Source organism: Rattus norvegicus, chromosome 9, assembly GCF_036323735.1.
Source record: "Rattus norvegicus strain BN/NHsdMcwi chromosome 9, GRCr8, whole genome shotgun sequence".
Taxonomy (NCBI): Eukaryota; Metazoa; Chordata; class Mammalia; order Rodentia; family Muridae; genus Rattus; species Rattus norvegicus.
The window spans coordinates 87,425,077-87,562,942 of NC_086027.1; the positions used below are offsets into that span (position 1 = coordinate 87,425,077).

The following is a 137,866-nucleotide window of genomic DNA, read 5'->3' on the forward strand; positions in this document are numbered from 1 at the left end:
CCTCCAAAGCTTAGGTGATGCAGCCACTGTCCCTCCAGGACTTGGTGATGTAGCCACACTGTCCCTCCAGGACTTGGTGATGCAGCCACTGTCCCTCCAGAGCTTAGGTGATGCAGCCACTGTCCCTCCAGGGCTTGGTGATGCAGCCATTGTCCCTCCAGAGCTTAGGTGATGCAGCCACTGTCCCTCCAGGGCTTGGTGATGCAGCCACACTGTACCTCCAGGACTTGGTGATGCAGCCACTGTCCCTCCAAAGCTTGGTGATGCATCCACTGTCCCTCCAGGACTTGGTGATGTAGCCACACTGTCCCTCCAGGACTTGGTGATGCAGCCACTGTCCCTCCAGAGCTTAGGTGATGCAGCCACTGTCCCTCCAGGGCTTGGTGATGCAGCCATTGTCCCTCTAGAGCTTAGGTGATGCAGCCACTGTCCCTCCAGGGCTTGGTGATGCAGCCACACTGTCCCTCCAGGACTTGGTGATGCAGCCACTGTCTCTCCAGGGCTTGGTGATGCAGCCACACTGTCCCTCCAGAGCTTGGTGATGCAGCCATTGTCTCTCCAGGACTTGGTGATGCAGCCACACTGTCCCTCCAGGGTTCAGTGAGACAGCCACTGTCCCTACAGTGCTCTGGGATGGCAGGCAGCAGCACCTCCAGCGGCTACTTGACTTTAAACTTTCTCTTCTCTGTGGAATCTCCTCGTATGGATTCATAGTCCATAGACCTCGGGACCTTGCCTTCTGTTCCTCTGCTCTTATCGCCAGTATTTAATATTGTGATAGCAACATAGGGATTTTTTTCAATAAACACCAATCCATTGGAAAAGAGGAATTGATGAATGCATTTAGTATATTCAAACGTGGAAAACAGTCATGGATCAAATGAATGACAAACAGCACTCCGTACAGACACTTTGTCTGCTTTTCTGAATGCTGGAGCTGGAAAATGTCCTCCATCATGTCTCACAGTAGCAATGGCGACATAAACTACTCAGTGTGCTTGCTGGCTTTGTCATCCTGGGTTGTGTGTAACTCCTGGGGTTGTGGATGTTGTCACTTGCCCAGTGTTTGTCTAGCATGAGCAAGGCGGACCCCAGATCTACAAGGAAAGAGAAGAAAGGGGAGGGCAGGGAATGGAAGGGAGAAATAAAAGTAACCCCTCATCAGCCTGGTCTACAAAACACGTTCCAAGACAGCCAGGGCTACACAGAACTTCACTCTATTAACCCAGACTGGCCTTCTGGCCCTGAATCCCTGCTGGTACTGCTTCCACCTCTCAAAATTTGAAATTGTAGGTGCATGCCATTGTGCCTGTGAAGCAGCAAAGCCCTTGAATTACTAATTCTGAGAACAAAATCATCCCGAAGTGCTTTAGAGATGCCTGTATATGCATGGCTACCCTCTCACCGGTAGCCTTCATTTCAGCTCAAGAGACTTTATTTGGTTTTGCAACTTGATGGACTTTTTGACCATACACCTTGGTAGCTTATAAAGTTTACAAAGGGTTTTGTACTTGTCAAAGTTATGTAGGGTGGTTATAATGACCTTCGCAGCTCCTGAGTATAAAGAAAAGTGAGTAGCCTTTTAAAAAAATTATAATTTCAGTATCGACTACGGACAGAGTTAGGGACAGATTTTCCTATTACCTTCCAGATTGTCATGACTTCCTATATTCTTCACTTCACTTCTGTTGTTACCTATTTGGAAATCATTATAATCCAAAAATGGCAACGCCGAACTCTGCAGAGCACACTAGAGGGCGCGCTAACCCCTCGAACTACCGAGTGATCTACCATCTGGCCTCAAGAGGGCGCACCAACAACGGAAGAAAACAATCCCCTTTCTCCTCATCCTGTAGGCATTGGGTTAGAGTTTTTAAGAAGGAAAAAATAAGATAAGATAAAATAAGACAAGATAAAATAAAATAATTTAATTTCCAAAAAGTCACAGAAATAGATTTTTAAATATACTTTTTACTGAATCAAAATATGATCGCTAGTAAATTTGAGTAGTTGAGAAGGGGTGCAGCAAAGACAGCAAGATACTTCCTTCTCCAAGGCCACGTCAGTCACAGTAGGTCTCAGAATCTTTCATAATATAAATCTCTAGATCACAGCCGTTCCTGTTTGCTAGAGTTGATACAGAGATGCCATGTATCGTCGTTGGCTTGTTTATTTCTTGGCTCTTTTGAGATTGGGTTTCTCCGTCGCCCTGGCACTTGAACTCACAGTGATCCACCTGCTTAGGTGTGCACCACCACACTGGCCATTATTGATTTATAATATAATATTGCTGTAGCCTTCATGTCTTAACTGCTAAGTAAGAATGTCCAAATTTGTAGCCAGTGACGATTTACGCTGTTGCTGACTTTAAGTTTTCAGCAGCATTTCCCAGCACTGGCTTCTGAGGACAGTCTGTGGGGCAAGGTTTTTCCTGTGAACTTCCTCCCACGCAGGAAGTTTAACCACAGCCCATTCCTCTTGGCCCACTTTGAAAGGTCTGGAACCACCAGATGTCAGCCGGAAGAGTGGGTGCTCTACCTGTCCACTTATTACACTGGCGTAGGTGCCAGGGTCTAGCTGCAGCAGCCTCTTGCCTCACACAGAGGACCTTTGCTTTTCCTCTGTGGGTAAAGCCACGGGGAACTTGGGAGAGGCTTTGAACAGAAGTGCTATCTGCTTGCTCACTTGCTTAGTGATAGAAAGATCATTCTTATAGCATCACAGAGATGGTTTAGATGCGTGGAGTCTGAATGCTAGACCGCTGGGACTGGCCTCTGGCAGTGAGCAGGGAGGCCTGATGTGCACTGCACTGGCCCAGTACTCCGATGATAGAAATCCAGAAGAGAACAATGCCTGATACGTTAACAAGACTTCCGGATTGACTCACCTTCAGCTGGGCAGCACCTGCGTATTATCCTTACGGTCAGTGTCTGACATTATGGGCAGGTGTCCCTGTAAATGCTCTGGAATGGAATGAGTCAGCTGATAACCAGCTGAAGGGAATTTACACAGCAGACTGATGTGGCCGGGTGGGTGAGGGCATTCTTGGCCTTGATTGTTAATGTTGGAGTGGGGCCTGCTTTGAGGACTAATTTGACTCACCGGATTTGGAGATGATGAGCAGAAGTGTCTTTGGCTGTCAAAGAGATTTCCACTTGGCTGTTGGGGATTTGCCTTGGGAATCCAACATATTCCAGGAGATGGGTTAGATACAACACACATTAGTGGTAGTTGAGTCCGTGGATTGAGATGAGTTTAGAAGACGACAGAAATAATGAAGGGACTCTCAGAAATAGCAGCGCGCAGGAAGGCTGGCGATAAAACCTGCCAGGACACGAGAGGTGGCCCGGAGAGAGCCAGAGGGCTATGTGTCAAGATCCAGGGGCTGTCTTTACAAGAGAAGTGGTACCTTCTCTCTCTCTCTCTCTCTCTCTCTCTCTCTCTCTCTCACACACACACACACACACACACACTCTCACACACACTCTCCCTCTCTCTCTCTCTCTCTCTCACATACACACACACAACACACACACATTCTCCCTCTCTCTCTCTCTCTCTCTCTCTCTCTCACACACACACATTCATTCTCTCTCTCTCTCTCTCTCTCTCTCTCTCTCTCTCTCTCTCTCTCTCTCTCTCTCTCAGGTTACTCAGAACTAAATGACCTACCTGTCTTGAACTCAGGAAAGTTCAAAGCCATCCCATAAGGTCCGATTCTCTCATCTGTCAGCACCTGTCTTTTCTTTCAAGGGAGTCGACCATTCAAAACCAGCTGTGACCTGTGACTCCAGCATATTGGAGGCTTAGCTAGGACAGTTGCCATGAGTTCGGTGCAAACTTAGGCTAGTAAGTCTGCATAGTATGACCATGTAGAGGGGGGAGGGGAGGAAAGGGGGGGAAGGGGAGAGACTGAGACAGATTATCATTCAAAAATCTTATATTTCTCTAATAGTAGAAGTCATAATAAAACCATCACTGTTGCTATAAAACATTATTTTTTTTTTTTGGTTCTTTTTTTCGGAGCTGGGGACCGAACCCAGGGCCTTGCGCTTCCTAGGTAAGCGCTCTACCACTGAGCTAAATCCCCAGCCCCATAAAACATTATTTTTAAAAATTAATTCTTCAGGGCTGGAAAGATGGCTTAGGGGTTAGGAGCACTGACTGTTCCAAAGGTCCTGAGATCCATTCCCAGCAACCACATGGTGGCTCACAGCCATCTGTAATGGGATCCAATGACCTCTTCCGGTGTGTCTGCAGGCAGCTATGGTGTAGTCATATCCATTAAGTAAATAAGTATTTTTAAAAAAAATATATTCTTCAAAAGAAATGGCTGTCTATACTTTCTGTTTGACTCACTAAGGGCCAGTTTCAGTTTCTAAGAGGAGTTTGTCTCATGTGATGAGCAAGGAAGGAGGTGGGAACATCTCAGTCATTGTCATCGGGGGTGCGAAAGAGCTACTGGAGTCCTTCCCTGGAAGATATTCTCTGTGCCTTCTTCAGCGCAAAGGATTTGTTAAGATCGCCTTGACCCATGGGTAAGTGGCTTTTTTTCTGTTTTGTTGGAGACGGGGCCTTGATATATAGTCCAGGCTAGCCTGGAACTCACTAGGTAGCCTAGGCTGGCCTCGAACTTGTGATTCTCCTGCGAAGCCTGCCAAGTCCTAGGATTATAGGTGTGAACCACCCTGCCTGGCCCAGTTAAGTGGCTATTTGTTTAGGATGGGTGTGTTTTAAAAGGATAAGACATTTCATGAGCACAAAGGATGATAATAACTTTTTCTAGTGGTTAAAGAACATTCTCCATGTCTGCGGGAATGGAGTATGGGCTTTCTGCCATGGCAGTCTGACGTCACAGCACACAGCAACGTAAAGAAACGGCACTGGACACAACAATTTACATACTCAACAAAATGGATGGAAGCCAGCATGGGAATATTAGCTTAACCCCAAACTTGCCTTTCTATAGAATAAAGTTCTGGCCATGGCTAGCTTGCTGAAGTACTTCCTAAGGATTTCAAGAACGACTTAAAGCGATCTGAAGTCCATGCATTTCAGTGTTTCAAAGTGGAACAGGGATACAGCATGGGAAGGGTTGGGTGCGGGATCAGCTACTTCTCCCCTTCTGGAAAAAGGCCCAATTAAAGCAGTTTGAGGAAGGAAAGGTTTATTTGGGCTTCCTGTTTCAGGGGGTACAGTCCATCTTCATGGGGAAGGCATTTGAGCAGGAAGTCAAAAATCATGTTGCTCCCACAGTCTACAGGCAGAGACATGAATGATGGGCTCACTTTCTCCTTCCCTCCTCTTTATTGAGCCCAGGACCCCAGCCCATGAGATGTTTACAACTTATGCTCAGGGATTATCTTTCTCTCTGCATTCAAAACCCCTATAAATAACACCTTCAAGGACACACCCAGAGGTGTGTCTCCTAGGAGATTCCAAATCTACTCAAGTTGACAGTGAAGATTCAGTGTCACTGGCATGTTTAGAGTTTGGGAGGTTTTCTTGAAAAATTTGGGTAAAAGTAAATGATTTAAATTCACATCCTTGAAGCCGGGGGGGTGGGGGGTGGGGGTGGATTCAGGACTCAACCATTTAACTGTGCAATTATGAAGACTGGAGTTTAGCTCTCAGCACCCACATAGCAAGTCAGGCGTCCTGCAAACAAGCATAGCCCCAGCTCTGAGGGAGGGACACCTTCCTTTAACCTCCATGGCTGCACAGTGTGTGCACCTGCAGACACATGTGTGCATAGATTTTTCTCTGCACAGCCAAACAAACATTTTGCATTTCTTTGTAGACCCATGACCTTCCCCCTCTCTTCTTTGCAGTGCCCATTTGGTTCCAGTGTTTTCTTTTGGTGAAAATGAACTATATAGCCAAGTCGACAACCCTAAAGGCTCATGGCTTCGGACTGCCCAAGACAAAGTGTATAACCTAACGGGGTTGGCCTTGCCACTATTCTATGCCAGAGGAATTTTCCAGAACAGCTTTGGCCTAATGCCCTATCGGAAATTGATCTACACTGTTGGTATGTACACCAAGTACACAAAAGATCTTACTCCATCCTGTGTTTGCTGTTATTGGCTAGGTGCTAATAATTCAAAAGAAGTTGTCCTGAGTTTGGACTTCCTAATGTCCTAGACCAGTGGTTCTCAACCTTCTTAATGCTGTAGTCCTTTAATATAGTTCCTCGTGTTCAGGTGACCCCCCCTTGTGGCTACTTCGTAACTATAACTTTGTTATCATTATGCATTGCGATGTAAATATCTCTGTTGTCTGACGGTCTTAGGCAACCCCCATGAAGAAACAGTCATTCAGTCCCCAAAGGGATCAAGACACATAGGTTGAGAACCGCTGTCTCAGACCTTCACTGAACTTTAACCATAACATTCACTTCTAATGAACTATCTCCATTTGGAGTAGCAATTGATTACTTTGCAAAATTCCACTGTTGGACTAGAATCCAGGTTTAGACGTGAGTTTCCAGGGCTCCTTAGTGGACCTGTTTCTCTGCACTTGCCTGTAGCACAGTGGTTGACAGACGATGTCAGGAGTGAGGGGCTGAATACTTGAACGTTTCTATATATGTCTTTGCTGCGGATGGTCCCAGCATCACGAGTGCTGAGGTAGGACCCAGAGTTGGATGAAGGCAAAAGACTGAGGATATATGGCCTTGTGACTCACTGTTACTGTTCTGGGGGGCCAGAAGCTGATGGCCTCTGGAAACCTAACTCTTACTGTTCTCTGCTAATAAGCGCTGGTTTTCTTTCTCTGTAACTCTCTCTTCCTATTTTGTGCTAATTAATGCTGGTTTTCTTTTCTCTGTTGCTTAAGGACTTCTCGGTGGCCATCCCCAGAAAACTTAACTTGGCTACCTTTATTTAGCCTTTCCTAGACGGCTCCTGATGTCTTCACAGCCACACACAGCCCGGAGTCAGTTCTCTGCTAAAAGCACGCTTTGTGTCGCTAACTATGCTTTTATATATTCCGGTACACAAGGATGTTATGTATAAAAGGTGCGTGTCTGAGTGACTAGAGTTGGGGAGGAGTGAAAAAGGGAAGGGGAAGCACCCAACCTGGATGGGTCTGTAACCTCACCTGTGCAGGATAGGAGACAGGAGGAGCCCAGGGCCAAGGCTAGCCTGAGCAACACGCAAGGCTCTGTCTCAAAAAAGATAACAAAAACTACATGGCAGGAGTGGAATTACTTCCTTCTGAGGCTTGGAAGAGACTGGGACGTTGAAAATGAGAAAGTGCCGAAACATGCGGAATTAATAGCATTGTGCTTTATATGAGATGGAAATCATATTTTTACCACAATAACCTAATAGCTAAAACATCTCATTTTTAAAAAAGATTTATCTATTTTATTTACATGAGTGTCACTGTAGCTGTCAGACACCCCAGAAGAGGGCAGGATCCCATTACAGATGGTTGCGAGCCAGCAAGTGTTTGCTGGGAGTTGAACTCAGGATCTCTGGAATAGCAGTCTCTTAACTGCTAAGCCATCTCTCCAGACCAACTTGTTTGTTTGTTTGTTTGTTTGTTTGTTTGTAGATCTGTTTCACTAGGACTTCCTTCATCCCTTCTCCTCTTCCTCCCTTCCTTCAGTTTCTCTTTCACAACAGAGTCTCACGTAGCCCAGGCTAGCCTGGAACTCAACTATGTAGCCAGGTGCTCTTGAACTTCTAATGTTTCCGTTGCCACGGGAACTGATCCTGCTGGCATTCCACAGTGCGCACGCACACACACAGCAGTTTCTGCCGTCGGTTTGCGGTTCCGAGGTAGTCACACGATGCTATTTTTAGCTGCCATATTTAACTCAGATGGGATTTAGCAGCCTGTTGGTTAGTTACGATGGGGAACACAGGTACATTCCAGAGTACAACTGTAATTTCGTGATCAGCCGGCTGGCTCATTTCCTGGGCATCGTATCAGTTCGTCATTTTTGCTCCCTGGTGTAATGCTGTTGATTTGGGGGGAGGAGTAGAATGGAAATGATGAGATATGACTTGGGGAGTAAGCTTAATTGATGCAGTGCGTATGCTCACACCCTGAAAATAAGGGGCATTCTGTGGAGTTAAAGGGTTATAGTTATTACCCATTGTGTTAATCTTTTTTTTTTTAAAGTAGAGTCACTTGGCATCTGACAGAGTTAACTTGTGCCTTTCCTGACAGAGCCAGAGTCAAATGGAGTCGCTCAGTGTGAGCTAGCTGTCAAGATACCATTATTCATACTGTTTTCTTCTGAGAACCCAGAAGAAGTGGACACTCCATCAGCTCACCCCTCTGCTTCCTCCCAGTGGTTTTTAGTCCATGTAGCATCCTCGGTGACCTGTTATTATTTGAAATTTTTAAATGTAGCTAAAGATATGAACATTTCATAAAGACCCAACTGTCATAAACTTAGGACAGCAGAAGGCGAGTCGGGGATTCCAAAGAGCCCGACCTGTGGGGACCAGACAAAGCATAGGCCTGGGGTCCCAATGACTAGGCAGCTGAGGCAGGAAGATCAGAAGTTCAAAGCTGACCTGGGCTGCAGCGTGAGTTCAAGGCCAGCCTGGACATAAGCTACATAGTTAGACTCTATTTAGCTGAAAGGCATATTCAGTTCCCAACACTGCAAAAAGGAAGGCCAGGAAAGAGGGAGGGAACAGAGGAAGAAGGAAATAAGAAAAGGAGGGAGAGAGAGATTGGTCCTTGGGAGGTATGTCTTAATGGCTGTGGCTAACATGTCCCGAGCTGTACACAGGTTGATACTGACACTAGGAATCCTCATCATGCAAGGTAGATGGATGGAGGGAGTGCTTGAGGCGGAAGGTCTGACTCGGAGTGACTAGAAGTGTTTCCTTTTCTCTCAGCCTTAGATTTTCCAATTCTGAGAGAGGAGGTAAGTGTAAGTGGCCCGTCTTCTCTTGGGCCTCTCCAGGGATCACGAGTCACGATGCGTGCAAAGCCGTGCCACTCCGGTGCTGGGAAGGTGCAGCAGATGCACAGGGCAGAAGCCTTCCTGACCAGCTTGCTGCTAGTTCCGAGTGTATGAGCTTTCCTCAAACAGGGATTCCTGCCAACGTGTTAACCCGGATCAAACTGTGAGGGAATAGACCAAATGGCTCATTTAAAAAAAAAAAAAAGAAAAGAAAAAGAGAGAGAAAAGTCAGTTTGTGGAAGGACAAAGAGGAGGAGACACTCAGAGACACGCAGCTGTCGAGGGCTGGGGAGGCAGATGCAAACAGCAAAGCCCTCCACAGAGTTCGAATGTGGATTATGTGCGGAATGCCGCGTGATGGCGTGACTCTGTGGGTGTGACCGTGGTGATGCACGATGCACAGGACTCTGTGGGTGTGATCGTGGTGACCCGTAGGACGCTTTTCCCATTCTTAGAAAAAAATAAAATAAAATGGGGTGATTCACACGACTGAGTTAGAGCCACCCCGACCTCATTTCAGATGTTTTTTGAGATAAATAGCCTGAGGTACATGTCCTCAGTCCCAGTATTTAGGAGGCACAGGCAGCAAGACTGTTTCATGTTTAAGGCTAGCCAGGGCTACATACTAGATCCTGTCTCAAAACGGAACAGATCAATGAACAAGCAAACAGAAGCCCTCATAAGGAACTAGGTAGGTAATTTGGTTGGTGGAATGCTTGTCTATCAAGTACAAGGCCGGCCTAGATTTGGTCCCCGGAATGAAACCGATAGGGTAGAGGAATACCTTTAATCCCAGTACTTGGAAGTTAGGAGTGAGAGAATCCAAAGTTCACGGCCATTCTTTGCTACACCATGAGTTCAAGGCCTGCCCAGGCTATAGGAGACCTTGTCTCAAAAAAAAAAAAATTACTAATTCCTATGTACGCTAATGCACACGTACATGTTTACACGTACAGAGCACACAGGAATGGTCGCAGGTAGGTGAGGGATGTGAGTACTTTTGGCATCTTTCTTAAGAGGATAAGGAGATGTGTTTTATTTTAATGAAACTGATTCCAACCCACATAAGGGCCAAAGAGTCCATTGTGTCTTAAATCACTATATACTAGGGGAGGAAGCATGACCTAAGGGATTCTGAAATAGAGGGAAAGAAGGGAGTGCAATTTAAGTTTATTTATAAAACAGGAGATGTTAAAGGAAAGAATAATGTCACAAGATCTCACAGAAGTGGGATGCTGGGCTCACCAAAGACAGGCAGTTGTGGGAAAGTAGCTAAAACGTTTGTAGAGACTAAAGACGGGAAAGGGTTATTGTAACACAGTCTGCAAGGATTTCTCTTGGCTCCTTCCCCGATCTGGTGTCTACCGTGCATAAATCTGACTTCCAAAAGGTCAAAGGAAATATCCATGAGGGTTCGTAGACTCCATCTTGTGGAACACTCAGCAATTAGGGAGTGTCAGTCCTTTCTCTGTGCCCCTCAACTCCCATATTTGCTGCCTCTCTATCCCTTCACGTTGTTGCTTACTTTTTCTTAAATAGCCACCTTCCGTCACTGGCACGGGCTCGCCCTATATGGAGCTTGGAGAGAGACAAAGGAGCCCACCCCCTTCCCACTCCCCTTCGCGTACTCCATTTTCTCCTTACAGCAGCACTCACAGGCCTCAAGCCTAAGCTTAATGATTTCAGAAAGAATAGTTTGCTTTATGGTTTGAAGTTAACACTCGGCTCAGCCTGGCCTTCGGAGCAGTAGCAGCATCAGGCCAGCAGGGGGTGCAGTGGAGACAGGCCGCCAAGACTTGTTCTTCCAAACTCCAAAATTCCAAGATTATTACATAAACGTCTTTTAAAACACGAACAGAAGCCTCCAGACTTATTTACAACCAATCAGAATTTTTTTAATTATACAGATAAAACAGATGCTTTGTTTCCTTTGTGAAATATTCAGGTGGTATAGATAAAATGAATGTGGCCGTTTCCCCATCCCTGACCCTGCCCCCAGAGGAAAATGTTGATCTTTCCAGATTTTTCCTGTACACTGAAAATACTGGTGCTCCTAGAAATATATATTTTTTCGTAGATAGGATCCCGCCTCATTTTGCAACTTTTCTTGGACATTTTAGACATCGTGTGTGCCACTTTATTTGTTATTTCTTTTTAAAAGATAGCTGTCTAAGATTCCAGTGAATAACTGAAATGTCGCTCAGCTTATGTAACCGTTTTCCTAATGAGCTGCGGTTGCTTTCAGTTTTGCGATTATATGACTTTCTCGCACAACGGCTTCGCTGTAAAGATAAGCGACATTTTCAATTGTTTCAAAAGATATAAAAAAAAGTCATAATAGAGGGATGTCACGTGACCTGGGCATTTCACAGTCGGTCACAATAAGAACCCTGTGGGCTTGCTGTCAGCTGTGCCCAGAGGAGAATGAGGGTGACGAGGCTCGCAGCGACGCCTACTCTGCGCACAGCTGCGGTTGGCACAGCAGCTCGTTTGACTCAGAAGTCAAACCATCAGAACGACAGCTCAGTGTCTGCTGAGAAGGGAAACTCTTTTATTTGTTGTCAAGTGGGATGGTGTGACCGAGATAGGCAGCCAGTGAGCTGAGGAGAGGACTGGAGCCAGTGGGCTGGAGGGAAGCCGATTGGCAGCCCAGCGCTCAGCTGCCCACGGGAGACCCGGGCTTGCGGTGGAGTGGTGGCTGTTCCTCAGGGATGACTCGAGCTCTGTTTTCCACAGTTGGCCGCCCCATCCCTGTTCAGAAGACTCTGCACCCGACCCCAGAGCAGATTGATGAGCTGCATCAGACGTACATGGAGGAGCTAAGGAAACTCTTCAATGAACATAAAGGGAAATACGGTATTCCGGAGCATGAAACTCTGGTTTTTAAATAACCGTCTTCCTCCAAGCCATACTGAAGGAAGACAAGAAAACATTGTTGAGAAAATAAATATTTTAAATAACTTCTCTGTGTTTGTTTTATTTTCTTTGTTTACTTTGACTAGAATCGAGTTACAACTGAAAGGTATTAGTGGTGGAGACCACTGCTGATATTTTCTACCGTGGTAAACAAAAATACAGGAAATGGAGGGCAGGGGTTATAGCCCAGTGATAGAATGCTTACCTAGCATGGGTAAGGCTGCAAGTTTGATTCTTAACACTGGAAAATAAAAATACGTATATGATTACAGTATAGGGTTGAAGATGGCTAAGGTTTAAGAATCTTCTGAATTTAGGGAGACTAGATCATTCTTCAGGTTCCTAAAGGACTTAGAATTACTCATGTGCTCAGAGCAAAAGCAAAAATACCAACTTCAGGGCTGGAGAGAGGGCTCAGAGGTTAGGAGCACTGACTGCTCTTCCAGAGGTCCTGGGTTCAAATCCTAACAACCACATGGTGGCTCACAACCATCTGTAATGGGGTTGGATGCTCTCCTCTGGTGTGTCTGAGGACAGACACAATGCACTCATAAATAAAAATAAATAAACCTTTAAAAAAATACCAACTTCAAAGCGACTTTAGACACTAACTGAGCAATTCTGTGGCTTATGGTGGTGTCGTCACCGAGCAGGGCATCTGTTGTTCAGCACAGCTGGACACTTAGAGACCGTGTAACCTGCCGTATAGGAAGCTGAGGAGGACTGGAGAGATGGCTCAGAGGTTAAGAGCACTGACTGCTCTTCCGGAGGTCCTGAGTTCAAATCTCAGCAACCACATGGTGGCTCACAACCATCTGTAATGGGATCTGATGCCCTCTTCTGGTGTGTCTGAAGATAGCTACAGTGTACTTATATATAATAAATATATCTTCCAAAAAAAAAAAAAGCAGAAGACACAGGGCTCTACTTCTATTTATTTATTATTTTACGTATGTATGTGAACTGTAGTTGTCTTTAGACACACCAGAAGAGGGCACTGAATCCCATTACAGATGGTCGTGAGCCACCAAGTGGTTGCTCTTAACCGTGGAGCCATCTCTCTAGCCCCAATAATGTTAGTTTTAATACTGGGTAATCTCGGTTTTTTAGGTCACATCAATGCATTCTTTTTAATCAGTGCAGAATTGGTATGCCACCCTCGAAGTGGCACGAGTCTGCTGGGCACTTGGAATCCCGTATGGACAAGAGCCAGTGCCACCTCACTTTACACTCAGAAACGGGTGTATTTGCAATGGCAAGGCAAGTCTATTTGGAAGATGGCATCGCCCTGTTTTAGGAGGCTGGAGATGAGCTATGCAGCAGAAGCACAGCATCTTCTCCCCCCACGAGAGCCTTTTCACGAAATACTGAATTGGGGCTTCTCTGCTCACTGCTCTCTCCTCGGTGCCTGACCCAGCCTGGGGCCATCCCAGGGCATAAAATATGTACTTGCCCAGTGGGTGTAACAGATATCTTGGCTATAGGGTGGAGTTTTTCTAAAGCTATCCCATAGTAATGGAACCCATTATAAGCCAGGACCCACGTGAAATGAGAAGGCTTCCTGCTCTCTAGTTGGCCCACACCGACAATCGGCAGTCCTACTCACGGTCATAAGCAAGCCGGGTGTTGGCTGTTTACTCACTGAACAGAAGACTGGCACTAAAAGCAACGACCTTCCCAGACGCCTCCAGGGCTGGATGACTGCTTCTCTGCCTTCCTCACGATAGCTGCTTGTGAGTAACTCCATCCAGTCCCAGAGCGTGTTCCTCTGTTATCAGGCTTCAAGTTCTGAAGTGTAAAGTCTGGAGAGAGCCTGGGATGTGCTCAGTGCCATGGCAGGGCTGGAGAGACAGGCTTTCAAGGGCGAGGACTTGAGTCTCAGCACCTAGAACATACAGAAAGGCCGGGCATGGCGCTGTGTCCTTGGAATCCCATCCCTGAGGAGACGAAGCCAAGTGGCCCACAGGAGCTCAGTGGCAGGGCAACCAAGTGAGAGACCTCGACTCAGAAATGATGGCAGACAGCACCTGTGGAAGGACAGCAGAGATGGTCCCCGGGCTTCCATGTGCGTGCCATAGACACGTGCATATCCCCTGCATACCCCTGTACATGCGTACATACTACACACGCAGACATCATGCTACAAAGCAGCAAGAGTGGGAAAGTATTTCACATAGGACAGCATGATCCTTCCCAGGTGCTCCACACGGGCCACCTGAGGAGCCATTGCCCCAAAGCTTTGAGATCCATTATGTTGCCAAAGCAGAGCCTTTCGGTTATTATAGACCCACGAATTCGTCCTTTGAAGAAGTTTTTCAAAAGCCCAGGATTGTGAGTTCTTGATTTCACAAAGGCCTAAATCGTAATTCCACATTCGGTGAAGAGGCTGATTATCCGTCACCTGCTGGATTACCCGGCCGGCCACTGACGCGCAGGCTTGGCAGAGTTTGCAAATCAAGGCAAATACTCTCTTGTGAATTCATACCAAAGTCTTGATCTTAAAAAAAATGTTAGACATAAATAACTCGAGACTTGACATGTGGGAAATGTTATTTTCAGTGCCTATGGAAGAGGGTAAACTTAACTCTTAACTTCTTAGGGTCTCCTGAAGACTTAATCAAGCCATGCCAGTAGTCTGTCAGATATTCTGAGCATAGCTATAAGTGCCACATGGTCCTACAGAGGGCAAATGAAGGTTTTGTAAGGAATCTTACTGTCATGCAAACGTCATGTGCTACATTCACTAGTGCAGTTTACGGAGGTCTCTCCAGTTGTGAAGGTTCCACCTCCTGGTCAATCACACGGAAAGTTTAAGCAGCAAAGCAAACCAAAGAGAACGACTGAAATGACCCCAGGGCACTGTGACAGACACAGGACATTTGCCTTGGGAAAATGTGTCCATGTATCGTTTGACTTGTGCATTTGTTTTCCCGGAGTGATTTTTGGAGGTCGAGTGCAGCCCGAGCCATTCGTCTTCCTTTGCTTGCAGTCGGAGTCTGTGGAATTGTTGCTAGCTACTATTACTGCCTCACTGCAGGGTGCAGCTCTCAGGCTTCTGAAGGGGAGCAGCTTTGCTCTTTACAAGGGGGAATTTTGAAAGAAAATAAAGAGGAGTATCTGGGAGAATTTAGGAGGAAGAAAGGGAAGGGGCAAATGTTGTTATTATAACTTAATCTTTAAAGTAAATAGGATATTCTATATTTTTAAAGAAAAAAATTGATGAGCTGTCTTAAAGTTATTACTGCTGTGATCAAACACCATGACTAAAAGCAACTTGGGGAGGGAAGGATTTATTACTTTTACATCACTGTTCACCACTGAAGAAGTCAGGGCAGGAAATAAGCAGGGCAAGAAATTAGGAAGGACAGGAATTCAAGCAGGGCAGGAACCTGGAGGCAGGAGCTGATGCAGAGGCCACAGAGAAGTGCTGCTTACTGCCTTGCTCTCCATGCCTTGCTCAGTCTGCTCTTAATAGCATCCAAGGCCATCAGCCCAGGGATGGCCCCACCCACAATGGGCTGGGACCTCCTCCACCAATCACTAATTAACAAAATGCCTTACAGGCTTCCATACATCCCAATCCTCTTTTGGGTAGGGGTAGGGGTAGGATTTTTGTTTTGTTTTTCAAAATGGGTTTATTGGTGTAGTCCTGGCTGTCCTGGAACGTGTTGGGTCAAGTTGACTTAAGACTATCCGGCATACCAGTGCTTTCACGGGGAGCACTTTACCAATCCAGGCGTCCCCCCAACCTCCATTTCATTTTTTGAGACAGTCTCCTGTTTCTCGGGCTGCTCTTGACCTTGCCTTTTAGCTAAGAATGACCTTGCATTTATCATCTTCCTATAGGTACCTGGGGGTAGTTAAGCGCTTAACCACCTTAGTATCAGTTAGATAAGACACTTTGCAGTCAGAGTTGGCGCGCAGTTGGTAGAGGGCTTAACCTAATTGTCCTCCTTCTAAAATCCCTGCCTGGTTAATAATAGCTGATGTTAGAAGAGATGGAGAAATTAGCAGGTATCCCATGAAGACCATCACCTGGGGCTTTGGATGGAGCTCCATTGGTAGAGTATTTTCCTGGCATGCACAAAGCTCTAGATTCCGTCCCCAGCCCCACAGAAACCATTAAGGGTGGAGCATGCCTATAGTCCTGGCTCTCAGGAGGTGGGGGCAGAAGGAACAAAAGTTTAAAGTCATCTGACTCAGCAGAAGGGGACTGTGCTCCACACTGGGCAGAGCTTGAGAATAGGAGACCTCAAAGCCCGCCTCCACAGTGACACACTTTCTCCCACAAAGCCACAGCTCCTAATAGCGCCACTTCTCATGGGCAAAGCACGCAAACGCAGGAGTCTACGGGGGCCATAGATATTCTAACCACCACACTATGCACCTGATGTCTTATTCTGCTTTGTACTACTGCAATCAAACACTTGAAAGCTATGGGAAACCCTTGAAGACCCTCTTCTCCAATACTATGTCAAACTGACAAGTGACATTGGGCACCTGGAACAAAGACCAAACGGTCAAATGAATGTAAACAGAAAGTTAACGTTGTCCAGATATGCACAAGTAATGTTATTTTTATAGCTCCAATCCAAGAGGATGACTGGGTTTTAAATTGAGCTTACTCAAGCAACATGTTCCAGGGGCCTTTTGTGGCCAGAGAAAGCACTTCATAAACAGCCATTGATAAAGGGCTTTGAGATGTCTATGAAGCACTTACCACATCTTTCTCACCTACCTCCAGTGAGGGGTAATTTCTGTTACCACATCTTCAGAGGTTTAGAAGCTCCCTCTGGAGCCATATTTCAAAGAAGAAATTCCTTCTTCACCTGCAATCTTTTCTGCTTTTGTGGCACACAAGGGAGCGGTGGCTTCATTCTGACACCGTTCCCTCCACAACCTGAAGCATATGATGTGTTTTCTATTGATTCTGATGCCATTGGAGGCGTTTCTCTGCCAGTGGCATTGGGCAGGCTTTGTTTGCAGTTCCTAGCTTCAGTGGGAAATTTCTACAGCTCCAGGGCATTTTGAGATGGCTGAGGCCCAGGTGTGAGTGGGCAGAGCCTAGTGTGGTACGATGAAGGCATCCAGGGCGGCCTACTTGCTGTAACACTGACTCCATGAAAAGAACAGGAGCGTGAGACAAGTGAGCTGCCTTCTAGGGCTCCAGCATGAAAAAGAACCTCAGATTTTTGAGGACAGTATTAGTTACTCTTCTCAATTACTTGGTGCAAGCGACTTAACCATGGGAGGGCTCCAGTTGGCTCACAGTTTGAGAGAGTCCATGTCTGAGCCACTATTCTATTGCTGTGAAAAGACACCATGACCACAGCAACTCTTATAAAAGAAAGCATTTAATTGGGGTTGGCCTATAGGTTCAGAGTTTAGCCCATTATCATTGTGGCAGGAAGCATGGCAGCATGCAGGCAGACTGATATTGGAGGAGTTGAGAGTTCTACATCCCAATCCTCAGGCAGCAGGAAGAGAGAGAGACACTGGGCCTGGCTTGAGCATTTGAAATCTCAAAGCCCACCCAACAGTGACAATCTTCTTCCAATAAGGCCATACCTTCTAATCCTTTCAAATAGTGCCAATCCCCAAGCATTTAAATATATGAACCTATGGGGTCATTCTTATTCAAACCACCATAGTCCATAAAGTGAAAGAGGTCCTCAAGAGTTCACAGATACAGAAGCATGTGGCGAGGACTCCTCGTATCTGGATGGATCCTGAAACGATGAGTTGTCAAGAATCAGGCTGGAATAGTCAAGGTTACCCATTTATGCCAGCAAGGCTCCCTCTTGGGACACCAACCCCCACCCCAGCAGTACAACCAGCTGGGACCAAGTGTGTAAGCTGACGAGCCTACTGGGGACATTTCACATTAACACCAATGACAAGAACTTCAGCACTTTGAGGGTTTGGGCGACTCATTCTATCTGGGGGTGGGAGAGTCAAGAAGAGGTCATGGGGAAGATGATGGATTTGCAAAAGCAAGGATAAAGATTGAGGATCCTTTCCATGGTAATGTATGGAAAAATATTTCTTATAATGGAGTGTGTGTGTGTGTGTGTGTGTGTGTGTGTGTGTGTTTCTGAAGATCAAACTCAGAGCCTTAGACATTGCTGAGGATCTGTACTCCTAGACTATATTTACCCCACACCTCTAACATTAAAATGTAATTTAGTTTAATTTTTTTTATCTGCTTGTGTGTATGTGTTTGCATAGGCTACAGTGCATGCGTGTGGAAGTCAGAGGCCAACTTCAGTAATTGGCTCTTTCCTTCTACCTTGTTTGAGGCAGGGTCTCTCAAAAAAGTTTATTCATGAAACTTTTTGTGAGTTTCATACATGAGCGTAGCCTGTATTTGCATCATTTCTACTCCTCCCTCTATTCTTCCATCTTTAGTATTCTCCCTCCTCGTCCCCTCTTGAATTCATGTCTTCTATAATTATCATGTGGATCCAAAGAGAGTTGTGGAAAACGTAAATACATACGTACGTACGTACATACATACATACATACATACATACATACATACATACACACGTACATACTTGCTCCATATATTTTTGTTTATGTATATTTGTATACATATGTTTACATTTATATACATACATACTCACACAACATAATGATTCCATTTTGTGTCGCTCCTAAGTTAGGGCTGACCACATAGGCTTAGGTAACCTACCAGGGGGCTCATCCCTAAAGAAAACCTAACTTTCCCTCAGTAGCCATTGTCTGATTGTAGCTATTTCGTCTGGGAGCGGGGATTTGTGACCCTTTCCCCCATCCACATTGGCGTATTGATTGACACTGTCTTGTGCAGGCAGCTGTGTTGTTGAGAGGTCATGGAATGCTATCTCTAGGCAGAGCCTCTCTTGTTTCTGCTACCACACTTGGATGCTCCAGGCTGGCCTGTACTTGGCCCATCTTAACCCACCATCTTGCTTTCTCCCCAAGGGCGCTAGCAGCATAGATGTGCACCACTGCGTCTTGCTTTTTATATGAGTTCCAGCAATTGGAATTCAGTCTGTCAGGACTCTATGGTAAGCACTTTCTTAATCCCCTGAGCCATTTTCCCATTTCCTAAGCATTTTCTGATTTGCTTTTAATGTCACAATGCCTAGACCTTGTGACTTTTGAAACTTAAAATACACTTTGAGATCTGATATTTTGAGGACATACCCTACTCTTTATCCAATAGCATTTATTCTAAGATTTTGTTTGGTTTCCTGGGGTTTTTCTTAGACGTTAAAATATGTATATTTAAGTCTTATTTATTTATACTTTGTTCCCAAAAGGTCTGTGGAAGATCACCACTCAGGAAACTTAATGAAAGTTGTAACTGAGCATAAAAAAAATCTCAAAACAAATTCAAATTGTATATCTATTCAATAATAAATTATCTCCTAGCCAGGAATGCTAGCACATACCTTGGAATCCCAAAATCCTGAAGGTGGAGACAGAAGGGTCAGGAATTCAAGGTCATCCTCGGTTATTTAGGCTAACCTGGGCTATATGAGCCCCTGCCTCAAAAAACAAAACGAAGCAAAAACGAACAAACAAAAATCTAGTATCTGTTATGCAAAGGATCCCCCGGGTATAGGGATAAGCCACCACTGACCTGTCTACTTCCTTAGCACTAAATGAGCACATTTAATCTTGAAGCACAGTGCCTCAGACGTCTCCCTTCCTCCAACTCTACACACCCTGGAACATTTAACTTGGTCCAAGGCTAAAATCCCCTCAGTTGCAATTTTGAATGTCATGCAGTCTTCATAAAATATTATTCTTTTTTTTCTTTAATCATTTAAAACTGTGGGGGTGGGGGGGAACATTCTTAGCTCCTAAGCTGTACAAACCCAGGAATCTGCTGGACTGTACCTGTCGTTTGCCTTCACAGGCACCATGTGTGGGAGAAAGGTAGGAATGGCTTCAAGGCCTCACTCACCGTGTTGACTGAGTAGTTCTGTGTCTTGACTCTTGAGTCATAGAAGCCAGGTATGGTGGAGCCTGCCTGTATTTGTGAGAAGCAGGAAGATCAGGAGTTCAAAGTCATCCTCAGCTATCTATCGAACCCAAGGCCATCCCAAACTATCTATCAGACCCAAGGCCATGCCTCAAAAACCCAGAATAAATAGCTACCTATAGAATGCTGTAAAATGACGACAGGCTCAACCTTGGTTGACTTGAACTCAACCAGGAAAGACCTGATTCCAGGTTACACTCTTTATCTTGAATAAATTAAAATGTGACTAGCACCATCAACACAAAACAAGGCAGAGTCACAGATGGTACCACCTACCTCTGAAGGTTGGAAGACGGAGGATGGAGCCTAGAGGGAGGTTGGAAAACCCCTGCAAGAAGTTACCGGACTCCCAGACTTCTTTCTCTAGGTTCATGGTTCTCAACTTTCCTACCTACAGTTCCTTTAATACATGCTGTGGTGACTCCAACCATAAAATTATTTTCAGTACTTCATAACTGTAATTTTACCACTGTTATGAATCATAATGTAAACATCTGATATGCAGGATATCTGATGTGTCACATCCTTGTGAAAGGGTTGATCGAACCCCCAATGGGGTCACAACCCACAAGCTGAGATTTCAGCAGCTTATAAGTCACCTACCCAATAGAGCCCAAGAGTCTTGCACTTGGAAATCTTAGAGAACCTTGAGTTCTGGAACACTGGGCTCAGTCAAGAGAGCTGAGGGGAGTAGGGAATCTTTAAGGCAGTTTGAATGAAAATCTTGAATTGAATGGTAAATTCCAATAGCTCCCTGCCATGCTAATTCCTTATGAAAATGTTACTAATGAACATCACAGAATCTGTAATTGCTGGAGATATGGGGCTCTAGGCACACAGTGAGGAACCAGAACACTCATGTACTGTGGGCGGCACCATCCCTGCTGGAATCCTAGGCGGTATAAGTAGAAAACAGAATCTGGGCAATAGCATGCATTCATGTTCTCTGCTTCCTAAGGGTGAATGTGATATGACCAGACTCCTGCTCTTGCCACCATGACTTCTCTGCCTGCTATCATGTCTTCCCCCACACCCCACAATGGACTGTGTCTATCTAGAACCATGAGTAACCATAATCTTTCTTTTATAGGTTGTTTCTGTCAGTGTATGTTATCATAGCAACAGAGAAGAAAGCTATAACTCCCAATCTTAGCTTGCTAGCTGTATACACCCACCACAGATTGCCAGCTGTATACACTTGCTTAGATCTCTCCTTCCTCATCTGTACCCATGGTTCCAATATAATCTCTCTCTCTCTCTCTCTCTCTCTCTCTCTCTCTCTCTCTCTCTCTGTATGTGTATGTCTCCCTCCCTCTCTCTCTCTCTCTCTCTCTCTCTCTCTCTCTCTCTCTCTCTCTCTCTCTCTCTTCCTTCCTCCGTCTCCCTCTCCCTCTCCCTCTCCCTCTCCCTCTCCCTCTCCCTCTCCCTCTCAGTCTCACTCTCCCTTTTTTGCCAGCAGGTAAATATAAACCAAGAATGCACTGAAGAGATGATTCAGTGGTTAAGACCTTGCTGCTCCTCCAGAAGACCCAAGTTCTGTTTTCAGCACCCCAGTCCGTGGTTCACCATTGCCCCTACGTTTAGCTCCAGGGAATCTTCTGGCCTCTGAAGGTACCTACATGCACCCACACAGATGCATACACGTTAATTATAGGTATGTATCTCCATAAGTATGTATGTAAGTATGCATGTATATATGTATGTATGCATGTACGTTTAAAAAACACCTAAAAGCCAGGTTTTGGGACTTACAGTGCTTATGTGCACTGTCATTCTCCAGCTTCACATGAGCATTCAAAGTTATCGATAATCTCTCATTCCTACACAGAAAGTGAACTTTAGGTGACAGAGGGCCCTGATCCGCAAAATCATTAGGTGATAAAGACAGAATTTGGAAGTCAGTTTCCTGCTGCAGGAAGAACAGTCAGGCTCACAAGATGCCCTTCCCTCCTAGTTGGTCAGACAATAGCGAACTTTCAATGTCAAGAGAAGCTAGTGGGAGGAGGAAGCAAATGAGGCGATGTGATGTAGGATGCTCTGACCAGCACAGAGCCAAGAGCAAAACTGTAGCTCAGCCAATCTCTTTTTCCATGGCCTCTAAGACGTGACAAAACCAGAGAATCCAGACAGAAGACAGTGGCCACATTGTCCTACTGGACTAAGGCTGAATACATTTTCTCTCCACTCGTTTCTTTAGCCTCCTGAACTCCACTGTATGGCATTGTACTGGCCTCCTGTGCCAGCTGCTCCTGGTGGGGAGAGTTTGCTGGGGGGCAGGCTGAGCAGCTTGCAAGCCTGTGTGGCATTTGTACTTGGATTTTTGTTTGGTTTTGCTGTTGTGAAATCTTGGGTGCTTTGAGACTCAGCTCTAAGGCTACTAAGTCAGAACATTTTATCCATCGCTGTGAATTCTGACGGGTGAGCTGTGGGGACCAGACGCATCGGGGGCGGGGCAGCTGCCCCAGCTTCCTCTTTAAACAAATAAGAAAGATGAAGCCTGTAATAGTTATTAGTATTAGTGGACAACCTAGCGGGACCTGGAATAACCTGGGAGGTGGCCCTCTGGGCATGTCAATGGGGGATTATCTTGATAGCATTAATTGATGTGGGAACCCTGTCTTAATTATGGCTTGACTATTCTCTGGATGGTGGCTCCTGGACTGTATTAATGGTCAAGGGGACTTGGCATCAGCTTGTGTTCATGGTTTTATTTCCTGGGCTTGGGTATGATGTGCCTAGCAGCTTCGAGCTCTAGCTAGTCGCCTTGACTTCCCCTGCCACGAATGGCTGTGCCTTAATTAGAGTTTCTGTTGCTGTGAACAGACACCATGACCAAAGCAACTCTTATAAAGTACAGCATTTAATTGGGGTTGGCTTACAGGTTCCAAGGTTCAGTCTATTATCATCATGGCGGGAAGCATGGCAGCATCCAGGCAGGCATAGTGCTGGAGGAGCTGAGAGTTCTATGTCTTTTTTCCTTAGGAACAAATAGGAGAAGACTGTTTTCAGGTACCTAGGAGGAGGGTCTCAAAGCCCAACCCTACATTGACACACATCCTCCAACAAGGTTAGACCTACTCCAACAAGGCCATATCTCCTAATAGTGCCACTCCCTGGGCCAAGCATATTCAAACCATCATGGGGTCTAACCATAAACTAGTGAGCCAAAATAAACTCTCTCCCCAAAGATACTTTTGTTAGGGTGTTTTATTTTAACAACAGGAAATGAAACTAAGACAAACCTCCACCTGGCTGAATGAATTTCCCAAATCACAAAATTAGCTTGTGTTGGAGACAGAAGAGGCAAATTCTCCTTCTCCTGAGTAGTTGAGATTCTTGACTGAGAGTCCAGCAGGGAGCCTGAACGTTCTGATGTGGGACCCTGCCCCAAAGACTTATCTCTCCAAGCTGGAGTTTTCTCATCTATAGCATAAGGATTATTTAAGTAATTTTCTCCCTATAGAAAAGGGAGAAGTATGTTAAGGGTGAATTCTGCTTGGATATTTGCCCTGTGGCACTGTGTGTTCCCCACCACTCCCTGTTCAGTCCATACCCCATTCAGCATGCTAATAGCTAACAGTGGGAATTGCAATAAAAAGTACTCAGCTTTTCAAAGCTCCCAGAATTATGTAACTTGAACGTGTGCCTTTCGTTGGGTGTGATGTTGTGTGCCTGTAGTTCCAGTATCCAAGAAACTAAGGCAGGAGGATTGTCCTTGAGTTCAGTTCAGGACTAGTCAAGTAAAAAAAATATGGTCTCCAGTAAAAAAAAAATTAAACATTTACTGTCTTTTACCTTTAGATAAATCTCAATTTTGTCTTCCTTTTAAGTATCTGTTTACTGAAAACCACTAGACCTCAATTAAACAAATAAGTTAACCATTTCAGTAGACCTTTACATGCCTCCTGCTGCCAACTTAAAACCTGGAGGCTAAAGGAGTTAATCCAAAGAAATGACTTTTCAAAAAATTCTTTGACCTTATTCTAAGTAGACAGAACTAAGGTCAGGGTGGTTGCTTTTATAGATATTTAGTCATTGTTGACTGAAAAGATCCCAAAGTCTTCCCATCAGTTGAAAAACAAAAGGTGCCCTGTAGTCAAATAGACTGCTTGGGAGTTTTGAAGGAAATTGCTGATTTCCTTGGTAGCTTACAAGCTTTTTGTTGCCAAAAGACCTGAGTGGTTTTCATTAACTCTACACATTTTTTCTCCTTGCGAAGTCAGAATCTGTTTTTCTATTTCCCTTTCTTCCAAGCAGATGTGGCCAAACTCCTCTGGAATGAGTGGTGATAGCCCTTTAATGGTCATCATAGAGGTCTACCTCCACCATCAGTAGTTGCGGGCATGACTGTCTTCTCTGAAATTTCAATTTCCAAGGCCAAGAACTATACCTTCCCCAACCTCCAAATTCTATAACCAGGACATCTCAGGTAGGCAGTTTTCATCTTTCCTAGTCTTCAGGTTTAGGGCTGGGTTGCTGGGTTGCACATCCTGAACCAGCCCAATTTTCTGCATCCACATCAGACACACAACCAACAAAAGAAGTCCACATATCCAGGTCTCATCACAAAAGCAATGTGAAGGGTCAAGACAGTGTGTCACTCCCAAATTCCATCAGCTCTGTAGAATGGTCTCCACAGAAAATTATCTAAATGAACCCCAGGACATAGAACTCAAATGAACAACCGTAAGTTTTACCAAAGAATTGAAGGAGTTTAAATCAGATGCCTAACAAACATCTCAGTAGACTTTAAAAGAATAAATACCTTTCTGAAGTCTAAGAAAACAGAAAACTAAGGCTGAATGAAATAATGTAGGCAGTTCAGGATCTGAAGACAGAACTCAACAAGGAGAGATATTACAAATAACTCAAGCTGAAATAAAAATAAATGAAAAACTCTATAATCCAAGTAGAAAACTCAGGGGAAAGCCTTATAAATAAAATGGATCAAGTAGAACACAGACTATCAAAACTCAAAGTAAAAAAATTAGACCACACAAGCAAAGATAATGAAAAACACCAAAAAAAAAAAAAAAACTTTTGAAAAAGAACACATAAGAACTCTGGGACAAAGCCAGGCTGTGCTGGTACATGTCTTTTAAACCCTGGAAGCAGAAGTGGGCAGATATGTGAGTTCAAGGCCAACCTGGTCTACAGAGCAAGTTCCAGGTCAGGTAAGACTACACAGAGAATCTGTGTCTCGGAAAAAAAGACCAAATCTTTTAAGTTATAGAAATAGATAGTGGAGGAGAATCCTAAGTCAATGGCACAGACCATACCTTTAACAAGATCATAAAAGAAAATTCCCCAAACTAGGGAAAGACATAATCACACAGATATAGGAAATATGCCAGACACCAAGTAGAAAAGACTAGAAAAGGAACTCTACAGTGCACATCAAAGTTAAAACACTAAATATACAGAGCAAAGAAAGGGTATTGGAAGCCTCCAGAGGAAAACCAAGTCACATATAGAAGAAAACCTGCAATTGGGATGATGTCATAGGTGAGGCAGGTACAAGATAGAATGAGGCCTATCATTGGATGAAAAGGAAGGATGGGCAGGGGAAAAGTTTGAAGGAAGAGGAGGAGACAGGAACGGAAGAGGAGAGGAAGGAGAGAAGCCATGGTGGAGACAACATGGAAACTGACCTTAAGATTCCATGCTGTATCCTTATAGGTTGTTATAAATGTTCTTAAGGGATGGATGTGTACAGGACTTTTTGTATGTTTAGGTGGACAATTATATCAATTGGATCAAAGCTTATTGTGTTATGTGTTCTTTCATGTGCAGATTTAAGTGTAAGGGAGTGTGGGCTGGCTAGTCTGGGCAGCCACAGAATTGGAATGTGTGTTTCTGGCAAGATGTCTACCAGATATCTTGGGACACTATGGTGCTGGATCTTATGGGAGTGGGGGAGGAGACAGCATTTTATTTTTTATATTTTTACAACAATAAAAACCCATCAGAATAACAGCTGATTTCTCAACGGAAATGTTGAAAGTTGGACAAGCCCAGAACTATGCATTCCTAATTCTAAAAGCCCATATCTGTCAACCTCAACTACCGTATGTACCTAGCAAAACTATTGACAATAGACGAAGAACAAAGACCAACTTCCCATGATACAATCAGGCTGAAAGAATTCATGACTACCAGGCCAGCTCTACAGAGAATGCTGGAAGTAATACTTTATACCAGTGGTTCTCTCTTCCTAATGACCCTTTTATATTGTTCCTCATAGTGTGGTGACTCCCAACTGTAAAACTGTTTCACTGCTACTTTATAACTATAATTTTGCTACTGTTATGAATCATAATTCAAATATCTGATATATAAGATATCTGATATGTCCACAGCTCCCTGCTCCCAAACCCTGTGGGAGAGAGAGCTCATCGCCCAGACGTGTGGGCACTCCTGAGACTGCAGGGCAGAAGAGACCACCACTTCTGCTCACCTTTGCCCACATCCCTGGCCCAAGAGGAAACTATATAGGGCCTCTGGGAACAGGAAGGTAGGAACACTCAAGCTGCAGGAGCCCTGCAGTTCAGACTGTGCCTGGATCTAAAGGACTCAGTCCAACAGTTCCCTGTACTCAAATCCCATGGGAGGGAGAGCTAGACCTTCAGAGGGGCAGACGCACCTGGGAAACCAGAGGAGACTACTCTCTGCCCACATTTCTGACTCTAGAGGAAAACGCCTAGAGCCATCTGGGCCCCCTGTGCACGGGGACCATTGAGAAGGAAGGGCAGGCCCTTCTGGTTGTTGTCCTCATGGAGAGCTGAAACCTAGCCCCAGACCAGAGGTAACACCAACTTTTCTGCTCCAAGTGACCTGCCTGGTGGACTCAGGACACATACCCACAGGAACAGTTAAAAGCCCGTACACAGGAATGACTACACACCTGAAAGCAGAACACTCTGTTCCCATAGCTGGCTGAAAGAAACCAGGAAAACAGGTCTACAGCACTCCTGACACACGGGCCTATATAACGGTCAAGCCACTGTCAGAAATAGCAGAGCAAGGTAACACCAGAGACAACCTGATAGCAGGAACCCAAGCAACAGAAAACAAGACTACATGGCATCATCGGAGCCCAATTCTCCCACCAAAGCAAACACTGAATATTTGAACACACCAGAAAAGCAGATGTAGATTTAAAATCACATATGATCATGATGCTGGAGGACTTTAAGAAAGACATAAAGAACTTCCTTAGAGAAATGCAGGAAAACACAAGTAAACAAGTAGAAGCCTTAGAGAGAAAACACAAAAATCCCTGAAAGAATTACAGGAAAACACAATCAAACAGGTGAATGAATTGAAAATAGAAATAGAAACAATAAAGAAAGCACAAAGGGAGACAACCATGGATATAGAAAACCAAAGGAAGAGACAAGGAGCTGTAGATACAAGCATCACCAACAGAATACAAGAGATAGAAGAGAGAATCTCAGGAGCAGAAGTTCCCAAAGAAATCATTGACACAACTGTCAAAAATAATGTAAAATGGAAAAAGCTACTGGCCCAAAACATACAGGAAATCCAGGACATAATGAGAAAATCAAACCTAAGGAAAATAGGTATAGAAGAGAGTAAAGACTCCCAACTCAAAGGACCAGTAAATATCTTCAACAAAATCATAGAAGAAAAAGTTGTTAACCTAAAGAAAGAGATGCCCATAAACATACAAGAAGCCTACAGAACTCCAAATAGATTGGACCAGAAAAGAAACTCCTCCTGTCACATAGTAGTCAAAACACCAAATGTACAAAACAAACAAAGAAAATTAAAAGCAATAAGTGAAAAAGGTCAAGTAACATATAAAGGCAGACCTATCAGAATTACATCAGACTTCTCACCAGAGACTATGAAGGTCAGAAGATCGTGGACAGATGTCATACAGACCCTAAGAGAACACAAATGTCAGCCCAGGTTACAGTATCCAGCAAAACTCTCAATTAACATAGAGGGAGAAAACAAGATATTCCATGACAAAACCAAATTTACACAATATCTTTCCACAAATCCAGCCCTACAAAGGATAATAAATGGTAAAGCCCAACACAAGGAGGCAACTACACCCTAGAAAAAGCAAGAAACTAATTGTTTTGCAACAAAATAAAGAGAAGACAAGCACACAAATATAATCTGACCTCCAAATACGAAGATAACAGGAAACAACAATCACTATTCCTTAATATCTCTCAACATCAATGGACTCAACTCCCCAATAAAAAGACATACATTAACAAACTGGATACGTAATAAGGACCCAGAACTTTGCTGCCTATAGGAAACACACCTCAGAGACAAAGACAGACACTACCTCAGAGTAAAAGGCTGGAAAACAAATTTCCAAGCAAATGGTCTGAAGAAGCAAGCTGGAGTAGCCATTCTAACATCAAATAAAATCTATTTTCAACCAAAAGTCATCAAAAAAGATAAGGAAGGACACTTCATATTCATTAAAGGAAAAATCCACCAAGATGAACTCTCAATCCTAAACATCTATGCTCCAAATACAAGGGCACCTACATACATAAAAGAAACCTTACTAAAGCTCAAAGCACACATTGCACCTCACACAATAATAGTAGGAGATTTCAACACCCCACTCTCATCAATGGACAGGTAATGGAAACAGAAATTAAACAGAGACATAGACAGACTAAGAGAAGTCATGAACCAAATGGACTTAACATATATTTATAGAACATTCTATCCTAAAACAAAAGGATATACCTTCTTCTCAGCTCCTCATGGTACTTTCTCCAAAACTGACCATATAATTGGTCACGAAACAGGACTCAACATATACAGAAAGATAGAAATAGTCCGATGCGTCCTATCAGATCACCATGGGCTAAAGCTGGTCTTCAATAACAATAAGGAAAGAATGCCCACATATGCATGGAAATTGAACAATGCTCTACTCTATGATAACCTGATAAAGGAAGAAATAAAGAAATTAAAAACTTTTTAGAATTTAATGAAAATGAAGGTACAACATACCCAAACTTATGGGACACAATGAAAGCTGTGCTAAGAGGAAAACTCATAGCGCTGAGTGCCTGCAGAAAGAAACAGGAAAGAGCATATGTCAGCAGCTTGACAGCACACCTAAAAGCTCTAGAACAAAAAGACGCAAATACACCCAGGAGGAGTAGAAGGCAGGAAATAATCAAACTCAGAGCTGAAATCAACCAAGTAGAAACAAAAAGGACCATAGAAAGAATCAACACAACCAAAAGCTGGTTCTTTGAGAAAATCAACAAGATAGATAAACCCTTAGCCAGACTAACCAGAGGACACAGAGAGTGTGTCCAAATTAACAAAATCAGAAATGAAAAGGGAGACATAACAACAGAATCAGAGGAAATTCAAAAAATCATCAGATCCTACTACAAAAGCCTATATTCAACAAAACTTGAAAATCTTCAGGAAATGGACAATTTCCTAGACAGATACCAGGTACTGAAGTTAAATCAGTAACAGATTTAAAGAACCCCATAACTGCAAAGAAATAGAAGCAGTCATTAAAAGTCTCCCAACCAAAAAGAGCCCAGGTCCAGATGGGTTCAGTGCAGATTTCTATCAGACCTTCATAGAAGAATACCAATACTATCCAAACTATTCCACAAAATTGAAACAGACGGAGCACTACTGAATTTCTTGTATGAAGCCACAATTACTGTTAGACCTAAACCACACAAAGACCCAACAAAGAAAGAGAACCAGACCAATTTCCCTTATGAATATCAACACAAAAATACTCAATAAAATTCTTACAAACCAAATCCAAGAACACATCAAAACAATCATCCATCATGATCAAGTAGGCTTCATGCCAGGTATGCAGGGATGGTTTAATATATGGAAACCCATCAACGTAATCCACTATATAAGCAACCTGATAGATAAAAACCACATGATCATTTCACTAGATGCTGAGAAAGCATTTGATAAAATTCAACACCCCTTCGTGATCAAAGTCCTGGAAAGAACAGGAATTCAAGGCCCATACCTAAACATAGTAAAAGCCATATACAGCAAACCAGTCGCTAACATTAAACTAAATGGAGAGAAACTTGAAGCAATCCCACTAAAATCAGGGACTAGACAAGGCTGCCCACTCTCTCCCTACTTATTCAATATAGTTCTCGAAGTCCTAGCCAGAGAAATCAGACAACAAAAGGAGATCAAAGGGATACAGATTGGAAAGGAAGAAGTCAAAATATCACTGTTTGCAGATGATATGATAGTATATTTAAGTGATCGCAAAAGTTCCACCAGAGAACTACTAAAGCTGATAAACACCTTCAGCAAAGTGGCTGGGTATAAAATTAACTCAAATAAATCAATACCTTCCTCTACACAAAAGAGAATCAAGCCGAGAAAGAAATTAGGGAAACAACACCCTTCATAATAGTCCCAAATAATATAAAATACCTCGGTGTGACTTTAACCAAGCAAGTGAAAGATCTGTGTGATAAGAACTTCAAGCCTCTGAAGAAAGAAATTGAAGAAGATTTCAGAAGATGGAAAGATCTCCCATTCTCATGGATTGACAGGATTAATATAGTAAAAATGGCCATTTTACCAAAAGCGATCTACAGATTCAATGCAATCCCCATCAAAATTCCAATCCAATTCTTCATAGAGTTAGACAGAACAATTTACAAATTCATCTGGAATAACAAAAAACCCAGGATAGCCAAAACTATCCTCAACAATAAAAGGACTTCAGGGGGAATCACTATCCCTGAACTCAAGCAGTATTACAGAGGAATAGTGATAAAAACTGCATGGTATTGGTACACAGACAGGCAGATAGACCAGTGGAATAGAATTGAAAACCCAGAAATGAACCCACACACCTATGGGCACTTGATTTTTGACAAAGGAGCCAAAACCATCCAATGGAAAAAAGATAGCATTTTCAGCAAATGGTGCTGGTTCAACTGGAGGTCAACATGTAGAAGAATGCAGATCGATCCATTCTTATCACCCTGTACAAAGATTAAGTCCAAGTGGATCAAGGACCTCCACATCAAACCAGATACATGAAAACTAATAGAAGAAAAAGTGGGGGAAAATCTTGAACACGTGGGAACTGGAGAATGGCTTATGCTCTAAGATCAAGAAACGACAAATGGGATCTCATAAAACTACAAAGTTTCTGTAAGGCAAAGGACACTGTTGTTAGGACAAAACAGCAACCAACAGATTGGGAAAAGATCTTTACCAATCCTACAACTGATAGAGGGCTCATATCCAAAAACATACAAAGAACTCATAAAGTTAGACGGCAGGGAGACAAATAACCCTATTAAAAAATGGGGTTCAGAGCTAAACACAGAATTCACAGCTGAGGAATGACGAATGGCTGAGAAGCACCTAAAGAAATGTTCAACATCTTTAGTCATAAGGGAAATGCAAATCAAAACAACCCCGAGATTCCACCTCACACCAGTCAGAATAGCTAAAATCAAAAACTCTGGCAACAGCAGATGCTGGTGAGGATGTGGAGAAAGAGGAACACTCCTCCATTGTTGGTGGGATTGCAAACTGGTACAACCATTCTGGAAATCAATCTGGAGGTTCCTCAGAAAATTGGACATTGAACTACCTGAGGACCCAGCTATACCTCTCTTGGGCATATACCCAAAAGATGCCCCAACATATAACAAAGACACATGCTCCACTATGTTCATCGCAGCCTTATTTATAATAGTCAGAAGCTGGAAAGAACCCAGATGCCCTTCAACAGAGGAATGGTACAGAAAATGTGGTACATCTACACAATGGAGTACTACTCAGCTATCAAAAACAATGACTTTATGAAATTCATAGGCAAATGGTTGGAACTGGAAAAATATCATCCTGAGTGAGTTAACCCAATCACAGAAAGACATACATGGTATGCACTCATTGATAAGTGGCTATTAGCCCAAATGCTTGAATTACCCTAGATCCCTAGAACAAACGAAACTCAAGACGGATGATCAAAATGTGAATGCTTCACTCCTTCTTTAAATGGGGAACAAGAAAACCCTTGGGAGGGAATAGGGAGGCAAAGATTAAAACAGAGACTGAAGTAACACCCATTCAGAGCCTGCCCTACATGTGGCCCATACATATACAGCCACCCAATTAGACAAGATGGATGAAGCAAAGAAGTGCAGGCCAACAGGAGCCGGATGTAGATCGCTCCTGAGAGACACAGCCAGAATACAGCAAATACAGAGGCGAATGCCAGCAGCAAACCACTGAACTGAGAATAGGACCCCCGTTGAAGGAATCAGAGAAAGAACTGGAAGAGCTTGAAGGGGCTCGAGACTCCTTATGAACAACAATGCCAAGCAACCAGAGCTTCCAGGGACTAAGCCACTACCTAAAGACTATACATGGACTGACCCTGGACTCTGACCTCATAGGTAGCAATGAATATTCTAGTAAGAGCACCAGTGGAAGGGGAAGCCCTGGGTCCTGCCAAGGCTGGAACCCCAGTGAATGGGATTCTTGGGGAGAGTAATGGGGGGAGGATTGGGAGGAACATCCATATAGAAGGGGAGGGGGAGGGGATGTTGGCATGGAAACTGGGAAAGGGAATAACATTTGAAACACAAATAAGAAATACCCAGTTTAATAAAGATGGAGAAATAAAAAAGACTGAAAAAAAAGATAAATTATATGTGACCCCAGAGGGGTTCTGACCCAGAGATTGAGAACACTGCTTTAGAATGGAGAAAGGACTGAGAGGCATAGCTAAGGGACTGTAAAAAGAAAACAGATGAAACTATATTTACTGAATCACAAAGTATGACCAAGAACTCAAACCACAAAATGACTGTAACCAAGCTACCAGTGGTAGCTTTAAATGTCAGTACCTCAACTCCCCCCAACAAAAGATATGTGTTGGATGAATAGGTTAAGAAGTAAAATCCATCTTTCCGTGACAGGTAAGAAGCTTGAACAGACGCTTCACATTAAAGTGAAAAGGTAGAAGAAAGTACTCTGAGCAAATGAGACTATCCTGACTCCAAACTCAAAGTAACTAAATGAGATTAAAACAAAGGAAGGAAGGAAGGGAGGGAGGGAGGGAGGGAGGGAGGGAGGAAAGAAGGAAGGAAGGAAAGAAGGAAAGAAAGAAGGAAGGAGAGAAGGAAGGGAGGAAGGGAGGGAGGGAGGGAGGGAGGGAGGAAGGAAGGAAAAGCACAAAGATATTTCATTATAATACAGAGAACAATTAATTTAAAGCCATTACTCTCACACACTGATCCTTCTCTCTCTCTCTCTCTCTCTCTCTCTCTCTCTCTCTCTCTCTCTCTCTCTCTCTTTCTCTGACCCCCCCTCTGTTTCTCTCTGGCCTCTTTCTCAGTCTTTCTCCTCCCCCCTCCCTGCCCCATGACATGTTTCTGGCTGGCCTCTCCTCCCCCCCCCTCTCTCTGTCCCCTCTCTTTCTCAGCCTCTACTCCCATCTCAATCCCCCTTTCCATGCCCCTGAATAAACTTTATTTTATAATAAATAAATAAATAAATAAATAAATAACAACAATAACAAAAAAGACATCACTCTCTGCTTTCTCCGATAGGCAAGCATTTGAACAAAATTAAACAGAAATATCAGTATTAAATGACATCATCCTGGGCATGGTGATGCCCGCCTTTGATCCCAGCACTTGGGAGGCAGAGACAGATCCCAGCCTGGTTTACATATCAAGTTTCAGGCCAGCAGTAAAACATCATCTTTAAAAAATTGTTTAAAAATTTAGAACTTTTAAAGCTCATAATGCAAAGTATTATAATAAGCAACTAAAGATATCTATATTGTCTTTGGGATAGATATATAGATAGTGTGTTCTTAACATTCAGAAATGTTAAATATGAAAGGATAAACTGTGAGCCCTTCCCCTTGAATGCCACCTCTCTGCCTGTCTTAGATGTCTATGGTTGTGATAAAACAATATGAGCAGAAACCTGGGCTGAAGGGTATTTTAGCTTACACATCCTAATCATAGTCCATCATTATGAAAAGTCCTAGCAGCAACTTGAGACAGGAGCCTGGAGGCAGGAACTAAGCAGAAGCCAGGGAGGAATGCTGCTTATGCCTTATTTCCCCGTGGCTTTCTTAGCCTCCTTGCTTGCATGCACTTTAAAAGTATTTTTCTAGATGAGATCTCTCTATTACATAGCTCTAGCTAGCATGGGACTTCTTCTGTAGACCTGGCTAGCCTCAGAGTCACAGAGTTTCATCTGCTTCTGCCTCTGGAGTCTTAGAATTAAGGGCATGCACCACACTGCCCAGACAGCCTGCTTTCTTAGACTACCCAGGACCAACTTCCCAAGGACGACACTGCCTCTGGAGGGCGGCGTCTTGCCACATCAACCATTAATCAAGAAAATGCCTCACAGACTTGCTTACAGCTCAATCTAATGAGAACATTTTCTCAAGTGAAGCTCCTTCTTCTCCAGTGACCTTGGCTCTTGTCAAGTTGATACAAGACTAACCAGCACACCCACAACATACGCTGCTCTTTTAGTTCCTTTTCCTGGTGCTGTGGCAAAATACCTGTCCAAAGAAACTTAAGGGTAGATTTATTTCAGTTCGCTGTTCAAGAAGAAATAAATTCCTCCTTGTTAGAGAAGGCATGGCTGCCTGCCGGGACCTTAGGTAGCCGGCCACATTGAATCTACAGTTAGGAGACAGAGATAGAAATGCTGGCACTCTGCTGACTTCCTCCTTTTTATTAAGCCCAGGACCCCACTTCCTGGAATGAGGCATCTCTCATTCAGGGTGGGTCTTCTCAATTCCACTACATGTCCTGGAAACCCCCTTATAAACTCAACTGGAGCCCTATCACCTAGATTCCAAATCCTATCAACTTGACAATGGATACACACACACACACACACACACACACACACACACACACACACACACTCGCACTCAAACACAGCCCTCCGCGTACACAGCTTTTACTCTACCAGTTCCATCAAACATGGATCGAAGTATTTGAAAAGCAAATGTAAACAACCTGTCTGTGAGTGCTGCCTAGTTTTCTGTCAGCTTGACACAAGCTAGAGTCATCTGAAAGGAAGGAAGCTCAATTGGGAAAATGCCTCCATCAAATCCAGATGTAGGGCATTTTCTTTATTATCTATTGACTGGGGAGGACCCAGCCTATTGTCATGGTCCTGAGTTCTATTAAAAAAGCAGGCTGGGCAAGCCATGAGGAGCAAGCCAGTAAGCAGCATCCGTCCACGGCTTCTGCACCAGTTTCTGCCTCCAGGTTCCTGCTCTGTTTGAGTTCCGGCTCTGACTTTCTTTCTATATGATAGACTACCATATAGAACCCAAATAAACCCCTTTGTCCCCAACTTGCTTTCACTCATGGTATTTCACTACAGTGACAGAAATTCTAATTAGGACAATCAGCATATATAATTTTTCATTCTTATCTTTAAATAAAAAAATTAATAAGAATTTGCACAATGTGTTCATTATATTAGGTACCACATACCAGTACTATAAAGAATGCAGAGTTTATTTCTTCGATGAAAAATATCATACCTACTAGGAAAGTCCAATGACTGTATCGCTTTAAGATAATGGTTCTTGACCTTCCCAACACTGTAACTCTTTAGTACAGTTCCTCGTGTTATGGTGATCCCCAACCGTCAAATCATTGTGTGGCTACTTCATTAATGTAATTTTGATACTGTTATGAGTTGTAATGTAAGTATCTGATGTGCAGGATACCTGACATGCAACCCTTGTGAAAGGGTCGGCCCTCCAAAGGGGTTGTGAGCAGGCGGATAACTGCTGCTTTTGGAGGTTATGAGAGCAAATGCCAATTTTGTATGCGCACGCACATGTAAAAAGGCATGGGACTTGTAAACACGAAAATTATTTTCATATCTACTTTTCGGGTGTGTGTAGTTTATGAGGTATGTGGTAAATGCTGCCCTCTGAGCACAACCACACTGTTTTAACCAAAACAGCTGTTGACAGTCCCACATAGCAAGAAGGAGTGAGACTAAAGGGTGGGGAGAGTCTTGAGACTGTCACTTAGGATGTCATCCTGCCTCTCCTATGTTACGGCTCTGCCCTACCTTCACTTGCTGCCTAGAGGTGCCGGAGTGTATAGGAAGTGGAAAATTAACTAAAGGGTGACTCCATCTATGAAAGTCTGGAGAGAGCTGGATGTTAGGATGGGATTTTTGTGGTAATACTGCTGTTTAAGGATCAGCCATACTCTGATAAGCCAAAAAAAACTCATTGATTCATTAAGCTAGACCTGGTTGGAATCATTGCTCTTGTAAATCATTGATACCCTGTCTAAAGTGAACAGACATTTGCTCGTATCTCTCCAGGAAAGCATTGACATAACAGTGTGGTATGTCCCAAGAGGTTCCTGTCACTTGACAGCGGCACTCGAAGATTATTCCTTGTTGATGTTTCTTGTGATCCTTGAAGCATACTGGTATAATAAATGGTGGTGCCTACCTGTTGAGAGGAGAACGTAAGGTTTTATTGAAAGTTGGTTAGTTCATTTCCCATGACTACCAAAACAAAGTTCCATAATTAAGTGGCTTCAAACGGCAGGAATGGATTGTGTCGTAGTTCAGGTAGATCTAAGTGCAAATTCAAGGTATTGGCAAGGGCTACTCGGAAACCGGCAGGGGAATCCTTCCTTGCTGCTTCCAGCTTTTTGATGGCTATGGATCCTCAGTATTTCTGAACCTGCAGCTGATTGGGTCAAAGTTTCACTGTCCTATAACTGTGTTCTTGCTGGATGTCTCAGACTAAAGTTCCCATAAGCAATGTTATAGTAGGCATTATGATAGAAAACCTCCATTGGATTAAGACCCTCCTAAGTATTAGTGCCTGCCTATGAGGGCCTTTCTAGAGAACATTAATTATGAAGAACCCCTGCCCAAAATTTGGCTGGCACCAAATTCTGTGGGTTAGGGTACTGGACCAAATATAAAGGGGTAAGGCAGAAGTGAGCTTACTCTTAGATTCAGACTCTCTGCTTCTTAATCTCCTGAAATACGAGATATCTCAGCGACAGATTCCTGCTACCATAAACCTTACAAGATCTTCTCTGATAGGACCGTGTATGTGGTGGTTTGTATATGCTTGGTCCAGGGAGTGGCACTATTTGGAGGTATGGTCTTGTTGGAGTGGGTGTGACCTTGTTGGAGGAAGTGTGTCACTGTGGGCACTGAGGGTCTTTAGGACCCTCATCTTAGCTGCCTGGAAATCAATCTTCTCCAAGTGGCCTTCAGATAAAGATGTAGAACTCTCAGCTCCTCCTGCACCAGGCCTATCTGAATGCCACCATGCTCTTGCTTTGATGATAATGGACTGCACCCCCGCTGTAAGACAACCTCAATTAAATGTTGTCCTTATAAGAATTGCATTGGTCATGGTGTCTGTTCACAGCAGTTAAACCCTAACTAAGAAAGTGTACCATTTTTTAAAATTAATTAATTTATTTTATGTATATGAGTGCTCTACTGCACGTACACCTGAATGCCAGAAGACAGCACCAGATCCCTTTATAGATGGTCATGAGCTGGGAATTGAACTCAGGACCTCCAGAAGAACAGCCAATGCTCTTAGCCACTGGGCCATCTCTCCAGCCCCAACAGTGTGCCTTTTAAAGCCATGAGCTCAAATAAATCCTTCCTTAAGTTGTTTCTCTTGGATATTATGTTACAATTTTGCCAATGAGAAAAGTAATGTGAGCCTGTGGCTGGTTAGTTTCATGTCGACTTGACACAAACTATTGTCATCTGAGAGGAGGGGACTTCAATTGAGAAAACGCCTCCCTAAGATTGGGCTATATAAGTAAGTCTGTAGCACCTTTTCTTACTTAGTGATTAATGTGAGAGGGTCCAGTCTGTTGTGAGTGGTGCCATCCCTGAGCTGGGTGATTCTGGGTTCCAGGCTGAGCAAGTCATAAGGAACAAACAAGCCAGTAAGCAGCACTCCTCCATGGCCTCTGCGTCAGCTCCTGCCTCCAGGTTCCTGTTTAGTTTGAGTTCTTATCCTGACTCGATAAATGATATGGATACATACACCAAATACACCCTTTCTTTCCCAAGTTGCTTTGTGTGAGGTGCAGTGAACCCACCAGTCTAGACCACTCTGTGGGTAGAAAAGTTTATTGGAGATCAAATTACCAAGGCTATCTCTTGTGGGGAAGAGCGAAACAAAATGATGGAAAAGCAAAGGGATTTTGTAAGACAACAGGGTGGGGTCTTTGACCAGATACAGGCTGTTCTGGTTAACCAGGAACTAGATGCCCTTAGAGTTAGTTTGACCTTTGAGGATGGATTAAGAGAGGTCCTGGTAAACAGAAACCCACTCTATGAGATCTGAGACTGATTTCCTGGTAAATCGAAACCTGCCTTATATCACCAATGAATGAAGAATTTATGCTTTGTTTACCTAATAACAAACCTTCAGTTTATCTGATCAGAATTCTATTTAGGACATTGTAACGAGCACTGGCATTTTGGGGGGCTACATTGGATCTGGCACTTTAGTATGTTTCGTTATAGTAGTAGTAACCCTAAGACACCGGGCCATGTTAACTAAATGTATTAACTTGATTGTCTTTATAAATACTGTTTCCACATTAGGACAATTTTCACATATACCAGGGTTAAGATAGCATATCTATGAGTAACAGAATAAGCAGTTGTATAAGAAATTTAGTTCAGCACTAGGGAGACAATGGTTGCCAAACTTCCGTTTCTCAAATCAAGCATACATCCCAGTGTCCTGGACATCTTGTTGAAGTCCAGTTTGTGATCCAATTGGTCTGGAGTTGGGGGAAAATAGCAAGAAACAAGTCCTGAGCCGTCTAACACTGAAACCAACAACCAGATGTAGCTATGTAAATTTAAAATTAAATCAATAAAAGTTAAATAAATTAAACTGTCTGTTATACTAGCCATTCTTCAAGTGTTCTGTAGACACCCATGGCTAGTGGCCACTATATTACATGGTCAGATGTAGATGAATTCTACCATCACTGAAAGTCCTGTTGAATGGTGCTGTTCTAGACCAGTAGTTCTCACAAGGGATTCCCAGACCCGGGCATTGCCTGGGAGTTTGTTATAGAACACATTTTCAGGCCCAGACCAGCAGAATTAGATACTTTGTAGCCAATGAAAATGAACCCCCCCCAAGCAGCCTTAATGTTGGGGTTCAGAAGTCACCCCATAAATCACACATACATCAATCTCAGTCAGAGAGGGACAATTCATTGAGTGAGTATTCACCCAGGACCGATTGATCAGGGCCATAGACTGGACTCGGGAGCTGACCGAGACCCCACATGTTTCCCAGGGCCAGTTTATAGAGGCAAAAACCATTATGAGCTCATGTGCAGGTGCAGGAAGTGCTGACCCATGGTTGGCTCCGACTCAAGGTACTTTGGCTAGCTAGACAGAGCAGTTCTAACCAACCTTCATTCTGATTGGTCGCAAGTGGAGCTTCTGGTTATGAAATTTCTTAGGGTTTACAAACCTCAGAAGATAACAGGGCATTTGGTCAGTTTGAGCCTGCTGTGAATCAAGCTATTTTTCTGTTTTAGTAACAATATGAAATGGCTGGCAGGAATGGAACAAAATGGCTGCAGCTATGTTGAAGGACTAGGATTCAACACTTTGTGCATGGACACATTTGAGAATTTTCTTTCACTTGACAACCCCCCTCCCCCAACTCACCTCACATCTCTTTTTATGGTCATACTATAAATGTGATTTACCTGATCATGAGTTCCAAAAAATGCTCCGTTAACGGAATCACTAAGGTACTCCTGAGGGAGGGAGGTCATTGCCCACTTTTAATATCTGTTGAGAATAATTAGGGTGACGGTTTGATCCTGTTCCAGCCTCTCCCCTCCCCAAAGTGCTAAAGAACTTTCACACAGATGGTATTGGGGTGCATCCTCAGGGAGTAGAAGTGTGACATCTGGGTAGAAAAAATAGGAAGAGGACATTAGCACAGGGAGGAAGCCTGTAGAATGGGTTTCAGCACTGCCAGGCTTAGAGGGAAAGGCCGGGTCTTCCTCTGGAGTTACTGTTCTCATACCTGCAGCTCTTTTTCAGGCACTAAACTCCTGAATGAGCCTGAGCATGGGTCCTGAATGGCTAGAGTGGAAGTGAGGGGGGATCAGCCCCCAGGCTGTGTCTCAGGTGTTGCAGCAACAGGGCTTTTGAAAATGAGATGAGTCAGGAAAGGCGTCCAGTGTCCTCTCTGGAAATGGGCTCCTCGGCACTCTCCAGTAAGGAAAATTAGAACAGGGAGAGGGTAAACGGAACCATTTCAGTGAATATGACTGGAGGTAATCATAGGGACAGAATTATATCAGTTTCAGAAAGACATAAATACATAAAAGTCATATATACATATATGCATGTGCAGGGTGCTGTGGCTGCTCGCACAGCACTCGGGGCTGCACACTCACAAAATCACGGTGCATATATATATATATATATATATATATATATATATATGTACACATTATATACATATCCATATATATTATACATATACACATACTCATATACATATACACCATTTCTCAGGTGGGCATGCTGAAATCCGTTCTACAAGCTTCCCCCTCCCCACACTATAACCGTCTAGGGAGCAAAGGGAACTGATGGGAGGGAGAAGGGATGAAGGGGGAGGGTATTGGGGGATGGGGAGAATACATTCAAAATGCTTTATATAATTGAATAAATGAATGGCCTTATATAACCCTGTATAATAAAAAAGTATCAGGTAAAATTTTAAAAGAAAGCGTTTTCTTTTCTGTTACTATAATTAGTCATGAATAGCTTAGTCCGGCAGGCAGGTAGGTGTCTGTGATTTGTATCAGATGTTCAGCAGCACTCACTGGAGTGATGGATGAAATTACGCCTTTCCGTTTTCCTCCCCTCATCTTCATTCTGAGTCTAACATTGAGTGACTAAAGTTCATCGTATGTGTGTGCTTAGTGCAGTCGCGAGGCAGTATCGCCAGGATTTCCCTGGAAGCCATTGCAGCCCTGAGTGCTGCAGGAGCAGCCGCAGTGCCCTGCCGTCCTGCTGAGGAATCCTGCAGAGAGAGCCCTGTGGAACCCACTACCGCAGTTCACACCGTGTGATCTGAGCCAAGGTATCTATGAATCCAGGCTTCGTGTACAACACACACACAGAGAAAAGCTCAGTCGATGGCAGAGAATCGAAGCACGTGGGGGAAAAGTCAAGAGCCTTTGCCCTTAGAAGGCAAAGGCTGACCGCTTTGCTCTCCCAGCTTCGAAGCAAACAGGCCTTTTCCTTCTGGCTTCCTCCCCACAGACTCCCTTTGCTCTTGCTCTTCTACACAGTGGAACGTGAAAGAGCATGGATCTGGGAGCCAGCCTGTGCTACGGCTCTAAGGCTCGCCCCGGAAGTAAAGGACCATAACGCTGCAACTCATGCTCAGGCTCACTTGCATCCCACTGGGATCAGTTTCTAGTCTCCAGGACGGTCTGGAGACCACAAAGAGAAGGAATTTAGCCTGAAGTTTCCAGAGACATACTGAGGTTTAGTCAGGATGAACTGCTCTGGTTTCTTTTCTACCTGGCCCCCACGTCCTCTTCCTTGCTCTCTTTTCTCTATTCCTCCAGGCCCTTTCTGACTGATTTTTCCTGCCCACTAACCTCTTCTCCGAACTTACCCTTTGTTTGGGCCGTTGCAAGTCCCTAGTCAGAAAAGATGGGAAACCAAGCAAGTCACCCATCATCCTGTTGTGCTAGCTTTTTGTGTACATGTGTGTGCATGTGGAGACCAGAGGCCAACCTCAGTCAGGTGCCACCCCTCAAGACGCAGTTGCACTTTTACCTGGAACCTCAACAATTAGGCAGGCTGCAGTGCACACTAGGGAACCACCTGGCTGTCTCCCCAGCACTGAGTTTACAGCCATGGGCCACTATGCTTCTTCTTATGTGGATTCTGGGGATCCAACTCAGGTCTTTGTGCTTGCAAGGCAAGCTCTTTGTGTTGTGTCTCATGGTGCTTTGCTTGGTTAACTTCTGTGCTGACTATATACGGACTCCAGAAAAACTCACTGTCCCAGACCTGATCATCAACTACAAGCATGTAAGCTTGAGAAAGCTGGGGACCAGATCCTCAGGTAAACGGCCAGAATAATAAAGGAATGACCTCTATCCTCACTGCCCTGTGGATACGTTTTAAATGGTGCAGGGATTAAACATGGAAATGTTCTCATATTAATGCTAATTTTTAGTATGGAAGCCAGGGCTTTGTACATGGTAAGCAAGTGTATTACCAGCTGATCTACCTCCCCGACCAGAACCATTTCTAAGAGTATGTTCTGGTGACATTCAATTCGTTTGGGGAGAAGTCTGATGTAACTTGGGCTGGCTTTGAACTCAACTGCCGCAGATCACCCAGGGGAGTGTGTTAGCAGAGGGACCAAGGCTTGGATTTCAGTTAGAGAATGGATTCGGCGTGACAGACAGACACACGAGGTGTGTGCTGCTGCAAAAAGCTTTACTTCTTGGCATAGATTTAAGCAGTTAGAACAGGTGCATCATAATTGTCAGTCATCCAGCTCTTATTCATCACCCCACCAATGTCCCTTGCAAGGAGGAAAGCAGAACGTACAGTCTAGGAAACAATTCTCAGCCGCAAACAATAGTTTAGAAAACTGCAGGTATATTGCCAGACTTGTGGGCACCAGGTATGCACTCATCATTTACCTTTGTCATAATAAAGTTTAAACTCTATATTTATGGCCCCTCGGATTAGTAAGGAAACTTTTGTAACCATAGTTAACTCTTGATAAGTTTGTTCAACTTGTTGGAACTTGTCTATGATCTTTCTAAAAGAATCGTTACTGTTTTGAATCATGCTAAACAAAACTTATCCAAAAGGAGGGAAAGACTTTTCTGGAACAGTCATGTTGTTAGTAACTGCAATTAATTTCTTTCCTATTTGCTGGGAGCTAACGGGTGCAGCAGTTGAATTCATCGAAGCCGTTGAGTTCATCAGGATCAGGATGGTGTGAGATGTTTCTGTCTCTGAACTTTCAGTTCCTGAGACATCTAAAGGTACATGACCATCTTCCCACACTGCTCTATTCTTAAAATCAGATATTGTTGACAGGCTTAAAGTTGCTAAGATCACCAAGACCAGAACATAGAAGGCACCTCCACTGCAAGCATAGACCCCAGTCATCCTCTATTTGTAGGGAGACTGCAGGGCCTCCAGGAGGCCGAGCCATTCCAGGCACAGGCCTCTGTTCTGGATAGAGATGAAGCACAAGAGCTTCAGGTCACACAGACTCCACCGGAGTGGGTGTGGCAACTGTGTTTATTATTTTTTTTTCAGCCTGGGAGAGCCACTGAGCTCTGGGCTTTGGTGCCCTTGCTCCCATTCTTTTCCCTGTAGCAGTTAACTCCCCAGCCTACCCTGTTCTTTTCTCTTCCAATGTACGTTTAGGTTTGCCCTTCATGGACTGAGTCACTAACTACTACACGATGATTAGAAGGCACCTGGCCCACAGAGGAAGTTCTCTGCTTTACCACCAATGTTTCCTTCATCGGCCCTTGTATCCAGCTACACACTGTGACCACAGGGGACTTCCGTGGTAATCTAACCTGTGGCACCATGTTAGGCATGGAACTTCATGTTCCCCTTACTGATTACAAATCCCCAAAGGATCCCCCACGCATATCACGCCTACCCCTGCCTTGCTGTCCAAGGGTCCCTCAAATGCCCACTTTCGTGGGACTTCCTATCTCTTGGGAACACTGTCAGCCTGTGCTAGGTGTAAGATTTGCCAGGGACTACCCAATATTGTCATCTAAGCTCACACTTGTCATGTGGAGCTTCACCTCACAGGATGCTTCCAATATCACTCCCTATGTTAACAGGGATCCCAATAGATTCTGATATGGCCCCATTATGAACAATAGGGATTTACGTAGCCCCTCTAGTTGGCTTGATTTACGTCCCCTTAGTCTCTTAAAAGGTGGATGTCTCTTTAAGGGGACTTATTTCCATATAAACCAGTCAGCAAAAATGTGGACTGGGGCAACCCCATGAATGTGGCAGCCAGGTTGGCTGGAAAGCTACCTCTGTCTGTATCCGGTTTCCCTTTTTACTTCCTGGTCATTAATACCTCCATTGTCAGAGACAGCCTTAACTGCTTTAATGAGAAGTGTCTCCTGATCTTCTGCTGGTGGGATGCTTGTGGTAAATGCCACTGACTTTCACACTGTCACTCTGATGGCCCAGACTCACTCACAACCCCTACACCAGGGAAAGAGGGATTTTAGTAATACAGCTGCCATCACTGCAGCCATCACTGTAGGCATTGCAGGGCCAACAACAGCTGCTGTTGCCTTGACCCAGACAGCCACTATGGTGGAGGCTGTCAATGCTGTAGTCTCTAAGCTGAGGTGCTGCAGACACAGGAGGTACTAAATCAACCTCTTTATCAAGCCATCCACATTTTAAAACAGATTGACTTACTGGCAGAAGAGTTGGCCCTTGTTAGGGACATGTCTCTATGGGCCTTCGATCCCAGGTTTCACTCAATCCTGCCTAATCCCTTACCAGGTAAATAATACCACTGAAGCCCAACAACAGTTGTCTCAGTATCTTGAAGGTACCTGGTCAGATAAATTCTTTAACTATTCTGTGCTGTTAAGAAAGAACATAGCCAAAATCGATGCAGCCAGGGTATCTGTGTTCCCCCTAGATGCCGGATTCTTGGAGAAAGTGTGGGACAATATTAAGAGGCTGTTTGACCCCTCGTGGATAGCCACTTATGCTGTGATGGGAGGAATTGTCATACAGATAATTATTTTGTTTAAGTGTCTCGCACAGCATATTCCCAGGCAGTGCTCCATAAATAAGATGATCCTCTAGGTGCTGATGGCTCTCAAAACTCCTGATTGAGGTCCCCCAAAAAGTGATCAAAGTTTGGATGGCAGAGATTCATGAGACCACCACGTAGGCTGTTCCACATCTCCCCCTTGTGTAACCTGCTTCCAGAGTGATATCTCTTTGAGTGCTGGCAGTAAATAACAGGTAAAATCCTAGAAGACAGGACAACCTAAGACAGGAACAGTCCTGTATTCTGGGAATCCTCTGAGGTGGGATCAACAATGTCAAGGCAATGGTACACTGGCCCGGCTCCCACCAGGCTGTCAAAATCTAAAAGCAAAAGGGTAGAAATGTAGGAGGAACAGTGGTGGCCACATCTGCATAAATGTTGGGGTCCCACAGCCACAAAGGCAACTCCTGCAGGAGGACTGTAGAACTAGAGTTTTAAAAAGGTTACTCATTGTCAGAGTCCGGATGTGCAGGGCCGGACGTGCCTGAGGGAGAGCCAGAGATAGGACTTGCCAAACCAGCTATCAGCCCCAAGGACATTGACCATCTGTAGCCACTCCCTCCCCTACCTTCACCCCCCTGAGTGAGATGAGCCACCCTACCTGCCTGCCGAGCTGCTAGAGAGCACGTACTCCTTGCTGATGTAATTTCGCGCCGAAAGTAACTGTGCACCATTTGAATTGACCAATCATGTGTACCCTCGAGAATGCCCCTAACCTCCCCTATATAAACCCCTGAGTTTGGAAGCTCGGGGTCGATTCCTCTGTCTCCTGGGTGAGATACCTACAGGTGATACAGAAAGAAATCTGCTCACAGCTGACAGCAGCCTATGCTCCAGAAACCCCTGAGACATCTCATCAGTCATCAGTTCCAGGAGACTGCAGCTACACTGAGCCCAGACACTCGAGCCTCGCTGGAAAGGACCATACCTGGTGCTGCTGACCACCCTGACAGCTGTCAATTCTCAGCCCTCACCAGCCGTGTACTAGCTCTTGGGGCTGAGAGCTGGGACCTACAGGGAAATTCAGTCATGTTTGTCCTGGGTTCTATCAAGATAGGTGTGGGGATAGGCTTGATTTCTATTACGAATGATGTAACATTACATATGTTAGTACTCTTAATACTTCTTGGGACTGTGCCTCAGGGATCACAGTCTGTTTAAGTTTAGAAGTTCTAAAAGCTAGTCATGACCTTGGTGGATAGGCTTGGATAGTGTCCAGATTAGAATCCTCATGTTAAGACAACAATACCAAGCTGTTATACTAGATGAAGCTGAGTTCTCCATGAAGTTCTAAGATTAGAACTATTAACAAAAAAGAAGAAGGGAATGTAGAACTAGAGTTTCAAAAAGGTTACTCATTGTCAGAGTCCGGATGTGCAGGGCCGGACGTGCCTGAGGGAGAGCCAGAGATAGGACTTGCCAAACCAGCTATCAGCCCCAAGGACATTGACCATCTGTAGCTACCCCCTCCCCTTCCTTCACCCCCCTGAGTGAGATGAGCCACCCTACCTGCCTGCCGAGCTGCTAGAGAGCACGTACTCCTTGCTGACGTAATTTCGAGCCGAAAATAACTGTGCACCATTTGAATTGACCAATCATGTGTACCCTCTCGAATGCCCCTAACCTCCCCTATATAAAACCCCCGAGTTTGGAAGCTCGGGGTCGATTCCTCTGTCTCCTGTGTGAGATACTTATCGACCCGGGATCCTGCTAATAGGGATCTCGTTATAAAAGCTACCTCTTGTTGTTACATCAAGACTGGCTACTCGTGATTCCTGGGGGCACCCCACCCCTCGATCGGAGCGAGAGACGCGGCTCCCCGTTTAGGGGTACGCTCTTTCAGGACCTAATTGAAGACTGCCTGAGAGACCAAGGATTGCTGACACAGACAATGCCAGCCAATTAGGAATTGCTGTTTGGAAGAGATGCTTGCTGGGAACTAATGGGACGTGGGTGGAGTTTGCAGCAGTGTTCATAGGAAATTGCTGTGGCGTTCTCACTTGTTCCTGGATTCTGTGCTGTTGATTCCGAGCACCACCTCACCTCTAATCCCCAAGGGCAGGTAGTGTTGAGCAGTGGGCTGTCCAGGGCACAGGCAGCAGTGCTATGTCATGAACATTTAACCACAGGATGAGATAGGACTGCCCAGCACAGATGACCCATCCTGGGATAAGATATTTCCCATTCTTGTGGTAATTCCCAGGCTGTTCTTTGGGAGGGGATTTTTTTATGACCTCGTTTCTGGATTTTATTGTCTTTTCCTTTAACTGGTGCCTTATGACCTAGTTCCTGGGACTTATGATCTGTTCCTGGAGCCTTATGACCTTTTCAAAATCAGGCTTTGTCCTTAAATGGAGACAAATGGGGTTTGTGTGGTCCTTTCCATGTTGTTTGTGGACAAGTCAGAGGGGCTACCCACATACCTTCAGGAATTTTATAATTAGTTTCAATCACTAACTCACTACATTCCAGGATTGTCTAGAAAAAGACACATTCAACCAGGGACTATCTAGAACTCCCATGTCTGTGGGAGACTGTCTCCCTTACTCATTAATTGATGTAAAAAGACTCAGTCCACTGTGGGTAGCACCATTCCCTGGCAGAGGATTCGGGACTATATTAGTATAGAGAGGGGGCTGAGCACAAGTGTGCATGCATGCATTGTCTCCTTGCTCTTGACTGTGACTAGCTGCTTTTGCCTTAACTTCCCTGGAATGACAGGCTGTACCCTGGAACCATATAATTAAATTAAACCCTTTCTCCCTAAAGTTGCTTTTCATCAGAATTTCACAACAATAGAAATGAACCAAGAAAATGGGCTCTGCCAGAGATCTTCTCATTTAGTTCCAAATTTAATTTTCCAACATTTAGTACTAAGTTTGCCAAAAGGGCCTACAATGTTGACACAAGAATTAAATGTGACCTACTTAAGAGTTAGATTTCTCTTTTCTCTTAATCATGTTCCATGGAAATTCTTAAGAGTTTTCTTGGAGTGAGGCTCAACCAGGTAAATAGTTTGTCTTGTCTTTAAAATAATCATATGGCTTTAGGTTAAAGAGGCAGAATCAAGGCCAGTGTATGCTGCCTGGCTACCCTATCCCAAAGAGAAGGAGAGGGAGAGAGAGAGAGAGAGAAAGAGAGAGAGAGGGGGGGGGGGTTTATTGGGCTCCCCCCTCAGCATCTCTTCTAGCCTGCTGTCAGCATTATATAAGTAAAGAGGCTGCCCAGATCCCTGTCACTCAAAACATTACCCACTAGCACCCCTGGCTTCTTGAACACAGGAAGTGTACTAGTTCCATTTAGCTCTGTTGAGAGATGCTGCAAAATACTCATGGGATTTTGGAGTCTTGCTAAAAAGTAGAAACTACAAAATTGCTCATTAGTTAAGAATTGACAATCGTATGCCAGAAGGGAAAAAACAAAATATTAATTCAAATTAATTTCATGCGCTTCTTTTATTCTTGCTTGAGAAGACGAGTGGAAAATTTTAAATAATTTTAAATAAATACCCTCATGGCTCACATTCTATTCTAAAGTACGCTGCTCTCTGGAAGGCACTGGCTATTCTTAGCACCTCTCCTTTGTTGTTTCCTTCGGCAGATTAAGCTGCTATTTGGGGGTTTAGGGAGGATTTCCCAGCAGGATGGAGGAGGTGTCTCTGCAGGCCAGGGTGTTATACCCAACCCTAATGCCAAAGACTTAACTGGGCTAATCCGTTTGAGCTGGAATTTAACAGCTTTGGTCATTAGCCAAGTCTTGGCCTTTGCAAACCCTACCTGTGTCTTTAGATTATATCTTAGGGAATTAAAAAAGGAGAATGAAAGACTGAAAGGAAGAAAACCAGATCCTCACTTCACATCCTGGGATGATGGTCCAGAGTTACAGGGTTCTAAATTTATCTTGAGTTTACCTGGATAGCAAGCTGAGAGCTATTTCAGGGCTTGCCTTTGTCTATAATGGAACTGTCGGTGGCTACGAACGACCTTCTTTCTTTTTACAGCTACAGTTGAAAGGCTGGAAAAGTACATTTGCTTTGGAGAGGTTGAGAGACAGATCGAAGCCCTGCGGGGAGTATCCAGTTACCTCCTCCAGCTGGGAAAAAGACTGCTGGTCCAGGATGGGATTTCAGCCCTTAAAGTTACATAAGCAAACAGCCGATCCATTCCATGCAATGATAATTATATGAAAAGGGCCAAATAGATCCAGGTCAGCTCCTTGCTAGAGATGGAGAGGCAGAGGCTGAGGTTGGGCTGAGAGAGGTCACTGTCCTTTGTCAGCAGTTGGTACAGTGGGACGAAACCTCACAGATTACCTAGCCCGGGGGTGGGGGGCAGGGTGGGGGGAGGCACTGTGCTCTGGATATTAGAATTACCTGGGGACTGTTAACGATCGCCAGGTTTAAAGCTGAACTCCAGACCAATGAAGTCATCGGCGTTTGGAAAGTTTCCCAGGTCATTCCAATGCTCAGCCAAGTTCGTAAACCGCAGATCTAGGTCACCCCTTGTTTTTGTGACACAGAGATACAAAAGATCAGGGGACACAGCTTCAAGTTCCTCCAGCTGTCAAGTGGCAGAAGAGGGACAACTCCCTTCTTTCCTCGCCTTTGACTTTATAGTCTCCTTTTCCCATGGTCTCAGCTCACCACTCTTCGGTGACATAGACCTTACCCTACATCCCTTCAAAATGGTTCCCCAGATCTTTGCAGAACTATCTCAGCTTCCACTCTTGAGGCCATTGTCAACTGCAAGCAATGTTTCAACAATCGAAAACACATTATTGTCTTTCTTTTGGGCACGTCTCAGGCTCTCAAATCAAGGGGATGTGTCCTAGCTGCCATCCCACATCTTATTTACCAGGGTCTCTGCTCTCCTGGAAAGACCCATAAATATGCCTAGTCTGGGTGGGTTTATTCTTAGCAGTAACACTGAGTATCTTCTGGGCAGTATAGCTAGCCCTCTGTTATCCACAAGGTCTACTTCCACACAGCCAACTTACCTTGAAAATATTCAGAAAAAAATCAGGACCTGGTGGTTCATCTCTGTAATCCCAGCCCTTAGAAGACTAAATCAGGATAGTTACAGATAGGAAATTGAGGCTAGCCTGGGCTATATAGCAAGTCTAAAGCAAGTCTGGTCTATATATGCTTAGCTACATACTGAATATCTTTCTCTCTCTCTCTCTCTCTCTCTCTCTCTTCCTCTCTCTCTCTCTCTCTCTCTCTCTCTCTCTCTCACACACACACACACACACACACTAATCCCCTGTAAAAATAATTTCAAAATCTATCTGTATATAACATTTACAAACATTTTCCTCTTTTTCAAAAAATATGTGGAAGTATGTGGTGTATATTGAATATATCTTCCCCATATCTACCGACTTCCCTCCCTTTCCTCTCCCCTCTCCCTCCCATTAGTCACATCTGTTGCCCTAGATACTTTGCCTGGTCTTCTATCGTGCATGTACACATACATGATTATATGTATTTATATAAAACCAAGGAACCACAAATGAGGCTAGTTTATACAATTCTCCACAATCCCATTTACTTTCCTGCAAATGACATAATTTCTTTCTTCTTTATGACTTAAAAGAGTTCCAGTATATATATCCAACTTCTTTTGTCATTATTCTAAGCAGCCTGGTTGAAACTCTTTTGTGACATTTACACTTACATTGTACAGGAACTTTAAGTACTCTGTGTGTGATTTGAAGGGAAGATGAACATAAATCATATGCAAACAGTACCCATTTTTATATAGAGGACTTGAGCACAAACAAATTTGAGAACTCGCAGTCCTAAACTCAGTCATTCCCAGATACCAAGGGATGACTGTGGTCAACATTCATTAACTTTGAGAACTATGACTTCCAGTTCACTCTTGCAAACCACCTCTGTTCTTCTTCTACACAGGGCTCATTGGCTGTAAGTTTGACTTCTGTACTATTTAAAGAGACGACAATTTCTGTCATGATTCAGAATGTCCTTAGATAGATGATATAGTGTGATTATATTAAGAAAGCATCCCGCAGGAAAAAAAAAAAGAAGCGTTTACTGCCAATAAAAATCAAATTGCAATTGTTCTTGTAGCTGAAAAGATTAATGATGTGTTCATTAAAGAAAAGAATTCCCAAGTGAATGATATCACATATACAAATGAATGATATCACATATACAAATGAATGATATTGCATGTACAAATGAATGATATTGCATGTACAAATGAATGATATTGCATGTACAAATGAATGATATTGCATGTACAAATGAATGCAGCAGGTACTCCAGGCTAGGATTCTAGTGACCAGAGAATCTGTGGGTTTATATAAGAACTGACCCTGTAAATAGTCAGAAGTCATGGCAATTCTTAAGGGCCTGCATAGAAAATCGTAATACACATATTCCTTATGAGATTCAGATCAGTACTGGCCGTGTGCAAGGACTAGAATCTGGGTTTTGGGGGATGTTTTCTGATGGGAGTGTCTGTATTACTTGGAAGCTAAGACGAGGGCTAAATTGCAGGTTCTGCAGCCCAGACTTGCTACCAAAGCTTCACAGGAATGAATCTGCATTTCAACAAGGTCCCTGGGGAATTCAAACGCACAACTTTTGAAGAATTGGTGTTGTCTTCAGTTTGCTATAGAGTGTCGGGAGACAAGAAAGTTCAGGAGCAGGTGTTTGTGTCTGCTAAGGACATCTTTGTTACATGTTGGGTGGCATTGGAAGGACAGGGAGGATCGGAGTACAAGAGACAGTGGGGCTCGAGGCTTGACTCAGCCTATTCTGCTCTCGTGATAATTAGCGCCGTGTGGATAGCGGCATGAATTCATCCATGGTAGCAGAACCTATTCACTTATCCTGTTCACATCTTTAAGGTCCACTCGGTAGTGCTTTGTGTCAATTGAATTTTAACATAAGTGTTGGGGATGCAGCTCAGTTGTTAGAGTATCAGCCCACACACAAAACTTTTGTGTGTTTGACCTCTAGTGCACACAAAGGAAGAGGTGCTGGCTGGTTCGTGCATACTGGTAATTCCTACTTTTGGGTAGTGGGGATAGGAGGATGAGAAATCCAAGATTATCCTTAGCTGATAGCAAGCGCAAGGCCAACCTGGGCTACTTGAGACCCAATCTCAACAAACAAATGAACAGTTCCAAACATACAATGTTTTGACATAATTTTTGGGACAGATCATTGAAATCACAGCAGAGGGTCTAGCCTGAGACTAGATTTCTAGACGTGGGGTTCGCAAGTGAGGACAAATCAGGGGATTCAAAAGAGACTTCTCATCACGTTTTGGTTTCTTTGCCTGGAATATGCATTAAGTGTACACAAGACAAGTTAACAGGAAAAGAGCCATAATTACATTTGTATGTATAGGAATTCCTGGGACCGGAAGGACTGCAGAAGGGCCAGGTGACTGAAGCTGAGGCAGCTGGCTGAGACACACACACACACAGACACACACACACACACACACACACACACACAAATACATATATATGCATAGACAAAGGGGGAGGGGGCTCGCAGCTGACTGAGACACACACACACAATCACTCACACACACACACACACACACACACACACACACACACACACAAAGGGGCAGGAAGCTTCTCGCAGTAGTCAATCTCTATGTCTCCTGTAACCGGGTTGATTTCAGGATTCTGGAGTCTGATTGCCCTTGAGTTCCTTATGGAGTGTCCTCTTCAAGCAGGTGATAGGTGGAGCTTGGAGGAACCTTCCACTTCTTTGTGCCCTCAATACCTATGAGCTGGCATTCCCTAGCTGTATATTTTGGGCTGTCATTTCCTGGGCTCACATCACCCCCAGGCAAGGTTACAAACCTCTGCTCCTGAGGCCGCTCTAAACTCAACCTGTTTAGAGCCTTATCTCTCCCTCAGCGTGACGGTGGCTTGAATGAGAAACATTCCACCATAGTTTTACACACACCTCCCTTCTAGTTTGGGTTACAAACCAGTTGCTGTCATTTCCCCAGGATTGGACAGTCTGAGGGCAGGGAGGTATGACTTTCTTATCTGTTTGGTTTGTTTTTTTTTGGGGGGGGGGACAGGACAGAGTCTCACTGTGTAGCCCAGGCTGGCCTTGACTTTACAACTTCAAGTGCTGGGCTTACGGGCACGCACGAGGCACCACAAGCCAACGGGCTTTTTTTATTTGTGCTTGTTGCTTAATCTCTGACACGTGCTCCAGTGCTCAGGTGGGAGACCATTTACTAACCTGTCGAATTTGCTTCAACAACGAAAGCAGAAAACAAAATGTAGTCTGTGGTGAAGACAGCCTAGAGCCTTGCAGGGCAGCGATTGCTGGTAGCCTGCTGCACGTTGCTTTTTCTGAATCACTTTATGTCTCGTTATGATCAGCACTGTCCACTGTTCTTTGTTCCCGGGTGACTCAAGAGCTATGTTTTGATTGAAATCAAAATGACAGAGACCAGCAAATTGTCTCTTACGTTCAGGTTGTGAGGAATTGGCTCTGTGGGAAGGGTAGAAGGAGCAAAGGTGGCACAAATGTAGCAGCTTTGCCTTTTAACAAGGAAAACACACAACTGGAGTTGCCCTCCCCTGATCCCAGTGGTGGCATTTGCACGTAGATTTTTAACACTCTTGACTTTATCTGAGAGTCATGTTCTTCCCAGACTGTACAATAGGGTGGAGATAGGGGGATGTATAAGCTCGAAATGTGCTAACAATTACTTCACATAAAACATCAACAATGGGACTCGGGAGATGGCTCTCCAGATGGATAAGAACACTTGCTATGCAAGCAAGTGGACCTGAGTTTAAAGGACCTGAGTTCAAATCCCCAGCACCCATATAAAAGTCAGACATTGCAACTGTTGGTGCCTGTTACCCCAACACTGTAGGGTGGAGATCCCAGGAGCTCTCTGGTCAGCCAGCCTTTCTAAACACCAAGCTTCAGTTCAGTGACAGACTCTGTCTAAAAAAGCAAGACGAAGAATGATGGGCCTCAGGGTGCACATGCACAGATGAGTGTACTTGCACACATGCTCACACACCTCATATACAGATTCCACCCACACATACATATACACATACATATACGCACACATACATGTATATTCACACATACATGTATGCATGGTAATACACACACATATGCATACACAGACATATATACATGTATATTTACACACACAGGAATCAGCAGAAGTTCCATGCATTTGCTCATCTATTATCCGAACAGCATAATAAAACCCTGAATGGCAATCGTGGAAAATTAGTTTTTGAAATCAACTATTCAATCTGCTTAAACAAAGCAAATTTTAAAACTCCAGGGGAACAAAAGAGGCGATTCACAACTTCAAAAGAGAAAGCAAACACTGAGTTCTGAGCAGGCGGTGTCCTCACCTGAACTCACCGTCCTTGTTGACGGTTAGAATAGGGAGGCTGGTCACCAAAGCCTGCTCCTGCTTCCATCACATCTTATTCTCACAGGGACTCTGCACTCTTTGGGCGAGAGCTGTTTCCAACTGTCGGCAGACAATTGTTTGGCTCAGAGGGAACTGGGTTTTAAAGAAACAATGAACCATTTCAATTGCATTGCTACAAAAGTGGGACAGTGCCGTTTGCCTCTCTCTCCAAGACAGACTTGAGGTGACATCATGACTCACTCACAGTTGAGTGCAAGCTGAATGAAGCCTAGTGTTTGACACTATCCTAGGAGAAGGTTGTTCCTCACCTCTGGAGTCAGACAGATCCCTTTATGTGGCCTCAATGAGGCTGCACCTTTCAGAGTCTTCGTCCCTTGTTCTACTAAATAAACCTTTTGCCAGTGTCCTGTTACACATGAACTGTTACATATAAACATTTAGCACAATGCTGGCACATAGCAAGGTCTCAATAAACATTAGAATTATGACGGTTCCACATCACAATCTACGTAACAGTCCAGAGTATTCTGGATTTAGTGTGACCCTCACCCACAGGTAGACCCGCTTGATTCCTTTCTCATGTCTGGAGCTGGGTTATAAAGAAATTCAGAAGCCCTGCAATGGTACCAAGTGAAGCAGGAGCATTGCTGCTGGTAAGTAACCCAGGCTGTATGGTAGGTTCCAGGGCAGCTAGGGCTACAGCATGAGACTCTATCTCAAACCAAACAGAAGAGCATTGTAAAGGTAAGATACGGGGATGGAGAGGTGGCTCAGCAGCTAAGGAACCTTACTGCTCTATCAGAGGACCCCAGTTCAGTCCCCAGTACCCACACCAGGTAGCTTAGGCAACCTATACTCCAGCTCCAGGGAATCTGACACCTCCCTGACTTTCCTGGTACTAGGCATGTATGTGGCCTGCACACATATACATGCACATGCACATTATACATTATACATACAGGTATTACATATGCACAGGCAAAACCACTTATACACATATATATCATATACTCAGGCAAAGTAATGCCTAAATCAGAATATAATAGCAATAAAAAAGTAAGATCTAGAAAAAATTTAAGTTAAAACCTTCCCAATAATGTCATCTATCCAGAAATCATAACTCAGTATTTTGTGGTGGTGTTTCGTGTATTCGGGTTTTGAAAAAAAAAATACTATCAACCTTTCTAAAGATTTTAACAGAAAATGTGCATGATTCCTTGGGAGTCACTTCATTTAATGCCCTTTCATTTCATAAAGTATTAAGTCCTTTTCATTTTGTTTTAAAGATATAATTGATATAAACTCAAATTGGCCTGTGAATGTCCATGTGTGTGCATTGAGCATTCCTCGTAAGGTAGAACTCTCATCCAAGGAACGATTGTACCCTTCTAAGTAATCCCCCTGTACACACTGGGGGGAGGGGGTCAGCAGCAGGAGGATTCCTGGGAGTTGCTGGCCAGCTGGTTCAGCCTTATCAGCAAGCTTCAGGTCAGAGAAAGAATCCTGTCACTTACACACACAGATACACACACACAGACACACAGACACAGACACACACACACACACAGACACACACACACACACACTCACACACACACGGAGAGAGGGTACAGAGAGGGGAAAGAGATGGGAAAGAGAGGGGAAAGGGGCAGGGTTCATAGGTCCATAGAACTCCATTTTTTCCAGTTATAGAACAGAATAAGCTATCAGTTTGCAGCAGCTCGGGGGAGACCCTCAAATACCCAACACAGTGCTGAAGGATGGGCATGGTACAACTGGGAGGTGTCTATGCTCTCATATCTCTGCCTGCCCCTCATTCTATGCCGGGGTACATTCCCATAACCGCTCAACAGATTCTTGATCTCCCTTGAGCTTTTCCCTTTTACAAACCAAAACAACACAGCAGAACTCCAGCAGACCAGAAGTGCCAGACAGTATCCTGTTTTTTAACCTGGAAAACAGACAGAGCAAACCTCGATGTTTTTTCTTTAAGCCACAGTAGCAGTGTCTACAAGCCTTCATTAACTCACACGACAACTTGAATGCCATTACAATCTAGTCCTTTCTGGGAGTCCTGAATGGACATCTGCCCCGAAGTTACACATCTCAGTGGCAGTTGCCTGCCTTGTTTCTATTCCTTGTTTTTCAAGGAGCACTGCCCAAGAAAGTTCCAGAAAGAGCCTGACTCCTCTTCTAATCTGGCCCTACACTGCAAGATGCTGGTCTTGCCAAGGGCCATGAGGATGTAGGAAGAGCTGCTCCCATCTCTGGCAAGGCTGATTGCTTTCCTCTGTGATGCACAACAGCCCAGCCCTTACCTCCATCTCAAAAGTTCCCTCTTCAAGTCAGTTCTTTGGCTTCTAGCTCTCATTGCTCTAACCAGAACTAGGGATCAGCAGAATGAGATTTGCTCTCTTCCTGATTGTCCCCAGCATCCCTCTTTAGTCCCCAAAGCAATCATACCCATTCACTCAAGAACAATTCTGGCTCAGCATCCACAAGGGACCTCTTTTTTATGCCTTTGGCAAGACATCTCAGATCTCCCTTTTTCTTTAGAGACAAGGAGGTCTCGTTCTATAACTCACACCATCTTCTTGCCTCAGCCTCCCTCCCAAGTGCTGGTTAGAAAAAACTTGTTTTCTGTTTGCTTTTGTTAGTTTTGTTGAGACAGAGTCTCGTGTAGCCCAGGTTGGTCCCAAACTTACCATGTAGCCAAAGATGACACTGAACTTCCTCCTCTGTCCCACCCTTGAGTTCTGGGGTTATGGTTATGCACTAGCATACCTAGCTCAGTGGTATGTCTCTACACAAAGATTTTACAGAAACGGGTGTAATCCTTGTCATAAGTACTGACCCAAAGGACAGAGTCATTCAGACTGTAGCTAAGCCAGCAGCAAAAGGAGCCTCATAATGAACAAGAATCACAGTCAGCTGAGGGAGAGCAAGAGCTCTGGCTGAGAAGACATGAGAAACAGAAGACAGGTCAGAGGGGCCTGGATTTAGTGACAGATCTTAGGGAGTGATGAATCACAAGAAGAGCTCATAAAGAGGTCCGTGGTCCATATATGACTGAGCAGAAGCTGAGTGTCCTCTGCTATATGGACAGCACCCACCAACCTCTGATGGCCTATAGCAACTGGGCTGTTTTTGACATTTCAAACAAAATATCTTTCCACCATCAGTCAAGGTTATGAATTTTTTTTTTTTTTTTTTGGTTCTTTTTTTCGGAGCTGGGGATCGAACCCAGGGCCTTGCGCTTCCTAGGCAAGCACTCTACCACTGAGCTAAATCCCCAACCCCGGGTTATGAATTTCTTGACACGACACAACAGATAAAAATAAATCATATCTGAGAGCACCCTACTGTGACTTGGATATGTGCCTCAAGCATTTGGATGTTAGAAATTAATTTCCAAATTCATATAGCAACAGTACGAGGAGCTGAGGCCTTTGAGAGGTAATTAGGACTGCTGCGATCTTGGGATGGAGGTCTGGCAATGACATGTATGCTTCATAAGAAGAGGAAGAGAGGTGGGCTGGTACACGCATGCCCTGTCTTCCCATGTGTGGTCCTCTGCCATTATGATGTAGCAAGAAGGATATCCCCAGATGTCAGCACCTTGGTATTGCATTTCTCGGTCCCTGGAACCTCGAGCTACATAAACCTCCACTCTTCCTAAATGACCCAATATATGACACCCAGTTATAGCAACAGGACTACGTGAACCTGCCGCTTCTACGGAAAAGGCGTTTGGATTTGCTAAGTCAGCTCTTCCTCCCAGGGCAAAGCTGGTGCTGCCCCTGTACTGCATGATGCTGTGAAATCAGCACAGGGCTGGGGGAGACTTCCCGGAGATTCCCATTCGTCTCTAGCTCAGCTCACCCTGCCCTCCGCAGAGCCCTCACTTGCTTACTCGCCTGTGGTCATTTACTTTCAGCCCCTCGAGCTTTGGGGGGGTGGTGCTCTGAGGATCTGGGAGGCGAAGAGACAGTGGATGTAACCAATGGCAGCTGCACGGTCTTCCATTTGGAGTTTCACAAAACCGCAGGACCATACAAACATGCTAAATCTCCTCTGCCTCCCTCCACACTTCCCAGCACCAGGCCTCGGAAGGTCCCAGCGTAAATAGATGTCACTTGCTCCGTGGTAAGCCCACCTCTGCTTCTCATGACAGGAAAGCAACGGCAGGTCAAAAAGGAGGGAAATGAATTGTGCTTTCTCCATGTGGGGCTGTAGCAGAATGGATCCACCCCTCAGGGTCACAGGTCCCATGATGTGGCCCTCTCTACACGGCGATCTCCATAAGCTCCATTTTCCGTTTCCAGCTCCCTCCTCATGCCGAGTCAGGGCTGGTAGCAATGTCACACTGTGTCATGTCTCCTGGCTTTCCTTCGACTTCCCTGAACCTTTCTTTCATTGTTCTTTTTGTTTTATAACTTTTAATTTCAGTTTACAATTTTTTAAGGTTGTTTTGTTTACTTTTTACTTATTTTTTTAAAGAATTTTTTATGTATATGAGTACACTATAGCTGTCTTCAGACACACCAGAAGAGGGCATCCGATCCCATTACAGATGCTTGTGAGCCACCATGTGGTTGCTGGAATTGAACTCAGGACCTCTGGAAGATCAGTCAGTGCTCTTAACCCCTGAACCATCTCTCCAGCCCCATTGTTTGTTTGTTTGTTTGTTTGTTTTAAAAAATACTGATTTTTATTATTTTTAAGTGAGTTCTAGGATTACAAACGACCATACTTAGCCATAGGTTAGTTTTTGAGCCAATGTATACACTAGATAGCCCAGGATTGCCTCCTAACTCACAAGTCGGAGGCAGTCTCCATAGAGCTGTGATGGCAGGTGTGTGCCAACATATCTAGTATCACTGAACTTCTAAAACAGTGGTTTCCTAAACTGCCTTCCAGTTACACAGTCCACTGTTGCTTTTGTATATGGAAGGAACCCAAATGTCATTGAGTAAACAAATAAATGAGTGATTGAATGAATTTGCAGGTGGGTTAAAGTTTAAAACCAGCCTGAGAAGATAGAGTTAAGGGGAGCCCACGCACACTGCACCGTTCCTGTCAACCTTCAGGGTACCTTGAGGTACAGCATAAGAGCAAGACTCTATCAATCAGAACAATTAACAAAGCCCATTGGGATACTTCTCACCAGAAATCCCAGCAGCACTCCAGAGGTGGAGGCAAGAGAACTGGGAGTTCAAGGTCAGCCTTTGCAAGTTTGAGGCTAGCCTGTGCTATATGAGACCTCGTTGATTCTGGGTCTGGAACCCTGGGAAATCAGGGTCCCCTCTTTGATTCTTAGTCTCATTAATAAAAGAATTTAAGAACAGATCAGAACAGAAGCTCCAGGGGTATTTTACTTTTGTTTTCATTTGTTTGTTTGTTGGTGGGTTGTTTTGTTTTATTAGTTTGTTTGTTTGTTTTTGTTTTGAAACAGGGTCTTTCTGTGTAGCCTCATCTGTCCTGAACTTGCTATGTAGACCAGGCTGGCCTCAGACTGAAAGAGATCCACCTGCCTTCTAGTTCAAAGCGCTAGGATCAAAGGTGAGTACTGACATTCCTGAACCACATTAAATATTAGAAGACAAACCCCAGGGTAGGCAAACTATAAGGGTCCGCAACTGCCCCAAGGAGAGCGAAAACAGAAGAAGGAAAGGAAGAAAAAAAAGAAAGAAAAGAAACCCATGCCATTTGAGTTCAGCCAGTGTGGAAGTTAGATACATGGTGGTTAAATAGCTATATGGCAGGAAGGGGAGCGTTAGAGAGAGTGTACAAATGTACAAGTACCAGAGAAACACACCCGGGCTCTGGCCAGCATCCAAGAAAGAAAGACAAAAGGAACAGTTAGGCTTTTTTTGCGTCGGAAACCAGAAAGACTGGCAGATCTGGTCAGACCTCAAGGTAGACTACAGGACTGCCACAGGGCAGAGGTGTGGTCCCATTCAAGGAAGAATTAATCATCCTATCACTTTAGCATAGCTTACTGTGGTCCTGCTTCTCTGAGGGACGATCTCTTGGCCAGGGGGTTGACCTCTTTAAGTGTACGAACTCTTAAGGGAGATACCCATGGCAGGTCTCCACTGGAGGGGAGGTTCTATTCTTTCCTGTAACACTGTCACAAAATGAGACAGAAAAAAGTAATAATGTATAACTGACCCACCAGAGGGGTTATAGGACTGATGGAGAAGGTGAACTGGACAGTGAGGTCTAGGACACTATCCAAACGGTCACAGCAAAGGCTGGAGGCGACTGACAAGTGAGGAAGCTTTTCAAACTAAGCTCCTCCAGCTCGTGACCTTGGGCATGTTTGCATATTTATTGTTGATTTAGTTATTTTCTCCACCAGCTGCACTGACCTAGTTTTCCGCAGCTTCTCCTGTTGCAAGCTTCTTTATTCTTCTCTGGCTAGCAACCTTCAAGGTCCCAGTCATGAATATTCACCTTGTCAAGATTCCAGCTAAGGGCCCTGAAACCGACCAGCAGTGTTCCTCAGAGAGTCTTGTAAGAAACTTTTGATTTTCTTTCTATTTTAATCTTGGTATGGCCAGCAAGAAAATGTTAGACCAAAATACACTTCCAGGCTTGAGGCTGTCCAAGGAACAGAACTTGTCTCTAAATAAGAACCAGAAAGGATGCTTATGTCATCAAACCAGTGACTGCTATTGCAGGAAATATGTCTAATGTGAAGAAGCGCTGATCTGTTATGGGGGTGGGGGGCGTTGCTATTTTAGCAGAGCCCATTTATTTACAGAATAAAATATCCTACCCTGGCAGTCTTGCACCTGTCTATCAACCCTGCAGAACCCCCATCATTCTGTTCTGATGTCCACTGCTGATCATGGAGATTTATTTTAATACTGTTATAGTCGCAATTCCTAATTCTCACGGACATGTGCCTGAGGTCAAGAGTACATTGGTCTTCTGGTGGATGTGCTGACCTTGTAAGAAAGGCCTCCTTGCAGGTCAAGCACTTGGCTAGAAGGTCAAGCTCTTGGGGTGCCACTGATGGTTCCTGCAACATATTTTCCTCCTTCAATTTCTTATCCATTCAATCTCTCTTACAATTACTGTTCACTCCTAAGGGAAAATGGGAGTTACATGTGTGGTCAGTACCAGCGAAGATGCAAATACTTCTTCAGCCTTCCCAGAAACCAGCCCACTGACCGTGGTATAATGCCAGATACAGACCACAGTTTAATGGACACTTAAGAAGACGCCTCATACATTTTCATGTAAACAATGTTTTAAGACAATAACCTGTGCTCTAGCCCCTGTAAGCTAGGCTCAGCCACCCATTCCCATCTGCCAATTAAGCAGATGAGAAATGGTGACAAGCAGAGAAAAGAGGTCCAAGGAACACTTTGGGAAGTTTGTCAGGTATGGACATGAGATTTAGGTTTAAAGAGAGGAAGAACAGAGCTACGGGATGAGAGGGTGTTTAGTGATGCAGTCCCGGCCAAAGCATAGTCTCGTGGTCAGCCTCCACATCTAGAGAAGCGCTAACCGTCGGACGGGCAGTCAGTCTTGTGATCACATGTTCCGGGAAAAAATGAGAGAAAAGATGGTGCTGTCAGAGAGCGAGAGAGCGCTGTAGAGAGCTGAGAGTTGCCTGCCTTCGTCACTTTTATCCTTGGAGGCGGTGAGACGAGTTAGACAGACAAGCATGCCATGGGTGATCCCAATGTCTGAGCAGAGTCTAGCAGGAGTCTAATCCAAATCAAAAGAGACAGACAGAAAGGGAAGGCGAAAAGCCCTTCCTGGTATGACAGTCCGGCAAGCAGAGCTCACATCTTAGCACGTAGGAAGAAAGTGCAGGAGGATCCGGCAATCCTCAGCTACTTAGCAAGTTCAAGGACAGCTAGGGTTACCTGTGACTCTTCCTCAACAAAACAAAATACAACAAATCTAAAACCTAAAAATAAAAAAATAAGTAAATAAATAAGAAGGCAGAGATACCTAGATTCATTAATGCATGGGGGAGGGGTTAAATTGTGCTTCTGGGCTAGGGAAATGGCTCAGTGGGTAAGAAAATTTGTTCTACAAACATGTGGAACTTAGTTCAAATCTCACCACCCATGTAAGAAAGTAAAAGTCAGGTATGTATGGCTGTGCATACCTTTAACTGTAGTATTGTAGGACAGAGATGGATGAATTGGGGATATCAATGGCCAGTTTGCCCAGGCAAAAACTTCTGGTTCAAAAGACTCTCTCCAGGAAGTAAGGTAGAAATCAATAGAGGATGACACTGAGGTCCTGCCCCGGTCTCTGCATCTATGGATGTGGATGAACATAACTGCATACTCATATGCATATACCACATTCTCTCTTTCTCTCCCTCCTTCCCTCCCTCCCTCCCTTCCTCCCTCTCCCATGGGGGATAAGAAACTCAGAAAGTGTAGTTATACCATAGGCTTGGAGAATATCTACTGGTGGGAGGCAAGATTCATTTGTCTTGCCCATGGTGGTTTCTAAGTGATTCTTGCAACAAAATGGAAAGCAAACACTGCTAATGGTCTGTCCTTGTCAGTTGACTGACTTCTGTCTTCCTTCAGCGTGGGTTTAGTTGAGAAAGGACTAGAGGTGATTATGTCTTTTGTTGAGTATGGACTTTGGGCAGATAAGAGAATGTTACAGAATACTTCTTCCGGGGCAGGAGAGAGAATAGAGATGGAGGAAGGTCAGAAAGACTTCCATCTGGAGCAATTTTAAAGTTCTTGTTTTTTTTTTTTTTTTTTTTTTTCCGGAGCTGGGGACCGAACCCAGGGCCTTGTGCTTGCTAGGCAAGCGCTCTACCACTGAGCTAAATCCCCAACCCCTAAGTTCTTGTTTTCTTTAGCTGAAATTGCTTGGTTAGAGGCTGGGGTGTAGCTCAGTGGTAGTGGATTTGTCCAGCATGCACAAGGCCCTGAGGTCAGCTCCCAAGTCCTACATAAAAATAAAAATAAAAATAAGGTTGATGGAAAATGTAGATTTCAGGGTGTAGTTCAGTGGCTGGGTGTGCTTAGCATGCACAAAACCTTGGGCTTAACCTCTAGCACCAAAATGAAAGAAGAGGCAGAGAAAAGGTAGAAGAAAAAGAAGGAGGAGGAGGAGGAAAAGAGGGGGAAAGGGTGAGGGTGTAACTCAGTGGCAGAGTATCTTATTAGCATAAAATACCCTTGGTTTAATCCCACAGGTGCCCAACAAACAACAACAAAAACAATAAAAACAAGCAAGCCCAGCACTAGGAGGTGGAGGCAGCAGGATGGTGAGTTTAGGTGAAGCTCTGAAAAGAAAAAAAAAAAAAAAAAAAAACAGAAGTGCTGGCTTTTGTCACCTCGACATTGTATAAACTGAGGGCCTGACTGATCCACAGTTAGGGTTAAGTGGAAGGTTTTTATTGTAGCTATGAGAACAGCCAGAGAGGGGGACGGTGGACGGAGGAGAGACAGAGACACAGAGAGAGACAGAGAGAGAGAGACAGAGAGAGAGGCAGGAGCAGAGCAGAGAGATAGAGAGGGGTGGGTGGGGAGGTGGGGGAAGCATATCAAAAATAGCCTGGCTATAAAGAGAATGAGTAATTAGGGGAGGGAAGCCCATAAGCTGGAGGGAGTTTAGAGTAAGGGAGGGCAGGGATGTTAGCATGAACTTTAAGATGTCTAACTTAAGATGTACTTACTTGGGATGCTGAGGGAGCCTGGAGGCCAGCACATGCTTTGATATGCTAATAGGTACCACAAACAGCCACTTGTGATAGCCTTCTGCCAGTGATAAGGGAAATCTTCCAGAAGAGGGAAATAGGCTTCACAAGCCCCTGAGGAATACTGGCTTTTAACTAACCACCCAGAAAACCTCCCTTGGACTACCTTTTCGGCCTGGGGAATTGCAGTTTCCTTTGACCCTGACAGGCACAAACCGGGGTGATCAGGAAAAGGGGAACCTCAACTGAGAAAACGTTTCCATCAGATTGACAGGAGGCAAGTCCGCAGACGGTTTTAAAATTAACGGTTGATGTAGAAGAGACCACACCACTGTTGTCATGCCACCCTGAGCACGAGGCCCTGGGTTCTGTAAGAAAACAAGCCGAGCAAACCATGGGGAATAAGTCAGTAAGCAGCTTTCTGCCGTGGTCTCTGCTTCGGTTCCTACCTCGAGGTTCCTGTCTTGCTTGAGTTCCTGCCCTGTCTCCCCTCCCTGACAGATGAGAGAGTAGAACAGGGAAGCCAATAAACCTTCCTCCCCAAGTTGTTTTTTGTCAGTGTCTTTTCATAGCAGTAGACAGCCAAGTAGAACAACGGACATCGTTGTGATAGAATTTCGGCTCACATCTGGACAAACCACGCCAGGTCAATATGGTCCCACGTAGAGGTTTATTGAGGATGATGGAGATAAGGGACAGGGGTGGGGGTGAGGGAGAAGAGGGAAAAAAGAAAAGGAAGGGGGCAGAAAGGGTCTGCCTTTTATTTAGACTGTGACATCATTGCTCCCAGGTGAAGGTGGGGGCTGAACCAAATGTATGCTGGGAATGTATGGCCATTGCCATGGCAACAGATGCACAGGTCCCTGTCGCCTTCAGGTGACATCACTGCTGGGGGTGAAAGCGGTTCCTGATACCAACGGACATGTCAGTGTGCACCTAGTTTGGTTGGTAAAGTGTCAAAAGGAATTCTGAAGCCGGAAAAGAGAAGTGATTAGGGGGTGGAGGTGGGGGTGCCCGTGTGCCGGCGTCAATGTGCCATGGTGCACGTGTGGAGGTCAAGATAGCTTCGAGGAGTTGTTTACTGAGCCAGGATCCCTGTTGCTTTTTGTCAGTGCTTCACAGTGAACTTCAGGCTACCTGCCACCCCTCCCCCCCAGGCTTCTGGCGGATTCTTCCCTCTCTGCCTCCCAACCTGCCATGAAAGAGCTGTGATTGCTGCCGTCCACCAAATCTGGCTTTTTAACCCAGACTCTCTGGGTTGAATTCTGGTTGTTGGGCTTGCTCAGCAAATGCTAGTACCCACTGAGCCCTCTCCCTGTAACCCCATGTTTTGTGACTCAGTCTCATGTAACCCAATGTGACCTCAAATTTGGCATAATTAAGAATGATACATCGAATCTGAACTTCTGATCCTCCTGCCTCCGCCTCTGGGGTACGGGAATTACAAACAAGTCATACTGTGCTTCCGCCTATGCACTGCTGGGAACTGTCCCAGGACTTCTTCCCTGTCAGGTAAGCACATCACCTACTTCCTCAGACACCCGGGAAGTAAACTGGAGTTACTGAAATGGGACAGAAATAATATATGATCGACCCTTGACAGAAGTCAAAAGGGGGACCCTCCAGGTGGCCTGAGAGCCTTACATTGGGGCATTACACTCAGCTGGAATAGGGTATTTAGTGGCTGACATGAATTAGAGCCACAGCGTAGGCACTGGCAGGAGGCAGAGGGTTCAGGTTACGCGGAGCAGGACCAGTCTTGGGTCCATTCTCAGCAACTGCTACTCTTGACCTTCTTCTTTGGGGTAAATATTACATTTTGCTTTTTTGAGGCTATCTTTTGTTAATCCCAATTAGTCTCAAGCTCACTCAAGGCAATCCTCCTGCTTCAGCTTCCCGAGAGCTGAGCTACCATTTTAGCTGTTCTCTTGAGTTTTAATCAATGGCTCTTCTACTGTGCCTTTAAGAAGGGCTTCAGAGGCCTGCCATCTTAGACCAGGCCGCGCAGCAGTAAGAAGAAAGCTGCAACTTTTAAACAAAACCGATCTTCCCGTCTACCGAACACAGTTCTTGAAGGCAAACCTACCACTACAGTCCTTAAAGATAACAGAACTTAGGGGCTAGGGAGATGGGTCAGCAGTTAAGAGCACTTGTTCTTGAAGAGGATGGAGTTTGATTTCCACATCTACATGGCAGCTCCAGGGGATCCGATACCCCTGTCTGACCTCCACAGGCACAAACATGCACAGACATACATGTGGGTGAGGCACCAACCCACATAAATAAATAAATCTAAAAATATTTTTTAAAAGATTAAATTTATATTTCCTTTTTATAAAAATAGTTATTTATGTTTTATATATAAGTACACTGTAGCTGTCTTCAGACACACTAGAAGAGGGCATCAGATCCTATTACAGATGGTTGTGAGCCATGAGGTTGCTGGCAACTGAACTCAGGACCTCTGGAAGAGCAGTCAGTGCTCTTAACCGCTGAGCCATCTCCCCAGCACCAAGTTTGTATTTCTAAATGCGGGGAGCAGATGGAATCCTGAGTGAATGTGTATTATTGGCATGGGTACAGCCATGTTGAAGATCCCAGTGTCTCAGACCCATGGGAAGCACAGCCTTCCCTAGGTCGTGCTCAGAATGGCAAAACCTTACTGCAGTCCAAGTACTGTTGCCAAGACGCTTTTAACCTTTAGCTAAAAGCAGTGCGCTCAGAATGTATCAACTGAGGCTCTCCCGTCCTCACAGATGCCAGCAACCGGTGACTGCTCCCTCTAGAGACTTTCCACAGAGATTAGCTAACCCTTGGTGATATGAAATAAATACTCTGAGGTTCTGAGCTGCTCTCTGTACACCTTCATCACAGAACCCAGCCTCCCTACTTCCGTGTGCTGTTTCACCCATCACCTCACTTGGCTCAGTCTCTCAGCCGTACACGTCACTTAGAGAAATTCAGGTGGTGCTCAAGAACATATGGGCCACGAGAAATGATGACGTATCTATTAGTATTCATGAAATTATTGCCCAAGAAACTGAGCACACAGCAATAGTTTGCTCCAAGAGCTTCCTCCAAGCTCTATCCAAGAAAAGTTTGTTCCTCATCAGGAAATGACTCGCTTACCCGAGGAAAGAGCTGACCTGTCAGAAAACAGCTTAATCTGGGTAACCTTTGTCCCACTGTGCCCAGCGTTTCTCCTCAGTTATGTCATGAACAGGGCCCAGTGTTACTGACTCACTCTTTGAAAAGTCAGCCTATGGAGGCTAGCGAGATGGCCTCAGGAGTTAACAGCACTGGCTGCTCTTGCAGACGACCAGAGTTCAGTTCCCAACATCCACAATGACAACCATAAACTTCCTGTAACTCGAGCTCCAGTGGACCCAATGACCCCTTCTGGGCTCCTTAGCTTTGCACTCACATATCGACTCCTATACATACATATATAAAATAATTTAAACCTCTGAATTTATGTTAAAGAATGACAATCTGCCTGTGGCCACGAGTGTAACCCGGAGGTTCACAGCCACTCTAAGACTGGGACCCTTTAACACAGTTTCTCGTGTTGTGGTGGCCCCCAACCGTAAACTTATTTCTGCTGCTACTTCATAATTGTAATTTTACTACGGTTAGGAATCATATCGTAAATGTCTGTATTTTCTGATGGTCTTGGGTGACCCCTGTGAAAGGGTTGTTCTCCTCCCCATTTCAAAGGGTTGAGAAACACTAGTCTAACCGAATCTCGGTGACCTTCGTTGAAATCTCCCTTCTAATTCATTATCGGTTATTCCCCAAGGGTCTGTTGTTCCTTCATTCCTTTCTCTCTTTCTTCTTTTCCTTTCCCCCTGCAGGAAAAGGAACCTTTATGCATATTAGGCAAGAGCTTTGCCACTGACTTGTATCCCCAGCCCAAGGTGTTTATTATTCTTTGCTACAACAAATCTAACAAAATTAGCTTTGGGGGAGTCAAGAGTCAATAGCAAGAAGGACAATAGCTAATATTTATTGAGTGTGGTGTAGCTGCTCATTCTGTGTCAACTCTTCTGGGCTGTGATTCATTTCGTAGGAAACACTGGCCAGAAGCCAGTGTTAAGCTGTGCTGAGATTTAGAATTGAGAGAGCCCTCTCTGCTGTGTATTCTGGTGTCTAGGAGCCACAGCGGCGCATAAAGGGATGGGACACATAAAGCCTGCATATGGTTTTGTTTGTTTCATTTCTGTTTTCTCAGACAGGATCTTACCCTATAGCTTAGGCTAACTTGGAACTCACTCTGTAGCCCAGGGAGTGGTGAATACCTCAGTATGCCAGATATGATGCATGTCTCAGAACTCAAGGGCAGGGATTGCAGACATGAGCTACCACGACTGGCTTCTTAAGTGTTAAAGGACTAAACATAGCAGCTGGATGATGGAAGGGCTCTAATCCCAGCACTTGGGAGGCAGAGGCAGGCAGACCTCTGAGTTTAAGGCCAGCCTGGTCTACACAGTTAATTCCAGGTCAGCCAGGGATCCATGGAGAAACCCTGTCTTAATAAACAAACAAACAAATAAATATTAAAAAAAATTAAAAGAGAGCGAAACAGCTAGCATAACAAGATTTTACGGCCTTCTTACTGCTGCTGCTACTACTGTGTGCATCCAGCATTCTCAAATGCAGTGTTCGCTGGTAAAAAGTGGATATGGAAAAACCCTTCCTTGCCATTTCCCTCTTCTGTCCTAGCCTCACTCCAACCTGATGTTGGCTTTTGTGGCCATTATTCTTGTTCTCTGTCATCTTAGAATGGCCACATAATCTTTGTTCAAACCCAATGATGTGAGCCAAGCTGTGTCTCTCAGGAAATCTTAGCACACAGTATCTCAGGATGAGACTACTTGGAAACAGGATTTCTACAGAGGTGGCCTTTTAAAAAGGAAGTCACTGGAGTTGAGTCTCAATCTAAGGATGACAGACATATTTATAAAAGGAAGAGATTTAGATACAGGGACAGAGTCACAAAGAAAGAGTGCTGCTGTGTAGAGACATACAGAAAAGCCAGCCATGTGGCTGGAGCCATGCGTTTTAAAGGAACATCAAGTCCATATAAAAGACAGAAGGCAAGAACTAACTCCAAACTTGTTCATGCACACACACACACACACACACACACATACACACACACACCACACCACACACCACACACACACACCACACACCACACACACAGACACACACACACCACACACACACCACACACCACACACACACACACACACTACACCACACACACACACACGCACACACACACACCACACCACACACACACACACACCACACACCACACACACACACGCACACGCACACACACACACCACACCACACACACACACACACACACCACACACCACACACACACACACGCACACGCACACACACACACACCACACACACACACACCACACACCACACACACACACACACACTCATACACACCACACACACACACCACACACACACACACACCACACATCACACACACACACACACACCACACCACACACACACACACACGCACACACACCACACACACACACACCACACACCACACACACACACACACACACCACACACACACACACCACACACACACACACCACACCACACACACATACCACACACACACACACACACACACATGCACACACACACCCACACTACACGATAATAACAATAAATAGAATTAGGAAATTAAGAGAGACTAGGATTAAAACTAAGCCAAAATAAATCAGTTGTAACAAAAGGCAGGAGTGTTTTGTAATTCTTCACTTTTGTGTCATTCACTTCTAGAGGTTTCACGAAATACTTTAAATATTTAGCAACACACAGCTATTTGAACCTTTACCTAGTGATTTTCTTTGACCACTGACTAAAGGGTTTAAACCATTACTGCTGTTGCTGAGCTCAATAGCTCAAGCCTGTAATCATCACGAGGGACGTAAAAAGGCAGGAGGATTGATGCAAGGTTGAAAGTTTGAGGCCAGACTGGTCTTCATAGCAACTCCAGGCCAGACAGGGCTGGAGAGACCTTGTCTCAATAAACAAAAGAGATCAGAACAAACAAGACAAAAGATTGCCCGTGGCACACCATCACTGGTGTACTTTGTGAGTCATGGGGACATCTTTAAAGATCACTTCAATTATACATAATCTCTGCTTTTTTGCTAACCCCAGTTTAATGTGCAATTTCGTAACTATTTGTGGGCTCCAGCTCTAAATTTTAGTCTGAGTTTACTGTTAGAAGGGCAGCAGGGTCACAAAAAGCATTAATTCGAAGAACACAGAGTCTCTCTCTCTCTCTCTCTCTCTCTCTCTCTCTCTCTCTCTCTCTCTCTCTTCCCCTCCCTCCTTCTTTCCCTCCTCCTCTCCCATCTCTCCCCCTATCTCTCCTTAAAGAACACACAGTAAACAGGGACTTGCTAGCTAGCCCAGGCTGTCCTGGAGCTCACTATAAAGTTCAAACTAACCTCAAATTCAAAATCCCCTTGTTTCGGTGTCTGCTGAGACAGTAGATTGGCAGCAGGGATGAGACGGGCCTTCCCACCCGCCCCACCACACACACACACACACACACACACACACACACACACACACACACACACACCTATATGGCCCTTAGCTTCCCAAGCACTGAGATTAGAGATGTGATCGCCATATACATACAGCTCACTTTTCCTCGTCTGAATTTTTACAAATGGGTCGAAAGAGAGTCCCACGGTGTCCTAGGACCCGGGTGGAGTGAGAGTGAGAGTTCAATGGTTACAAGGCAGATTTATCCACTGCTGATGTACTTAATGACAAACCAGCCACCTTCACTTTATAAAGACTCTCTTATTAAAAGTATTTGCTGACTCTGGGCGTGGTGGTAAAACCAGTACTGTGGAAGCAGAAGCTGGGGGATTATGAGGTCAGGGTTCGCCTGGGCTACAAAAAAGAAAAAAGAAAAAAAGAAAAAAAGAAAAAAAAGTTCTTGGTCAACCAGAGCAATATAAGGACACTCTGTCTCATAAAGTCAAACCAATCAGCAATATCAGTGATGAAACATGACAATTTATACAGAGTTATAAAGAACATAGATTAGTCACATTTGCAGATACTGTCAACTTTGAAGGAATAACTCACTCTTTGGAAAATAGAAATAAAACTCCAAAAATAGGGCCAGTAAGATGAATCAACAGGTGACTCAGCTCGCTACCATGCCTGCTGACTCAAGTCCAACCCCCCAGAACCTATTTCCATCCAAATGCTGTGCCAAATGTTCCCCTCCACAAAGAAATACTAAAAACTTGGAGATAAGTAAATAATCAGAAAAGTATTCGGTAAACTAGACATATAAGTCAAGCCTAGCAATATAGAATATACTGCTAAAAGTCGATGGCCCATATACAGAATTCCATCTGTTGGAGGTAGAGGCAGGAGAATCGGGACGTTAGCTCATCTCTGGCTACATATGGATTTTAAGGCCACCCAGAGATACGTAAAACTCTGTCTCAAAGATGAAATGTGTCGTGCTGGCACAGGCTTTAATCCCAGGACCCGGGAGGCAGAGGTAGGCAGGCCATGATGAGTTTAGCCTGGTCTACATATTGGGTTCTAGGCCAGCCAAGGCTACATAGTGAAATCTTCTGAAAAGCCAGGCATGGTGGCACATGCCTTTAAATCTCAGGAGACAGAATCTCGGGAACTTGAGAGACAGAGACAAGTGGATCTCTGGGAATTTCAGGCCAGCCAGGCTAGCCAGAGCACTGTAGAGATCCTGCCTCAAAATACATAATACACACACACATACATACATACACACATACACACATGCATACATGTTATATAGGTGTGTGTGTGTGTGTGTGTGTGTGAGTGTAGTCGATAAATTTCTGCAACGAAGTACCTAGATCAAGTACATAAGTAGAGAATGATAAAGACATAGACAAGAGTTCCTGCCTCTAGAAGCAAGATCTCCTGTATAAGATGCATGAAAGGCAATGCCAAACTCATCTAACAAGTCAGCATCCTCTTGAAACGTTGATCAGCATCTGGTTTATCCAATTTTGCATCATACCTGTTGACCAGAGGTGTTACCTGGAACCCTGAAGCCTAGTTGGTACGTCATTCACCAAACATCCAGGAATAAATCAAAAGGAAAGAACACAACAAGGACCCAACTGGGGGTCCTTCTTATGTTTAAGAGTCATAGGAGCTGTGGTGGACGTCTTCAAATATTTGTACATCTCTTAGCAAGAAGTAAACAAATTCATGTGCAAAGCTGCCACGTGGCACAACCAGTAGCAACAGGGACCAGTCCGAAGGGGGGCTGAATCTGGGTCCAAACAAAAACATCTTTCTAGAGCTGCCAGGCATGGGACAAGCTGTTCCTCTGCCCTGAAGAGTTTTAGGCTAGCATGAATGCCCCTGACTGAAGAAATCTGGCTGTCCCTCGCAATGGCCTACTTACTATTCATTCTCTCTTTTCTGTCTTTCCACACCTCCGTTCTACTCAGTGGTGAACAGATGAGCCTGTGAGAACCTCAGATTCTGGGGAAATTCTCTGCCAGGCCAGTTGGGTGAGTATTGCTTTTCCATAGCGGGGACTGAAGTAATAGGAAGCTACTGTCCCCTTTATTTTGTCTAAAATGAAGAAGTGACGCTAAGAGTGGAAGAAGATATCTTCACAGCAGGAGGAAAACGCAAAGAGAGCCCATGTTGACATCACCAAGTGGTGGCTTCACCCAACCAAGAGCCTCTTCCCCTTACACTCCTTCCTGTGGAAGAAAACCAGTGCCCTATTTGCTTGTGTCACTACACTAAGATATTCTGATATTTCTAAACAAATACATCTATCACTAACGTAAGGAATCAGAATAAAAAGTAGAGCCTCGACTCCTGAGATATTTTAACTCATTACCCAGGTTAATGCATTAAAATTCCCTACACAGAATCACTGAGTATCCTTTGAAGCACCTGCTTTGTAGATAGATGGAAATGAACTAAGAATATTAATCCCTTCCTTGCCGATGCACATTAATTACCAAAGCCTCTTGCCTTTTGCTGACAGTTCAAGAGGAAACAAGAAAACCACGATGATGTCAGTGTGAGGAGAGCTGACTGCAATTGGGGGTGAGGTTTCTTCTCTGTTTGTTTTTCAGTACTGTACATGGAACCTTGAGTTAGTCATTTACCCGTGAACTACAAGCTCCAGTCCAAGAGTGTGTTTCACAACACACTTATTATAATTACATAGCCTGCAACCACTGTTTCCCATCTATATCTGTTTCATAAGAAGAAACTGTAAAGACAGTGCTGGGGGTGCATTTAAGGCAACATTCCTCCTTCCTCCACGACCACCTCCAGGGAGGGAGCAATACAGGAAGACTACTGAGGAACTTGTTCTGGGAAAACAGAGTGAGTTCTCAAGCCAGAAGGAACTCTCACTGCTCTGAGACTCAGCCCCAGACATTTGGATGGAGGACCCCTCACTCGTCAATACCTCCCTTCCGTACAGCTCTGTCAGCACACGATGCTGCAGTGACAAGCCAGAAACACTCAGACTGAGCATTGGTTTGCAGTGAGCAGGCAAAGCCCCAGGAGCAAGGGTCTCCAGAGCCATCTGTGTGTTATAGTAATTTCCAACCCCAATAAGCTCGTATAAAAAGCACACAATCCAGTTCTTATCATTATAAGCCCAGATTGGGCAGATCTAGTGTTATCCTAACCTATAAGACCCCTTGTTACCTGCAGTTTCTCCTGGCCATGTGGTTCTGGTCCTTCATGACTTCTTCCTCCTCTTCTTCCGTCCTCTCTCCTTCTCCTCCCTCACTCTCCCAGACCTCTCATCCCCCCTTTCCCTTCCACTGCCCAATCACCGGCTCTGGCCTCTACTGACCAGTTAGAAAGGGGAGAAGGTTCATTTGAGATCATCTGAATATGTGATGACTGCAACCCCTCTGGAGGGCAACTCCTCTCAAGGAGACAGAATTAACATCAGAATACAAACAGCATCGGGCAACCCACAACATCGATATAAGACTGTAGCAAAGCTACCATCAGAAGAGGAGAAGGCTAAGAGACTCAGTGCTGACATCAGAGAGCTGCCGGGCCGGTTGAGGAGCTATGTCCAGTAGAGAGCAAGATGTCCAAGCGCAATGCTACTGTGGTGGTTCATCTTGATTGTCAACTTGGCAGGATTTAGAATTACCATAGAAACAAATCTTGGGCCATGTCCATGAGAGACTACCTCCATCAGGTTAATTGAGGTGGGAAGACCCATTCTAAATGTAGGCAGTACCATTCCGTGGGCTGGGTCCTGTACCAAATAAAAAGGAGGGAGACAGCTGAGCACAGGCATTCGTACCTTTTCCTGCCACGAAGAACCACATCCCTAGGAACTGTAAGCTAAAACAAATCCTTCCTTAAGTTGCTTTAATCATGTATTTTATCACAGTGATGATCCAAGTAACAGCTACAACCACCCAGGAAGAAGACTGAGGAGAGGAAGCTACTATCCTGAACTTCCTGCCCCCTTTTGCCAGGGACATGGATTTTTCTAGGCAGTTTTGGGAAAGAACAGGAATCACATTCCCCTGAGAGGTGATATAGCTAGGAAGGTTATTTTACATTCCGGGAACTCTGATTATGGCGTTGAGGTGAATAAAGTCTCCTTTGTAACCCAGGGATGAGGTTTCTCAGAGCCAGTGCAGATGTGCCCTCATAGCGAGAACATTGCACAATAGGCCAGCTAATGAATAGCTTTCAAGCTTGAACGGTGTCTCATGACTCAGATGCCAATATTCAGGAAGCTAAAAGCAAGCGGGGAAAGAGTTCAAAGACAGCCTGGGCTATATAGAGACACTCTCTGTCAAGGAACAAATATATTTTTCGAACTGTGAGCTGCAACCCACTAGTGAGTCATGAACTCAACTTAAAATGTCTCTGACAGACAGTGAACGATGCTCCTGCATCGGCTCGCCTTGCAGTGCTTTGCTGGTCTTCACTGATCTTTGCCTCTCATGACATTGCAGAGAGAAATGCGCCAAAGACCTTCTCGTGGCATTCAGGCTGCTTCTTGCCTCTTTCGTGGACTTGTGCCAATTTGGCAGAGCCTTGTGGTTTCTTCTGGATCAAGCTACTGATCAGTCTTTGGTGTTTGCTGATTGGACTGGACTGCCATTACTGATTCATGGTTGATGTTTTGGACTGGACTGCTGATATCTTGACAAGAAAGATTGCAATTGTCCCCCAAAGAACTACCTCTGAACAGGTCCGCATCCCGGTGTCCTATCAATCATCTTTTTCCACTATTTTTCGTTGGTGGGCTAAAAGGGTAGTTGAAGCATTTAAGAACCCTTATTAAAGTAGGATTTAAAAAAAAAAATCTAGGGCTGGAGAGATGGCTCAGCGGTTAAGAACACCGACTGCTCTTCCAGAGGTCCTGAGTTCAATTCCCAGCAACCATACGGTGGCTCACAACCATCTGTAATGGGGATCCGAAGCCCTCTTCCAGTGTGTCTGAAGACAGCTACAGTGTAGTCATATACATGAAATAAATAAATCTTAAAGAATAAAAATAAAAAAAATCTAAGCCTATAGATAGCTACTGAGACTCAACTACACTGAGACTGACCTTTGACCGCTCCACATACATATGTACATGAACATTCATACCTGGCACACATGAGCAGTTGTAATCACTGTAAACACACACACACACAAGCACATGCACATGTGTGGTATACCAAGGATGACCATGAATTTCTGATCCTCCTGCCTCTACCTTCACAGTCTCTGGATAACAGGCATGCACTTTCATACCTGGTTTACGTGGAGTTATGGACTAAACCCAGGGATGTGTGCATGTGAAGCAAGCACTCCACCAAGAGGGCTACCAGCCCTGTGGTTGAATGTCTTGAAAGAGGTAATTGAGTTAAAATGCAATCTGTAGGATGGGTTTCTACCCATTCTGACGGTACCCTTATAAGAAGACATTCAGACCCACAGATGTTTGGGATATATTTGCAAAGGAAATACCATGTAAGGACACAGTGAAAAGGCAGCCAACTATAAATTAAGGTGGCAGACTTCAGCAGTAACCAAACCTGCCCAAACCTTGATACTGGGCTTCTATTTTCAATGCTGAGAGAAATAAATAGCCATTGTCTGAGCATCGTTTTCTGTTTGGGTCTTGGTCAAAATAGCTGTGTAGACTGCACTGCACTCAGTTTCTCCAAGTCCAGCCTGGGCAGTAGGAGAAGTAAACCACTTGCAAAGCAAGCAAGAAGAAAGCAAGCAAACAAGCAAAAGGCTGTCTTTTCTTGAACTTGTTCGAATCGTTTACAAAATATATTTTAGAATAAAAAGGTCATTTTAGAGGTTGGCCATGGTGGTACACACATGTAATGCCAGCACTCAAGGGAAGAAGCCAGGAGGGTATGAAACTCCCAGACAAGCCTGGGCAATAGGAGACTGTGTTAAACAATCAAAAACACAATAGCTTCTCACCCCCCCCAAGAACAACAAACAAACAAACAAACACCCAACTATTTAAATGAAATAAAGACAAAATGGAGGGATTTGTCATAAGTTTTAGAGTCCAGCCCCTACAACTGATTGTTGAGTACATTTGTTCCTGTGTTCTGGTCCATGGGTTTATTTTACGTTTTAGGTTAAAAGCAGAGATGCAGAACGTTCTCACGCATTTTTCTCAAGAGGAACATTCTTTGGACAGAAATGGTCAAACACGTTGGGTCCTTGATTAGGGCCACCTTTTGTCTTTGTTCAGGCTGGGGCCTTTCTCCTCATTAGTGTCTTAGCCAGCTGCCTCATTCAAGTTGAGCTGCAAAAAACAAACCCCCTGCCTTTGGCCAGGAACATTCAGCCTGGCCTCTGTGTGCCCCTGACTGCCATTTCTATTTGGCACTAGAGGAAAAGCTTTGCCAAGTCCTCAGTAGTCTCAACAATTAGGCACAATCTCCTAATGTTCACAGCTTCCTTTCTGACTCACTTAACTCATGTCAGATGGTTTCTGACAAACGTTAAGCTAAAGGCCAAATTGTGTTTCGATGTCTGAAGAATTTCTGAGGAGGAACTCATGAAGCTCTACACACAGTCAAAGGTGGATGAGGGATGGAGACATTTTCTTCAGTGGTATAGCCACTGGTGGGGTGCCATAGGTCTTGTAAGCAAACACTTGTCCATGTACACACACACACACACACACACACACACACACACACACAGAGAGAGAGAGAGAGAGAGAGAGAGAGAGAGAGAGAGAGGGAGGTGCACATGCACGCATTCACACAATGCAAGCACACAAGGGCTAATTAGAAGTCCAGGGTCAGCAAGAGTGAGTGGCACATGAGAGGGTAAGAGAGGTAAAGGTAACAGCTCATACATCCTGTACATGTATGAAAATGTCAGAATGAAAGCCATTGTGGTGTATAATTAATATGTGCTAATAAAAACATTTTTTAAAAAAAGGAGTTTTGAAGCCCCTGCTCCTTCCACACAGAACAAGGTTCCCTTCTCTTCAGAGGGAACTGCACCTTGGCTTTCACTGAGGGGTTTTCTGGTTGGTCACCGTCACTCCTCAGCCTTGAGCTGTAGAGTAAGGATATACTGGTGCAGCTCAAGGTTCCCTGGAGACAGGCAAACACCGGAAAGGAATGGACTCTTGCACAGAATAGATCAAGACAATGAAAATGGTGAAGGGTCCCCAGGCTGAGGTGCTTTTTGGAGTGTCAGGAAAACAGGTCATCTGAGGCTCATCCAGACAGCCGCTCCCCTCTTTCTAAACTTATCCTTCTTCCGGAAAGACTCCCAGATTTGAACCCATGGTAGAAACTGCTGTCTCACTTTTTTTTTTAAATACTTTTAATCTTTATTTCCAAAATTGACTCCTCCTCCTTCAATAAGATGGTATTTCTGGACTTGACTGGCAGTCAAGATCATACCAATAAGAAATAACCATAAAGTAGAACTTCTTTTTGGTATAGCGTATAATATTTTTAAACCATAAAGTAGTTGAAATATTGAAAACTAATTTTATCCTATCTCCAGTTTCTCTTAAAGACAGTTACTGTGACCAGCTTCTTGTGTGTATTTTTAGATAGTTTATATACAAGTGTTTCCTGACATGTCAGCTTGAATCTCACAAAAATGACAAAATTTGCAATATAGAGAAGTCCTGTCGTGCCCCAGGGGAAGGGGAGGCCATGATGGCTATGACTCATATAACCTCTGCTACAGAGGGGCTCCCTGGGTCTGTATCCACAGGTCTGAAGACAGCTCACTCTTGCTTATGTTAGGCACAGAACTAAACTGTGGGGCACAAGTTGAGTGTTTTGGGGACTCCATCTCTATGCTACAAACGTAATCATTCCAGTATCTGTCACCGCAGCTAAGGAAACACTGTAGACTGTGTGATTTTTTTTTTAAATGACATTTACTTGTTAATTTTGCTCCCCTGTTTGTGTGCACCCAAGTGCCAGGCACGCTATGCACACATGTGGAATGACAACTTGGAGGAGTCATTCTTTCCTTCCATCACGCAGGTCCCAGGGATCAAATTCAGGTCATTAGGATGGGACTCCCATCAGTACCATTACCTGACTGTTTGAGCTGAAGTACCGTGACAGTGCTAGACTTGCTGATTTAAACAGCAGATTTCTTTCCTCCTAGGTCTAGATTTTGGAGAAGTCCAATGTTAGGATGCCAGACGTTTTTCGTGAGACTCTCCATTGCTGGCTAACACATGACCACCTCCTCCTGTGTCCTCACAAAACCACGGCCTTCACCAGGTTAGGAATCAGGGAAGGAATCACCTGATAGTTCTTTTCTTCTTGTATGTTTTTGGTTGTGGTTTATTTTATCATTTGGTTTTTGAGACAAGGTTTTACCAAGTAGCCAAGGATGACCCCAAATTTCAATCAATCCTCCTGCTTCAGCTTCCTGAGGGCTGGTTATTTCCTTCCTTGTTACTGGGACAGGGATTGGCTATGTGGCCCGGGCTGGTTTGGAACTCATGATCCTTCAGAGGTAACCAAGATGGTAGGAATCAAGATGTTGTAAAGAGACTTTGTACCAGGGCTGGAGAGACGGCTCAGCGGTTAAGAGCTCTTGCTGTTCTTGCAGAGGACCTGGGTTTGGTTCTCAGCCCCCATGTATCAGTTTTTAATGATTTTTTTTCCCTAGTTCCAGGGAATCTGGTGTCTCTTAATTTCTCTCATTGACTATCAGACTTCAACAGTGGACTCCCTGAAATGAGGATTTCCCCAGGAATCTCATGCTGGCTCATGCCAGGAGAAAGAAAGGGCACCAGCAAGAGGAGAAACTTACCCCTTCCCCAAAAGATTTCAAACAGGTCTAACAAGCACCTTACAGGATTAGACTAAAAACCACATAGTAAATGAGTCAATGGTGGGCAAAACCACACACATTGACTGGGTGATGGGATTTTGGGTATGTATTACTATGTCTGACTTCATACCTTTTCTTCTGTAAGAATGTATTTATTATTTCATAATTACACACACATACACACACGCATATACACACACACGCACGTGCACATGACACACATGCACATGTGCATACATATACATGCACATATGCACGCACACACGAACGTGCACACACATGCACACATACGCACACATGCACATGTACACACACGCATGCACACACGTGCACATGACACACATGTGCGTACATGCACACACACATGAATGCACACACATACACACATGCACACACACACATGCACATACACACGCACACACATATATATCAACTTTCATCATTTCCCTTATTTACTTCTCTTATCTTCTTCATGTTGCCAACTAGGAGTCTGGATGATTTCTTTTTCTCTTCTGATCAAAGAGTTAAAATGCAAGGGGCAGGGCATTTTGATCTCAACAGGTGGCCGCAGGCAAAAATCTCAAACTTCACAGGCAGAGATGAAACATACTTTTATTCCAGGTGAAGAAACACACAAGGTGTCGGGGGGGGGGGGGCGGGGGGAGTGCAGAGGCAGAGAGAGACCTGCAAGATCCATTAAGCAGCAGAAAGGGGACATAGGAAGCTGAAGTCTGGCTCCTCTGGAAAGTTGGGTGGGTTCCTTTAAGGGTTGTTGGTGAGTTAGAATAGGGTCCCCTTTCCCTAATTTAGAGGTGGCTGGTTTAGATGAGAAAAGGGAAACTGATAGGCTCACGACTTAGGGTATATACATCCCAGCTAGGCCTTGGGAGCATATCTGACCAGTCTGGACCAGTTAGCCATCAGGGAAGCTACTGGTGGTAGCAAACACCTGACAGACCTTTGTCTCAGGTTAGGAAAAAGCCAGAAGTTTGCTATGCTCATTATCCATCTGTAGATCTCCTTATATGTCTGCCGGTCAGGGATCTAACCAGTAAGCCATACTGATACTGATTTTAATAAAATGGCAAAGTTCCTGATCCCTTCCTCCCTTCCTCCCTTCCTCCCTTCCTCCCTTCCTCCCTTCCTCCCTTCCTCCCTTCCTCCCTTCCTCCCTTCCTCCCTTCCTCCCTTCCTCCCTTCCTCCATCACATCACTTCTTATTCCCAACACATCCTCCTATACCAGCACGGAGTTTGTTTGTTCAATGTGGCCTGCTGCATTTTATTAGGGTTGCCTGCAGGAGCACAGATGAAAGGTTTGTCACCTGCGCAAGGACAACATATCAGTGCTCAGTGGCTGTACCACCCATGAATGCGGCCTTCACTCTTTCCCCAATAACTTCTAACTCCCGATAGCTCATCAGGGAAAGGGGGGCTTTATAAGCCCCTCCCCATTCACTGCTGGTTCCTGTCCTTCACAGGTCTCCTGCAGGTGGCCACTGCACCTCTGGTTTCATAAATGCCACAGCCATGTTATGTGTTATGTGCTCCTTCCTGTTCTCTGGCTCTGATGTTACTTGTTACTTAGTCCCTCTCTTCTGCAGTCTGAGCCTTGGGGGAGGCATTAGAGATGTCTGGCTTAGAGCTGGACACATACACACAAAAAATCACTTCTCAACAATTTGATCACTTAAGAGTCTCTGCATTAGCTGTCACCTTTGCATAGGGACACTTCTCTGACCAGAGCAGTGAGCTGCCCTAGCCTACGGAAATAAGCGTAAGTATTTAGAGAGCAGTTTGCAGCGTTTCCTTCATTTAATAAGGATGCCATTCTTTGATTAGACCTACGATCTCATTATATCCCCAGTTCCTACTGAAATAGAGTCAAACTGGCACTGGGGAGTCATCAGGAAGTTGTATGTATGATGGGCTGGGGAGAGGCCTAATTCAGTCCCCGACAGTGTGAGCAATGTTTCTCTCTTTTTTTTCCTATCAAAGTAGCTTCTAGAAACGAGCGCACTGACTACTCTAGTGCGTGCTGGCTGAGAAAGAGGTCTACATTATGTCATTACAAGGGCAAAGAGGGGGAACCGGGATGGCGTAAGACTCACACAGCTAGCCAATGTGGGACCAGAGTTGGGAAAGCATGGCTCTGATACACTGGTGCTTGGTCTGCTGATGCTCTTTGCCAGTGCCTGTCTATGGGAGGTCCCTGTATTTTTCTGCCTCAATGAGTCTTTTTTAGATATTTCTCCTATAATTACAGTGCCTGTTCTGAGAGAGGCTGGCTGGGTATCAAGGTCAGTCTAAGCTCAGACTCCTCCTAGAGCTGACTCAGACCCAGGCAGTATTGTCTGTGTCGGCTTGCATCCGACACTGTCTTCAGGGACTCTGTGTCTGGGTTTTTACACCTGAGGCTTTAGGGTTCTTTGTGTTTGACCTTGACCTCTGTGGTTCATGCTGATCCTTGCTCAAGATTCTGTTTGTTCTTGGTTCTCTGTTGCTTTTATCGGATCCTATCTTGAGGCTCAGGTTTCAGCCCCATCTTTCATCACAATGCGCTCAAACACCAAATCCAGTTCTTTCTGGGTACTATCCTTTCAGGTCACCACCCCAACCCTTTCCACAATGCTAAAACTTTCTTTCCTTGGTTTTTTTATCCTCTTTCCTATGAAACCTTCTTTCTTCTTCTTCTTCTTCTTCTTCTTCTTCTTCTTCTTCTTCTTCTTCTTCTTCTTCTTCTTCTTCTTTTCTTCTTCTTCTTCTTCTTCTTCTTTTCTTCTTCTTCTTCTTCTTCTTCTTCTTCCTCCTCCTCCTCTTCTTCTTCCTCTTCTTCTTCTCCTCCTCTTCCTCCTCCTCCTCCCCCCTCCTCTTCCTCCTTCTCCTCCTCCTCCTTCTTCTTCACACCTCTTGTTCTTTTATCATTTGTTCTTATTTTCACATTCTCCGTTTTTTCCTGGACTGCTGTGTGCACACATACTGAGTAACATCATTTTTATCCTGTAGGGTTTGCAGCACCCTTATCTCCTAGGCTGTCAGGAGCAAGCTGCATCCTAAGCCACAGGGAAGGAGAAGCCCCTGTAGTTAGCAAATTTGCTCTCATATTCAAACTCCAACTACACCCATCCTTGTTTGCTTCATACATGTTCATGTGCATGTTCATGTTTATGTGCATGTTCATGTTTATGTGCATGTCTGTAGTACCCTTTCATCCTATATGTCCTGTTATTTAATTCTTCCCGGAACAAATAACTCAAGTTCAATTTTGTCCTGAACATAAACCCAAAGGCTACTTACAACCCTGACAAATATTAAAAAAAGAAAATTTTTTTTTTGTTTTATTTTTGTTTTCAAGACAGGGTTTCTCTGTGTTCTAGAACTTTCTCTGCAGACCACACTGGCCATGAGTCTTCTTAAATATTTAATGTAGTCTTTTTAAATATTTAAACAGACCACCCTCTGTCTCCCAGGTGCTAGAATTAAAGGTATGTGTCACCACTGCCTGGCATAAAAAGACATTTTTAACTGTCCTTTTCCCTTTAAAACAGATTCTTTCTGTAACCTGGGCTGATGGCTGATTGGCCTCGAACACAGTTTAGTTCAGGCTGGTCTTGAACTTGTATCCCAAGTGCTAGGATGACAGGCTTGAAAAACCATACCTGGTCTTTGATTCTTTGATATAGATTAAAGTGTGTGTGTGTGTGTGTGTGTGTGTGTGTGTGTGTGTGTGTATGCATGTGTGGGTGTGTCTGTGTATGTTCTGGGTTCTACATAATAAATAAATTTCAGGTTCTCCTTGACAGAATGATAATATATTGTCTTAAGCCAGTGACCAGAGACCCTTCCGGAATGAAGTCTTTCTTAGCCTCAAAGTACCTCACTAGAGAGGGTGAAGACCTTCTTTCTTTTTGAGACAAATCTCACTGAGCAGTACCCACTGTCCTGGAACTCACTATGTAGACCAAGCTAGCCTTGGAACTTGTAGAGATCACCTGCCTCAACCTTTCAAGCTCTACGATGCTATTCGTTTGTTCATGACCCAACATCTATACTCAGTGACTCTTCTGCACCACATTGGTGGCAAATAGCCGAAGGGGTGAAGGGGGGTATAGAGGGGTGGGAGTGGGGAGGTGGGAATCAACAGGATCCCAGGGAGTTTGTTTTTCCAGGTGGTGGCCCTCAGCTTCTGGTATTGGGTCATCACCTTGGGCAGTGATGTGAACACACTCAGGTAGAGGGCACTGAGCTGGTCCTGTAAAACCATTTCTCAGGCCACAGGGAGCCTCCCCGGCTGCCCCAGAGCACAGCAGGTGACACCTGTTCTTGAAACATCAAAGACCTTGGTCTTCACAGATGGGGAAAGGTGAAAAAACAGTATCTCTCCTTCCTGGTGCAGGACCTATCCCTAACATTAGGGACCCAGTGCTCCTGCGTCAGAAATCATTTTCAGAAACATTTAATCTCTTTAGGAAGCCTTTGACTGCAGCTCGGGTCTCTGAATCCTCGGTAAATAAGCAGCGCAGATGACACATGCTCAGAAGTAGGGTCACATCTCTCCCAGGACCTCTCTTCCCTCAAATCTTTCCTACAGCTTGTCTTATGGGGAAGCTTAGCCTTTCAGTTAAGTTTTTGTCCTTTTCAACATTAATGCCTCCTGCCTCAGCTGAGAATTGTCCTATTGTTACTCTTGAAATGAATCATTTGAAAGTGTTAAAACACAGCAGTTCTTGGTCCCATCCCTCTGCTACCTCCAACCCTAGGTCTTGCCCAGTTCAACTGACCCTTTTCTGTTCTGCTATTGTTGTCTGAGTGTCTGTTCTTTTTGTTTTGTTGTTTTGGTTTGTTTTTTGGTTTTGTTGTTGTTTGCTTTTTTTTTTTTTTTTTTTTTTTTTTTTTTTTTTTTGGTATTGTTCCTTGGGAGCTATTCACCTTGGATTTGTTTGTTTAAATTTTTTTTGAGACTTTCATACACTATATTTTGATTATGTTCTTTCCCCTCCCTTGACTCGTCCTGGAGTTTCCTTGTACATCCATGCAACTTCATGGCCATTGTCTTAAAAACCAAACCAAACCAGGACAACAACAATGAAAGCACTATAAAAACCAACCACGGAGTCAGTCTGATCTGTGATGGCCAACTACTCATGAGTATGAGGTTTATATACCCACTGTCAGCATGAGAAGAGAGAGTGAACTTAAAAAAAAAAAAAAATCTCACCCCTTAGCCAAGAAGCTATGTGTAACTGATACCTGGAAGGAGAAGGAATATCTGAGAGAGATGAGAGACAGAGAGAGAGAGAGAGAGAGACAGACAGACAGACAGACACAGGCAGGCAGGCAGAGATTCCTATTAGGAGCCCAGGACCCAATCCTCTTGTCTCTGCCTTCCTCCCCAGCTCTGGGATTGAGATTGTGTGCCACCTCTTTTTTTTTTTAATGTGAGTTCTGGGGCTCAACTCAAGGGATGGCCTTCTTCATCCCTGCACAGAAAAAAACTGCTGAGCTGTCTCCCCAGGCCTGCAAAAGATTCACTTTCAACCTCTATTTGTCGTCATTATCATTTATTTGCTTTAAATAACTGTAGATCTTAAAGATAGGGAGGCTTAGACTCAGCAAGAGGAAGACCCTGATTAATTTTCCTCTGCTGGTGCAAACAAAGTAAGCTTTCTTTTTCTTAAGTGGCACTTAGGCAGAAATATGATGTTGCGTTCTGTAAAAAGATAAAGGAGAGAGAATCTGTTTGGTGGATGTGTAGTCAGGTGTGGGGGAAAGGGGTCCTTCTGTGGGCCCATGCTAAGGCATCCCTTCCCCCTGAGGGGCCAGCCACACTACAGTATAGAGTTTATTCAGTATAGAATAGAGTTTATTCAGGGATTGGGGAGAGTAGTTGAGAGGGTAGTAGAGACAGAGAAAGGCAGAAGGGGGGCAGGGTCGAGGCCAGCCATGAACACATGTGGGGGCAGAATGAGGAGAGCGGGTCAGGGGCAAGAGGACAGAGTGGGAGCAAAAAGGCAAAAGCAAGAGAGAGCAGAGGGGCAAGCAGCCCCTTTTATAGTGAGTTGGGCACACCTGGCTGTTGCCAGGTAACTGTGGGGCAGAGAGCCTAGACAGAATGTTAACATATGATTCCTCCTTTTCTTCTCTTTTTATCATCCCCATTTTCTAGACCATTTTGAAGAATGAGTGAGTTAGTCTTCTGCTGTTTAGTCTTAGTCTCTCAAAAGTTCTAGTCTATTTATTTCCAGGCAAATCCCCACTTGGTACGTTGACAGGTGACTCAGAAGTGTTGGTGGGTGGCTGCAGAGTGCCACCTCTGCTTGTACCCAGTGGCTATGACAATGTATAGATAAACAGCGACTCAGGAGGAAATGAGGCCCCAGGGAAGCTCACTGGACCAGAATCTCCTTCAATAGTTGGCCCAGCCTCTTTCAGAGGTGATCTGCTTCTCTGATGAAGAAGACAAAGCCACTTGGTTCTATGTGAAACTCTGTAACAAGTTCCCATTTAAATCCCAATCCCTGGGGTCTCCAAAGGGAGGTGGGATTAGGTGTCAGGCAGGTTTGTGGCCCAGAGATAGCTGCTGGTACTCCTTGTGGGGTCAAAGGCTGGGAAAAACCTTTCCTATCAAATTGTCACCAGCACCTTAAAAGATCTGTGTCTTTGAATTCTAGAAACAAAAGCTGAGCTCTGCCCAAAGTCTGTTGACTGTTGAACTTTGGTTTGTCTTGAAGTTGGTGGCAAATTGCTGTCCATAGAAAAACATTCCTTTTCGCCATACACAACAGGGTTTCCAGTTTCTAGATTCAGAGAATCCTGTGTGTGTGCCTTACAGAGTTTGAGGATTGGCTCCTTAAAATGGCGTTTTGTCTGATTGCCTGGCATTGCAGATCTAATTTGGAAGCCATATTACAACCCCAGTTGACTAAGCTCTTAATACAGAGGATGTTTCTCAGACGTCTTATCGGTTATTTATCTATACTGTTTTATGATCGCTTTCCTGGAAGCTTCGATTGCATCAATTGGGAGCTTTTGCTCTTACTAAATGTTTCCCTCTTATTTCAAAAACCATACCTCTTTCTTTTTAAAATGTGCTTGCAAATAGGGTTTGAAGAGATAGCTCAGAGGTTAAGAGCATTCGCTGCTCTTTCAGCGATGACCTGGGTTCAGTTCCCAGCACCCATGCTGGGTAGCTCTCAATTGTTTAGAACTCTAGTTCTAGGGGATCTAAGGCCTCTTCTGGCCACCATGGGTACCCATGTATATACACTGTGGCATGGATTCACAGAGACAAACGCACGTAGACATGAATAAATCTTTTTTCTGTTTTTCGGAGCTGGGGACCGAACCCAGGGCTCAAGCGCTCTACCACTGAGCTAAATCCCCAACCCCGAATAAATCTTTTAAAAAAATAAATAAAAATGGACTTTTTAGACACTTAGGAAGATAGTGCAGAATAATATATTGACTATGATGACAAAATTGATGTGGATTGTTGTCTCTATGCAGGTGAGGGCAGGCACAAGATAAGGCAAGGCCTGCGACTGGGCAGTAAAAAAGTAAGGCAGGCGCAGAGTTTTGGAGAAAGGAGAGAGAGGAGAAGGAGAAGGAGAACCAAGTTGGAGAAAGAGAAGGATGACCCGGATCCGTGTGGTCTTAAATGGCCACAGGTGGTTATGAATATTTCATAAGGGATGGATTATTACAGGACAATTTGTCTTATCTAAGTGGGCAGGTTATATCAATATTAATTGGCACTGAGTTTACTGTGTGGACGTTTTGTGGAGTGAGAATTTACTGATATAAATCTGATTGATAAATTACAAGCTTCTAGAGTTTTGGTTTTACTGGGATACTGGGATTTGTGATTACAATCGCAGGGGCTGATGCTGGGAATGTGAGCAGAGTCTGCAGAAAGAGAGCCATGAGATAGCCGGTCTCTGTATGGGACTGGCATGGCAGCGACCCGCTTCAGAACTAGATGGATGGCAACAGATGGGGTGCCATATCTCATGGTGGTAAGATAGCCCGCAGGGCCCAAGGAGTAGCCGGCGGCAGTGTGGGATGGAAATTGGAAACTTGGGGAGTCGGGTGGAGATGATTTGAGAGCTCTAGGCCAGAGTCTGCTGAGTCCAGCTGACTGAGATGAAAATACCTCACAGATGCCATGTGGCCCAATTGTGCCGTGATAGCATGGATATTTGTCTCAATTTTAATTTATATTATTTATTGCAACAAATTGGGGCTATCTTTACTTATCTAATTAGTTACTAATTCACTTATTGATCCATCCATTTGTTTTTGTTTGTTTGTTTGTTTGTTCTAAAACCATAAAATAAAACTATAAAAACAAATGAAAAAATGTTCAGCTTAATCCCAGTACTCAGGAGGTAGAGACGGCGAAGTTCAAAGCCAGCTTGATCTACATAGAAAAGTTCCAGGCCAGGATAAGTTTCATAGCCTAGGCTACATGAACACACACACACACACACACACACACACACACACACACACACACACACACACAAATCCTGCAGTAATAGACGCCATCATTAGCAGTGATGGAATATGAATTAGTCTGGCAGACATCTGGAAATGTTGTCTAAAATTATACAGTAATCTTAGAGATCAGGTAGATATAGTGGATATCTGCAGCTTGGAGCAAACAAATCACCTTTCAGAATCCATGTTGGCTTTTAAAAAATTTAGTTTGTGTGCACTCATGTGTGTTTATATAAATATTTGCATTTTGTTTTGTTTTTTAAAAAAGAAATAAAGTAGAATATTTTTCTTTGACCCAATTGGTAAGATATAATTGCCCACTTAAACATACAAAGCCCGGTACCATCCATCCCTTAGGAACATTAATAACAACCTGTAAATACACAGAGTGAGATCTTTACGTCAGCCTCCATCGCCCTGCCACGGCTTCTCTCCTCTCCTGTCTCTGTCTCCAAAATAGAATATTTTTTAAGATGTATTTTTTAATTTCCTCTCCTGTGTATGGTTGTTTTGCCTTCACATGTCCATATACCACATGCGTGCCCAGTACCCAAAAAAGTCAGAAGAGGGTGTCTGGATCCCTTGGATCTGAAGTTACCAAGGATTGTGGGTGCTGGTTTTGAACCTAGGTCCTCTAGAAGGGCAACCGGTGCTCTTAACTGATTAGCCATCTCTCCAGCCCCAAATATCTTTATTTCCTGAGACTACAGGGCACAAATACATTACCTATAAATAGAACCCAGATGTGTAGCTTATATCTACAGTGGAAGCACTCAGGAGAAGAAGACAGGAGGATAAGAAGCTCAGTCTGGGCTAGAGAAATGGCTCAGTGGTTAAGAGCACTGGTTGCTCTTCCAGAGGTCCTGAGTTCAAATCCCAGCAACCGCTTGGTGACTCACAACCATCTGTAATGAAGTCGGATGCTCTCCTCTGCTGTGTCTGAAGACTGCTACAGTGTACTTATATATAATAAATAAATAAATCTTAAGAAAAAGAAGCTCACAGTCATCCTCAGTCACAGCAAGCTCTCTAGAACAGCCTAGGCCACATGGGATCCTGTCTCAAGTGAAGCATTTTAAAGGTCTAGTGGGATGCTTGGAGGCTAAGGGCATGTCCTTCCAGAGGATGTGAATTCAGTTCCCAGCATCCATGCTGGGCAGCTCACAACCACCGCTAACTGCAGCTCCAGGGGACCCAATGTTGTGTAGGCTCCTGAGCTCATGTACATAGACACACACACAATTCAAAAGAAAAAACACAAAACATACGGAAAAATCCATATTTCAAAAAATAATAATGCATTATATACTGTTTTGCTGTGTTCTTTATTCATTTAATATTTTTTTTCCCATAGCAATCTTGTCTGGAAAAAATCATTTAAGCCTAAGTTATTTTGTAAAGCTCAGATTGTGCGTATCTGGGGTAAAAAAAAAAAAAAAAAGTCAGGAAACTATTTGGGACACAGTTTAGCACAGAAGATGTGAAAGGAGAACTGAGCGCCTGGTTTTCCTAATCTAAGAATGGTACATTTTTCTCAGACTCTGGGGTACAGTTTGGATAAAGATGAAATGGCAGCAGTGGCTTCCTTCCTCCTCTTTACATACTCCCAGCCACCAAAAAGTTAAATGGGGCATGGCGATCTTTATATAAGGGTTAATATTATAAGTGCAGGGTCCTGGCACTCAGGAGTATATATAATCACAAACACAGTGAAAGTGAGTACCCAGAACACAGGTCAAGAGCAGTTGGTTGTACTAACTGAGCTGGTCCCACCAGCTGTTACACACACACACACACACACACACACACACACACACACACACACACAAACACACACACACTCCTATAAACAGTAAATATGCTTGCTGCCTCTGTGAGTTCAGTTCCCAGCATATGTATATGTCTATGTTAGACATATATGATGTAACTTGAACCATTTAACCCCTAAACATGTACTTCTTATCCTTCACCACCAATTTAACATTCTTCTGCCATTTTTAGAGCACATTTCATCTGAAGTCATGTTTCTGTGGTCATAAGAGAGCTGAGTAGCCAGACAATCGGCCTATGAGGAAAGGTCTACTCTGCTGCTGAGGGCAACGGTTCTATAGGCAGAAAATCCAGCCATCACCTACAAAACACAGTGCAGCTGAGTCCCAGAACACGGGCCAAGAGCTGCTGGTTGTGCTAACCGAGATTGCCCTCCCTAGCTGACACAGGGGAGACAGGGGAGTGCCTCCCACCAGCTCTTACACATGACAGGATGCAGGTTTTAATCTGCCTCCATTGTAGTGATAGATTGGAGTTGGCTAGAAAACTGAGATTGTAGTAATATTTTGAAGTCTTCAAATTATAACGTTCTCTTAGAAGGGCACACGGAGGAAGCTACTCTGGATGGTTGCTACTTTGTCTTTCAAGCAGTATTTGCAGTGCATGTGCTTGCTGCCTCTCATGACTTCATCTACTCCCCCGATCCCGTTAGGGAGGTGTCCTTAGTCAGGGTTCTCTAGAGTCACAGAACTCATGGGTCGTCTCTAGATAGTAAGAGAATTGGTTGATGACTTACAGTCTGTAGTCCAACTCCCCAACAATGATCAGCAGCAGCTATGAATGGAAGTCCAAGGATCTAGGGTGGCTCAGTCCCACGAGGCAGACAGGCAGGCCAAAAAAGAGAGACTTCCTTCTTCAAAGTCCTCATGTAAATCTCCAGCAGAAGGTGTGTCCCAGATTAAAGGTGTGTACCGCCGTGCCTGGGTTTGGGACTTGCTTTGTCCCAGGTGACCTTGAACTCAGAGATCTCTTTGCCTTAGTCTCCTGGGATTCACTGTCACTTTGCCTCAAGATCTCCATACTAAGGTCCCAGGTTAGAAACTTGTATCTCCCCGCCTCAAGATCAGGATCGAAGGTGAGCCTTCCAATTCTGGACTGTAGTTCATTCCAGATACAGTCAGGTTGACAACCAGGAATAGCCACTACAGGAGGCATATGAGTGGTGATCTGTGGGTGCTAGGAGTCTTATTTGAATGGCCTCCACACACTGATTGGCCTTGAGAATCAAGCCCTGGGACACATACTCCTTGTTTTAAGGCTGTCCTCATCTGCCCTTCACAGTCCCAGCCACCAAAGAGTTAAGTGGAGCACGTTGTCTTATCAATTCGTCCAGCTTGTTTCTTTACATATTTCTGGACACCACGGTGGTTAGTTCAAGCACAAACATTTCCCAACGGCACAAATGGGCACAGTGTCAGGGCAACTGATCCATCTAGCTGCCTTCAAGAATTACTTCTTGTGTTTTATTACTATGCATCTGGAGAAGTAACACATTGTCCCAAGATTGAAATACAATGCTAAACATGTACATTGCCTAAATCAATCCCAGGAAATTAATATTCATAGCCAGAGCACTTGAGTTCTGTTTACACCCTCCCTATCCACCCAGCACCTTAATTAGCTTTGTGTACCTTCCCCTCCCACGGTCTCTTTGGGAACGTGATAATGCTTACTTTTCCTCTTTTCTACTTTAAAGGTCAGCCTTTCCCCTTTTGATCAATATATCTCTACCACTATATTTAAAAGGACAACGGTGGGAGTCAGTTTGTCTGCCAAGTGGGGCCTGGCGCTCAAACTCAGGTCACCAGGTTCAGCAGCAGAAGCCTTTACCTACCAAGTCATCGTCCCAGCCCCATATCCTTTCTTTCTAAGAATGACTTTACCAAAAATAACTCATACACTGAAATTCACACTTGATTCAAATGGATAATCTGGTGACTTTTGCTACATTCACAGGATTTGGGCAGCCAATGCTGTAATTGTTTTTATTGCATCCTCATTGTGTTTAAAAGAAAGCTTGGACCTCTTACCCATTGTTTGCTGAGCTCCCAAGGCACTCCTATCTCTTTGTGCAAAGCCACCTCTGATTTACTTTTTGTCTCTGTTGATTGCTTTTCTGAACATTTTAAACAAAGAGAATTGTGCAGTACATGGTCCTTTGTGACTGGCTCCTTCTATGTAATGTGTTTTCAACGTTCAGTCTTGATTTATCACCTGCTATATTTTATAACTTGACATCTTCCGGCCTCAGCCTTCAAAAGAGTGGGATTACACGGTTGTGCCAGTACCCACTGACTGGCATTGTATTTGATTTGCAGACATACTATAGTTAAATCCCTTATCAGACTCATGGGTTGCTTCTAATTGTTGCTCTTTTGAGTGAGGCTTTAATGGGTAACTCTGAGCACGTGTCTCATGGTTCATGTGCATATGGACAGCACATTCCAAGAGCTGAGGTTTCTGGAGCAGATAATAAATGCAACTGTAGCTTTTTTTTTTTTTTTTTTTTTTTTGTTCTTTTTTTTCCGGAGCTGGGGACCGAACCCAGGGCTTTGCGCTTCCTAGCTAAGCGCTCTACCACTGAGCTAAATCCCCAGCCCGCTTTTTTTCTTTTTAGATTACAAAACCACTCTACTGCACTCCCAACAGGCATGTTTGAGAAACCCTTTTTTCTCTGATCTTGCCAGAATTACACCGTAGCAAAGTCATGCATTTTTGCTAATCTATGGGAGCAGGAAGAAAAGGAAAAAGACGAGGAAGCCATGATGGAGCAGAACACATGACCAGGAGAAACGGAAAGTAGCAAAGGGTCTCATAGCTGGGGAATAAGTTAATATAGTGTTAGATCTGTCCAATCTAGGCATACAGCTTATAATTATAATAACTGGATTGGGTGTTTTTGATACACAGTTATTGGGGTTGGAAATTCCAGCAACAAATTGGCACCAGTTAAAGGGAGAGTGGGAAAGAAGGGGAGAGGGACTGGGGAGGGAGAGAAAAGGAGAAAGAAAGAAAACCAGATAGGGTAGTACAGACTTGTAATCCCAAGCCTTGAAAAATGGAGGTCAGGACATCAGGAGTTGAAAGCCAGCCTTGGCTTTATAGCAAGTTCAAGACAAGCCTGGGTTAGATGAGTCTCTCCCTCAAAACTAAGTAAGATACAAACAAGCTGAGCACACCTCTGTTGTCCCTGCATGGCTCTCCTTTAACTGTTGGCTTCTTTTCTTGGATAATAGGCAATGCTCCCCCAAGTTGTGTGCTGTCCTTGTTCAGGGCCATGTTAATCTTCCCTGGACTTCTTGGATTTCTCTGTGGCACCGAAGGGAACACATCTTTGATTTTTTTTTTTTTTTTTATGGTTGAAACTGATGTCTGTACTCACCTGACAGCTCCGTGTGAGCCCTTTGTTTGAGCCACAGAGTTCTTCGATTTCGTAGACTGAGGATCTGCTGACTACTCTGCTTTGGTTTTCCAGATCATGTTTTGCTTTTTCACACCCTTATATTTTGTATTTTTGCGCTGATGTACAGTAAAGGTATACATTTAAGTAGGGATAATTAACCTTCATAATATACATAGGAAAAGGGTATGATTTGCTTATGCCCAGATGATTTCCCTACATCAGTTGGAAGAGAAATTGTCCTTCACTGTGACAGCTACAACCCCCCGAAAGAAATTATTAGAAAGTATTACCTTGAATAGTGTGTGTGTGTGTGTGTGTGTGTGTGTGTGTATGCTTGCGCGAGTGCACACACACACACACATGTGTTTTTAAGACAGGGTTCTTTTTTACTTAGCTCAAACTCACTGAGTAGCAAGCAGAGGATGACATTGAACTCTTGATCCTCTTGCTCCCACCTTTCAACTGCTGGGATTATAGGTCTGTGTCACCCAAACCTGAACTTTCCACTTGATCAAGTGACATTATCTTTTTCGAACTAACATGTTTTAAGAAGTCAGTGGATTTATGCATGTTCTGATTTACTTAAGCTCAAGAACGGAAGTCCGGAGACTTCTGCATGGGGCACAAGTGCTTCCTCTTAAGCAGCACTTTCTGACAGGGAAATTTCTTCCTCTCAAAGAACACGGTCCAGCAAGAAGGTCTCATTTGCATCCCTGGCTGGCTGGCTGGCTAGGGTTTCATGACAGGACGGCAGGAATTCTCCCCCAGTGTGTTACCTTACCGCATCAAAGGCACATGGAAAAGGCAGGGCTTAGGGCAGGCCCTCCAGACTCTGACAGAAACACTCTTCAAACGGAATTGGAAACGAGCCTGTCTATACCCTGATGCTCTCTCAGAGACCAGGGCGCGTGACTAAGCAACTGCAGATAACAGGTGACAGGGGTCAGAGCCAGTGATTCACTGCTGCTCTAGGAGTGAGACAGACTCGCTCTTCGGGTGTGGTTTTGGTTTGCAGGGGGGGGGGGTGCCCTTAGCCGTGCTAGGGTGGTGCCCAGGAAATGCATAAGCTAGCTGACCAGCACTGCTGGCAGAAAGCTAATCAGACCCTCCAGCAGGCGATGAACTTTCTAGCAGTCACCTCACCATAGCAACCTAGAGACTGGTTTCTCCTGACAGTTGTGTCCTACAACAACAACCTAAACCATAAATATTAAATCAGCAAATCCTGAGCCATTGTTCCAACTGGCGGTGCACAGGTAGGCTCCCACAAACCTCTGTCCTCGTTTCCCACATTTCTTATGTAACCCCGGTCTTGCTTTTTCTCGTTTGCCTCTTTACTCACTCACTCTTACTTGGTTCAGTGTTTTGAAACCACCGCATTTCACTCTAGGCCAAGCTGTCCTGACCTCAAGCCCAGGCTGGCCTCAAATTCGCAGCAATCTTCTTCCTGAGTGCTGAGATTTTTGGGTGTATGACGCTATTCCCCCACTTCCCTAAATTCTTGAAAAGGAAAAACAGCCAGATCTCCTGACACAGGCCTGCAACCTCAGCACTTGGGAGACAAAGACAGGGTAATCACCCCGAATTCCAGGCCAGAGTAGTCTACACGGAGAGGTCCAGGATGCATGAGCTGCAGAGTAAGACCCCTTCAAACAAAGGATAAGGCACCCCCTCCTCCCCAACAACATAAATCCGTGTAAGACTGCTTTAAGAAAAATAATATAAAGATGAAAAGATCTCCCATTCCCAAGATAAGTCGACATAAACCATTTCGTAACCGGAGCTGAAATGCTAACTTACTCTGTCCCGGAGGGGAGGACAAGTTCCACCTGGCTTGTGTAACTGATCTTATTGAAGTGCTTTCCCTGGAACCAGCCGGCTTCCTCATCCCATGATAAGCTCTGCACGGGGCTGCTCCCGTCCGGACTTCATTTGTCCCGAGAGGGGAACAGGAGAAGGGGGTTAGGCCAGTTTTGCCCCCTAACAGCAATGTGTACAGGCAGGGAGTCTGGGAGAATGGATATAGCAGTTCCCCTTAAAGGAGACTGATTTTGAGTGCACATGTCTCCCCTTAATTCTGAAATATGATTTGAAGGATATGGGCTCCTGCGTGCTTTCTAGTTCTAGGAACTACATCAGCTCCCTGTTTCAGCGGCCAGTTTCCTAGGCACATTTGAACAAAGGTTCATCTGATTCAAGAGGCTTGAGTGGCTCATCTGATTCAAGAGGTACCGGGCAAACAGCCTTCGACTTGCTGTCCTGTTTCTCCCATCAGCTCTATTAGACATGGGATTCCTTTTCAGTTCATGATCCGAACTACCCAGAGTGATTCAACAGCTGGGATGTTTTATGACAGAGAAGCTTGGTTCTTCTCATTAAGTAATGCGATCCTAAAATAGATTAAAAAGAAAAGCTCAAAGCCCTCTGGCTCTCCTGCCCGGCTTATAGGCAGCATAAACCTGGTTAATATACCTTAATGATTGTTTTTAAAGCAATCAGGTCCCTTGCTAAAACAGTCACCAAAAGCATCGTTGGATAAAGATTTTAAATCTTTTTTATTTATTTCAAGAAAAAAAATCTCTGTACAATGAACGAGGGACTACCTATTGGGTTATTGTTTTTATTACTAAAAATGTACGCACAGTGAACACTGTTTTAACGTGAGTTCCAGCCTACAAGAGGCCTCCTGTGAACACTGGGTTTGGAATGGTAGCTACACCTGCTCCATGTGGATTTTCAGAGAACATCTTGCAAAAGGTCACTTCAAAGGAATCTAGAAATTCTAGTTGCATTGGGGAGGGAGAAGAAAAACAACAAGAATTAAGGAGAGTGGGGGTGGGTGAGAGGTTGCTGGGTGACATAAAAGACCCATAAGACATAAGAGTCTTAGGGGCTACTATATCAGAGACCCTAAGGTAACAAAGGCAGGCAGCTGGCAGGTTGAAGCGAATCCTGCTGAACTATTCATTAAAACAGTCACAACCCTGTGGGGGAGAACTCAAGCTTAAAAAGTCTTTTGAGTCTGGAGTTGGTTATGAACATTTGAAACACCCATTATGGTCATGACGACACTATTCAAAGACCCGATAATATACGTCACTGTGTCCCTTAGATTATGTTATTTAAGACTTTTTCTCAGTACCAGTTAAGTACAAGAAATCCAATTAAAGTAGCTCGGATTACTAAAGGGGGACAGGTGACACAGCAGCTGACAGGCTTCCTACTCAGTGTTGCCAGAACCCAAAACTGTTCTAAAAAAAGAAAGACTGTAGCTGGGCTGGGGAGGGAGTGTCCAGTCACTCCAGAGTTTTCCTTCAGGGCATAGGTTTATCCTCCAGAACCCATTTAAAACAAGTTGAATTCAGTGGCACATGCTTCTAAACCAGCGGTAGCCCTGGGGAGACAAGCAGATGGCTGGGAGTTGCTGGCTAGCTGGCGAGCCTATTTAGAGAACTCTAGTCGAGTGCAAGGCCTGCCTCAAAGAAAAAAGAGGCCAGTGTAAGAAGACACCCAAGATGGTCCACTGGCTTCCATGCATAACTGTTCATATGTAAACATGCAAACACATATACATACGAAATAAGTAAAGGTTTTAGGACGTGTGTGTATGTCTATGACTCTGTGTGTATGTCTCTATATGTGTATGTCTCTGTGTGTGTCTGCATGTATGCGACTGTGTTGGGGGAGACCTAAGGTTGACATCTGACTTTTTCCTCACTCTGCATTGCTTACTGAGGTAGAGTGTTTTTTAGCACTCCCCTGAGCTAAACGTCTCTCTTTAACCACACCAGCTGTGCCTGCTTTCAAGAGTGCATCAGGGTCGAACCTGGAGACTGTTGACATTCTCTTGTAGATGGAGGGCGTATGTAGAGTCATTGGTCTTCTACCTGCACATCTGGCTACTCCTCCCAGCCACTTGTATGCAGTCCTGTCCTAATTTTACATGTCTCTGGGAGGGGGTAGGACAAGCTGGGACCCCATCTATAAGGATGGCTATATGGAAGCCATCATCCATGCTTGGTGAAAAGGTCCCAGTATGGCTGTTTGGGTATCACCTACACTCCCATCAACAACCCTCTTGTGCCATAATTAATCCCAATAATCTCACTGGTTTCCCCCTGTTGAACATGGTAGAACTGTATTTTGGTTTGTCTTCAGAACTTTATGAAGAAGGGTTGACATTTTCTTCTTCTCCAGAGATGGAATTTTAGTAATATAGGGTACCATACTTACTTTTCTATTCTATGATAAAATACCAAAGCAATTTATTAAAATAAATTAATTAAGTTTGGCAGTATTGGTGCATGCCTTTAACTCCAGCACTTAGGAGGCAAAGGCAGGTTGCTCTCTGAGAATCTGAGGCCACCCTAGTCTACAGAGTTCCAGGATAGCCAGGGAGCTACAGGATAATCAATGCTACACAGTAAAACCCTGTCTTCAAAAACCTAAACAAACAAACAAGTGAATAAAACCTCACAGTTCCAGAAGGTTACCAACCGTGTCCATTGTGGAGGGAAACGTCCCAACTGGCAGGCAGTCATGGTGCTGGAGCAGTAGCTAAGAGTGCACAGTGATCTACAAGCAGAACTGTGAATGGCTAGGACATTTGAAACCTTAGAGCCCCAACTCCCACCCCCACAGTGACACACCTAATCCAACAAGGCCACACCTCCTAATCCTTCCCAAACAGTTCCACTAATTGCCAACCAAGGAAATATATGAGCCCATGGGAACATTTTCATTCAAATCAGAACTCAGGTTTACTTGCTGAATCCAGTGAACCTGGAGTTTTGCTTCTATTAGTCCAGCTATCTAGTTTGTTCTAGGAATTGCCCATCTTCCCAGCACTAAGATTGTAGGCAAACCAGCATACCCATCTGTCTTAGATGTAGGTTCATACTGCATTGCAAGTGCTTTACCAGAGGCTCCATCTCCTCATCCTTTAGAGCTTGTTTTAAAGGGGCTAATGGGCAGATCTTGGGATAATTGATAATTGTGGAATTTTTTACAGCCTAGATAAATTATTTAGAGTAACAGAAATAAGACTCCCACCCCCACCCCAGAACAATATAGATGCATACAAATTAGAGTATTAGCCCTTCATAGTTTTGTAGCATGAATGAATTGTGAAGATGTTGCTTTATGTAATTCTCTTTTGGGGGGGGAACCCCTCTACATCATTGCACTGCTAAGAGGGAATTGTTCTAAGAAGTATTTATGTGAGTGAGACTGACAGGGGTACATTTGGTGATTGCATTTGTATGAATGCCTTGGAGGGCTACTGAGACTGGAGCATGACAAAGCAGAGGGCGGTTGAGACTAGTCTACATTGGCCTCCACGTTACCTCATAGGCAAAGGTCTGTTTGGAAGTATTTAGCATCATCAAGGAACATACCAACTGTCTAGGGAAAATCTGGAAGTTTGTTGGACTTGCATAGTGTTGGAATTCAAGAAGCAGGACAAAGGTAAGAACATTAGTATGTGGGAGGCAGAGGCAGGAGGATTCTGAGTTCTAAGTTTGGCTCCATTACAAAATGCTCCCCCATCCCCAATTGTTTTGGTTACTTTTCTCATTGATATGCTCAAATAATGGACAGGAGGCTCCCTAAGGAAGGGAGGGCTTTTGCCATTTGTTTGTCTTTGCTTATAGTTCTAGGGACTGCAATCCATCTTGGCAGAGAAGGTTTGGTGATAAAGAACAGAGAGTGACTGGTTATATTGTGTCCATGGTCAGGAAACACAAAGAGATGAAAGCCAGTGCAAAAGTGCTTGCTTCGTCCTTTTTTTAAAAAAAATTACTTGATTGATTGATTGATTGTGCCCATGTATGCTCACAACAATGTGTAGGACTCAGTTCTCACCTTCTGGGATGTTTTGTATATGCTCAGCCCAGAGAGTGGCACTATTGGAAGGTGTGGCTCTGTTGGAATAGGTGTGGCCTTGTTGGAGTATGTGTGTCACTGTGGGTGAGGGCTTTAAGACCCTCATCCTAGCTGCCTAGAAGTCAGTCTTCCACTAGCAGCCTTCAGATGAAGATGTAGGAGTCTCAGCTCCTCCTGCACCATGCCTGTCTGGATGCTGCCATGCTCCCACCTTGATGAGAGTGGACTGAACCTCTGAACCTGTAAGTCAGCCACAATTAAATGTTGTCCTTTATAAGACTTGTCTTGGTCATGGTGTCTGTTGACAGCAATAAAACCCTAACTAATACACCTTTCAACATGTAAGCTCTGGGGATTGAACTCAAGTCACCCAGCTTAGCAGCAAACACCTTTACCTGCTAGCCACCCCATTGGCCCTGCCTTCTCCTTTCTATTCAATCCAGGGCACCAGCCCTTAGAATGGCTCATTCCACATTCAAGGTGGGTCTTCTTACATGAAGTAAGCTAATCTATATAATTCCCCTCATTGGGGAAACCCTCAAGCTTGTTTCCTAAGTGATTCTAGACCTTGTCAAGTTGACAATCATTATTGACCAGCACACTATTTCAGAAAACTAAAACCAGGGCTACATATGTTGGTAGACATACACAGTTGGTAGAGCACTGGCCTAGCATGAATGACGATCCCCAGCACCCATAACCAGACTAGCGGTGCATACTTGTAATCTTAACACTTGGGAGGTAGAGATAGGAGGACCGTGAGTTCAAAGCCGCCTCAACTAGTTAATGAGTTCAAGTCTAGCCCAGGATGCATGAGACCCTGTGTCAAGCAAGCAAACGATCAAAAACCAATAAATAACTGGAAATAAACTATGAATCACGGACAATAGACCAAAACTTTGACACTTGTGGCACCCTTGGATTTAAAGTAGCTTTGCTACATGTGTGAAGTATGCCTGTCTTTCAAGCCACTAGAAACAGAGGAGAGGGGGAAAGGAAGCAAGAATCCTATATTGACAGAGCTCAAACAGATCACGTCAGTAGCTTAACCATTTTACAGTGCATCACTGAAAAGCCCATGACCTTGACCAGCTTAGCTCACTGCTACCCTCGTGCCTAGCTTCTCTTGACATGAAACAAAGTGACACAGGACACTCAGCAAAGCCGCTTTTGTAACCAGAAGGAAAGGTGGAAGGAGAGGTGGATGGAAAGAGACCCTTGTTCAAGGACAAAGTCATTTCCCCCAAGCCTCAGCCAAACTACATTAAAGAAAATTTTCTTCTCCTTTTGAAAGCAGGTCTCAAGTTTTCTTCAACATCAGCCTGCCTCTTTACTTCCTGTCTGGTTCCCAATTATCTGCTGAGAGTCTTTGCTCAATTAAAAGTAAAATAGATTTGAGTGAATTAACTCAAGTGTGGCTGTGCCCAAATAATGGAATATCATTTAATACTAAAAAGAAAAGAGCCAGAACAGAGAAGAAACCGGAATGCATTTTGCTGAGTTTAAGAAGTCTATCTGGGCCATGGTGGCACATGCCTTTAGTCCCAACACTTGGGAAGTGGAGGTGGAGGCAGAGGCAGGTGGATCTCTGATTTTGAGGTTACATTGGTCTGTATGTAGAGAGAGAGTTCCAGTATAGCCAGGGCATAACAGAGAAACCCTGTTTCATTGATCCTATACAAAGATCAGGGACACCAATGATTAGGAGACAGTACAGAGGAGCCAGCTGAGCATAGATTTTGGGGACAGTGAATATTCTGTATCACACTGTGCTGGGAGTGGCCTATGTCATTACGCATCTATGCAGAATTTGTAGCAAGAGAGTGAGATGTTCTGTAAACTGTCGGCTGAATGGCGTCAGCCTTAAGATGTGTCGGTGTAGATCACTCAGTACAACACAGGCCCTCCTCCTGTAGTGCTGTTGACAGCGGAGGATGCTGTGTGTGGTACGAGTAGAGGAGCATAGGGGGAATAGCCATCCTCTCCACATTCCTGTAGGTCTAGAGCAGCTCTGAAACAAAGGATGGCTTTTAGAAAAGAAGAAACATGTAAAGAACCAATCAGCTGAACGTAGAGAGATGGCTCAGTGGCTAAGAGCACTGACTGCTCTTCCAGAGGACCTGGGTTTAATTCCCAGCACAGACATGGTATCTTATAGCTGTCTATAACTCCAGTGCCACGAGATCCAACAACATCTTGTGGCCTATGAGGACACCAGACATGCACATGATGCAAGACATACATGCAGACAAAACACATACACTTTCAGTTAATATTCATTCATTGATTGTAACTAATCCATTAAAGTTGGAAACCCTAAAAGAAGGAGGAATTGTCGAGAGAAGTCAGAAATGGCTCCTGACTGACCCAGATTGGAGAAGTTGGCTTTTTATGTTTTTGTTTGTTTGTTTTATTTGAGACATGATCTCACTCTCTTGCTTTGGCTGGGCTAGAATCTGTTACGTGGACCAGGCTAGCCTCAAACTCAAAGAGACCCACATGCCTCTGCTTCCTGGTGCTGGAATTAAAGGCACGCCTGGCTAAGAAAAGTTTTTCTAAGATATGTAGATGCTAGCTAATAAATGATGCTCTAAAACCTGGATATCTCAAATATTCATTTACAGGATTGATGCCTTCTAACTCGAAAGACTTAGAAATCTTAATTTAAAAAAAATCAAAATTGTTATATAGCACTGGGAATGACTATAATTGTAGCTTCTCGGTCCATAGAAAGGATAATAAAATTAACCACTAAACGTAACTTGAAACAAGTGTTCCTGTGACTAGTGAGTTGATGATGCTAATGCACCCCTGAGATGAAAGGCAGGGTATAAAAATGCAACGCCATTGCTGTAATTATTGTTACTGCTCACACACCAGAAACAAATGCAAGCGCTCTACTTGTTTCCCTTTGGATAATATAATGAAATACCTGAGACAGGTTAACTTTATAAAGACAAGAGAGTTAGGAAGAATAATTTCACAATTTGGGAGGTTGGCTCTGGCAAGGGACCCACTCGGCTGTATCACCTCCAGCCTTATGGTCACAGTAGAAGGAAGACATCACATCTTAACACAAGAAAGCAGTTGGGTGTGGCGGCCCATGCCTATAATCCAAGCATTTGGGAAGTAGAGCCAGGGAGATCAGCCTTCGATATAGAGTGAGTTCAAAGCTAGGCATGGTTATATGAGACTTTTCCTCCATAAAATAACACAGTAGCAGGGAACTGAGAGACTAGGAACCTCTCAATCCTTTCTGATGACAGTCCCTGAGCTCTGGGACCTTCCAACTAGGTCCCACTTACTCCAGGTCCCTTACCATCTTCTAGTACCACCTCCCTGGATGGTGGTTCTTGCCTACAATCCTGGCACTCAAGAGAATAGGGTAGGAAAATTGAATGTTTGAGGCCAGCCAGGGCTATGCAGTGAGTTCCAGGCCAGCCTAGAATACAGTGAGAGCCCACTTTAGCCCCAATCCTCCCCAACCCCTCCACTCCTCCCATTCTCCCATCCTCCCATCCCTACGCCCACTCCCCACCCCTGCCTCCCCACCACACACACAAAAGCAACTAAACATAAGGAATTGAAAAAAGTTGCCCTAATCAAAGGACCAGTGAGGAGCTGAGATGGCATTTAGGGAATGCGTACCTCTGTGTTGCCTTTGGTCTCAACAGAGGCTTTAGAGAGAAGCCTGTTTTGTTTTCAGTAGACACCCTCTTGGTCTTACCTTTCCCTCCCCATCCTCATGACAGTCTCTATGGAGACAAGGTCAGACCCAGACTGTGAATGATAGACTTGTTGTAACCTCAATGTTTACTCCTCTACTCTTTTCCAGAGTCCAGGAAGAGGTTCATTCCTTGGAAATCCTCTAGTGCATACAAACCGGCTTGTGGCGGGTAACTCAGGTTCTGACTGCCTATGTCCTGACTTGTGGAATCCGTCTTCACATCCACTGACCTTTGTTTTGTCTGTTAATGTTGCAAGTTGACTCTGGGACCATCTTCTCTTAGTGTAACTACAGCATGTAATTGTGACAAAATATTCCATTTACCTCCCCAAACCTGTCAAAGTAGCAGATGACATGGGCAGAGTTGGGCCATCTTACTGTACCTGGTACCTCCAGGAGCACCTGTGTAGTTGGGCTATAGCAAGAAGAGGAGAGATAAACTTAAATTGAATGTCACTACATTCACAGGCCTGTAATTCCAGGACTCAGGCAGCTGAGTCAGAGTGGGGATAAAGTAAGGAGGGGTGCAGCCATGTGGCTCACATGGTAGGGTGCTTGCCTGGAATACAAGCTGCTCTGGGTTCAACCTCCAGTACACATGTGCCAGGCATGGTAGAATACACGTGTATCCTAGCACTCAGGGGCTGGAAGCAGGAGGGTTGGACACTCAAGGTCATCCTTGACTACTTAGTGAATTTGATGCTAGCCTGGGATACATGAGACCTTGTCTTTAAAAAAGGGAGTCAGGAGACAGGTGTGGTGATATGCATCTATAATCCTAGCACTCAGGAGACAGGGGCAAAAGGATCTGGACTTCAAGGTCAGTCTCTAGTACACAAGACTGAAGCCAGTTTGAACTACCAGAATCCTGTCTCAAATGCCTTTCAGCCCAGTAAATGCATTCAGGCCCAGGACTCACGTGTTAGAAGGAGAGAACTCATTCACCCTTGACTTCCACAAGAGTACCTCTGTTCATTTGTCTTCAAACTAACACAAAATAAACAGGTAAAACTTATTTTACAAAGTAAAACCTCAAAGGATAATATTTTTAAAAGTCACCGATATGATTTTGGGTCTGTCTGGTGAGAATTGTCTCTCCAATTTATAGATGGTCTCCTTAGTATGTCCCCACATTGTGCTGTAAGAATGGACTTGGGGGGACTGGAGAGATGGCTCAGTGGTTAGAGCACTGACTGCTCTTCCAGAGGTCCTGAGTTCAAATCCCAGCAACCACATGGTGGCTCACAACCATCTGTAATGGTATCCGAAACCTTCTTCTGGTGTGTCTGAAGACAGCTACAGTATACTCACTCTACAGTGTACTCACATACGTAAAATAAATAAAAAACTTAAAAAAAAAAAAAAAGAATGGACTTGGGTCTTTTCTAAGGGAATCCAGCCACCACTACAACAAGTCTAAAGCTGTTCCTTCCCTCATGACCTCAACCAACCCTGCAGAAAGTGAGTTTCTGGGACTGCAGAGATGGCTCAGAGGTAAGAGTCCTGCTGACTGAGTTCGCTCCTAGCACCCCCCCTATCCAACTGCTCACGTCCACCTGTAACTTCAGTCCTGGGGGGTGGGAGGGTGATCCATGCCTCTTCCGGCCCCAGTAGGAACTTGCACACATGTAACATTTGCACATATAAACACATACACATAAGTTAAAATAATTTCTTGTTTCTAAAAGTAAGTTTTCACAGGCCTCACTTCAAAAATGAGGAGAAAACCAGAGCAGGAATGCTATGAAGAAACCACTGCAGGGAGGGTGGCAGGGAGGGTGGATGTCGCCAATGCTGCTCTCGGGGCTTGGGGCTTCGTTTGTTCCAGTGTGGGAGATAATTAGGTCCTGCTTTCATTCCTGCCTTATGTAACAGCTTTACTTTTTGAGGGCTGCGTGGGGTTCATAGTGGTTCTTAATCTCATTTCCTTTCAGTAAAAAGCTGTGACTCATGTATATACTGCAGTGGAGCTGAGGGGACCCAGGGAGACTGAGGAAGCAGGCCTACAAGCAGAAGTCTAAACAAGCATGGAAAAATGGAAGCCTGGCAAGGACGCCAGGTCTAAAGTTGTTCCTAGCTTTCTGTCTTGGTTCTCTTCTCTATGTAGTCCTTTGTCCCCGTCTGCATCTGAAGGTTACAAAGATAATATGTTTGTGCATTCACAATGAGCTTCTCCAAGAAATCGCATGGCACCCAGTTCATAGTGTGATTCAATAAAGGAATCTGAGTGAGTAAATTATATCACTACTTATGTCATAAAAACTGAGATTTTAATTGGATTTTTTTGACCCTTAGCAAAATACCTTTTAAAAATTTGCTTCTATCACAGTTATTGGTTGACTTAAAACACACACACACACACATAGCTGGTTTGTGGTGACATGAGCCTTTGATACCAGCACTTGGGAGGCAGAGACAGGCAGATCTCTGTGAGTTTCAGGCCAGCCTTGACTACAGAGTGAGTTCCAGGACAGCCAGGACTACACAGAGCAACCTGTCTCAAGCTCCCCTAACCTCCCCCACCAAAAAAACCCTCACACTTAATTTTTATGTGTACATGGGTAGGGATTATGAACCTGTGAATGCGGGTGCCTTTAAAAGTGGATTTTATGGGCTAGAAAGATGGCTCAATGGTTAAGAGCACTGGTTATCTTTTGTAGAGGACCCTGGTTTCAATTCCTAGTATCCACAGAGCGGCTTACAGCCATCTGTAACTTCAGTTCTAGGGGATCTGATTCCCTCTTCGGGCTTCTTTGGGCACTAAGCGTGTCTGTGGTACACATATTTGCAAGCAAGATATTTATGTACATAAAATAAAATAATGAAATCTAAAATATAGAAAAGGAAGGGGTGGAATACACCTTTTATCCCTCAGCACTCAGGAGGAAGAGGTAGACAGATCTCTATATTTGAAGCCAGACTGTTCTAGGCCAGCCGGGTTACATGGTAAAATCCTGTCTCTGGGATGGGTTGGGGGTGTTGAGGTGGGAGAAGAGATCAGATTCCTTGAAGCTAGAGCTACAGGGCTTTGTGAGCCACCCAACATGGGTGATGGGAACTGACTCTGGTCCTTTGTAGGAAGAGAAAGCACTCTTAACCATTGGGCCATCTCTCCAGTACCCTCTTGAGAGAGCAGCTCATATATATAGTTCAGAGTGAGCTTGAGTTCACTCTGTAGCCAAAGGCAACCTTAACTTCTGATACACCTGCCTGTCCTTCCAGAGTGTCCTACCTCAGGCTTGCCTTGGGAAGCACCAAGTGTGCCTCCTCCATTTTGCTGAAGGACTTGAGTCTTTTCACTGTCTCGATGTTGTCCCAGACAAACATTATTCTCAGTGAAACAAGCGCTTGGTTATTAAGCCCCTTGGATAGCTGGCTATACGTTTTATTTTATAATTTAGATATGCATATCACCAATATTGAATGAGTTAAATGGTATTGATGTCACAGCAAGATGCTACCTCTCTATAATCATAATCATAACTGTCACTTCATCTCTTAAAGAAAAATAGTGTTTTAGCTACTGTCATTAATCATGGAGGACAAAGTCTTAACACACACACACACACACACACACACACACACAGCCCAAATAGTATCTGTGATGGTTTGTATATGCTTGGCCCAGGGAGTGGCACTATTTGGAGATGTGTCCTTGTTGGAGTAGGTGTGACACTGTGGGTGGGGCTTTAAGACCCTCATCCTAACTGCCTGGAAGTCAGTCTTCTCCTAGCCGCCTTCAGATGAAGATGTAGAACTCTCAGCTCTGCCTGCACCATGCCTGCCTGGATGTTGCCATGTTCCCACCTTGACGATAATGGACTGAACCTCTGAACCTATAAGCCAGCCCCAATTAAATATTGTCCTTTATAAGACTTAACTTGAGGTGTTGGGGATTTAGCTCAGTGGTAGAGCGCTTGCCTAGCAACTGCAAGGCCCTGGGTTCGGTCCCCAGCTCTGGAAAAAAAAAAAAAAAAAAAAAAAAAAAAAAAAAAAGAAAAGAAATAAAAAAAAAGAACCAAAAAAAAAAAAATAGACTTAACTTGATCATGGTGTCTGTTCACAGCAGCGAAACCCTAAAATAGCATCCCAAACAGAATTTTTCACCAGATCATTTATGAGAACCAAGTGACATTATCATCTTCACAAAATGTTTAGAATTGGAGGGAAATTGTGTGGAAATGTCACCTGAAGGGTTGGTTAGCTGGTCATTCAGTCAGCTGAGTATAATGTCTCACTGCTATTTCTCCAGCATTCTGGAGGCCAAGTAAGAGGATCTCCCAGAGTTGAGGCCAGCCTTGACTACATAGTGAGTTCCAGAAGAGCCTAAACTTTTTGATTTCCTGTTTGAGAGTGGAAGTGGGGGTGGGGGAAGGAGGGGAAAGAAGGGAAGAAAGATCACTCAGGAAGACTGTTAAAAAATTAAAGCCAAAAAAAAAAAAACCAAAAAACAATATTTGTAGCCAGGTGTGGTGTACATGCCTGCGATCCAAGTTAGAAGCTGAGGCAGGAAGAGGATCTATCTCTCAAATTTGAGGTCAGCCGAGGCTCCATAGTGAGACCCTTTTACAAACAAAGGCATAAGTAATAATATACACACAGGACGTGCAAGTGATGTATGATACTGCATGCTTGTAATCTTAGCACTTGAGAGAAATGAAGACGGTCAAGAAGGGCCATCCTGGGCTACAGACACCTTATCTGGAAAAAAAAAATACAGTATATATCACGCCATCTTCAGGATTTCACAGAGAAAAGTATATGGTATATCAAACTGGACCAAAAGAGTAGTGAAAAGGCAAGTGTACGCACTGTGATCTGGTCATGAACGTACAGGAGATTATTACATTGAAGCAAACATTCCCATCTGGCTGCTTATGGTTTAATGGCAGCCATAGAGTGTCTGGCACCTGCTGAGATTGTATTAGTATAATTAGCATGACCTGCTCTACCATGGTCAAGGTTCGGATGAGGACACATTTCCGTTAATATTGAGTTAATCATTGGGACTCTACTGGCTCCTATACGTAAGCCTCCTTTTACTCTCCAGGACTCTCCCCTCACTACAGTCCAGCCTAGCTCAGCATGGCTTCCAAACGCCTTGCAAAAGGAGCCTGGGGATTCTGACTCATCCCTTGGGCCTCACATTTTCTAAAGCTGTACCTTGTCAAGTGTGACTGTTTTTCACTGCTCCGAGACACAACTAGCACTGTTAATCCTGAAAAAGATCCACGCAAAACATCATTACCAGACCTATTAAAGCAAGTTTTTTTATTCGATTACAGGGCTGGCTCCTCTAAGGCACTGTTGGAGAGGTCAGCATTGAATGTGAGGAAGACAAGGTTTTCATAGAGCCTAGGGCTGGGGGCAGGGGTTCCAAATGGGGGAAAATGGGTGGGATTACAGGAGCAGGACATAACAGGTGGTCAAAACAAAGTCATCATGGAGAGTCATATACCCTTTTGAAACAAAGATAGGGCTGCAAGATAGTTGCAAACAACTTTTTGGAACAAAGACATGATTATCATTCCTGGAATAGGCAGTACAGAACTGTTTGTAGTTAAGGTTACAGGTGGGGCATAGCCCAACCCTTCGGACACAAGTTTAATCATAAACAGGAATGGACCTAGTTTGCTTCCTCTGTAAGATTTTTTCAAGCCCAAGAACCAGCTAGCTCTAGGCAGTCTAGATCCTGACAGCCAACCTAGGAGGGATTGAGCCAATCTACTCTTTCCTCCCTAGCCAGATTTCCCTGAAGACCATTTTAGTGCCATAAAGAGAATTTAAACTGTCAAAGAGCATGGATTCTATTTACTTGGGCAAGCAGAAGTCTGAATCTTGACCATGATAGAACAGATCATCATGCTAATTAAAACAACACATCATGGGAATCACACAAACTTATGTGCACATAAAACACTTGTATACATAGCATAAATGAATTTAAAAAATATTTTCAAATGCATGTAATGGCCAAGAAGTAGCCCTTCGTTTTCTACTTTATGTCATTTAACTTTTCAAAAATTTAAAGCGTTTTCTTATTCATGTATGTGTGTAAATGTGTCTTTGGGAATACATGCCACATGTGTGCAGATGCCTATGGAAGTCAAAAGATGACATCAGATTCCTTGGAACTGAAGTCATAGATATGAACTGCCTATTGTGGGGCCTGGGAACTGAATTTGGATCCTCTGCAAAGGTCCCAAGCATTCTTAACTACCAAGACATCTTTCCAGCCCAACTTTCTATACATTTTTAATAACTATTCCATGTCATGGGCTCTCTTTTGGAAAAAAATTGTGGATAAAATCTATGTTATCTGACTAAAATACAGTGGGAAGTAATAGGGTCTTGTCATAGATGGGATGCAGTTAGATTTTTGTCCTTCCTGCTTGGTCAATCTTGTTAGTTTGACTGTGATCCAGTAGAGACTTAGTATGCGAATCAAGAATAATGAAGCTAACCGAAGAATCCACTAGCAATCTTTCCTCCAAATTTTAAGGATAATGTTTTTAGATCCTGCACCTTCACAGTCATGTTTTTAAATTACATGATCATAAAGATGGCTCTGGTTTTTATTTTTCTTTTCAATCCTCATACCTGTCCTCCTTAACCTCCAGGTGTCCAAGTTAATTCTTTCATGTCTTTTAACTTAAAATATTATTCACAGGAACAGAGACTTTCTGTTCCTGGTCACTTACAGACTCTTCTTTCAGATTCCAAGAATTAAAGAGTGATGTTTGAAGTGGGCATTTTTCTTTTTCCTTTTAAAAATATTTTCTTGGTCAAGTTGGATGTCTCTAGATTCCAAGGCAATAGGAAAGACATGTTTGTGGTTCTAAATACTTTGTATATAGTATACAGTGTTTGGTTAAGCAGTACTCATCACACAGTGAGCCTTTCAAACTCAAAAATTTCTGTAGGGCTCTATAGAAAACCATTCAGGGTAGGCTCTCTGCCACGATATCTATATCCATCCCAGGTAAGACTTTCAAGTCATGTTGGAAGATTACTAAGTTGGCTCGTCAAGTAAAGGTATCTACTCCCAGCCAGACCATTTCAGTTCTGTCCTTGGGACCCAAATAGTGAAGGAAATAATCACACAAATTGACCCCTGTGAACTCCATGTACACGATGTGGAATTTGTGAGCCTCCACATATACAGAGAAAAGGAATAAATGTAAGTTTTAGAAAATTAAGGGGCTAGAGAGATGACTCAGTGGCTAAGAGTAACCTAACTGCTCCTCCAGACAGAGTTGGTCCCCAGTACCTCTGTTGGGCAGCTCATACCTACCTGTAACTCAAGATCCAGGGGATGGATGCCACCAGCCTTCGCTTGCATGCATATGCCCATAAACAAGTTCACCTAGATGCACATAATTAAAATAATACAAAGTAAATCTTCAAAAGAAAAGGTTTTAGAAGTTTATTTTTTGCCAGGACGGTGACTCACATTGATAATCCCAGTACGTGGAGGCCAAGGCAGGATTATAGGCAAGGAAGAAAAACATTTATTGTTATTAATTGTTATTAGTTCGGACTTTTTGAAACTTTTAAGCAACTCTAATTTAGACAGTAAAGGGGATTTATTGGATCATATAATTAAAAGTCTACAAATAAATGGCCCTTAGACAAAACAAGCTCTTGTTTCTGCTGGGTACCAGACCACCCTCCAAGCCCTTGAACAGCTCCAGGTAGCAAAATGGATGCTGACTTCTCCAACCTTCCACCTCCCACCTTCATGCCATATTTCTAGGTTATCTGGTTCCTTCCCAAGCCTTAGGATCCATCTTCTTTCCTGAAAATTGGGTTACTTAATGTCTTGGTCAGGGTTTCTAGTCCTGCACAGAACATCATGACCAAGAAACAAGTTGGGGAGGAAAGGGTTTACTCAACTTACACTTTCATATTGCTGCTCACCAAAGGAAGTCAGGATAAGAACTCACAAGGGTAGAAACTTGGAGGTAGGAGCTGATGCAGAAGCCATGGAGGGATGCTGTTTACTGGCTTGCTTCCTCTGGCTTGGTCAGCTTGCTTTGTTATTGAACCCAGGACTACCAGCCCAGGGATAGCATCACCCACAAGAATGGGTCCTCCCCCACTTGATCATTAGCTGAGAAAATGCCTTACAGCTGGATCTCTTGGAGGCATTTCCTCAAGAGAGGTTCCTTTTTCTGTGATAACTCCAGCTTGTGTCAAGTTGACACACAAAACCACACAGTACACTTAAACAGAGAATAGTGGCTTATATTTGTAATCTCAGGTTTCAGGAAGCCAAGACAGAAACATTGCCTTAAGACTAGCTTGGGCTATAGGGGAAGATCCTATCTCAAAATGAAAATAAAGCAAATGAACTAAGTGTAACTTTCCCATCCCTGTAACCATCCTGGCAGGAATATTTGTGTCCCTCTCTTTGTGACTACTGAAACAATGGACTCAAGGAATTGGGACTTGCCCAGAAATCTCATGGTGGGGAAAGCAAAGGCTGAACCTGGTATCATCCAGTGGAGGACTCTGTCTAATGGAAGGGATTTCCCACAGTTCTGATGACTTATCTGAGTACTTTACAGGTGAGACTAGAGCTGAGACAATAATGGGCAGGGCCACAGTTCCACCAGGATTGCTTAGTTATACACATCTTCTGCTTTGTATTTAAACCTAAACTCCATGTCAGAATCATGAAATGGACTTGTGATTACTAGCTCTCTTTATTAGTCCTAATATGGCCACCTTTCTCTGATTTTCAGTATTACTTGTCTGTTTAATTAGCCTACCAAGGATTGGTACCCAAGCCTAACTTTCTAGGACTTCCCAGGCTAAGGCTCTGACCCCAACAGTTTCAGAAACATCTTCCCATTCCTGAAGCCTTCTCTGTGGGAATGTGTGAATAATCTTAGATTAAGCACTTCAACCCCCTTCTCTGAATGAAGGTGGTCCCTCGGTAGAGCTCCGATCCCTACCTTTCCCTAGTGACACAAAAATGGGATAATGGATGCCATTGGGATGATAATGGGAAAAAGAATGCATGTGGCTGCCCTTCTCTTCCCTTCATAGTCTTTTCTTCTCCGTCGCCTTCCTCTGGAGGCTTGAGGATGTAAGACACGGTATGGTAGACTGCATTTGTGTCCCAGCACTCAGAAGGCTGACACAGAAGAATTTCTGGGAGTTCAAGGCTACCCTGGACTACAGGATGAGGCTGTGTAGATATTGGAAGCACGTCTACGCTTAGATCTGTGTCTTTAGAGTAAGCAGCATGTTGTTTCAGACAAGTTCTCACAAAGACAAGGTTGGTAGCTGTGTTGGGTTGATTAACGGCACGCATAGGCTCATCTATTTGAGTGCTTGGTCCACTGTTGGTGGCTTGTTTAGGAGGGATTAGGAGCTGTGTCTTTGCTGGAGCAGGCGTATCACTGGGGGTAAGCTTGGATGTTCCAAAAGTTCCAAAAGTTCAGTCATCCTCTCTGCCTCTTGCTTGTGGATCAGATGTAAACTCTCAGCTACTGATCCAGTGTCATGCCTCCTTACCTACCACCGTGTTCCTGACGACGATGACGATGGTGATGATGATGATGATGATGATGATGATGAAGAACAACAACTAACTTTCTGAAACTGTAAGCAAGCTGCTAACTAATCAGCTGGAGTAACCTTTTTGTACACTGTACGAAGGTTGTCTTTGTATTAATTGTTAATTCTGTACCAGCAGAGAGCTGAGTATTTGCTAGATTTTGGTATTGATATTCTTATGGCTCGTTACCTTCCTCAGTGTTTTGTAAACATACACCTTTCTTACTCAATGATTCGATTAATAAAGACCCGATGGCTAATAGCTAGCTAGGCAGGAAAGGGAAGTGGGACTTCAAGGTCAAGAGAGTCTTGGGGGAGAAGCAGAGGTCGCTGAGGGACCTGGAGGTGCGTAGTTGTACTGGAACTGAGAGAGAGGTTAAGAAGTAGCCACTTGGTGGGTTACGGATTAGAAGTTGAGTTGATTAAGTTAGGTGAGTTTGCTGGGAGGTGGCCTAAGCTAAGGCCTAAGCTTAATAAACATTATTAATTATTATCAATATAGTATGAATATTAATATAATCAAACAATTAAACAATTATTATAATAATATAAATATTACTAAATAATATTATTAAGTTTCTATATTTATACCTCTGGCAGGTTCAAAAACCCCATTATACTTTCTTTGATAAGTTGCTTTGATCATGGTTTCTCTTCATAACAATAGAACAGTCACTAAGGTAGTCCCTCTGAGTCATTCAACTATTACTTATATTATTTCACACATATATTCAATGTATGTCTATGGCATTGAGCTTTGCTTCCCATCTTCTCCTAGGACTGAGTGTGTGTGCTGCCTTTGGCTGAAGAAGCTGGACCTAAGGCAGAGCCAGTATGCTCGGACGGTGCAAAGGGATGTTCTAGGAGGAATTGTCTGTGCTAGCGGGCAGGCCTGCCAGGAGCTTTTCCTTTAAAATGTCAGCACCTACACCCACTTCTACCTAGACATGCCTAAGGATTCTCAAGGTTGTTAATTAGCTATTCAAGAACCTTTCCTGTTTTCAAACCAGGTATCTTGTGATGGCGTTTTAAAATTCTCTTTGTCACTAACGGAGGTAATCACTGCCATTTAGTGACCGCCCACCAGGCACGCCATTCTTCACTTGATTTATGTTGCTGTAAATTCTTCACAACAAACCTCCAGAGCAGGAATTATAATTTTATCAGTGTAAAATGAAAGCACAGGGTTGCCATGTAGTTCAGTTAGTAAGAGTCTCACGTAGCCCAGGCTGGCCCCTTCTATGCTGGTGAATGCCTGGATCCATCTGATCCTTCTGCCTCCATCTTCCCAGCCCCAGGATTTGAACTCTCACACCTCATTTCTTCAGTGACAGGGATCAAATCCATGACATGGTGTAGGGAGTGGTTCTGATGCTAAGATCCTATTCCCCAGTTGGTTCTTGACTGATCAATAAAGATGCCAGGAGCCAATGGTTGGGTGAAAGGAACAAGGTGGGACTTCTGGGTCCCTGCAGACAGTGGCAGAGACAGAGGAAGAGAAAGGGAGTTTGAAGGGAGAAAAGGTGACCAGCCATGTGAGTTCTAGGGCAGAGTGGCCATTGGTTACTTCCCCAACTGGGCCTGGGGCAGCAGGCAGGATATTAGAAATATAATTAAGTTGAAGGCAGATTTAGGGTGCTGAGCTGGGAGTGAAAAGAAGGGTGAGAGATAGCCGAGGAAAGCTTAGAACAGCCCAGCAATTGAGCCAATAAGGCAGGTTGAAAATAAGTGTGTGTGTGTGTGTGTGTGTGTGTGTGTGTGTGTGTGTGTGTGTTGTGTGTGTGTGTGCCTGATAGCGTGGGACCCGGGGGGAATGGGGGACTGGTAGTGTGGTCCGCCCAGAGCTTAAAGCAGGGTACAAAACCCACATGCTACTCCTGGTGCCTGCTAGGCAAGCGCTCTACCAACCGAGCTACGGCTCCAGTCCAAGACGCACCTTGTTTGTTTGTTTGTTTGTTTTTCCATACAGGGTTTCTCTGAGTATCTCTGGCTTTCCTGGAACTCTGTAGACCAGGCTGGCCTGGAACTCACAGATCCATCTGTATCTGCCTCTATAGTCCTGGGATTGAAGGTGTCTGGCCCAAGAAGTATCTTTCTAAAACATGTGACGGCTGTTCCCAAACTCTACTTTTATGGCTTCAGCAGAGGTCCCCACAGTTGGCATCATGGCTCTTCTTCATGTCTGATGCTGCCCCCAGCTTAAGGTGAGCTCCACATAATCCTCCCCCAGCAGATACCTGCTTATTTCTCATCATCTTCCAGGCTGGTGTGTGGGAAGCAGCCCAGATAACCTGCAAGCAGCACTGCCTAAGACTAAGAAGCTGAGCCTCCGGGGGCAGCCCCAGGGCAAGAAAGGAGTTGGAGCCCAAAGTGAGTGGGGGGATGGCTGTCTCAGGGAGACATTTTGAACCCTTTTCAAGAAGGCAGGTTAGAACCAAACTTCTGCTCCCTGAAATGACAAGTGCATTTTAAACTTTTTAAACTGGTGTTTTCTTCCTTTCCTATTTCTCTCTTGACTTCTGGCTACTTCAATGACCCCTATTGGCTTGCCTTAACTTTCTAACTTTTTCTCCCCCTCACTTCGTTCTTGAGATAGGATTTCTCTGTGTAGCTCTGGCTGTCCTAGAACTTCAGACAGGCCTCAAACTCAGAGATCAGATTAAAGGCATGCTCCACAACTGCCCAGCTTGGTTATTCTAACTTTACTTCATTAAACTACCTGCACTCAAATCCTAATTCTGTTTTAGGGAATATCCAAAGCAAACCAACAATAATTTGGACACAATAAAGTTGGAGGAGAAACAGACTCTTTCCAGTTTCATCTCATCTTACACACAAATGCAGATACACACAGGATAGGGGGAGAAAGAAGGAGAAGGAGAGAGAGAGAGAGACAGAGAGAGAGAGAGAGAGAGAGAGACAGAGACAGAGACAGAGAGACAGAGACAGAGACAGACAGACAGACAGACACACACACACACAGAGAGAGAGAGAGACAGACAGAGAGAGAGAGAGAGAGAGAGAGAGAGAGAGAGAGAGAGAGAGAGAGATCTTATAATCAGTTAAGGATAAAAATTAAGACTGTCTTTCCAGGGCTGGAGAGATGGCTCAATGGTTAAGAGCACTGACTGCTCTTCCAGAGGTCTTGAGTTCAATTCCCAGCAACCATATGGTGGCTCACAACCATCTGTAATGGGATCTGATGCCCTCTTCTGGTGTGTCTGAAGACAGCAACAGTTTACTCATACATGAAATAAATAAAATAAATCTTAAAAAAAAAAAGACTATCTTTCCATCAAAGCAATGTTCCTTGATTCTGACCTTTTCTCTCAGCCTCGGGCTATATGTTATAGCTTTATTCTAAATTCGTCTTCACCACAGTCAATCAACAAGTATAAAAACAGTCACTTAGAACAGTATGAGAAAATGCCAACCTATTGAACTAAATGGTAAATGTAGGCTCAGGTCTCTCTGTGGTTGAGTAGGACTTGTGGCACTTTGGGAAGTGGGGTCATGAAGATGAGGAGTTCAAGGCTGGGCTTGGCTATACAGGCGGTTTGTGCTACACAACAAAGCAAGCTAGCGAGCAAGCCAATAACTGTAGCAGCAGAAACCCAGTGTCTCCTGCTGGCTTATCCCAACTTCAAGTCATTGAACAACATTTCCTGATAGTTATAGCAACCGTTTCCCAGGTATGACCTTAAGGTTTCCCTTAGTTCACCCTTTACTTACATCTTTTGTTTGAGTTTGGGGATTTGTGAAGGATCAGGCTCTTTGGATGCCAGAGGAAATAACAGCCTTGGAAACCATGTCCCATTTAGTGGCTTCCCATCCTCTTTTGGTATGGTTTATTTTATCCTCATAGCTAGCGGTTTCTCTTGGCTCCTTGTTTGGGGGTCCTATAAGTTGTGTTCTCTCTGCAAGTCTGCACAGAGTTCATTTGTCAGTAATTCTGGATGGAACTGAGAGAACAGAAGTAGGGTTGTGCAGATGGAGGAAACAGGCCAAGTTAGATGCTGGAAGAGCTTGTCCCACAGGCTGCCCAAAATTGGCAAGGCTCTATATAGTTGTCCTATGATGAGGCCAAAAGCTCAACCTTGGTGACCCCTTTGTAGGCTGCTCTAAAAGAGTGGCCTTAGGCCTGGGGACTTAAGTCTGCTCAGACAGTTTTATAAAGAGCCACAGAGGGTGAATGGCTGAGAGCTGTTGACTGATTCTAGTAGCTGAGGAAATAAGTCCTTCAGCCTGAAGGGGAGGGGAGGCATCTGAGAAGCAAGTCATTGGTGCAACTCTTCCCTTCTACTCCTTCGTCTCCTACTGTGGTGGTTTGAATGAAAATGGCCCCGTAGGCCCATAGAGAGGGGCACTGTTAGGTGGTGTGGCCTTGTTGGAAGAAGTGTGTCACTGGGAGTAGGCTTTAAGATTTCAGATACTCAAACCAGGTCCGGTCTCACTCTCTTCCTGCTGCCTTCAGATCTCAGTGTAGAGCTCTCAGCTACTTCTTCAGCACCATGTTGGCTCGCATGCTGCCATGCTGCCATGGACTGGGCCTCTGAACTGTCATTAAATGGTTTCCTTGTAAGGATGCTATGGTCACAGTGTTGCTCCATAGCAATAGAAACCCTAATTAAGGCTACCATTCATTCTCTCACCTCCTCATCCTAGGTAAACTATCTAGAGAGCTTTTAGATAAAGAATCAAATACCTAGTAACATCCTTCAAAAGCTAAATAAATGGGAGAACGTAAAACTCATGGGATAAGACGACCCTATATTCTCTTACAATGTTTTGTTTTCCCTTAGTTTTTTAAAAATACTTTTCTTTTAACAAAAAGAAAACAAGGGGCTGGGGATTTAGCTCAGTGGTAGAGCGCTTACCTAGGAAGCACAAGGCCCTGGGTTTGGTCCCCAGCTCCGAAAAAAAGAACCAAAAAAAAAAAAAAAAAAAAAAGAAAACAAAACAAAACCCTTTGAGAGAACAGTTGGGCTTGGTGGGGTAAATCAATAATCTCAGCACTTAGGAATCTGAGGCAGGAGGATTGTGAATTTTAGGTCATCTTGAGCAACTTAGTGAGGTCCTGTCACAAACGAACAAAAACATTGAGGTTTTTTTCTTTTTCTTTTCTAGATGCACCAAACTTAGTAAATTATAAGAAATGGAAACTATTTAAAAATAAACCTTGAAGGGTTGGGGATTTAGCTCAGTGGTAGAGTGCTTGCCTAGCAAGCGCAAGTCCCTGGGTTCGGTTCCCAGCTCCGGAAAAAAAAAATAAAAAAACAAAACAAAACAAAACAAAACAAAAAAACAAATAAAAATAAACCTTGAAGCAAACTGAAAATAAAAAGGACTCTCCTAAACCAACAGTAAGGTCAGGGGTCCTACAGGCACTGGGGTGAAACAGCCCAAGATGCCTTAAGAGTCTGAAGATTGGAATGACAGATGCGCTTGTGTGACAGGGTCGTTAAGGAGCCGGGGGAAGTTCCTAGTTTGAAACTTACTTTTGGTGAATTTCAAGTGTGATCCAAGGTCCTTCAGACTGTGTGACAGTGAGGCCAGCCTGAACAGAGGGACAACACTCTATTAAGTCACCATTTACAAGCTGAATTGTGTCCCTTCCCTTAGTCCCCTCTCCATAAAAGGGCAGAAAATAATAATAGAGTAGTAGTGACCTTTCTTGCAGAATGCATCTTTATTTGAATATGGGGGCCTTTAAAAAAATTCTTAAAAATAGAAGGTCACATGTAGCCCAAGAGGTGGAGGCAGGAGGATCAAAAGTTCAAAGTCAGCTTAGCTACTTAAAATCTAGCACTTCGGTAATAGAGGCAGTTTGGGGCCATCCAGGGCTACCTGGTGGGAACCTATCTCCATCTACATGGTGGGAACCTGTCTCTATGTACATGGTGGGAACCTGTCTCCATCTACATGGTGGGAACCTATCTCCATCTACAGGGTGGGAACCTATCCCCATGTACATGGTGGGAACCTATCTCCATCTACAGGGTGGGAACCTATCTCCATCTACATGGTGGGAACCTATCTCCATCTACATGGTGGGAACCTATCTCCATCTACATGGTGAGAACCTGTCTCCATCTACATGGTGGGAACCTATCTCCATCTACATGGTGGGAACCTATCTCCATCTACATGGTGAGAACCTGTCTCCATCTACATGGTGGGAACCTGTCTCTATGTACATGGTGGGAACCTGTCTCCATCTACATGGTGGGAACCTATCTCTATGTACATGGTGGGAACCTATCTCCATCTACATGGTGGGAACCTATCTCTATGTACATGGTGGGAACCTATCTCTATGTACATGGTGGGAACCTGTCTCTATGTACATGGTGGGAACCTGTCTCTATGTACATGGTGGGAACCTATCTCCATCTACATGGTGGGAACCTGTCTCCATCTACATGGCGAGAATTAACTACCAGCTGGAAGGGTGGCTCAATGGTTAAGAGTATTGGCTGTTCTTTCAGAGGATGAAGGTTCAATTCCTGGCACTCACATGGTGGTTCACAACTATCTGTAACTCCAGGCTTCGGTGTCCAATGCCTTCCTCTAGCAAGTACCAGACACACATGCAGGAAAAACATCCATACATATAAAAGTAAAAAAAAATGTAAAAACAACATATATAAATTAAAAAAGAAACTGAGTTTTTGTAAAAAGAATTTAATGATATGAAATAAAAACTAAATTTGGGCACAAATACAGTTCTAGAGGGAAGATATTGTATGAGGCACAGGGGTGGGGGGGTATCTATAGCCCAAGAACCATGGACATGAGAGAGAACTCAAAATACATTTTCCTTGGGTTCTACCAAAGGAGCTAAGCCTACTGTGACCTTTGCTTTGAACTTGCACCTTTAGTTCCAGTCATCAAGCCAGACGTTGATAATACTCTGCTGGGGCAGCCCCAGAAAGTGAGGATCACTGCCTGCTCAGAGAGCACCGTCGTCAGCCTCCTCGCACAGCTGTGAAAGCAGCGGGAATATGGAACGAGGGACACGGCTATGGTGCCATCCTTTGTCTGGCTTACTCTGTTTCTCCAGTCTGTTTTCTCTTATGTCAAATGCAAAGCTCAGCAGTACCTACTAAAGAGGCCTTTTGAGTGGGAAGGGACCTAACACAATTCTTCCTTTCCAGAGGACACGCTGCAGTGAGCCATCAATGCCAATTATGAATGTTGTTGTGACTTCTGCTCAACTCTCCGTGACAAGGGCAATTACTTGTCCTGAAGCAAATCCATTAATTACCTATGTAATGAGGGAGTCAGAAGCCAGAAATGTAACCTTGGAAAAAGTAGCCAGCTTGCTTGTTAGACAAGCCATGCTTTATTCTCCTGAGGACATGGACCATTAGTTGGCCATAGGGTTCAGGCTTACAGAGACATGCAGTGAGATATTAGCATTGCTTTGAAAAGATTTATTGTTTTATATGTACAAGCGTTACCTACATGTGTGTATGGGCAGCACATATGTGGCTAGTGCCCAAAGAGGACATCAGATACTCAGATCTAGAATTACATGTGGTAGATGCTAGTGAGCCACAGTGTGAGTTCTGGGAACTGAACTCATGTCCTTTGCTAAAGCAGCAAGTGCTCTTAACTGCTAAACCATCCTCCAGCCCCCTCGATATTATTAAGTGGATATTTTAGGCCATTTAATGATTCTCGGCTTGTATGTCATAGATACTTTCCAATAATGCCTAGGCATTACAAAATTAAGTCTAGGTGGTGTTTGGTCTAACTAATCTGTCCTTTTTGGATCCATGGAGAGATCAAAAGCCAGTTGAGTCACAGTGGGATATTACCTTTCTCCTAGGATGGATTAAGTTTTAAAAATTGGGAAAAAGACAAGCGGGATGTGGACAAGTCAAAGCCTTGAATTTGCTGGTGAAAACTGAAGTGTCATAGTGCTGAGGAACACAAGTGAGCAATTCCTCAAAAGGCTTAAGAAAAGGAGTCCAGTACGACCTGGGGTTTCCTGCGCATGCTCCTGAAAGAATTGAAAGGGGGGACTAAAGAGGAGGCCGACGCCAACGAGTGTCAGTGCAGCTTCATTCACAATAGGTAAGGGTTGAGGCAACGCAGGTGGCCTTCAGCAAATGACAGAGAGGTAAAGCCTGCTGTAGAAAGGGAGGAGGTGCTGATGTGGCTTCTACCTAGGTGAACCGTGACAGTGTGCTACTAATGAAACAAACCGGCTGCAAAAGAACATGTTCGATTTCATTTGTACAGTGGTATCTTGGGCTGGTATCCTAGTTGGGGTTACTATTGCTGTGACAGAGGACCATGACCAAAAGCATGCTGGGGAAGAAAGGGGTTTATTCAGCTTCCATTTCCACAGCAGTTTATCACTGAAGGAATTCAGGGCAGGAACCTGGAGGCAGGAGATGATGCAGAGGCCATGGAGGGGTGCTGCTTACTGGCTTGCTCACCCTGTCTTGCTCAGCTGGCTTTCTTATAGAACCCAGGACTACTAGCCCAGGAGTAGCACCACCCACAATGGGCTGGGCCCTTGCCCATTGGTCTCTAATTGTCAGAATGCCACACAGGTTTCGACAGCAGGGCAACCTTGTTGGTTTCGATGTTCTCATTTTCATTTTTTAATTTTTTCTCATTTTCATTTTCATTTTCAAATTAATCATTTCACATTTTGCCAACTGAGGTTCCCTCCTCTCACATGACTGTAGGTTGTGCAAAGTTGACATAAAAATGACCAGCACGGCTGGAAAGATCGCTTGGTGGGTAAAAGCACTTGTTGCTCTTGCAGAGGACAGGATTCAATTCCTAGCACTCACGTGGTCAGTTCTAGGGGACCCTATGTCCTCTGCTGGACTCCTTATATACCACACATGCACATGGTACATGAACATATATGCGGGCAAAATACTCACACATAAAATAAAGTGAATGAGCCTAATTAAACTATATCTAAAGTAAATAAATTCATAGGGCAGTAAGTGGATTAGTCACTATCGAGGGCTGGGGTGAGGGTGAGTGGGAATTTGTTTCTTTATGACTACAGAGTATAGTAATGGGAAATTTTTACCTCTTATTAATTTTTTTTTTTCGGAGCTGGGGACCGAACCCAGGGCCTTGTGCTTGCTAGGCAAGCGCTTTACTAAATCCCCAACCCCACCTCTTATTATTTATTTTTATTTTTTGTTTTTAAATGAATCTGTGTGTGTGTGTGTGTGTGTGTGTGTGTGTGTGTTCACACAAGCACCCATGCTTTATATTATGTGAAGGTACAGGCATGCATGTGGTATGGAACGCCTGTGGAGGTCAGAGGACAGCCTTTGTTGGAGTAATCATGGGTGTCTGTCCTACCTTTTCACACTGTTTAAGCCAGAGTCTCTTCAGAGCTGTGTGAATCTCATTGGATGGTCTCTGTGCTTTCACAAAGTCTGCTTCCTGTGCCTGCTCTCAATCCCACAAGGGGATTACAAATCCTTACAAGACTGTAAAATGGCTCAGTTGGTAAGGAGGCTTGCAGCCAAGCCTGATGGCCTCAGTCCGATCCCCAGAACCAACATGGTGAGAGGAGATTGTGCACTATATCTATGTCACTCTCCTCTTCCCCAAACACGCAGAATAAATAAGTACATTTAAAAAAGAAGAAGAAAATACAGATGCTTGTAGCTTTTGAGTTTGCTTTGTGGTTAAGTCCCATATCCTTCTTGCAGGTGGCCTGAGTTCCCAGCACCTATGTCAGATGGCTAACAACTGCCTGTTACTCCAGCTTCAAAGGAGCCAAGGCCCCTGGTCTCCTTGGGCACTTAAACTCACGTACACATCAACACACACATACATGCACAATCAAAAATAACGTGAATAAAAATATATTTTAAGAGTTTGCCTTAGTTTAGGTTTTATTGTTCTGAGGGGACACCATGACCAAGGTAACTCTTTTTTTTTTTTTTTTTTTTTAAGATTTATTTATTTATTATATACAAGTACACTGTAGCTGTCCTCAGATACACCAGAAGAGGGCATCGGATCTCTTTACAGATGGTTGTGAGCCACCATGTGGTTGCTGGGAATTGAACTCATGACCTCTGGAAGAGCAGTCGGGTGCTCTTAACCGCTGAGCCATCTCTCCAGCCCACCAAGGTAACTCTTATGAAGTCAAACATTTAATGGGGCTGGCTTACAGATTCAGGGGTCCAGTCCATTATCAACATGGTAGGAAGCATGGCAGCATCCAAGAAGACATGGTGACCCCAAAGAAGCTGAATATTCGACATCTTGATCCCACGGGAGCCAGGAGGAGACTGACTCTTCACACTAGACAGCTTGAGCCCTAGGAGCGCCCAAAGCCTGCCTGCACTTCCTCCGATAAGGCCACGCCCACTCCAATGAGTCCACGCCTCCTAATCATGCCACTCCCTAGGCCAAGCTTATTCAGACCACCATAGATTTAAACACAAATACAGATGTTTGTACAGCTGTATCCAGCTTGTTTGTGGTTTCCAGGGATTCAAACTCAGGTCATCTGGTCTGCGCGATGAATGCTTTTACCCACTGAGCCATCTCCTTCCCCAGCCTCAAAAATGTTTTGAGAACAGTAGTGAAGTCACACAGTATTGCACTGTTTAATGGCAATGAAATATCTACCTTCAAAAGATAAATTTTGGAGTTGATAATGGTAGAGTGCTTGCCTAGCATTCATGAAGCCTTGAGCCCCACCCAGTGTGGTAGTGTGCTCCTGTAATATTGGTGTTCAGGAAGCAGGGGCAGGAGAACTGCTCTAAGTTTGAGTCCAGTCTGGTTGAACACGAGGAGCTCTCAAAGCCCACCTACACAGCTATACACTTCCTCCATAAAGGCCACACCTACCCCAACAAGGTTGCACCTCCTAATAGTGCCACTCCCTGGTACATATGGAGTTGCAAGATGGCCAGGGCTATATAGAGAAACTTTTTTTCTCTTAAAAAAAAAATCCCAAAACCAAAACCAAACCAAATCAAACCAACCAAACGAACAAACAAAAACAAAACCCAACCCATACACACCCCAAAAAACAAACAAGCAAACCAAAAAACTCCCCAAACAAACAAAAAAAGAACTAACAAACAAAATCCAAAGAAACAACACAAGAGAAACTTGAGTTTTCCTAGACAGTCCATCTAAATATTTGTGAACATACGATTTGCTTGAAACCAATGCATATGATGACATCTGACATCCGGAAGACAGCCAACAATGCAGAAAAGAGCAGCCAAAAGTCTCTGGTAACAATACATTTGGGAATAGAGAAAAGTACATTACATCACTGAATCACAGCTGGCAATTCTATTGGGGCCAGAGCAGGAAGAAGAATCAGACCATGTTTCAAAAAAAAAATTGTACTTTCCTGGTAATGTGGATTCCCTCACTGCCTGTGTCTGGGTCTGGCTCTGTCCCAACGAGTTTTATGTCAACTTGACAGAATCTAGAATCATCCGTAAGGAGGGAATATCAATTGAGAGAATGCCTTCATAAGATTCAGCTATAAGGCATTTTCTAAACTAGTGATAGATAGGGAAGGGCCCAGCCCATTGTGGGAGGTGCCATCCCTAGGACTGATGGTCCTGGGTTCTATAAGAAATGCACGCTTAGTACCTAGTGAGTCCCCTGGAACTGGGACTACAGATGGGTATGAATCACCACGTGAGTGCTGGGAATTGAACCTGGTTCTCTGCAAGAGTGACAAGTGCTTTTAACCACAGAGCCATCTTTCTAGTGAGTTTTATGTCAACTTGGCACAAGTTATAGTCATCTGAGAGGAGGGGATCTCAACTGAGAAAATGCCTTTTTAAATTTGGTCTGTTGTCAAACCTGTGGGGCATTTTCTCAGTCAGTGGTCAATGAGGGAGGGCCCAGCTCATTGTGGTAGTGACACTCCTGGGCTGGTGGCCTTGGGTTCTACAAGAAAGCAGGCTGAGCAAGCCAGGGGGAGCAAGCCAGTAAGCAGCACTCCTCCATGGCCTCTGCATCAGCTCCTGCCTCCAGGTTCCTGCCCTGTTCGAGTTCCTGCCCTGACTTCCTTCTGTGATGGACTCTGAAGTGGAAAGGGATATCCAATAAACCCTTTTCTCTCCAACTTGCTTTTGGTCATGGTATTTCATCACAACAACAGAAACCCTATGACAAGTAAATTTCCCTCTCTTCCTCTCTGCCCAACTCCCTTCTTCACACACACACACACACACACACACACACACACACACACACACACACACACAAACACACTTCCTTCCTTCCTTCCTTCCTTCCTTCCTTCCTTCCTTTCCTTTCCTTTCCTTTCCTTCCTTTATGCATGAGGTTTCATTTGTTGTTTTTTTGACTCAGGGTCTTATTATGTAGTCCTGGCAGGAACTCTCTTTGTAGATCAGGCTGGCCCCAAACTTATAGCAATCCTACTGCCTCTGTCTCCCAAATACCGGGGTTACCAGAACTCATAACCATTCTTGGTTTGTGGTTTTACTTCTTGAGATAGTAAGAGTTTTACCATGTAGCCCAGGCTAGAGTTTCACTATGTAGGCTAGGCTGGCCTTGAACTATAGACAGTCCTTCTGCCTAAGCCTCCTGGATTCTGGGATCACAGTGTGAACTTCTATGCTCAGTTTTATGTTCTTCATTCCTCTTTATCCACTGGACTCAAATGTTGGTGATTCGTATTTTCTTGTTCTATAAACTCCTACCCACTGCAGAAAAGCACAGCGCTGATGCCTGGTAACCTAATCCAGCAGCTACCCTGTTCCCTGATGACAGTTAGGGTTTGAGCCCTGCACTCAGACCAGGCTGTCTATTACATATCTCCAACTGGAGGTCCCCAACTGTATTCATCATCTTCTGACCCTTGAGCTTCTGTTTGATTGACAAGGACAACCCACCAGTCTCTCATAAGGGTAACCTGGTAACCATCTGTCTCCTCCCTGCTTCTCCATTTGCACTTTCTCAGCCATGTCAGCCTTCTATCCTATATACTGCTAATTCAATTCCTCTCTTCTGCGTTCAGAGTGAGACGCCTAAGTCCTCCTTCCAGAACCTGTGCGGGGTGCTTGTTTCCAGGTGGAGTCTCCTACACTCTACTCATTGATCCGGATTGTGATTACACAAACAAACAAAACCACACCTGGTTGTGTTTTTCTGCCTGTCTCCTACTTAAAAAGCACTTAGTGGCTAATGTTTGCCCACTAGCTAAATTCCAAACATTCCAGCCAGACTGGCTGGCAAGTTCATTCATGTTCTTTCCCACGTGTTCTTAGACCGGGTTTCCTCCACAGCCTGAGCTAAGTTATGTTGATTTATTTGACATTTCAGGCATGTGCCCTGGCCTCTGTGCCTTGGCCCTTACTGTGGGTTCAAACTAGAGTGTCTGCTCACTCCCTTGCCTTCCACTTTTCTGCCCAACTCCTAGATGCCCTTAGAGGCTTGACTCAACAGTCATCTCTTAGAAGTGGCCCTTAGCAATCAGAGCTGATTCCCGCCCCTCCCCCCACCTCCTGCCGCCTTCCCTCTAGCCTTCTTAGCCTGATGCTGAACTCCATCCCACATCTTGTCATATTGTTTCACCACTAATTTCCTTGAATAGTACCTTTCTAGGTTAAGTGTTCCAAAGAAGCACTGGTTCATGTGTGGTCAACTTGACACAAGCTAGAGTCATCTGGAAAGTGGGAACCTCAACTGAGAAAAGACTTCTGTCAGGTTGGACTGTCAGCATTTCTGTGGGTTTTTTTTCTTGATTAGTGATTGATGTAGTAGGGCCAAGCCTACTTTTGATGGTGCCACCTCTGGGAAGAAACTATTGGGTTGTATGAGAAAGTAAAGCAAGATCCAGGAAGGAGCTGAGGAGGAACATTCTGCCACAGGTCTTTTTTCAATTCCTGTTTGAGTTCATGCTCTGCCTCCTTTCAATGATGAAATGTGATCAGGACTGATCAGCATATCAAATAAGCCAAGTGTGCCTGTCTTAGTTAGGGTTTTACTGCTGTGAACAGACACCATGACCAAGACTACTCTTATAGAAACAGCATTTAGTTGGGACTGGCCTACAGGTTCAGAGGTTCAGCCCATTATTATCAAGGTGGGAACATGGCAGCAGCATCCAGGCAGAGCTGAGAGTTCTACATCTTTATCTGAAGGCTGCTAGTAAATACTGGCTTCCAGGCAGCTAGGATAAGGGTCTTAAAGCCCACGCCCACAGAAACACACCTATTCCAACAAGGGCACACCTCCAAATAGTGCCACTCCCTGGGCCAAGCATATTCAAACCATGACAATGCCCTTCCTGCACATAAGCTGCTTTAAGTCATGCTGTTAATCAAGACTGCTAACTGTATCAAACATATGTTTGAGATAAATGGGCTTGAATGGTGGTGTGCACCTATAATCCTAACACTTCCGACGTATGGATAGGAGGTTGCTGAGTTTAATGATATCCTTGATTGCATATCAAATTCAAGGCTAGTCTGAGCTACATGAGACCTTCTCTCAAATAAACCCTTCTATCTCCCCCACCCCCACCGTACATACCCACACCCACACCCATACCTCCCCACTCTCCACCACCACCACCAACCACCCCAAAACAAACAAACAACAACAACATCCCAGAGCTAGTGAAACAGCTCTGTGGATAAATTGTGTTTGCTGCCAAGCCTGAAGACTTGTGCCCCATCCCCACATGGTAGAAAGAAAGACTCAACTCCCACAGTTGTTCTCTGAGCCCTATGTGCCATGGCATAGGTGAGCCCGTGCATACCCAAGAAATAAATACACAATAAATAAGTAAACAAACAAACAAACAAATATTTTAAAAAAATTTAAATTTATGTACTTTGGTATTTTACCTGAATGTATGTCTGCGTTAGGGTGTTGGGTCCACCGGATCTGGAAATACAGACAATTGTGAACTGCCACATGGTATGAGTGCTGGGAATTGAACCCTGATCCTCCGGAAGAGTAGTTAATACTCTACCACTGAGTCATCTCTCCAGCTCATCAACGTAATTCTTAGTGAATGTATGCATATGGTATATCTGCATACCATTCCTGACAGTCTAAGTCCTAAAGGTCAATGGACAAACCCTCCAGTAGTGACAGTGAAGCACCAGGGGCTTCCTACATGCCAAGGTCGCAGTGACTGGCTATCATTTTGTGTCTCCTTATGTAAGTTGTGAGAATGAAGTGGGAACTACCACAAAGCAGGAATACACTGCTCCTGATAATGTCTGAGCACCCCATCCAACACTGTACCATGACAGCCCCCTGTTCTGTTGTGATTTTTCAGCAACATTGTAGAATTAAGTCTTTGGTCAGAATAAATACATTTACTCTGTATTCCTATGACTTGCAAATGAATATATTATCTTCAATAATACTCAGATCAGAGCAGCCCAGGAGTATAGGGACACAGATCCAGATGTTAGTGATTTTGTGACAGAGAAATGCTTCCATCCAAACCATTTTTTCCAGTGACCCTCTGAGCATGTAGGACAGGAAAGGGCTCCTTAGAGGGAGTAAAGGAATAGTGACTTGAACAATTCAGATAGCAGCAGAAACAGGAGAGACCCTACCTCAATGAGGTGGAAGGAAAGAAGAATCCCTTCTCAAAACATGTTCTTTAGTTGACCTCGTATGTAATGTAAGCTGTGGCATGCATACGCCCATGCACTTTCTACACACACACACACACACACACACACACACACACACACACACACACCTTTCTTTCAACTTTTCCTTCCCGAGGTTCATCCTGTATTCCATCAGCAGCCTTTATGCCACCAATTTTCAATATAGGCCCAAGTAAGAATAAAGAAACTGTTGCAAACAGTGGCCCTTTGGGGAATGGTGATCATGATTGTGTAGGTTCCGTCCATATCCACACTAAAAGAAAAGTCCCAGACACCAAGCATGGCAGCACATGACCGTCGACTGTCAGCCTTGGCTGGGCTCAAACTTGAAGTCGTGAAGCCAGTCTGACATGACTTTTCAATCCTTTCTGGATATTTATAAACCCTCTCTTAAAAATCTTCTCTGGGGGGGTTGGGGATTTAGCTCAGTGGTAGAGCACTTGCCTAGCAAGCGCAAGGCCCTGGGTTCGGTCCCCAGCTCCGAAAAAAAGAAAAAAGAAAAAAAAAATCTTCCCTGGGGAGGCGAGGGTTAGTTTAGGAAACATATTTCTTTCATGTTTCTCTTGTGTATTTTAAAACTTATATAAGCCATGTGAACGTGTGCTTAATGCTACAACATTTAAAAATACAGACCTGCCCAGAGCAAAAGGTGCCCTCATTTCCCAGGCTCCTTTGACCATTCCTGCTTCTCATCGTATCGTGCACTAGTCTGCTTCTTCTGCCTTTTTATAGTTGTTGCAGCCATCTATCTTAAGATCCTTTCCATGTTGGTACTGTGTGACTAAGAGGTTAAGAGTCCAGTGTGGTGGTGCACACCTGTAATCAACAGCTCTCAGGAGGCTGACCGAGCCACGTAGTAAGGCCTTGTCTCAAAACAAAGTCCGATTTATAAAAAGCACAGGATCTGCCTTTAGGTCACAAGACACATGATGGGTAAGTTTTAAAGGATGGAAAAGGGCCAAGGTTTTGTCCACCAGGCTGGATAGGAAGGGGAGGGAAGGGTGGAGTGTTGAGTCTGTCTGGATGTAGCACCCTGAAGCATTCTCAAATGCAAACCTCTGCCAATTCTTTTTTAGCCCTATTTCTCAAACCCCAAGTCTGGGAAGACATTCCGTAAGCGATACAGATGAAATGCTAATATTTTATTCCTAATTCCTATTTAAATTTAACATTTTAATCACGGTGGGTTTTTCTTTTTTTTCTGGAATAAATTTAAATTGTATATACTTCCCTTTCTCATTCGTAATTCTCTTCTCTGTTATGTGGTTCCAGAAGGGTATCAAACCCCAGTCAGTCATCTGGTTGAACCATTGAGTAGGACGTTTCTTTCTCTACTGGCCCTCTTATTCATAAGTTGAGCTGCGTGGACTTTGAAGAACGATTCCTGTTTTGAGTTCTTTTTACCTGACAAAAAATTTATTTTTCCTCGTTCTCCGCTATTTTTCTTCTGTTCTTCTTGTCTCATGTTTGTTTTTTTTTCTTCCCCCTTGGTAGTCAATATTTGGGGATGAGGAAGACAGGAAGTACATTTTTTCGATTTTCTTCCCACGTTTGGATTTTCATTTAACTCCGGCTAGATCTGATTACTTGTTAGTATGACCCTTGACACCGAGACTTAAGGAGAGCTGAATCTACTGTGAAGACGCTGAGCATGTGGACTTTGATGTGATGAGAGGCATTAGGACAACAAGCTGTGCAGCTGTTCTCTGGGCGTGCAGAAACTCCGAACACAGGGACTCGCTCCAGAGGAAACCCAGAGTTTCAGGGAATCAAGAAGGCCTGGAGTCTTGTCCAGGCTCTGTCACTCCCTGACTGCAGGGTCTCAAGATGGTACTTAGGTAAACTGGTGATGTCACATGGTTGATAGAGTGCTTGCCCAGCATGCACAGAACCCTCAGCTGGGTTCCCAGCACCATAGAAAACTGGATGAACTTGAGCATGCCTGTAATTTCAACTCTTCTGAGGTAGAGGCAGGAAGGAACAGAAGTTCAAGGCTACCCCTCCCATCTATGCAAATTCAAGACCATTCTGAATCTTCAGGAGACCCTTCCTGAGGTAAAAATTAGGAGTCCATAGAAGGTTCAGTGTTTTCGGTAATGGCAATCATGTGTCATTGATTTAATAAACAAGTGTCATATTTCCCTCCTAACACTTGCACTTGGAAAGTAATGGACAGAAATTTTATGACAATGGGGGTGGGGATCAGGGGACTTAGTAAGATCTGTCTGCCTCCCACTTCATCTCTGCAGTATTTGCCTAGAAACATGATCTTCGGTATCCTAGAGAATGAACAAAGAAACCCTTGAAATATGATTCCTGCTTGCAGGGATGGGATGATAGAATACAGCCCATTTGGGAACCAGCTTACGGCCTGGCTAAATGTTTGTTTAGTAAGCCTAGCTCCTATTTCACCATAGCAACAAGCCACCTTCTTAAGCTGAGATGAATTTTAATTTTAAATTCTTTTTTCCCCCCATTTTCCTGTTTGTGGGTAGGGAAGCTTGAGTTGTGAAGGAGCCAAAAGTGGCCTAAATAAACATGGATACTTCACTATATTGACTCACGTGGTGGGAGAATAGGGTAGGTGTTGACCCCGACACTACATTTAGGGTTCCCCACCATTACCCCTTTTCTAGGCTCTCATCTCTGTGTGCTGGCCCAACGGCTGACTTCCGAGAGACTTTGCAATGGACTCTGAAGTTCAGATCCATATGTTTCCAAGTCTGTGTCCTTGAGAGGTTACAGAAGTCAACACCAGGGATAGACTCTGATTGGTCCTCTCTAGATGATGTAACCACCCTTTGACATAATATTCCTGGCAAAAGTTAGAAAGGAACTACCTGATTGTTATTTTGGGGAGGGGGTCTGTATTTATTTCTGTGATCCGTGTGGTCAACAAAATTGGTGACTTAAAAAGTCCTCCAGAGACAGGCAAAATGAGGAGGGACTGTGCTACAAAAAGGAAGAGATGCACAGGCATACACACATGCGCGTGCGCATACACACACACACACACACACACGCACACACACACATACACACACACACACACACACACTCTGAAAAGAAATTAAAAAATACAAAAAGAGAAAGGAAGCTGGTCATATTCATGAAATCTGAAATGCACCCCCCTACACACACACATACCACCACAAAACTCATGTTTTGGTGCCTTTCCCTTGGCAAGTGGTGATGCTTAGAAAGGCTGTGTGGCAACTTTAGGAACCTGCCCAGCAGAAGGAGGTCACCAGGGTTAGATCTGCTTGAATCAAAGGCATGTATCAACATGCCCAGCATTGATGCTTTTAAAAATTGCTTTCAAAACGTAATAGTTTAGATTTATTAGGCTGTGCAAAGTAGATTGCTAAAATTAACTTGATTTTTTTTTCTTTTTCTTGTGTTTTAGTGTGACCAGAAAACCTTAGGCTCTATATTGGGCTTCTCTTGTATATCTAGTATTCATCTAGATAAGTGGCTGTTTATCGATCGATCACATGAACGTTTTGTAGAGCTCATTTGAGTAGGTCTGGAGGGTCTGAGAGTCTGCATTTCTTGTGAGCTCCCAGGTGAGGTTGATGTGGTTGTTTTACAGAACATGCTTTTAGCCCTAGGGGCTCAAGGACTTACGAGGTAACCAGTTAAATGTTGGCTATGGTCCAAAGTTTGTAAAAAAAAAAAAAAAAAAAAAAAAAAAAAAAGAAAGAAAATTCATTTATTGTGGTTTAAAAAAAAAAAAAAGAGGTAAACATCACAGAAGAAATAGCTGAAGCCCAAAGCCGGGCCACATCAGGGACTGTTTTCCTATTGACCATGGAAAACAGTTCACTATAAAATGTGTTGAATGTGACCTATCCATTTTAACATCAGTATGTGGTACTTCTCCAAGGACATGCCTATGTGTTCAGTATCCATAATTGAGTTCAGTGGATATGTACTGAGATGCCTGGGTGCTGACAATTGTACCTGTAGCACCTTGGGTAGCCCCTGGGGCTTAGAAAAGGAGGGCAGCATGATTCTGACTCTTAAAATGCTCATTTGTAGAACCAGGGAGAAAGATAACTGAACAGACTACAAGGTACAAAGTTCAAGGTAGGTGCATCTGATATTTTGTTCTCTTTTTGCTAATAGCATGCTCTGAGTTTCTTTCTTTCTTTTTTTTTTAAAGATTTATTTATTATATATAAGTACACTGTAGCTGTCTTCAGACACACTAGAAGAGGGCATCAGATCTCAGTACAGATGGTTGTGAGTGAGCCACCATGTGGTTGCTGGGATTTGAACTCAGGACCTCTAGAAGAGCAGTAAGTGCTCTTAACCGCTGAGCCATCTCTCCAGCCCATGCTCCGAGTTTCTTGTAGCAAATTGTATCATCTCTCCAAACCTCTTTCTTCAGTAGTTTAGGGGTATACATTGCAGAACTCCTTCCCAGAGACAGAGTGTGTCAACCCTGAATGAATAGAAAGACTGGGTAAAAGGAGACACATAACCCCACAAAACCAAATTAGAGTTCTGAGAAAAGTGGCATGGGAGTTCCAGTGGAACGGGAGGCAGGAATGGCCTCCTGTCATCCGCCGGCATGGGAACTTGAGAGCGGAGCAAAAAAAAAAAAAAAAAAAAAAATAGCACCCAGGAAGCAGACTTGTTCAGTGATGACATCAGTCATCCTGACATCCCTTCTGTTCGTTCGTTTGTTTTTGATGCATTGCGATCAAGCCGTCCTGGACTTGTTATATAGCAGGGGACCTCATGACGCTGGAATCATAGGTGTCATCACACCTGGCTTTTGATATCTTTATCAAGATGACTCCGAGGGTGGATATACTCCCGGGGCCTTTAATTTTATAAGCTAATAAATTCCAGTTGTGTAGCAAGTGCAATTTACATTTCTCTCCCCTATGGGCCTAAACCATGAATCAACACATGAACAACAGCAGAGGAGAAGTCCTGTTTTGCATGCAAGTTTCTCTTGGCATGTTCAAGTTCATTGCCTTAAACGCTGAAGCCTAGTGGACACTTTAGATCACAGACCTATGTTTCTTTTGTTTGTTTCTTTTCGTTCTTGTTGTTTTGTTTTTTTGAAACAGGGTCTCCCTCTGTAGCCTTGAACTCACAGAGATCCACTAGTCTAAAGGTCCATTGTAGTGGGATTAAATGTGTGTGTTTCTTGCTGCTTATATGAATTTGGCAAATTGGCCAGGATTCTTCAAAATACCCATGTCTACATGGGAACTAGACCCTACCTTCTGGGAGGCTTTCGAAAGTTATAGGAGCATTTTTTTTCCCCTGCCATAAATGAATCAGGTTCTATTAGGCTATACTATTACCTCTTAAATTTGTCTTTCCTGACCCGTGCATTTGAATCGTTTCTATGCCCTCTCACTAGTTAGTCACATTTCAGTGAGCACTGTCATCATGGCTAATGGTCTTGTTTCGTGACAGGGTCTCACACCTAGTCGAGCCTTGCGGCAGTCATTTGGTCTCACAGCCTCCAGTGCTGGGATTACAGGTAGGTTTGAGCCACCGCATCCAGGATACTTATTATCTTGCTTACTATTTGTGTATTGTTCTGTGACAGGGCCTCTGGTATCCAGGGCTGCCCTGAGACTCACTTAACATCCTTAATTTTGATTTTTTTTTTCCTGCATCTCCTGGATGCTGGGAATACACATGTGATGCCATCACATTTGGTTTATGAGGTCTGGGGATTGGACCCAGAATCTTGCACATACAAGGCAAGCACTCTACTCAGTTACGATTTCAACCCCTATTTACTTACCCATTTTTTTCTTTTCTTCCCCCCTCCCCTCCCCTCTCCTTTTCCCCCTTTCCCCTCCTTTCTCTTCCCCCTTTCATCTTCCTCCTCTTCCTCTTCTTCCTCCTCTTCCTCCTCCTCGTTGTCCTCCTCCTCCTGTTCTATCAAGACAGGGTTCTCTGTGTAGCCCTGGCTGTCCTGGAACTCACTCTATACACCAGGCTGTCCTGGAACTCATAGAGACCCACCTGCTTCTGCCTTGAGTTCTGGGGTTAGGTTAAACATGGGGAACTCCACTAGTTGGGCAGCCATCTGGACTGAGTAAGACGGAGAAAGCAAGCAGAACCAATGGGATTTGTTTCTCTCTGCTTCCTGGCTTTGTGTGCCTAAGGACCAACTGCTGCCCCTCGGCCACTTGTCCACACTTTGATGGGCTGTAGTTATGTAGTTAGAAAGCTGTGGGAAAGTCCTTATCTCTTGTCACAATTTCTACATCAAAGGAAAAACCAAACATATTGGTCTGAATGAAGAACATGAAATATTGCCAGGCTAAGCATTTCAGGAGACGGCAGAGACCTGGTGGCTTGCCCAGTGGACATTTCCTCCTTCATGGCTAAGGAACAGATCCTGATTTTTATTTGAGTTGGCATCATGTGCTTGTGTTTCCCAGTTTCCTTAGCTATGATGATATTCTAGTCAATGAGACTTAAGGTAACGCTGGGGGAGAGAAGCCTCTAAGGGAGCTAAGGGACACTGAATTCCTGTTATATTTTCTGTTCTTTACCCCACCCCCCACCCCCAGCAGCCATTGTATGACTCTGAGTATGATGTTGCACTCTGAGAATGAAAAACTAGGAAGGGAGATATGTCTTAGACTTCTGATGATTCTGTGGTGCTGGCTGTGACTTATGAATCTGGGACTCCTTTTGTGTGTCCCCTGGCACCCCACCCCCCTTTAAGTCACTGTTAATTTTAAACTTAGTTACAGGCAGTCATAACATAGACATAAGTTTGCTATATATTTATGACTTCCCTCCTTTAATCAAATATATCAAATCTACTCTAGAAAAGATTACTTTTGAGATAGAATCTCTTGTAGGTCAGGCTGGTCTCTAACTTGCTGTGTAGTTGAAACTGACATGAACCTTTTTAAAAAGATTTATTTATTTATTTTATGTAAGTACACTGCTTATAGTCTCCCTGTCTTCAGACACACCAGAAGAGGGCATCGTATCCTATTACAGATGGTTGTGAGCTACCATGTGGTTGCTGGGAATTGAACTCAGGCCCTCTGGAAGAGCAGTCAGTGCTCTTAACCGCTGAGCCATCTCTCTAGCCCCCAACCTTGAACTTCTGATCTTCCTCCTTATACCTCCCAAGGGCTAGATAGAGTTCCAGGTGTGCACAGCCATGGCCATCTCAGAAGGTCTTTAATAAGAAACTCAACTACGTTGGAGAGTTAACTGTAACTGTCTGAATACTGGGTTCCTTATTTATATGAAACAGACTGTAGATTAAGAAGTTACAGAGCAGACAGGAAACATCCAGGTTCTTTAGGGCTCATGGGATCTCTGACAACTCCAGGTTGCAGGTCATTACTGATAATAGTCAGGAACTTGAAAGCAGGACTGCTTGTTATATCACGCAGCGGGACCTCCAACCAAGGAACTTACATCACAGCCGAGCAATACAGCAGCAATATGAGGATGGCTCATGCTCAGCCAGCTTTCTTACACAGGTCAAACCCACCTGCCTAGAGTTGGTGCTGCCCACAGTGGGTTGAGCCCTGCTGCGTCAGTTGGCACCCAAATCATCCCCTCAGATGTGTCAGAGGTAGAGGCAGCTTCTCAATTGAGATTCTCCTCTTAGATGACCCTAGGTTGTTTCTAGATGACAGTTAAAGTCACCCAGAATGGTCTTGTATGTGGAGAAAACGGCTTGAATTTGCCCTGCCTGTGAATCTGAAGTGCTGAAATTGTTTGCCTGTATTCGTTATTGCCCTGCCTTTTGAGTATTATGTTAGAGATTATTTAGAGACAGGATCTTGCTACACATAGCCCTGGCTGTCCTAGAACTTCTATGTAGACTAGGCTGGCTTTGAACTCAAAAAGAACCACCAGCCTCTGTGTCCCAAGTGTGGGATTAAAGGCTTGGGCTGACACGCCAGGCTGTCAGTGACATTTTAAAGTTGCTTTCTAGTTGATTACTCAGCTTGGAGTCAGAGCCTTCTCAGTTCACACAGCATCGCATGCTGTCTTCACACCCACCCATCCATTGGGAGTGTAAGGAAAACACTCCTGTTAAAAAAACTTAATACCTGCTGTTCTATTATAATGGGAAAGGTAGTTTTTGTGATACAGTAACAGTCTCTATGACCCTTCACAGGAAATAGACCATTCCATGTTTATGTCAATTATAGACAATTCCTCCCCCCCCCCCCAATGTAATGTCGCTGTACGTTGGAAACATAGCAAAAGGGCAAAAGGGACTGCCTTGTTTCTATTTATGGTTTCATGTAGCTGACCCTTAACAGTCTCTGATTTGAGGTTTTACAGAAGAAGAAGGGAAATACAATAAAAATTCAATAGTCCTCAACGCTCTGAACACATACTGAAACCCTTGCTAAGGAAGAATAAATGTGTGGTTTTCAGTCTGAGACAGTTTCACTCTGGATTTAAGCTGGCCTGCAACTCACTGTGTAGCCCAAGCTAGTGTCAATGTTACAGCAGTCCTCCTGCCTCAGCATCTCTAGTGCTGGCATCGCTGTGCCCAGTTGTGGTTTTGTTTTTCCTTTTTATTCTATTTATTTTGTGTATGTGTACATGTATCCTGTGGTGCTTCAGGGGAGTTCAAAGGGCAGCTTTTGAGAGTCAGTTTTCTTCTTCCACAATATGGGTTCAGGGATTGAACTCAGGTCACTGGGTACCTTTAACCCTCTGAGTCACCTTGCCAGCCTCTGTGTGTGTGTGTGTGTGTGTGTGTGTGTGTGTGTGTGTGTGTGTGTGTACATATTCATTGTGTTGAGACAGGATTTCAAAAAAGGGTCTTCCGGCTGGCCTGGACCTTACTGAGTACACTAGGCAGGCCTCAAATTTAGAGATCTATCTGCCTCTGTCTTCCAAATACTAAGATTAAAGTTGTGTGTCATCACTGCTGCTGTTTTTAAAACAACAATCTTAAATAAACCTAGGTGAGGCAGGAAGATTGTCTGGAGTTCCAGGTTAGCCTATGGGCATAGTGTAAGGCCCTGTTACCAGGCATAGACAAAGCCTAAAGCAGTTTATCACACCTGTAATCCTAGACTCACTGAATTCTAGGCCACCCTGGTCTACATAGTAAAACCCAGGCCTGTCTGAGCTACATGAGATCTTGGCTGCCACTCTCCCACAAAGAACTAAACAACCATACAAAGAAAACACAATGATTTCTGTTTAGCTAGTCTTAAACAGCAAACAATATTCCAATTCAGCATTTGAATTTCAAGAGTATTTTCTGTTAGGTGTAAATATATGCCCATAAATATTGTTTAGCCTAGAGAGAGATAACAAAGAAAGACGTCCCCGGAATTCTACACGTGTTCTATATTCATTAGCCGGGGAGGAAGGTTCAGTATTAGTTTTCCTGTCTTGAAGTTGCTTAGTTTTTCTTGAGGTTCGCAGTTTTGAATTACCACTTCTAAGGTGTACATCCCTCCATAGACTGGAAATTCTGCATTCCTTTTATTGGCAGGGTTTTCTTGGGAAGATTAAGAGCCACGGAAATATGGCATTCCTAGTAGGAACAGGTTGCTTGAGTCAAACACTATCCGTTCTTCTAGGCAGTTACAGTGGCCAGGGGCGGCCCAAGGTGAGTGATGAGCTGGCTTTGGAGTGCATCATGGCTCCACCTAGCTCAAGTTCTGACAGCTTCCTGAGTGTTTTTAGACTATCCCGGGAGGTGAGTCTCTCTCTCTCTCTCTGCCTTAGCTTGAGGCTAGCTCAGCCACTCGACCTTTCACCTACTTAAAGAAAGTTCTCAGACCAACTAAATCATAGGTTGGATTACGAAGAAAACAAACCACTCTGCTATGAACAGTCCCTTTCTAATATTACACTGCAGTGGCTGATTTAGTCATTTGTGTTTTGCTGGGTGTATATTTTTTTGAATGGGGAGAGGCCGTTGTAAAATAAATGCCTACATCCTGGTGTAGTGTCCAAGAGGATCTATACAATGGCAAACTAAACACACACACATTTCTCGTTCATAAAGGTTATTTTTGAGTCAAGT

The 137,866-nt window shown here is 44.1% G+C and overlaps 1 protein-coding gene and 1 long non-coding RNA gene across 2 annotated transcripts; one reads left to right on the forward strand and one right to left on the reverse strand.

The window, feature by feature from the left end:
- Positions 1–4,350: 4,350 nt before the first annotated feature.
- Positions 4,351–11,901, forward strand: Mogat1 (monoacylglycerol O-acyltransferase 1). The gene is made up of 4 exons (NM_001108803.1): positions 4,351–4,538; positions 5,832–6,031; positions 11,400–11,527; positions 11,669–11,901. Exons 1-4 carry the CDS (start codon positions 4,402–4,404, stop codon positions 11,753–11,755), a joined length of 552 nt encoding a protein of 183 aa, NP_001102273.1. The 5' UTR covers positions 4,351–4,401; the 3' UTR covers positions 11,756–11,901.
- Positions 10,806–73,773, reverse strand: LOC134480390 (uncharacterized). Its single transcript, XR_010054816.1, has 4 exons — positions 73,681–73,773; positions 19,806–19,871; positions 13,491–13,733; positions 10,806–12,089 (listed from the first exon to the last, which is right to left on the reverse strand). It is a non-coding gene; the product is annotated as an uncharacterized LOC134480390 (long non-coding RNA).
- Positions 73,774–137,866: the final 64,093 nt, after the last annotated feature.

Excerpts from the sequence above, each read along its gene's own strand:
- Mogat1 (NM_001108803.1), top strand. The coding sequence starts at position 4,402 with ATGAGCAAGGAAGGAGGTGGGAACATCTCAGTCATTGTCATCGGGGGT. Across the intron at positions 4,539-5,831 it reads AAGATCGCCTTGACCCATGG|TGCCCATTTGGTTCCAGTGT; the intron begins GTAAGTGGCTTT and ends TCTTCTTTGCAG. Across the intron at positions 11,528-11,668 it reads GTGACCGAGATAGGCAGCCA|TTGGCCGCCCCATCCCTGTT; the intron begins GTGAGCTGAGGA and ends TGTTTTCCACAG.